General features: G+C 41.8%; 2 protein-coding genes and 1 long non-coding RNA gene across 6 annotated transcripts in view; all 3 read left to right on the forward strand.

The window, feature by feature from the left end:
- The first annotated feature begins 2,830 nt into the window (after positions 1-2,830).
- LOC118247658 (uncharacterized) lies at positions 2,831-54,535 on the forward strand. 2 transcript variants are annotated; one of them, XR_007708826.1, is made up of 3 exons: positions 2,831-3,819; positions 13,061-13,130; positions 54,441-54,535. It is a non-coding gene; the product is annotated as an uncharacterized LOC118247658 (long non-coding RNA). The 2 variants fall into 2 exon arrangements; XR_004778517.2 differs by lacking the exon at positions 54,441-54,535 and adding an exon at positions 22,186-23,146.
- Positions 54,536-63,790: 9,255 nt separating this feature from the next.
- BACE2 (beta-secretase 2) lies at positions 63,791-110,670 on the forward strand. Of its 3 annotated transcripts, none has more exons than XM_035545935.2 (9): positions 63,791-64,182; positions 84,933-85,021; positions 91,526-91,742; positions 93,315-93,443; positions 94,642-94,776; positions 98,711-98,812; positions 102,410-102,559; positions 103,765-103,933; positions 109,966-110,670. In XM_035545935.2, exons 1-9 carry the CDS (start codon positions 63,868-63,870, stop codon positions 110,214-110,216), a joined length of 1,557 nt encoding a protein of 518 aa, XP_035401828.1. In that variant the 5' UTR covers positions 63,791-63,867; the 3' UTR covers positions 110,217-110,670. The 3 variants fall into 3 exon arrangements, with proteins under 3 accessions (XP_035401828.1, XP_035401829.1, XP_050572455.1); XM_035545936.2 differs by having other exon boundaries at positions 93,390-93,443; positions 109,963-110,670; XM_050716498.1 differs by having other exon boundaries at positions 63,797-64,182; positions 109,963-110,670.
- A 19,904-nt stretch (positions 110,671-130,574) lies between these two features.
- The window catches only part of FAM3B (FAM3 metabolism regulating signaling molecule B), a 14,721-nt gene continuing 1,116 nt past the window's right edge, over positions 130,575-144,179 (forward strand). The window contains 9 exon segments of the mRNA XM_050711984.1: positions 130,575-130,681; positions 131,963-132,044; positions 132,047-132,173; positions 134,383-134,424; positions 137,919-138,062; positions 138,846-138,969; positions 140,159-140,217; positions 142,361-142,411; positions 143,596-143,683. Coding sequence (XP_050567941.1) covers positions 130,575-130,681; positions 131,963-132,044; positions 132,047-132,173; positions 134,383-134,424; positions 137,919-138,062; positions 138,846-138,969; positions 140,159-140,217; positions 142,361-142,411; positions 143,596-143,683 — 824 coding nt within the window.

The following is a 144,179-nucleotide window of genomic DNA, read 5'->3' on the forward strand; positions in this document are numbered from 1 at the left end:
CCACCCCCCTCCTTTTTCTCCCACTTCCATGGAGTGTTCCCTGTAAACACTCTAATTCTGTGTAATTCAATTCCTGTTACTCATTAATTCATTAAGAATTTTTCTAAGGAGAAGTTAAAGGTTTACAATATTAAGTAAGTTTTAACAATTTTAACCTTAAAAGTCTTTGTTAATGCAGTCTCTCTGGTATCAAGGTTAACTGATCCTTTTACCTGGGCATAATGAGCCCACCCTTTCTTGGCCGCTCTTACTGTCGTCTCAATAGTCAGAAGCCCTTGGAACAGTCCGTCCCACTCAGTTTGCAGTTTCGATTCTCTTCATGTTCGCATCAGAACCCCATCTCCTGCTCGAAATGGATGGATCAGGGCTTCCAATGGTGGGGTTTGAGCTAATGATCCACAGGTCCTGAGAGATGACAAAGCGGACGACAGCCCGAATATATAGTTCTTAAGAGCATCTTTTGTCTCAAATTGAGGTAATTTATTCCCTTTGTCCAGATACAGCAATTCAAATAATATTTTATATGGTGAAACTCCCACATCTTTTCTTGGTACAGTTTGAATTTGTGGAAGTGCCAAAGGTAAGCACTCTGTTTAGGGAAGCCGAGTTTCCAGAACTTAGTCAATTGCTTCTTTACTGTCTGATCTGCTCCACCCTTCCAGAAGAGGAAGGATGCCAAGGAGTGTGAAATTTCCACTTAATTTCTGGAGTCCACATTAGCCCTTGCAGTATTTCTGACATAAAGTGATTTCCTTGATCAGAGACAATATTTTCAACAAATCCATACCTGGGAATTATTTCATAGAATCATAGAATATCCCAAGTTGGAAGGGACCCATAAGGATCATCAAGTCCAACTCCTGGCACCGCACAGGTCTACCCAAAAGTTTAGATCATGTGACTAAGTGCACAGTCCAATCGCTTCTTAAATTCAGACAGGCTTGGTGCAGTGACTACTTCACTGGGGAGCCTGTTCCAGTGTGCAACCACCCTCTCGGTGAAGAAGCTCTTCCTGATGTCCAGCCTAAACTTCCCCTGCCTCAGCTTAACACTGTTCCAGCAGGTCCTATCACTGGCGATAACGGAGAATAGGTCACCTGCCTCTTCACTCTCCCTCGCGAGGAAGTTGTAGACTGCGATGAGGTCCCCCCTCAGCCTCCTCTTCTTCAGGCTGAACAGGCCCAGTGACTTCAGCCGCTCCTCATACGTCTTCCCCTCTAGGCCCTTCACCATCTTCGTTGCCCTCCTCTGGACACTCTCCAACAGTTTAATGTCCTTTTTGTACTGTGGTACCCAGAACTGCACACAGTACTCAAGGTGAGGCCACACCAGCGCAGAGTAGAGCGGGACAATCACTTCCCTCGACCGACTAGCAATGCCGTGCTTGATGCATCCCAGGATACGGTTGGCCCTCCTGGCTGTCAGGGCACACTGCTGGCTCATATTCAGCTCGTTATCAACCACAACCCCCAAAACCCTCTCTGCGGGGCTGCTCTCCAGCGTCTCGTCACCCAGTCTATACGTATAGCCAGAGTTGCTTCATCCCAGGTGCAGGACCTGGCACTTGCTCTTGTTAAACTTCATGCGGTTGGTGACTGCCCAGCTCTCCAATCTGTCCAGATCTCTCTGCAAGGCCTTTCCACCCTCATCCGAGTCCACAACTCCTCCAAGTTTGGTTTCGTCAGCAAATTTGCTCGAAACACCTTCTAGTCCTACATCTAAATCATTTATAAAAATATTGAAGAGGACTGGCCCTAAAATGGAGCCTTGAGGGACCCCACTAGTGACCATCCGCCAGCCAGATGTGGTCCCATTTACCGCAATTATTTGTGGTTTTATTACCATATATGGAACCACATGTGGTTCTATTACCACATATTATTTGTTCTAGAATTACTTTAGTTACTATGTTTGAAGTAGCAGATACTGAAGGGAAAGCTTCCACCCACCCTGACAAATGATTGACCAAGAATAATAAGTATTTAAATCTACCTACTCTAAGGAATTCTGTAAAATCTACCTGTACATTTTGTAAGCGTTGAATTCCTGGTTCTCGACCCATTTTGGGCTGACTGCAGATAATTTTCCTATTTACCTTTTGACATACTACACAATTCCTGCATGCTTGGTCAGCCAGAGTATATATATTTCTACACATACATATTTCCATAGCACACACATTGCTTGAATTCCCCAATGACTCTTTTGGTGTAAAACAGTTAATATTTGCCTCATTCGTACTTTATTCAGCATTTCTCTCCCATCAGGGAGTATCTATTTTCCTTTGGACTTCGTGACTCCTAATTCCTTAAAAACCTCTTTCTCTTAAAACTTTTTGCTCTTTTTAGTTTTGGGTAGGGGTAGCTCAACAATTCTCTGAATCCTCTCTGGATTTATTCTTCGTTCCCCCTCAGACAATACATCCCCTAAATACTTGACTTCTCTTTCTATGAATTTTAAGTTATTTTCCAATACTTTCAAGCCCTGTTTTCCCAGAAAATTGAATAGCTTTTTAGTGGTTTCCTTCACAACTGTTTTCTCTCGTCCTGACAGTAAAAGTTCATCCAAATATTGCAACAGTAACACCTCCTCCAAAGGTTGGAATTGCTCAAGAATTTGTTCTAGAACTTGCCCAAATAAATTTGGTGGCCCTGTAAATCCCTGAGGTAAAATTGTCCATCTGTATTTTTGCTTCTACCCCATTTCAGGGTCTTTCCACTCAAAAGAAAATATATCTTTGCTCTCAGGGTCTGAGAGCACCCCATTAATAACACTGTTATTCCAGTCTAACAATTTACTATTCGAATGCCCAATTTCATTATCAAATCCTTTCCTACCAAGTTAGTCCAGGCCTTGGGTACATATAATAATTGCCCAATGATAATTCTATCCTTAGTCTCAGCTTGGTATCCCCAAAAAGTAACACTGTTATCCCAGTCTCTTCTACCCCCATCACATTTAGGGTTTCATTAGTTAATTTAAGCTCTGATACTTTACGGGCCAGCAATGACCTACTTGTCCTAGTGTATTGGGCTTACGTGGCAAGGTTCTGGTAGCAGGGAGGCTGCAGTGGTAGCCCCTGTCAGAAGAATCCAACAGCTGCCCTGTGGCAGATAAGGGCCAGTTTCAGCCAGCTCCAAAGGGGCCCACCACTGCCCAGAGCCGAGCCATGAGCAATGCAGTTTGTGCCTCTGTGAGAGCACATCCAAGAAAAGGAAAAAAAAACCTGCTGCAGAACAGCAGCTGGAAGAGTGAGGAGTGAGAAACCTCCCTGCAGACACTAAGGTCAGTGCAGAAGGAGGGGGAGAAGGCACTCCAGGTGCCAGAGCTAAAACACCCCCGCAGCCCACAGAGAAGCCCGTGGTGGAGCAGGCTGACTCCACCCCCACAGCCCATGGTGTACCACAGCAGAGCACATCTCCATGCTGCAGCCCGTGGAGAGGAGCCCATGCAGGAGCAGGTGATCGGAGGGAGGAGGTCCCCTGGGTGTCCCAAGCCAGACCAACCTGTTCCTGATGAATAGACTCCGCGGCACAGACCCACACCTGGAGCAGCTCCCAAAGAGCCACTGCCTGTGGAAAAACCCACACAGGACCAGCCCAGGAAGGTCGGCACCCCATGGGAGGGACCCCACACCAGAGCAGGGGAGAGAGCAACTGTGAAGGAGCAGTGGAAACTAAGCACCACGGATTGACCACAGCCCCCACTCCCGGCCCCCCATCGCCACTCAAGACAGGGAAGAGGTGGAAGAAAGCGGATGGGAGAAGGAACCCCCAGGTTGTTTCTTTGTTTCTCACCACTCCAGCCTGTCAGCAATAGGTAATAAATTTTATTAATCTTCCTATGCTAAGTCTGTTTTGCCCACGACAATAATTGTAGAGTGATCCCCATATCCTTACCTCAACCACTGAGGTACACTTTTTCACTTATCAGAGAGCTGGCTTTCTGAGAAGCCCCAACTCCCCTATTCTGAATTTATAACAGCAATCTCTCCTCCTTCTTCCACTCCGGATACTCTGTTGTGGTTTAGCCCGGCTGGCAGCCAAACACCACACAGCCGTTCGCTCACCCTCCCCCCTCCCTCTCTGGGATGGGGGAGAGAAACGGGAAAGTGAAGCCTGTGAGTTGAGATAAAGACAGTTTATTAAGACAGGAAAAATAATAACAATAATAATAATAATAATAATAATAGTATTAATAGTAATAATGTGTACGAAATAAGTGATGCACAATGCAATTGCTCACCACCCGTTGACTGATGCCCAGCCTATCCCCGAGCAGCCGGCCCCCCCACCCCGGCTAGCCACCCCTATATATTGTTCAGCATGACGTCAGATGGTATGGAATACCCCTTTGGCCAGTTTGGGTCAGCTGTCCTGGGTCTGTCCCCTCCCAGCTCCTGCTGCATCCCTAGCCTGCTCACTAGCAGGACAGAGCGAGAAGCTGAAAAGTCCTTGGCTTGGTGTAAGCACTGCTCTACAACAATTAAAACATCAGCATGTTATCAGTGCTCTTCTCATTCTAATCCAAAACATAGCACCCTGCCAGCTACTAGGAGGAAAATTAACTCTGTCCTACCTGAAACCAGGACATACTCCTATTTGAAATGGCCAGCCTGGCCACACTTAAAAAACATCTTCTCAAAGCCTACCCCTGCTAGGGTTAAGGTTACTATACAGGTGGCTTTCCCTGCCTGCTATTCCTTTGTCTCTCTTCCTCTCCTTTCCAGCCTGGGCCCGACTCCTCCTGAAAGTCCCTCTATCTCCAATCCTCTGCCTCATTACCCAGTACACTGTGAATACCATTAGTTTCAATCTCTGCTTTTTCTTCTCATATCCCCTCCTTGCATACACCTTCATACTACCTACATTGTTCACTCCATTCTCCCACCTTCTGGAACTTTTTCTGTGCATCTGGTCAGGCTTTAATCACAAAATGAACTTTCAAGAGCCCTTGGGCTACCGGGTCCTCAGGATTCATCCCTGAGTACTTTCTCATTCTGACCCCAAGTCTCTCACATGATTTCTGTGTTGTGGATTGTTATTATGTTCTTTCCCATTCTTACATAGCTGCCTGCCGAATCATTCCCCTCCTAAACATTCTTCTCCAGTGAATAACATACTCAAGACTGCCATTTCCCCCCCCCCCCCCAGGAATACAGTTTAGGCCTTAGAAATGGCTGCTCCTCAAGCTCTGCCCAAGGGAGCCTTCAAAGACCCCTCTGCTCAAGGAGGAGGAGTTGCCCTTTATGTGAGAGAGCAATTAAAATGTACTCATCTCCACCTGGGGGAGGCTGAAGAACGATTGGAGAGCTTGTGGGTGAGAATTAAGAGGCAAGCTGGTATGGGTGACACTGTTGTGGGGGTGTGATACAGGTTACCAGATCAGGTGGAGGAGGTTGATGAGGCCTTCTACAGGCAGCTGGAAGTAGCCTCGTGATCTGGAATGCTGGTTCTCATGGGAGACTTCAATCATCCAGACATCTGTTGGGTAAGCAACTCTGCCAGGCACGCACAGTCCAAACGGTTCCTATAATGTGTTGAAGATAATTTTCTGACACAAGTGGTAAAGGAGACAATGAGGTGGGGGGTGCTGCTTCTTCTTGACCTTGTTCTTGTCAACAGGGATGGGCTTGTTAGGGATGTGAAGGCTGGGGGCAGCTTGGGATGCAGCAATCATGAGATGGTGGAGTTCAAGATGGAACTTGGTGGAAGAAGTAAGGCAAAAAGTAGGATTGCTACCCTGGACTTTCAGAGAGCCAACTTCAACCTCTTCCGGGACCTACTTGGGAATTTCTCATGGGCTAGTTTGCTAGAAGGCAAGGGTGCTTGTGAGAGCTGGGCAACATTTAAACAGCACTTCTTCCAAGCACATGATCGGTGCACCCCAAAGAGTAGGAAATTGGGGAAGGAGGGCAGGAGACCTGCATGGATGAGCAAGGAGCTCATCAACAAGATCAAAAGGAAGAGGAAGGTCTAGGAAATGTGGAAAAAGGGCCTGTCCCCTTGGGAGGAGTATAGAAGTGTTGCCAGGGCCTGCAGGGATGCGACGAGGAAGGCTAAAGCCCACCTGGGGATGAAGCTGGCAAAGTAGATAAAGGATAATAAGTAGTTTTATTTGTTTGTTTGTTTGTTTGTTTTTAAGTATGTAAACAGTAGAAGGAAGACTAGGGATAATGTGGGTCCCCTGCTGAACAAGGCAGGTATCCTGGTAACAGGGGACGCTCAGAAGGCAGAGATACTGAATGTCTTCTTTGCTTCAGTCTTTGCTTCAAAGTCTCCCCCCCGGGACTCCTGGTCCCTGGAGGGAGGAGAAAGAGTCTGGGAAATGGAGAGCTCTCGTCTGGTTGAGGAGGAGTGGTTCAGGAGCGTCTGAGTGGGATCAACGCACACAAATCCATGCGTCCTGATGGGATGCATCTACATGTGCTGAGCAAGCTGGCAGAGGTGATTGCCGAACAGCTCTCTATCATCTTTAACAGATCTTGGAGAACAGAAGAAGTGCCTGAAAACCGGAGGATAGCCAATGTCACTCCGGTCTTCAAAAAGGGCGAGAAGGAGGATCCGGGAAACCACAAGCCAGTCAGTCTCACCTCTGTCCCTGGAAAGGTGTTGGAACAACTTATTCTGGATGTCATCTCCAAGCAATTGGAAGAGAAGAAGGTTATGAGGAGTAGTCAGCATAGATTCACCAAGGGGAAATCATGCTCAGCCAACCTCATTGCCTTCTATGATGACATCACCAGCTGGGTAGATGGGGGGAGAACAGTGGATGTCATCTACCTTGACTTTAGCAAGGCTTTTGATACTGTCTTCCACAACATCCTGCTAACAAAGCTGAGAAAGTGTGGGATAGACGAGTGGACAGTAAGGTGGGTTGAGAACTGGATGACTTGCCAAGCTCAGAGAGTGGTGATCAGCAGCGCAGAGTCCAGTTGGAGACCTTTGACAAGCGGTGTTCCCCTGGGGTCAGTGCTGGGTCCGGTCTTGTTCAACATCTTCATCGACGATCTTGATGAAGGAGCGGTGTCCACCCTCAGCAAGTATACTGATGATACGAAGCTGGGAGGAGTGGCTGACATGCCAGAAGGCTGTGCTGCCATTCAGCGAGACCTGGAGAGCTGGGCAGGAAGAAACCAAATGAGGTTTAACAAGAGCAAGTCTTGCATCTGGGAAGGAACAACCGCATGTATCAGTACAGGCTGGGGGATGACCTGCTGGAGAGGAGCTCTGTGGAGAAGGACCTGGGGGTCCTGGTGGACGACAGGTTGACCATGAGCCAGCAGTGTGCCCTGGTGGCCAAGAAGGCCAATGGCATCCTGGCATGTATAAAAAGGAGCATGGCCAGCAGGTCAATGGAGGTGATCCTCCCCCTCTACTCTGCCCTGGTCAGGCCTCACCTGGAGTACTGTGTCCAGTCCTGAGCTCCCCGTTACAAAAAAGACAGGGATCTCCTGGAAAGAGTCCAGCAGAGGGCAACAAAGATGATACGGGGCCTGGAGCATCTTCCCTCTGAGGAAAGGCTGAGAGACCTGGTTCTGTTCAGCCTTGAGAAAAGAAGACTGACGGGAGATCTTATCAATATTTATAAATACCTGAAGTGTGGGAGACAAAGGGATATGGCCAACCTCTTTTCAGTGGTTTGTGGGGATAGGACAAGGGGCAATGACCGCAAAATGGATCACAGGAAGTTCTGTAGCAATATGCGAAAGAACTTCATGGTGAAGGTAACAGAGCACTGGAACAGGCTGCCCAGGGAGGTTGGGGAGTCTCCTTCTCTGGAGATATTCAAGGCCCATCTGGATGCCTACCTGTGCAATTTGGTATCAAACTTAGGGCCAGTCCTCTTCAATGTTTTTATAAATGATTTGGATGTAGAACTAGAAGGTGTTTTGAGCAAATTTACTGATGATATTAAACTTGGAGAAGTTGCTGACTCTGAGGGTGGAAAGGCCTTGCAGAGGGATCTGGACAGATTGGAGAGCTGGGCAGTCACCAACCGCATGAAGTTTAACAAGAGCAAGTGCCAGGTCCTGCACCTGGGACAGAGCAACCCTGGCTATACGTATAGACTGGGTGACGAGACGCCGGAGAGCAGCCCCACAGAGAGGGATCTGGGGGTTGTGGTTGATAGCAAGCTGAATATGAGCCAGCAGTGTGCCCTGACAGCCAGGAGGGCCAACCATATCCTGGGGTGCATCAAACATGGCATTGCTAGTTGTGCACTGGAACAGGCTCCCCAGGGACGTAGTCATGGTACCAAACCTGTCAGAGTTTAAGAAACGTTTGGACTGTGCTCTTAGTCATATGATCTGAATTTTTGGGTAGACCCGTGTGGAGCCAGGGGTTGGACTCAATGATCCTTATGGGTCCCTTCCAACTCGGGATATTCTATGATTCTAATATTTAGATTTTAATGGAGATGGATGGATAGGCTTAAGGGCAGCAGCAAGATGGGGCACAGAGAACCTGATATGAAATAAACAGGTTGACAACATAAAGGTAGGAAGCAAGAGACAGATGAATAGTCAGGGAGGTGCCTGCCACCAAGGCAGGCAGATATCATCTGGAGGCATACTGCTTGGGAAGGGCTGACTGTTTCCTGACAGTTTTGTCATCTGAGAAATATGAGTATGAAATAGGAAAAGGACCAAAGAGACTGAAAAGAAAAATAATTTTATAAACAAATCCCATTATTTCACATTCCCCTTTCCTCTACGCCACCACTCTGCTCCCTCCCACTTCCCATTTTCAAGTAGCACAGTATAAAAGGTTTCATTTCAGGACTATCATGCTTCATATTTTCAGATGTAGCATTGTTATCTGGAGGTCTACCAGAGGATGCATATTGCTTCTCTCCCACCTGCTGTTCATTTCATAAACTGCAATCAGTACACAGTCAGTCAACACCTCTCTTGTTTATTATGTGGTACAGCAGGGGATTTCATTAGATCTGGATTGTACTGGACCAAATTTGACACATCCCAAGTTGTGCTAGTGGGTAAAGAAGGAGTCTGTGCAGCACAGGCACCCCATTTGGTCCACAGGTCTCAGAGGCTGGTTTCTTTCCCATGCATATACCTTAGAATTGCATTACCTTGAATTCTTTTGCATTGCCTTGAATTACTGCTCCTGTTCTCATTGATTCACTCATTGTTTGTGTATGCTCATCCAAGAAGTTAGTACAGAGACCAAAATAAGAATCCATTTCTGTAGAACAGTAACAAAGGACTACTGCATTGTTAGATAGTTATCATATCTGTAGTATGACACAGGAAGTAGTTATTTGCTCTTGTCAAAGAGGAGGTATCTCATGCCCGGACTAGAACTGCTTTGGATACAGGGCCAACTGTGCAAGGCCGCCTACCGCTGATATCAGCTAATGCTTTCAGCTAATCCTAGAAGCATCCACAACTTCATTGGCATGTGCATGGCTACGTTCCTTAGACTTTTACTTCTAAAAGTCTTGCAAACATCATCTTTCATGAATTTGTTCCACAGATCTTTCTGTACAGTCATTGCAAAGATGGCGGTCTGGCAGGACATGAGCTAGCTCTGTTAATCTGGAATATCCTGCTTACACAGAGTGTACATGCATGATATAGGCCATGACATGCACCTAGCCTTCTGGAAAACATCAGTTTGTGTGCATGCCTAGAATGAAAAAAAAGACATGTCAATGCTCTCCAAAAGTCCCAATGAAGTGTATAGATTACACAGTCATATTGGGCTTTCATAGCTATCTGAAGGTATGATAGCCTCTATTGAAAGGCTCAACATACCATACCAGTATACAGAACATGTGCAGATATATTGGCCCCTCTTTGAAGAAGCTAGCTAGAAATTCAAGACAAAGTTAGAAATTCCTTGTTATTTGCCTGTGTATAATTTCCGAACAACAAAGACTGTGTCTCTAGGATCCAAGAGAATGGTTGTTTTCACAGACTGGTTAATGTTTCTGTAACACCTCCTCCCTTGTACCACTGGTCAAGCTTCATTCTTCATGGGAGGATTAGACAAATATAATCTTGTGCCCATTTTAGAAATAGGAACTTTTACTAGTTTTATATTTCACTTCCTGCAAATATGAAATTATGACTTCAGCTGTAAGGTGGCCCACTCACATCTCCACTGGTGATTCATACTGTCTTTCCACACAAATGTACTAAGTTAATGTGCTTGTCAGTGACAGCTCTAAGTGACCACACTCCCCAAAGTCAGAAATAAAATTTAAGACATATCCTTCAAGCAATTGTAGCTAGCAAATAGCATATGACACACTAGTAATGTCTGTGTTGCACTCTTTTCTCATGGATTAAAGATAAAAGAGTTTCAGTTCCCTGACATTTAGTTCAGATCTGAACTGGGAATCTGAATGAATACTGATATAAAGGATTCAGTAAAGCTTCATAAGATTTGATTTCAATCTTCTATTATTTTTTTTAAAGAATTACATTCAAAATGTTGCATTGCTCAACCAAACCCTTAAAAAAAAAAAAAAAAAAGGAACAAAAGGGACCCATGAAACTTTAATTCTGTCTAGCTCCTTACTCATGCATAACTTCTATCATGCAATCATATATTTTGATATTTATGGGTAAGCATTGCATATCTTCCTTGGTTAGCATGAAATGTCTCATTGAAAGCTGTATCAAACTACCTAGTTAGTGCTTTAGCAAAGACAACACAGTACTTCTGACCAGACGACACCTTTGCATGATGGGGAGTCAAATAATGTGGAACAGTTGTACCACATGTGAGAAAGAAGAGTGAGGACTGATATAAAAATGGAAAGAGTCAGACATAGACGAGGAGGTAATACTTTTTGCATTTTTTCACGAGAAAGCTGTTACTTCAGACAGGACAGTGGACATTATCAGGATGTTCATCTGAGGTCATGGGCCTCCATTCCCTTTCCCACTGAGGATTTGAAAAAGAACATCCAGGAAGTGAACCTGTTTACACAGAATAAGATACTTTCACTGACAGCATTGCATTTAGATGAACTTCTAGAAGACAGTGAACATGTTATTTTGAGAATCCTGCCTTCTGTTGCCAAAGCATTCCAGACAAACCTCAGAGATGGAGATAACAGCTGCGCAAAACACCTGAAGAGTTTGTATGAAGTGCTAAAAACTAATTTGTAGCACCCAGGAGTTTGCAACCTGGTCACCCTGTGACAGCTTGCACTCTGCAAGAGTTTGTGCGCATAAACAGCCTCCCTGAGCCTACCCAGCACTGAAGGTCATGTCTGCAGAACAGCAGGTTGTTGCTACCTGCAAAGGCAAGGAGTAGCTCTCCTTGGCAAAAATATATAATAATATAGTGAAAAAGAATCTACCTGCCCTACTCATGGGGCTGGCCACACTGCATCCCAGGTAAGTATAGAAAATTTGTGAGGAACTGACCTGCAAGGCTGGAGCCTGTCCTGTGGTTAATGCTCTGCAAATCCATTTCACAGAACAGGATACTGACCCCATTCGGGGAAGACACATGAACGAATGGTAAGGGTCTGAGGTGAGAATACAAAGGCTTCCTGACAGTGAGGACAAATCAGGTCAAAGTCAAAAAGCTGGTTCCTTACCTCCTTTCATGTAGACTTTTCCAGAAAAACAGAAAAGGCCAAACAAACTTAAATGTGCCTGGATAAGGAGAAGATCAGAAGGGAAAGGAAACGCTTCTGAATTTGAGATTTTTTCACCCATTTTATCTGTTTCAGAGGGCTGGACTCTGAAGATCTGGCCTCTTGGCTGCCAAAATTCTGAATAATTTGAGCATGAGGATCCCTCCATATTCATTCATCCTTACCCTGGATGAGGAGACAATTTTATTTTTAAAAGAAAAATATTTTCATGAAATAGTATCAGTAGGCTTTTAAAAGCCAGTTTTTCCTTCCCTGCAGTACTTATTATCACTGCAAGCAATGGCGATACCTGGGGTGATCAAAACCAAAAGAAGCAAGAGCAGTTCATATAAAAGGTCCCCCTCCCAAAGAGAAATGGGCTGCACATCTCTACAAAGCCCCCAGAGCCCAGCACAGTGCTCAGCACACATCCCAGCTCTACAGAGCTATCCCAGCCCAACAAGACTGTAACAATGACCAGGCCCTGAGCAACCTCAGATCCATGCACCTGAGTGGTCACTGAAATAGTTTCTAGGACCACAGCCAGTCTCCTGCAGTCTTCTTCTCTCTGAACCAGTGTGAAAAAAACCTTCACCCAAGAGCACATCTCCAAGAGTGGCTCTGTATGAGCCAGGTACAGAAGTTACTCGTGAACAATGCTCTCAGGAATTAGGTACAGGATGATATGTGGCAGAACCCATGCTTCAGAGGGCCAAAAGTGTGAACAACTTCTGAGTCAAACAGATGAAAATCAGACATTGATTGGTTACATCTGCATCAGACTGCCACTTTTCGAGCTAGATAACAAGTCGTTCTCTTGCTGTAACACGGTACTTACTGTATTCAGGAGGAGGCTCTGACAGTGAAGACAGAGATGCCATCTCTACGGCTTACTGCCTTTTTAATATTTCATATGCATGACTGGAACCGGTTTATCTTCCATTGACATTAGCCTCCAGGTGACTAGGAGGAGACAGCACACAAAACAAGGTGGCAGATATATGTTGCCATTCCTGGTAGGAGTCAGTTACTACTGCTACTCGCTATCTGCGTGATAACAAGTGCCAGCAGCCCCAGCCAGCACCCACATCTAACTGTACTGACTAATCTATGCCTGTAATATTGCATGGTATTTATGGAATAAATGAAATACAGTTATAGATACATACCACAACAGTTCTAAACTTATTTTTCTTGAGCATGCCGACAAGGGTTACTATTACAGATAAGGTCTTCTGCGGCAATCATTTTTTGCAAACTCATAGTGCCTTCCAGGAACAAATCCAGAGCAATTTTCCATTTTTGAGAGCTAGAGAAATCTGCAGCCAGTGAGACGCTGAGAGCTGCTAGTCCAGAACCTGGAAATGCTGCCAATAGCTAGAGCAGAAAATGTGAATTTGCAAATGACAGATACATTCATATCATCCTTTTCATACAGCACTGGATTTCATCCTGAACACAAAAGAAATGGGATCTCCAGGTCCGGACAATAGCTGAAGGTACTGGAGGTAAGAAGCAGAGCTAAAAAGCTTCACAGGTGGGCTTCTGCTGCAAAGGACATGTGGAACTGTCTTTGAAAACAGTGTGAAGAAAATATGAATCACTTTTGTCACTCAAAAACAGTTAACTAGATGAAGAAAATGAAGGAAGGAGCTAGAAGTTAGGTTTCCCCACCCTCTTTACTTTTATTTTCCTATCCTCTTAAGGATTTTTTTTTTGAACTTTCAGAAAGTGAACGTATGTTTTTATGTTAAGGATGTAAAAGGGCTCTCAGTTTCCCTCAATTCATTTTCAGTACCTGGAAGGTTTTGCATACAGACCTAGCTAATTTGCCATGTGCTCCCAGAGCACATGGCTCCCTGCTTTGTGAAACATTTCAGTATGGAGGAACTTGCTCCTTCTCATTTCCCTCATATACACCAGAGAAAGGAACTTCTCCCTAGAGATGCCAGATCCCCTGGCATGTTACTAAGATAGTTGACTGATGGGTGCCAAAGCCATTTGTTGTACGTAAGTGAAGTAACAGGTACAACTGTTCATAAGACCTGGTTGCAGCGCTGCTCATTTTAGTGTCAGGCATAAGAAACCTACATAGGGAATGTTCAGGGGCATGAGTTGAGGGTGATTAAAGTTCAAATGAAAACCTTTCAGAGACTTTATCAACTTCAGAAAGTTGGAATAACAGTAAAGAAAATTAATGGCAGACGGTTAATATTTTGCCATGTAATATAATGTTAACCACTGAGAAAAAGTAAATCAAAACTAAACATATATTAAAGTCATTCCCTGCAGCAATCTCAGAGAAAGACAGAAAACAGTGTTTAAGACTTAGAAAGCCTTTACATGTATTAACAGTTTGGAGAGCACACTTACGAATGTGTCTGTGTGCTTTGGGGTGGGGAGAATGAGCAATGAAAATCACATTCTCGATCTTCCCTTTCACCAGCAATAGAAAACCCTTATTTTCTGGTCTGTAATCTTTCCAAAAACAAGAAAACAGAACTATGTAAAATTATGCTGAGAGCCAGAGCTTCTCTTTCTCCAGAGAGCACATATATCATGAGGATATGTATATATCATAATTTTCTTTCACTCTCTCACTGCCCTCATTGCAGTGATAGCAAATTTATCATCAGGAACTTGCATAAACCTTCATTAGTGTGTTGCCAGAAATGCAAGAGGATGTGAACTGTTGTTTGTTTTGTTGTTGTTGTTGTTTTGTTTTAATCAAGCTGTCTACAAAGGCTTCTTATAACTGGATAACAACATCTGTATACTTTTCTGCTATCACAAGGCTGAATCAACTGTTGTTGATATCAGGATATCATACAAAGTACAGTAATGATGTGCTAGAAGTGAAGTTTGTTTCCACAATGATTGCAATAATGAGGCAAAATAAAACATATATTAGGACGAGAACCTTTCTGCAGTCTTCCACTCCAACTTTGCTCTCCCCATCTTACTCTCAGTTGTAAACCTTGCTCATACAGAGAAGTCTTGATATTTATTTCTTGACTTATCTACCAACAGTAATACTGATTACAAGGTTAATATTTGAATTTATAATAAAAAGAGGGTGGGTAAGATTTAAGGGGTTAGTATAACTCCAGGAGGATGCCACTTATATTTCCACATTAACAGCAAGAGTCAGCATAAATATGCTCCCAGGCACCCTCCAGCAGTGAAAATCTAAATTCAACCAGAACCACTTGTGCTTTTCTGACATGTAGTTCCTAATGGAAGTTCTAATTCACAGTATGATCAATTCCTATTAAAAGTGGGTTAACCAAACCCAGGAAAAATAGCTTCATTTTAAGCACCAGGCAAACACAATAATTCTCTATTTACTCTCAAGCCTCAAGACTGTATGTTTCTAAACAATAGCTACTCTAAGAGCTGAAAACATAGCAGAAATATTCTTGAATTATCAGAATATGGTTCCAAAGAAGTGCTTTCCAGATTGGAAATGATGGTACATTCCACTTACAGTTGTGAGACAAGTTAATTAGACAGGTACAGTAAACTACATAGTAATTTCAAAGTAACTCCACTGGAAATGATGGTAATTACATAGTCATTGAAGTAAAAAGGTCCAAAATAGAAAAACAGAGCTCAAATGTCTATGTGCGTGTAGATACTTTAACCTCTGCTTCACTTTTTCCCTCATAACAGTTCAAAATAGTGAGTAGCTACCTATCCTGTATGCATGTTTCTTGGCAATTCATGGCTCAATTTGAAGTATTGTATCATTTTGTGAGACTCTCTGAAAGCAGTCATATGCCTAAGGGCTTTACTGGACTGGAGCTATGGCATTTGACAAAGTGCATGACTAAGCCCCTGGCCATTTCACCTCCACTGTATGATACCACTCCATTAAACTTAATTTCTGGTGAGAGGACAGAAGCACAGCCAAAAGGGAAAAGAGAAAAAGAAAAAAAAATTACAGAAATATCTCATGTGTGAGGTGTTTTCTTACTCAGAATGCCACGCTAAGTTTAGAGTATGCTTTGCTTTGGGTCTTAAGCCAAAATACTTGGCTTCTGGTCCCTGCCTTTACTTATGCCAACATAACGTCTATTATCTTCACTGCAGTTAACCCTGGCAAAAAAGACATGAGAATGAAGCCCTAGAGCTTTACTTTTTTCTAAAGAAACACATCTGTATGCTTGAAAATAAATGAAAGTATATACAGAAATGCTGGCAAGCCCTTTTTGAACACTAAAACTTGCTTTTGCCGGAGTGGAGAAAAGAGGGTTATTGATATCCAGAGCACAGACACACAACCTCTCTCATTCAGGACTGAAAGGGCTTCACCAAGGCACAGCAGTGGGATTGTGAAGTTAGTGAGTGTCGCTCCCATGGCCAACACCATCTTTTGCAGGAAATGACAAGGTAAAGGTGAAAGGCCCAGTGGCAAAGACTAGGATTGCCCCTTCATAATGGTGGTTTTCATGAGAAGCCATGTGGTGCTTGAAGCAAAATATTTCTTAAAGCCCACTGAGGAAAGTGGTAGTGAAGAGTAGATGGAGACCATTCCAGCCTTTGAGGACAATGGAAAAGCTTCAAGGAGTGGCCTGCAGTGACCTAATGTGCCATATGACGAGGTGTCATACAGCTTGATTCCTCACATGCAGTCAGGTAGAAGCTGTGGGAAAAGAGTAAATCTTTCAAATACTCAACCATATATTTCTCCTCCCTCCATTAAGATTTCATTGTGTGACTCAAGAAATATGTCATTTTAAAACCTTAGAGGATAAATTGTCAAAATGCATTGTCCTTCAAAGACTTCCTTTGGTTCCTCATTTAAATTTTTCAAATGCTTTGTGAGTTATTTTTTCACATTCACTCTGATTTTAATATTGTTTAGATGAATGTGCCTTCCCTCTTGTGAGTTAAGCACTTAAAACATCCTAGATAAACAAAATGAATCGTGAAAAGGACAATTGTTCCTTATGGCCTTCTATATGCAGAGCAGGTCCAAGTCTCACAGATCCTTCAGACTTGCATCTCCTCCTTCTGGTGATTACAGCTTAACACCATACTGATGATAAAAGGTAAATGAGTTCCTGCAGCAGAATAAGTATCAAGTCTACGAAGCTTTTGTGAATGTGGATGCTGCTCTTACCATTATGGGCAATTAGAGCGCTTTGAAAGTGTGTTGCCTGACTTTCTGTTGCTTGGTAACTGGTGCACCTAATTCTTTCTCTAAGAGGTCACAGAAATGTCAGAAAATCCATTTTGTTGGGTGGGAGGGGGGGAGACAAATGCCCCCAGCAGAACAGCAGCACATAGATTTGTTAAAAGAACTTCATGTCTTCCATTAGCAGATAGAAAATAGTATTATTATTTACCTAGCACTATAAAGCTGTACAATTTCCAAGCAGTGCCAACTCTATAACATTCTTGTTGTGCCAAAGAGCTTAGGAACTGCAAACACACTGATGAAATTTGGCATGATACAGGTCAATATAATTCATGGATACACTGACAAATAGTCTTTATTGGCCTGATGCTGAGCCTGTTGGAGTCAATGGAAAAGCACGCTAAAATGGCTATGGTTCAGTAAAACAAGTTTTAAGGAGTTTCTGAGACTGGAAGCTTTGCAAACATTGACTGGCACAGGGAAAAAATATGAACTTTGAAGCAAGCTAATGAGACAGGAGATAAAATTCTCTCTAAAGAGAACCAAGTTGCAGTCTCTGCAGCCCCTGAAGTGCTTTTGCTGAGGGAGAACAAATTAAGTGATATCTGTAAGGGAAGAGCTTGGCTATTTTTACCTGCATTTTAGGGAACAGGACTTTGGAAGTATATCTCATCTTCAGCAAACTCCCAGATCTTTCTACTTTAAGACAGGTTCAGTAATACACGCTCCATATTATATACTATTCCCCACAAATGGGTACTGTCAAAAAAACCTAGTTCACTATAACATGAGCAGGGTACTCCAGTTTCAAAACGCAGTTTAGATTAAATGAATGCCCCTGAGATCAAATGAATGCGTTTCAACAGGGACGCAATATGCGGGTGCTTACCATTGGCCATCAATCATTTTCTTGCAGAGCTGGAGTCTTCTCGGTGTTGTCACTGTAAGCGTTCTGCAAGAATTTGCAATCATTTTCTAAAGGTGTCTTTAGAAGGGGCAGACAACACATTCTGTCTTTAAGAAACCAGGTCCATGCTATCAGAAAAATAAAGCATACTTCCTTGCTGAAACAGCCTGCACCGTTCGAGAAATAGCACACCTATGTGATGTTCAGACCCCTCATGGGACAATCTCAAGGTTGTGGGCAGCACAAAAAAGCAAAGGTCTGTGTCACAGCCTGGCTTTGGCCACAAAGTCTCTACACAACACAAAATAAATCAAGATCAGGTCAGCACCTAGTGAAGGCAGACATATTGATGGAAACCTAGAACTTCATTTTTAATGAGTTGGTAGAGTAGGACAAACTTGATTTTTCCTTATGATCTTCCACTGAATAGAATTCTTTAAGTTAGAATTACCAAAATAATGTGATTCTGCAACGCAAATCGCTAATATCATTAAAATAAAATATATTAAAAAAAATTAAAAAATCACAGATCACTAGAAGAAGCAGACTTTTAAAGTAAAGGGAAGACAAAAATGCAATCCAGCTACAATAACACTATTTGCTCTTTAAATACATGTATGCATTTTAATCACCACTTTTTCTTCAATGGTTCAAGGAAACTGCATCAAATGATATCCTTTGTGTGTTTACATAAAGGGAGAGTTCATGTGAGTCAAGAAATCTCATCAGTGAGGATTTCAAGCATAACTAAAATAAAGCAGTGGAATATGCCAGTCCAAAAAACACATCTTCATAGAATCGTAGAATGGTTTGGGTTGGAAGGGACCTTAAAGATCTTGACAAAGCCCAGCGAAACTTTGCAGAGATGCCTGTACCATTATTTTGGTCCACAGACTAACAAGGTTGCTGAATAACTTTAACGCATAATTAAATTTCAGTATGCTAAGTGTCAATGTTTCTTCTGACATGATTTTACAAGGACACAATAGAAGGTGGAAAAATGTACTATACAGCATACTTGAAAAATGTAAACTTACAGAAAAACTCCTGAAATATTTTTGAGGGAATCAAAATTTGGTGGAATTTAGATTGGTTGAAGATTTGGGGAAAAATAGACCTACAGAGACAAGAGGAGTCCCATGGTGAATAACCAGGAAAACAAGAAAACAATAATGTTACAGCAAAATAAGTAAGTTTTTCAGTATTAAATGTGGATGCAAATTTAACATCTTCTGAGAATGAGCTTTTCCAGCTGCATGGTGACCTGTGTGGGTAATGCAAGTGCTGTCTCTTGCCTTCCTACCTCTTCCTGTGGATGGTTCAAAAGTGCTACAAGGTTTATAAATGTAGTAAAATGATACTAAAGGACCACTGGCATTTAGGCAGCACAAAAGCTGCAGACAGACACATCCACACACCCACACACCTTAAGTAAATTAACTGTCATCTTCAAGTTCAATGCCTACATTTTGCTATTCCACATACCTTCTCAACGGAACCAGCAAACAATTCAAGCAAGTTACTCAACATGCATATGCCTGTCTGGCCAGGGCTTCGAGTTCCTGTGTTTGAAGGGTCTGATATTTACCTTGAATGGAGAATGTAGGACATTTAGCTAAGGTGGAGTAGCTTTCCTGATATGCCCCTCACTAAAGCAGTAAGGCACAAATCTGAGCTCCCTGTACACTGTCTTTTTTCGGTTTCAGCCCCATGAAACTCCCTAGTTGGACTGTCAGATGTTGAGATGCATGTGGTTGTGCAGGTCTTCTGTAGAGAAGCGAAGACTATGTTCACACTTGGAGAAAGAGGGATGGGCAGGAAAATAGTTCGGTGGTCTGAACAGGCAGAAGCGCATTGCCATTGAACATTCAGGAAGAAAAAGGATCACAAGAAAGGCTTTAAGGATCACAAGAAAGCCTTTACAACACATGGATTAAGCAAGCCTCTTCTTCCTTAGCAGAAGCTGAATATCCCAACAGAACTGCTATCAGAGCTCCCTCCTCTGCATGAGCTGTTGGAGTATTTTGGTTCACGCCCAAGTACCCAGAAAACACCCAGAATATTGCCTTGCTGAGCAAGTACAGTACTCTCTCAGCAGCATCTCCAATGGTATATACATGGGGCAAAGTCCATGAATGTTCTGCAGTTGTGCCCAACACACGTTTTCACACTTTGGTGAAAAGTCACTTGCAGAGGAAGCTTCTGAGGCAAGCACCACTGTGACTCTTTACTGCCATGTTGCTTGCCTCTGCAGTATCATTTCTTGCTCCATACAGCATCCAATTCTTCTCTTCCAGTCCCTTCTTAAAGCTCAGTGTGTTGTATCAGCTCTTATGTACCCATTTGCATAAATGTAATTACAAAGGACGTTGCTAACACTGCTTTGCAGTAAGACAAAGCATACTGTGCCATCTTGATGACTGCTCAACCACTGGCCTTCTGCCCCTTCCCTAGCACTTGCCTTCACCATACCACAGCTGCTACTTCTTGCTCTCCTGTAAATGCACATACATCTGAACAGTCCTGCTGGAAATTCTACAGTCCAATCTTGTGAAAAGGGAAAGACACATCATGGTCTCCTTCACAGGTACATTTGATGCCTTAACCACAAAACTTGAGGGCAGATTGCATTAGCAGCCTCCAGAGGCAGCCACATCCAAGCTTTCTGCCCAGCTTACTGATGCTAGAGCCCGTTTTCCCCAAATGCTTGGTTCTCTTCGTAAAAATTCATCTCCATTTCTACTCCACAGAAATACACATAGAATTACCCAGAGGAAAGGAAGACCACAAGGTACAATTTTTCATTTGGGAAAAAAAAAAGGAATGGAGACCTTCTGATCATGCCGTAACACACAGGCCACACGAGGCCTAAGTAAATGCACTCCCAGGTCCAAACACAAGGACTTCAGTGATTTCAGAAAGAAATTAAATGAAATCTTATGTACAGAGCAGGAACAGGGAGAGAAGCAGATATACCATGAGTTACAATGAGATTTCTCTAGCGTATTATTCTTTTTAAGTGGAAACATGTGGTGTAAGATTAAGCAGCATCTTTTTAATCTCCGATTGTCCAGCTCCCCCTGCTGTAATTACATATTGGACACAAATAGCAACAGATGTTCAGCGTCTAAGCTAAGAATTATATACTTACTCAATAACCTAGCAATTCAAAAAACTGATTGGGAGGCTTGAATTTAAATTTACATGGAGTGACAAATGAAAGAGTTCCTAGACACAGGTGAGGCACAGAGAATATTAATGTAAACCTGAAAATGTACCCTTAATGGAAGGAGACAAACAGACTCTGGATACCAGAGTGTTTTTAATTACAGCAATTTCTTCGTGAATTATTTTAACCCATCCTCCTTATAAAGCTGAGTCTCCATTGTTATTTTTTACATAACCTAATCAAATCTCTGCAGCCCTGTGTATACAGCTAGATAGAAGGTTCTACCTAATCATTTCATTATACGTCCAGTGGGCAGTCTAATTTCCCTGTATTAAACCTAATAAGGGCAGATACATCAGTATGTATTTTATCTTGTTTATTTTCCTTGAGATACATGATCTAATGACGTAAAAGATTTTTGCCTGATTTGCTGAAAAAATTTAAACAAATACATCCTACATCCTTTAAATGGATTTGAATTTAGCACAAAGTGTTCCTTGAATTACCACATTACTAAGAAAGAAGATGCTTTAAATTGGAGTAATTGCCTTACCCAACGTAGACATAAATAAATCTCCCCTAAAATGTTGGGGCATTCAGCTCAGAGAGGAAAGGCAATTCTAAGGTGCCTTGGGCACGTGAACTTCCACAGACTGTATCACGCTACAACCAGTATGGACCTCTCTGACTTCCTAGAACAGCACACTTGCTCCATTTTCTCCCAAACACAAAACCATTTGCGCACACACTTTGGGTAGCCTATACCAGTTTAAAACCCATAATCCGATTCCTCCCACTGTAGTGGCTCAGACACAAATGCAGATTTGGATGTTCTGAACACTTGGAGGGTGCATATGTGCACAAACAACAGTGTTTCTGAGTATGACATAAATTCCTTTACTCCTATGCACACCACAATTGAGAGCAGATACTTGTTTACCCAAACATTTTCTGACAGATAACTGGAAACACTTTTAAGTCCATTAGTTCCACTGAACATTACTGAAAATGTTGTCTTTTAAAGTGCATTTTATTATATATGATTTAATTTTTCTTGCAAGATCACAGGCTGGGATGCAAACCAATCTACTATTTGCTGCCAGATGGTATGTTGGAAGGGTATAAACTTATTTAACACAGAGCGCTATGTGGCATGAGAACGCTGTTCTTACACTTCTAAACAGTCGTTCTTCTTTGAATGGTTTAGCTTTACACTAGTCTTCCAGTAAGCTCATAAGCTTTTCCCATTTTAGCTAAAGCTTTGTGAAGTTGCTGCGTAAATACCACAGAACCTTTGGTGAAATTGTTAGCGATAACTATTTCCCCCCGCCCTAAATTTACCAGTTGCAGATTGGCCGACCCAGGCATTCAGCTCATGTCCACAGAGCCAGAAGAGACCACCTTTGCCAGGTGTTAAAGCAGCTGAGAAAGTGATTCACAAACTCAAATGCACGTGTGCTCTGATAAAGGAAGAAACCCCTGCAAAAACCCACTGTGCCTGCAGCAGGTCCTCACGAAGACGGGGCACAATTTGAAGCTCATGCCCCACCGGTCTGCAGCCTTGGTTTGTCATGGGAAAGAGCTGGCCATGTCCTCAACAGCATCAGACACTCCAGAAACATGACCTATGTGTTTTGCCTGAATTATGAGAACGCAGAGGGCATTCTTCAAAAATACTTTGGGTAGCATGCTGATGGGCACATACTGTGTCGGTAGGCAGGTTTACATGCATAGCCATAATGTTGATCGACAAAATAGTGTTCAGTTTGCAGTGGCAGCCTCTGTGTAGCCATCCTGCATGGCTACCCTGTGCGTTTCAATTTTCTACATAAATGCTTTGGAAAAGGAGATGGAAAACCTCTCTCTCTTTCCAACGCAACACACAGTCTGCACCCACTGCTAAAAATTGTATCAGTATCAATCTCCTCAGCATCACAAACACACCCACATGCGTCTGAATCCTGAAATGCTTATTTTGCAAAGAGTGTGCCAAAAGATTTACTTACTCTTTAGAACTGTTTAATAATGTTGTGGGGATCAAAGGAGCAAGCATTTTCATGACAAAAGGAATTTGTACTCCAGGCTTTACAGCGCAGACAGTGATTAGTGAGTCATACAGAAGAAAGTGTCTCTCTTTTCTCTTTTAAATAGCTGTTGTAGCATTTACCTAAACATTACAGTGCTGAATCAGTAGTTTCTCAAGTCTTCACAGTGACTGCCTGAACTACACACCTTTACCTGGTACTCTCCTGGTGCTCTCTCCTCACCTGCAAAATGTGTTCAGCACAGTTAGGTGGCTGCTAGCAGACAGCCAGACATAAGTATGCATGCAGGATTATCTGGAGGGGTTAGAGAGCAACAGCTATATCTGAATGAGATTTAAAAACACCGATTCTGAAAAGTATATTTATTCACAAACAAACAAGAACGAAAGGATTAAAAAGCATCTCACTGTGAAGCTCAGCTAACCCAAAACATTTGAATTTTACTAGTTAATCTCTCTAAAAAAACAAACAAACAAACAAGCAAAAAAAAAAAACTATCTCCTAGAACTGAAGCATTTCCTCTCACTGTGATACAACCTCAGCCCTCAACCCTCACCCCTCCTCCTTTTGACTTCTGGTTTAAGAAGTCAGCTCCTCACATACTACAGCCCCCACCCTGCTGCCTGCCTTCCTTCACAGCTCTATTCCTCTCTCCCCAGTAGTGGTTGTTGCTGAAGATAAGCCTTCCTCTGCCCTCATTGCTCTCTCTGCCCCTTTCTCTGGGCAGTGCCCCTTCGATATTGCTTCCTTCATCATATTCATGCTATCATATCCATCCCATAGTCACAGTGGTTTACAACTGGAAACTGGGAGAGGGCAAGGGAGGAGAACAGGATTTTCTATTTTAATTGCCGGGGGGAAAAAAAAAGGGTTGTTTTGTAGGTGCTGTGGACACAATCTGACACCTGAAAACTTTTGAGTTGTTTTTTTTACATTCCATGTTCTCCCTCCCTCTTTGCTAAGCAAGAAAAGCTTTCAGTTTTGAAAAAAAGGCTTTGCAAAGAAGAGTTTCTTTTCTTGTGTAGTTCTAGGGAAAACCTACAACCTCTTGAAGGAAATGAAAAACTGTATGAAAGCAAGCGGTTTTCTCCCAAAAGTCATTTATGAAGAAAAATATTAAAACCCCCCAAAATTACTATCTAAACTGTGATCACATTTTATTTTTGATCTGCGAAGTCTTCTTTTCCCCTGTCACTATGTATTTCTCCTCTTTCATTACCAATTCCCTTCGTTCCCTTCAAGCAGTTCATTAGCAATCTCCCTTTCTGTTGGTTTTCCTCAGTGTGTCTCAACAGGGAGCACCTTCAGGCATCATATCTGACACTGTAGTGACAGCGGCCCCAGTGGGTGGCATATTCCACAGCCTCTTCTCCATCATGTGGCTTAATTCCCTCCTGTATGGCAACCCCTGACCCAACTGAAAAAGCAACTAAGAGACTTCTGTCTACTTTCGTGCTTGTTTTTCTTATTTTCCTCCTCCACAGAGCAGGGGAGGTATGTTTTGCTGCAGGGCATGGTCTCAGCACCACCACTGCCTTCTCCCGCCTGCCTGTGGTCCTGCTCTGGGGCCCAGATGGCTTCCCAAGGTTGGGGGCAGGAGCAGCTGCTCACCTGTGTGCCAGCGGCATGGGAGAGCTCGGTGCGTGCTTCTGCTGCCAGACACAGTCCTGTGTGAGCAGAAGCTCTGTTACCAGGAACTCTGAAAAACACTTAGGGTCCCAGATTGCAGGAAAAAAACACTGTTCAGAAGAAAAACGTTACTGGAGCGGGAGCTTTATACATGACGCATGGGCAGCACGACACCTGAAATATTTCTGTGATGCATTTTCTTCAAAGAACAGTGTGAGGATTTCAAGAGAACATGTCAATGTACCCACAGTATTTTCGTACAGCTCCCTGAATAGATACTGGTAAATGTATCTGAAGGAAAGATTGTAAAGCTGCACTGAACTCCTGTGTTAACGCACACAAGAACTTGGTATCTTTTCTTGCCTGGTTTGCCTAGTGCTAGGAGAAAATACATGTATTTGTTATATAACCACCAAGAAAAATACCTTAATACCCTGACAAAGGTTATATCAGAGAAGCTAGCTTGTGATGCCTAGCTATAAAAATCATTTTCCAAAAAGGGGAATATTCAGACTAAAACTGAAAGCCTAGGCAGAGTAAGGAGAAAAGTCTGCAATACAGTCAGTCAGATCAGGGTGGAAGATTGGCATAGATAGCAGATTGCTCAACTGGAACTGAGGCTTGGCTTTATAAGAAAACAAAGTTCTTCTGTCTAATGAGTATAGAGGTGCACACAGCTAAGGCCAGGACAGCTTGTAGGATGACACATGCCTGGGGGGATAGATGCCTTCCCTTTAGCTGAGCCACAGAGGGAGATTCTGGGTTGGGAGAGGGAAGTGGCTTCAAGGTGTAAGACAAAAAAATAAAAAAAAAATAATAAAAAAAAAAACATTGCTGTCCATGTTCCTTGATTCTAAAAGAGAAATTCAGAATCAGTCCATAAAATTCATGTTCCTGATTTCATGGCTAAGCTCCTAAGCAGAAATGCTCTCGGAGGTGCTGAGTACCTGCAAAAGTTATTTATGTCAACAACAGCTGCAAATCTTTGAAATTTCAGGCTGTTTTATGTAGCAACCTTTCGACAGATTAAACTGTCTAATACTTTAATGCAATTTTTGCTATCTTGACTAATATTTGAGATCCTCAACTTGCTCTCTGATAAGGTAAATTCTGCAGACCTCACATGGTTCATCGGCTCTAACTTGTCACCACTCTTTTGTTAAAGTGTTGACACCCGAACAGATGGTATTCCCAGAGTGATCTCGCTAATAATCAGTAGTACTGCCCCCTGCCTCCTTTTTCATTGCTATTTAGCTATGCTGCTGCACTGGAGCTCATGCTTGATTGATTACCTGCTAGTGCCTCCGCCTCCTGTGCAGATCTGCTGCTTCCGAAACACACTGCTTCGTCTGATAAGTGAGCCCTCCTTTCTTTGTCCCTGGATGGATGCCCTGGCATGTCACATTAGTAAAATGCATGTTGTTCAGATGAACCCACCTCCTCAAGAGACCAAGGCGAGCCTGTACCACTAACAGGCTAACTTCCCCTTCCTGTTTGTTTATTTCTGTCATCACCTGGGGTTTATTGTGATTAGCTCCGAAGATACTAAATAGCACTGAACCAAGAACAGATTCCTGGAGAAACCGTATATTAACACCCTCATTACCCGCATTGCTCTCATGGTCCATTAGCAAGGCTGATTTTAACCCACCTTACTGCTCCCTTTGTAACTTACTTAATTTTTCTTCTATCAAAGGGGCAGGCCGGAGTCATTCAGAAACCTCTGAGAAATCAGAGCAAATCCTGCCAACAATAACTCCTTGCTTCATTAAAAACTATGAAGTTGGAGAATGATTAATCTACCTGGAATTAATGTTGACTGATTTCATCATACAACCATAGTTTAATTTTTGCCCCACCCCAGTGAGGACAAAAGGTTTTCTGGGAGTTTTCTTAGAAACAATGTCAAATGAACCTGTTTAAACTTTCTGGGCTTATACCAATTATAATTTCTAAAAATTAGCATATCACTATCTTCTTCAAGTAGTTTGCAACTTTCTTGTTAAAAGTCAAGAGCAAATTTTCATCCAAAGCCTCAGCCATTTCTTGTAACACCTTTGAATGAGTGTCATCCAATCCTGAAGAAATTAAAATGTTATTCCTTAGTAGCTGCTGTTTAATTCCTGGGGGGAAAGCAAGCTGTTAGAATGTAAGCGAATCACTGCATCTTTCTAAATACACACAGATTTTTTTTTAATGCTTTTGCCATTTTTTAAATTAGGATGAGAACTCTCTCATTCTTGCCTACTGGGTGAGAAAAGGGGTAGTGGGAAAAAGAATTCCCTACTTCTCAAGCTCTTTCAAAAACTGAAATTCACTGATTGTCCTTTAACTCTTTCAAGGGACCAACACTTGTTCCAAAAGGAACATGCCCTTACACTCCCCATACAATTTTTCCATAGCGTATGAAACTACCAAGCATTTGATCTGCAGCTCATAATAGATTCTAGCTGATATCTACAGCACTTACATAAAATCTCTTGTTGATTTGGTGTCTCAGGTATCAGTGATCTTGTAAAACACTACACGAAAGTCTTTCCCTCCATGCTTTACTTACCCAACCATTTCCTTATACAGAAAGGTTAAAAAAAGCAACACCAACAAAGCAAAAAAACATTGTATTTTTCATCTGCCTTCCTTCTCTCTTTATGAACATTGGCATTTTTCTTCACACAAGTAGGTTATGAAAAGCTGTCCTCCTTAAATCCCTGCCCCACACCAATCTTTATTTCCTTCTCTGCCCACTTCTCCAGTCTGTACCCTTTCCACTCCTAGTTCTATTTACCCGAATGCCATATGGGTTGTTGTGTTTTGTTGGTGGTGGTTTTTGTTGTTGTTGTTTTTTCTTTTTTCCCTCTGATAATCCTTTTACAAGAAGAAAATGCTATATTTAATGACAACTAAACCCTCCTGGTTTGGCCTCTTTGCTCTGACACTGGTTAACATCAACTGTGTCACAGGCAGATATTGGTTAGCCGGCTGCCCAAGGAGATTCTGTCTGATTTCTAATGCTTAGGGTTTGTTATAATCTCCATCTTTTCTCCCTTCTCCTTTTCCAGAATCATATTTTTAAAGCACACGTCAGTACAACTATAGGCAGGATAATGAGAGTAAAATCCAATCACCTGTTTTTCACAGGGATCAACAGTGAATCTTCTGAGCCAAGACTTTGACAGAAATAGGCAGTTTCTGTAATGGAACTGTGAATCAAAATATATCCCATTGATAGTTGGAAGAATTATTATTGAGCTACCATCCTATAAACTGGAAAAGTATTTTTGAACTACTGCTTTTAGTATATATTACTTCATATTCGCCATACTTTAAGTATATAGCATCCCTTGGTTACGAAAGACGATTCATTATTGCTTTGTGAAATTTTAGTGCTTACTGCTACTGTAACACTTACCATATGCAACCTTAAAACTTCTTAAATGTGTTATTTTAAATGTATACAGTATGAATAGGATGCATTATATAGATAATGCAATATGCATAAAGAATATCAAACATGAATGATACACAGTGATAACATATCATGTTCCTAACACATTCCTATATATTCATGCCAGCCTTTCTGACAGGTCTGCAAATGGAAGGGCCATGCATACTAAATACTGGAAATTTTCTAATTAATGCCGGCGGAAGATGTAAAACCAGGTTAATTGTTCTAAATGCAGCAGAAAATTAACTATAGTATATTGTGAGAATGAACAAAAAAAGCAAGCAAATTTTTGAAAAACAAACCTCCCCAGGCCTCAGGAAATGATAGGACAGATCCAGGAGAAGAAGGGGTCACACAGCTGAAATGGGGCCACCATGACCCTGGCCAAGGGCTGCCTTGCTTGCTAGAAGGCTGCTGACAATGTCAGAACTGCTATATAGAGCTGCAACTGTCTTGTGGGGCATCCAGCAGCTGCAGTAGTTTTTAGTTTTTTCTGGTTAGCCATGTTGTTTTCCTTCATGTCTCAAGTCCTAGAGGCAAGAGACTATATCAGTACCTCAACTTACTTGTTTTTTTTCAAATGATTTCTAGCCTCCAAGTTTGCAGAGAAGTGCCTAACAAATGTGCTGTGAATAATTCAGAAGCTAGAAGGCAAATGCAAACAATTTTTAACTTATTTTTCCAAGTCTTACACATTACTCTTCTATGCCTATTTTAGCCTGACTCATCTTGACTAAAAGCTTGGCAATAGCAAAGGTTGCCAGTGACTCTAAACAACACCCAAGTGAGAAACTGGTAGGCTGGCAGAGGTAATGAGGTTTGATGATAAAAAATAAATCTCTCAGTTTACCAGCAAAGTCATGTATCTAGTAGCCCCACCACTTGAACCCCAGGCATGCTGGATGGCATGGCATGAAGTGGAGGAGCACAGAGTAAGGAGGAGAACCTGCTGGAGAGAGCCCATGCACTGAGCATCACGCTGCCATGACAACTCACCCGCTGCAGCCCCAGGGAGCATGCTACTGAAACCTGCAGTTCAGCACACAAGAAATGATTGAAGCTATAATTTATTCTTCACTCTGGCCTCTTTAGCAAAGCTGCTAAGCGCCTACCCAATTGTTTGCAAGATCAGAAGCAAAAGTGAAATTAAATTTTTCAGTGGCCTAAAACTACACTATAGGGAGCAATTTTAAAGGGGAAAAAAATATTTTATCTCTTGGTTATCAGAGCCTATTCTAAAGCATTTCTCTTAAGGTGCCATTCGTAATATTTGACTAACTAGCCATCTGTGACACAAATGTGTTTTCAGGTTGTGCACCTTATTTTAGGGGCTCGTCATGCATCTGTTACAGCATAAAAATGGCAGAACATTAATGCTGGCAGTCCTCTGAGCACAAAGGAGACCTTTTGTTTCCTAGCAGCTGATGAAGTTGCCTACAGGTGAGATAAACAGTATGAGAAGCCATCTCTATACTAACTACCTATTTGAATTAAAACATGCACATCGATAACTTCTCAGACAAAAAGAAATGTACGTTTAATGTCTGCCTATCATCTTTCCAGCACACCCCCAGAAATCAGCTTACCTGCCATAACATTTTATCTGCCCAAGTAGAGAGTCAGGGCAAGCCTCAACATTCCCCAAATCCGGGGTTATGCAGTGTCTCCCTCCCAGAATCAGAGGAACTGTGATGCTACAGTGAAAGGAAGTCAGTACACAGTGACCCCAAAAAGCTGAAAAACGTTGGAGTTAGTGGTAATTGTCATGGCCTTTAAAGATGGCTAGAAACATACACCCAGCAACAGGGATAAGGACAGGACTATTAGTAGCCTGGACTTAGATTAGTCTGAGTCAGTCATGAAAATCCACTCTCAGAAAAATCATCGATTGCAGAAGACTTTAGGTAATTCACAGGATCACAGGAGGGGTGAGGTGGGAAGGGACCTCTGGAGCCCATCTGCTCCAACCCCTGCTCAACAGGGCCACCCAGAGCAGGCTGCCCAGGGCCATGCCCAGGAGGCTTTTGAAGGTCTCCAAGGAGGAGACTCCACAGCAATCTGGGCAGCCTGTGTCAGTACACAGTTTCCCACACAGTGTTTCCTGGTATTCAGAGTTTCTCTGTGTTCCAGTTTGTGCCCAGTGCCTCTTGTCCTTGTGCTGGGCACAACTGAAAAGAGCCTGGCTCTGTCCTCTCTGCATCCTCCCTTCAGGTATTTATGGGCATTGATGAGCTCCTCTCCTGAGCCTCCTCTTCTGCAGGCTGAACGTTCCCAGCTCTCTCAGCCTTTCCTCACAGGAGAGGTGCTCCAGTGCCTTGATTATTTTCCTTTTCCTGTTCATTTTAAAGCCCTAGAGCTTCACAGATAAGAGGCTGTATATCTTCAGAATTAAAGTTTGGTACAGAAGATCCTTTATGCTGAACAGGTAAGCCCAGAAGATTCACATGCTTGAAAGGTCTGCAGCAGTGAATGGTCTGAGCCTCCGATGCCTGCTCCACTGTGGCTGATGAGAAGTGGTCATACCTGGCCAATGGAACCTCTCTTGTACCACAGACTTGTGTGATTTTGAAGACAGTCCCTCATGCCAGGCTGTAAGACTGCTGTTGCTGTAACTACACTGGTGAGGAGGCACTGAAAATTGGCTTGTGACTGTGACCAAAACCACCAAGGTTGTCGCAATTAAACTGGCATGGCTGTGGGTTTTTTGGAAATATAAAAATATAGGCTTCAGAAAGGAAGGAAAGGTGGGGTGAGGGTACACTATAGGAAGAGATGTGTAGTTCTGATGGCAAAATCTATCTCCATAGCAGCCCTGTGTTGGTAGGAAATGGCTGCACATGCTTCTAAGCATACTTTCAGTATTATGAATATAAAAAGGAAGTGCAATGGTGGCTCTTTCTTTACAGTCCAGTGAAGCTCAATTGGTGTTCCACACATTTCCAAAGCAAAAATAAAGTTTCTTTCCTGCTTCATGTGCAGGCCCAGTGGCTGCACTGGCCTGTGACCCACTACTCAGTTGTGAATTGAGGGAGTCTTCAGCAGGGCTCTGTACCTGAAGCATCACTAGCAAATGCCCAGGACTGGTGCATTTGCTCTTTCATGGCTCTTTCATGAGCCAATATGAACCCTGAGGACTGTTAAACATTTTTTTTGAGGGTGGTACAAGAAGAGATCTGAAGGACTTGCTCCTGGCATTGACCAGGGCTTTCTCACCCAGTGTCTCATTTTGCCTGAGCTGACTGAGCACTTCCTTACCCCACTGTGTTCTGGCAGGGAGGGCAGTGACGGGGCAACACGTCCTGCTCAGGCAAGGGTAGGAGGTCACACACATATGCAGGCAGACTTACAGTACTGCACCAGTAATCGGACAGAAATTAAATGGTCTCAAGAAACCTAACCCTATGGCAAAAACTTCTTTAAAGACAGATAAAGACTTAAAGTGTGTGGAAGAGTGTGATCAATTAGCATTTTTTTGCCTTGTGGATTTGTTTTAGTTTTGCATTTGTAATTACTTAAATCAGTGTTCTTCTCAACAGACATAATTCACAGGCCTTTAATGCCATGCCTTTCAAAACAAACATGAGTCACAGCCCCTAGGTAAACTTCCTGGGCTGGCAGTGAATATCATTATTGTGTGACAGAGTGCAGCAAGCTGTTTACCAGATTACTCAAGCCCCTAAAGCTAGCAAAATGCATTGCCATTTATTTATTATGCTCATGATAATTACAATTATCATCACTGCGGTGCCAATCTGTTTGCTGCAGAATGAAGGCCTCTTCACGATGTCTCCAAGGATTTGATGTTAGGCCTGAGTAGTTAGCCAAATTATGGGGCCTTGCAGGACTTTTTTTTTTTCTTTTTTTCTGTAGGAATGAGAATTGATTACGAGCAGCACACTCCTGTTCATTCAAGCAATGCACAGAATGCCAGGAACTCCCTGCCACAAACCTCTCGTTCTGCACAAAGCACTACCTCAGTCTTTGTTTTAGGAGCCAACTATCTTCCAAGACACTATCCAAGCACAGGTCCCAGCTCAATGGCAAGTGCACTGAACTTAAAAATTGATACATATTTCCATTTCCCCACAACTGTGTCTTTCCATATATATAAGAAACCGTAGAAATTACGTAATGTCTGAGTATATGCACAAAGTAAACACGAATCTGTCTCTGCCTTTATTTCAAGCCAGTTCCTCAGTGCGTCTTGGCACTATGAAGGAGGAGTCAGAACATACTGAGACATTAGGCCAGGGAGAGCAGCAAAACCCAGATTGTGAGCAGAGGGGGTGGGAACATGGAGTGTAGGCAGGTGAGAAATGTGAGATCATTTATCCAACCCTGCAGCAGTCTAAAAGAATACTTAGCCTCATATGGTGCTTTAAATCTTCAAAATCCTCAACGAACATTAGTCAAACTAATGAAATTAGTCATCTAAGGTCATATTCTTCTTTCTATTCTCATTTTAAAGGAATTTTTCCTAGATGATTGTGATGAGTCACATTAATTCCAAACTGTACAAATGAGTTCTCTTAACTTACCTTGGATTTCCCTTCAAAACTCTTCTGGCAAACTATCTCTAGGTTATCTAAGCATTGGTTCCTTGAAGGCTCTTGACATGATCAAACAGTATGTTTCCTGGTAACACATGTTACAATGTTAGGTGACATTTCTCGAACAAGATAAGACTGCATCCTTGGGACCTACTCTAGCTAACTGGGTTTAGAGTGTTGTCTTGTTAATGTAGCTTCACTTTACTGGTGCCCAAATATGCTCAGTACAAGTACATTAATCTTTGTCTTTCATTTTCATACACAAGGAGCTACTGAATTAAAATAAGCTTCTCTGCTCATCTCAGTGGGATATGCAGATGATTGTCATTACAGTAAAATTATTGCAGATTATTTTACCACATTGAACCTTGGCAGTTCAAATATGGATCTAAAGCTGAACTACAAACTGAAGTCAGCTCGTGGATTGTATTAGTGTTAGTCATTTGTTGTTGGTCATTTGCGTTGTTTTAATTAGGAACCATTGGACAGTAAGATATGTGGTATAAATGGCACGTCTGGTCTCTCTTTGGATGCAGATCACTAGCAAAGGTCTATCTCTGCAGAAGAGTAGACTAAACCACAGGTTACCCTACCTCAAAACTTATCAAAGAACTTTTTCAAACGCATTTGTTATTGTTCTGCAGTGAGAGGGAAAATGAGGGGAGGAAAGCAAGTCTTTAACATTCACCTTGTCAAATTTCCCAAAATAATGAATGCTAAAAGTTCTCAGAAACTGACACTTATTGCATGGCAGTAATTTTGGCAAAATGTCAAGAGCTGAAACTGTTTATCTTTCATTTTGCTACTGTGCATAATAGACCAATTCAGATATATCATGAGCTGCTCACTGATGTCAGACATAAGATGGAGGAACAGAGTAGATGGAAATTTAATCATATTGCCAAGGACAAATATAAAAGAATAGCATAAGCACATAAGGAGACAACAATGAGCAGGAGACACAGAGGGTAACAAGAATCATTCCATAAATACATTAATAGTAAGAGAGAGGCTAAAAAAAAAAAAAAAAAAAAAAAACTTTGTTCACTATAAACATGGAAAGTGTTACTCTGCTATTTAACAGGAAGGTAAAGTGACTGACAGATGATGCTGAAAAGACCACAGTGGTTACTGCTCTTTTTGCATTGAGTCTTCCCTACAAACATGTACCCTGTAAAGTATCCTGTTACTGTTATTAACAAAAGGACATAATAAAAGAGAGAGCAAAGAGAACAAAGCATCTTTCCCTTATGAAAGAAAGATAGTAATTGGATAGGCAGAAGATGTCCTCTGCTGTAACTTAATAAGATTTTTGATATGGTCTGACATACCATTTACATAACCAATCTGTAAAACCTAGTCTAGAACGAACCATCCACATATGCTTACCCTAGATTCAGTCCTGTTCAGTGTTTTCATTAATAACTATGACTACGGAATAAGGCTAGAGGATCCACAGAGGAATAGAATGCAAAATTATATTTACAAACTAACAAAATGAGAAAAAAGAATAAAGTTCAACAGGTACAACAACAATATTCTACACTCAACAGACTGTTCAAATACAGAATGGGGAGAAAAAGGTTAGGTAACAGCTCTGCAAGAAAGGATGCAGGTGTTACAGTAAATGACAAGCTGAGCATGAGTCAGCAGCGTCACATTGTTGTGAAAATAGCAAGTGTCACACTGAGACACAGAAACAGAAGTAAGGGTTTTGAGACATGAATCGATCCCCCTGTTCTGCTCAGTACTGGCAAAAACACAGCCAGCATGCTGCTTCTAGGCTGGGGCACTGCTCTCCAGGGAGGTGTGGACTGGAGAAGAATCCAAAGGGGAAGAAACCCTCAAAGAAGTAGGATATTCAGCTTAAAGGGAAGAGTAAAGAAATACGGGTTAATTATCTTCAAATAAATAGAAGGCTGTCACAGAGACGAAGGGAATAATCTGTTCTTCATGGAAACAGTAGATAGGAGAGAAGGTTAAGTTGCAGCAGGAAAGAGGAGGATTAAACAGTAGGGAAACGTATTTTGCTGAAAAGCCTAGCAAAGCGGAGATGTAGATTTCCTGGTGAGGCTGCCTCTCCATCACTAGAGATCTAGTAATATGTTAGAAAAACATCTGTCAGAAATCACATAGGTCTACCTGATCTTCTTTAGAGAAATGGACTTGATTACCTTCGGATGTTCCTTCCAACTCTATGGCTACCCTTCAGCTGACACCTATGTCATTTTTTGATGACCACAGCAAATGAACCTTAATCTTAACGAGTGCTTTTGCTCCTACAGTCACACTGGCTAGTGTACATTACTTCCCACCTCACTATCAATGTGTATTGCGAATAAAAAGAAATTCTGTAACTTGCTACAGTTCTCTCTTCTAAGTAAGCAACAAGGTTATTTTTAATTATGAGCCTTTTTTATACCACTTCGTCCATTTTTGGCAAAATTATATCTTGTGATTAAGAAGTTATTTCAGAAAATGTACACATACTCCTTTCTTAAACAATAAATATTTATTCTGTTTAAAATGCATTCCAAAAAAAGTAATATTTTACTAGTACTTTCAGTCCTTTTAAGGAACACCACAAAGATCAAAATGTAATACTATATATTTTAATAGGAAAAAGACACAACCAAACAAATCCAGTATCATTTCATTCCAAACAAGGCTTTATCTGTAAGCAACCTAAATAAACTGAACTAGAAAACCAAGTTACTTTACATCATGTGCAAGTTCTCTCACAATGCTGACTCGCCTGTTCCTGTGGAAAAGCTATGAATTGAATTCTGCTCCAGCAAACATTTATAATACAACTGCTATAATCAATACTTTCTTAGTGCCTTCCCTCAGGGACGCTCAAATAACTGATCAAAAACTGATGCTGTTCTCATTTTACCAAAGGAAAAATAGCAGCACCCATGACTTCATCAAAGGTTGGAAGTGACTTCTCAAGGTCAAACAGGAAATCACTGCCAAAGTTGGGAAATTTGCCATTTGGCCCCTACACTTCTTTATGGGTCTGGCTCTAACACTGCAGTTGTGAGAAGAATAAATATGCCAGATTTTTTTCTACATAACGTAGATGCCAAATGTCCAGTTATAGGCTGAGTACCCTTTTGTGCTTAACTATAGAAACATAATGAGCACGCCTATCTTTGTTTATTTGTTTTCAGAAAACACTGTACTGTGTTAACCATTGATGTTTTATTGTCATTGATTTAGTAGCTGCCAGAGAGCTGCAGCAGGAGATAAATTGCTGTTATTTTAGCCTACAAAAGGTCTTATGCCTCTGTCAGCAAACACTTTTGTTCCTTCAAATAAATAAGTAATCTGAAAGAAATACACAAGCTGGAGAAATCTTTTAGAAAAAGAAAAAAATATTGCTACATTGAATATTTATTGGCATATGCTCACATCACAGAATCATTAGGGTTGGAAAAGACCTCCAAGATCATGTGGTCCAACCATCCCCCTACCACCAATGTCACCCACCAAACCATGTCCCTAAGCACCAGGTCCAGCCTTTCCTTGAACACCCCCAGGGACGGTGACTCCACCACCTCCCTGGGCAGCCCATTCCAAGGCCTGACCACTCTTTCTGAGAAGAAATGTCTCCTAATTTCTAACCTAAACCTCCCCTGGCACAACTTGAGGCTATTCGCTCTAGTCAATCTCACTTCAGTGCCAGGTAAAACTATGGAGAAAATTATTCTAGGAGTTACTGAAAAACACCTGAAGGACAATGCCATCATCAGTCATAAACAACACAGATTCAGGAGGGGAAAGTCCTGCTTAATGAACTTAATTTCCTTTTACAACAAGGTTAGCCATCTAGTTGACCAAGAGAAGCCAGTTGATGGAATTTTCTCATGTCCAAGAGCTTCAAGGACCTTCACACAAACTTAGAGGAAGGGATGGGAGTATGGGAACCCAACAGGGAGCTGTAGATACAAGGTGTTACGGCAAGGGCTGTTACTGGGCATCAGTAATTGACTGCAATGTGCAATAGTTTTGACACAGGAGTTGCAGTTGCCCAAGGACTGACTTCAAGCATGAGCCAAGTAGAAATTCAGATGCCTGGGTGACATCAGAATGAGGTGTGTTGTCAGTACCTGGAATGCATGGTCACAGTTACTGTTTGCATATGGACGGACACCTGAATGATGCCCCACTGGGAATGCTTGTACTGGCATAACTGGCAGGGTTTGGGTAGCGGGGGACTGCAGGGTGGCCTGTGTGGGAGGAGGCCATGAACTGCCCAGGGCTAATCACAGCCAGGTCCAGACAGCTCTGAAACAGATGAAAGCACCCTATACCCCAAAATTTTAACCAGTCAGAGAAGCAGATGTGAGTTTAACCAGTCAGAGAAGCAGCACATGTGCTTAGACGTAAGAAATGGTGGCAAGTGGCAGGAGATACAAGAGGACACACCAAAGGAGACCTGTGAAGAGAAAAGTAAAAAGACGGATTTGGAGAAATGGCAGAGGAGGGGTACATGGAAGAGGTTGCTGGGGACACAGTTGGGGAAACACTGATAGAAGGATGCACTACATGTCAGAGGAAGTGTATCCCTGAGGGATGCCAGCACATGGGTAACCCAAACTGGGGCAGGGACACCCTGGAGAGACTGTGGCTATGGGTGAGCCGTGCTGGGACAGACATCCCAAAGGGACTTTGGCTGTGGGTGACTCACACTGGAGTGAGGACACCCAAGAGGGGCTATGGCTGTGGGAGACCCATCACAGGGCAGGAACACCTCTGAGGCAAAAATCATGCCAGAGCATCCCTGAAAGAAATGCAGCTCGTGGAGGATCCCTCACTAGAGCAGAAAGAAGCAGGCAGCAGTAGAGGAAAAGATCAGGAAGCAAAGATTAGAAGGGAAAAAGTAAAATAATATAAAATCATAAAATAAAATATAATAAAATAAAATAAAATAAAATAATAAAAATAAAGTAAAATAAAGTAAAATAAAATAAAAATAAAAATAAAATAAAATAAAATAAAATAAATAGGAAGGAAGGAAGGAAGGAAGGAGGGAAGGAAAGAAAAAAATGAAAATTACACAGTGATCCCACCTCCTGCTGCCCATTGCCTCCCCAGTGGAGTTGGAAGGGACTTACTGTAACACACAGGAACAAGGGAAGTGGAGACACAGAAGAGGGGAGGAGGGGTGCTGGACTGATGATGACCCTGGGGAGAGGGAGGAAAGGTGTTTCTCTGTGTTTGTTTAATTGTTTTCCTGCTTTTTCTCAATGTCTGAATCAGTAATTAATGGCTTATGTTAAATGGCTGTGGTTTTGAGTTGTGCTCAAAACAACACGTACTTACACTCCTGTTCCTGTACCTTCAAAGAAGAAAACTTACCAGCACTGGGAATATCCACAGAGCATAACCATGCACAGAGTAGGAGAGTGTTATCGGTGCCTTCATGAGGCATCAACTTTACACAGTTAGTATTTAGCCAAAAGGTAAGGACTTGGCCAACATACTTCAATTATCTAATTTGTAAGGCTATGTTTCATATATGTTTTAGATTGATTTAATTAGTGTTAATTAACATATCTTTATGTATTATGAGAGACAGCAGATACCCATAAAGATTTTTATATTGAGCCATATGGCAGCCTGCAATAGACTAGCCAAAAAAAGTATAATGAGGCATATAAAAAAGTCTGCTGCACAACAGTCCTCAGTAATTTTGAAAAATGAATTTCAGAGTTTGCACAATACAAGCAATGCCATGCTGTTCGTGCCTTACCCAGTCTGTCTATGGGAGCTGGACCAAGCTCCAGTTAGGACTATGGAAGATGTGGACTCTGTAATAACAAGGCTGATCTGAAGAGAGTCAGTCCCCATCTCTGGAACTTTGTTTCCCCACAAAGGAGAGTAGATGGAAATGTTTCTTTTAAGGTCAGGAAGACTCTAGATGGAAGATACGTCCTGAACTCTTCCCCAGGAAGGAGATAGGCATTTCTCTCTCCTAATCTTTTTTGCTGGCACCTCAAAGGTTTTGCATATTTTGTATGAAAGTTTTTCAACTTGCTACGAGGAGCTGGGGAGTGTGTGGGTTTGTAGGGTGCAGAATGAGTATTCCCTGGGTTTTCCTGGACTAAACGCCTATTAGCCAATTGTCTGAGACGGTGGGACCCGGGTGAGTTTCTGCCTGGTCCTCTCGAACCCTACTTTGCAAAAACAGGGGCAAACAGAGTTTGATGTGAAAGAGGTGACCCATCACTGCCTCCAGCCATGATCACTCCCCTGTCACAGGACAAGGAAGAGCCGCAGGCATGAAGCTGTGGGAAAAACAAAAGAAGCTGGAGAACAGCAGACATACATTTCAAGACAGCTTGTGAGGATTAGAAGGGGAGCAATAAAATCCCTTTATCTCTCACAGTAAATGTCCACCTACCAAACCCAGGCACAATCACCTCTGGACAGGAATCCTCTTGTGCAGGAAAAAAATGGCCTGTTAATTTGAATAGTGCCTTCCTTTTGTTGCCTTTCTGTCACCCATGCAGGCAGGATTCTGGAGCCTTCACTGCCAAGAATGAGACACGGTGGATGAGAAACAAACAAACGATTCCACCAGAAGACTCCTTATTTCTTTCTCCTGGTGTTCAAAGCAGCACAGTTTCCACACAGAATGAATAGCTTTCACACAGCCACAGTTTTTCTTTTCAGATTATTTTAAGGCCAGTTTCAGAGATGAGGCGGGGGGGATAGCTTTTGGAATACCACAGAAAAAAAATGGAAAGCACTGTAAGGACAAAATGTTCCAATTAACTGTCATTACTGGTCTAGAAATATGAAATATCAGCATTGTGGGGTTTTGTTTTGTTTTTTATTTTGGCCACAGAAAAGTATGATGGAAAATAGTATGACCAAAAAAAAAAAAAAAAAAGATACTCATAAACAAGTGCAATCTTCTTCCTGCCAGCTGCCGTAAGTACTGAACACCTCTACACTCCAGACTCTGCCTGGAGCTCAAAATCAGGGACTCAACCTGGTATTTTGGCATCCTGGGTGAGTGCCAACACCATCAGAGTAAGGACTATTCTTTATAGACTTTGTTATCCTGGGCCTGAAGAGACAAATGTGCCTTACAAGACTGCCATGATTAATAAATTCTGGCATAAGAGCTTTGCAGAGCTGAAGTATTTGTTCCTGGGCTAGTGCCTCTTTTTATCTGTATCATACTGACATCTGGTGGGAATGGGCATGAATCGACCTGTTTGAGAGGCTTGGACTCTTCCTGCTTTAGTGTAATAGAATACAAGAATATATCCTGAAATGTGACCAGAAAGTGAAAATTGTTCAAAAGTGAACATTATTCTCAGTTAGACTTCTCTTTAACAACCAAAGGACTTTTAAATGTAGCTCATTTGGAGAAATTCATGAAAAATTCTTTATCCATTTCCTATTTGTATGTTTCTTTTTTGTTTCTTTTTTTTTTTCCTGATAAAATAGGCATAGCTAAAATGAATATACATAAGTGACACACGATGTGTGGTTATTACTCAAATAAATTTTTTCATTATGGTTACTACTTCCTTTTATAAGGAATCAATGCCAAAACCAACACTTTTCCACATAGAAGTTGATGCTCCCATCTTCTTGAAATCTATGACTGGAAATAAACAGCTTGTTGGTTTGTTCATATATGTAAAGACAATTAAATTTCTGTACAGATAGTGTTCTTCTTTCAGATAGAGTTCAAAAATAGAACCACAAAAATTCACAGTACTTGTAAGTGTTCTCTTCTGAAAGAGAAAGCATTCAAGTCACAGGGGTAAGATTATACTGCAGGCGTCTGAGCTCTTCATCAGCTGCACTGGTTATCTCATTTACATGTCTCAGGACAATGTTGTTCAATGTGAAACATAATTAGTGATCAGGAAGACCAGAACTTAGAGAAGTCAAAGTTCCAAGGGAGAAGAGAGCTCTTTAGATTTATGGAGCAAATTCCTGTGCAGGAATGTCCTAATGCCAGGATACAATCCTCTTAATACACAACATTACAATAACTATTCTGAACTAAAAGTTCTTGTATTTAAGGCATTTGACAGTAGGATGTCCACTTTCAGCATCACAGACATTTCACCAGGTAGAGTGAATTGCCAACAGCAGACCACAACAGGTACATCAGGTTCTTCTGTTGATCCGACACCAGTAACATTTCTAGTTTTGCTAGACCTCTGAGGACTCACTAGCCTCAAAAGGAAAATGAAAGCTCTTCCCTCTTCTAAACAAAGAGTGCACATGAACTGTTATTCCACACAGTTGCTACTAGGTCTGATACCATTGCTGGCCTGGCACTTTTATGAGTGAGACAATCTAAATGGTCCATCTTCTTGTCTCTTGCTACAACTGCATTTTCATGAGGTTCTGTATCAACACATTAACACCTCATGGGGATAAAAAAAATATTTCTCTGCATGTAACAGCATATAACAAAATACTAGTTGTAAATATTCCAGGTAGTACAAAAATGAAATCTTACCTCATACACACAACATTATTATCATCAAAGGAAAAGTACTGCTCTACGTAGTTTCATGATTTGAATGAGACACTGAGATGGGAGACTTGATACATCAGCATGCAAGGAGTCTATATTTCCTACACCATTTTTCACTGAGATTGCTTTAAAATGCAAAGTCCTTTATAACCTTCATCATTTGTCATTTCACTGACTACAACAGCTATCTTTCACTTTGTTCTCAGATCTGATTCACTCAGTAATACAAATATCTGTAAACTGTGCATCACACACAACTAGTAACCCCTTGAAATTTCATCAGCATACTTGTCACAAGCATGCGAAGACTGTCAGACTGAGGGATCCTCTCTCATAGATCACAGAGTTACCCCTGAACACTTTCAAACCCAGTCCTCAGCAGCTTTCAGCTGCCCTAGCCATACAATTTATGATCGTTCTCAACACAGACCCTCCTCACTTGAAATGCTTTGTGAGCTATGCAAGTAGTTAATAATTTATTAGTTTCTCCTCCTGGTCAAGAATGAAGTTGCATATTTTGCAAAGCAACGTTTCTTTCTGTCCCAAGCTGTTCTCTAAAAGTAGTTAATAAAATTGTTCAAGGCTGAAGCTGAAGATAACACTCTTGTTTATTTTTTAGTCATAATGGCTCTACAAAGTAATGTTATGTCTTTATGTGTTGGCCCCAAACAGATCTCTAAATATTACCCTTTCAACTTTAAGAAAGACCTGGTGACATCTGTCTTCTCACAGCAGATAATTTGTAAGGCCAAGCAAGCATGTGATCTGGGCTGTCATGAACCACCATCAACCAAATGAATATCTCCCTGGATCAGTAGTCCCTCTGGTCAGATGGCTGCACTGCCCCAGGTGATTAGAGGTTACACCAGGACTCCTTTCCTGGAGCTTCAAGAAAACCAAAGTCCACCAGCCTATATTTCTTTCTCTGTAATAGTTACTGCCATCCAATCATTACTTAGGTAACCCACTTGGACTTTTCTCTTAGTACATTTTTTGACTTATGTAAGAGCACAGCCAACAATATATTTTAAATATACTAAACAATCTTTAGCTTTTAGACATCCAGAAGTCCTTTCTGCTAAGAAAGGTTAAGGTTTAGGCCAGCACAAGTGTATTGGGCACATGTGGTAAGGTTTTGGTAGTCTGGGGAGGTCTGCAGGGGTGGCCTCTGTGAGAAGAGTCATGGGGCTGCCCCATACCGGACACAGCCAGTTCTGGGCATCTCCAAAATGTCCCACTGCAGGTCACAGCTGAGTTTCTCAGCAACACTGGTGGCACCTGTGTGATAACATATTTAAGAAAGTGTAAAAAACACTGCACAAGAGCTGTGAGTGAGAGAAACAGCCCTGCAGACACCAAGGTCAGTGAAGAAGGAGGGGGAGGAGGTGCTCCAGGCACCAGAGCAGAGATTCCCCCACAGCGCATGGAGAAGACCATGGTGAAACAGGCTGTCCCCTGCAGCCCATGAAGGACCATGTCAGAGCAGATATCCATGCTGAATCGCATGGAGAGGAGCCCACACGGGAACAGAAGTTCTTGTGGGAACTGGCACCCATGGGGGACCTGTGCTGGAGCAATTTGCTCTTGAAGGATACACCCTGTGGTACAGACCCATATTGGAGCAGCCCTTGAGGAACTGCAGTTTGTGGGAACCCCACATAGGACAGCATCTGCCAACATCTTGTGAAGGACAGCATCCTGTGGGAGGGATCCCTTGCTGGAGTAGGGGAAAAGTGTGAGGAGAAATGTGACCATGTGTTATGAACAGAGCATAGCCCCCCTTCCCATCCCCCCTAAATTACTCAGGGCCAGGAGGAGGTAAAAGAGTCAAGATGTCAGGACTGACGTTCAGCCTGGGAAGAAAAAGCAAGGCGGAGAAGGTGTTTTTAGTTTGTTTGGGTTTTTTGTTTGTTTGCTTTTCTCACTATCCTACTCTATTTTTAATTGGCAATAAATTAAATTAAACTTCCCAGGGTCAAGTCTGTTTTGTCTGTGAAGGTAACTGGTGAAAAATCTTCCTGTACTCATCTCAACCCATAAGCTTTTTCATCTTATTTTCTTCCCCTGCCTTGCTGAGGATGGGGAGTGAGAGAGCAAAATGGTGGGCACCTGGCAGACAGCGAAGGTTAACCCACAACAACGTGCAGAATGAAATATTATTTGTAAAGTTACTTTGATGCATTACTGCAGAAATCCTCGGGATGTAAAAAGACTAGAGTCTGTTATATGCTCTGTCCTCTCTAACTGGACTTACAAGAGGTCAGTAATCTCAGCCAAGGGATCTCAAATATTTCCATATGATGCTAATCTCGAGTCACTTCTGAGCCTAGTTTTAAATGACTTAAACAATTCTGCTATTTCCCTTGAAGTCTTGCAACGAAAGGCTTCCCCATTATCTCTCCTACACTTTCCTCTTCATTTCATACTGCTATATCTAATTACACAACAATTCTTTTCCTAGCCTAATATTTATGTTTTTTAAAAACGTTAGAAGTATTTTTAGACAAGACAGTTAACATAATACAAAGCCATGTTTCTCTGATAAACTCAGAAGAAATGCAGCATAAAATTTCACTTCCCGTGACTTTAGACATGAGATAAAGTCCATGGGAGAAAAAACAAGGCTGAATAAAGAAACTGCGCACCACTCCCAGCTCAATGAAATCAGAGGATGAGACTCCAGCTGTCATGCTCTTTGGAATTCTGTCCTATGGCCCAAGTAAGAAACAGATATCAATCCATTTCTTGTGCCCTCTGCTTTTATTATTTTTATTTTATTTTATTTTATTTTATTTTATTTTTTTCTGGAGAGCACCTTGTTCAGCACTTAGAATCATAGAAAGATTCAGATTACTTGGGACTTCTGATCCAACCTTATCCTCAGAGCATGGCCAACTTCACAGTTAGATAGGGTTGCTCCAGGCCTCATTCAGGAGAGTTTTGAAAATCTTCAGGGACAGAAATAGCACGTATTCCAGTGCTGAATGAACCACACTCAATCATGGGATACTCCTTCCCAATTACAGTATTTCTTTCATGGCTAAAGAATCATGAGATCAGTGGTGAGTCTGCATGTAATTTATTAATCAAACAACACACATCGTGCTTCAAGTATGACATTCGTAGTCCAAACTACCCAGTTTGACCAGTGGTCAGCTTATTTTTAGTCTGTCCCCTGCAGTTTGGTGAAACTTGGGAAATTCCAAGTAAACAAACCACAAAACACCCCTTCAAAGCCTTATTTTGGAGCCCCTCAACAGTCAACAGGTGGCAATTCCTTCAAACTCTCCCTGACTCCAGGATCATTCATCCAGTTGAAGAGTTTCAAGACAATGTTACAGAAGAGAGATTAAAATAAAAAGTTTTGTCTGTGAAAGATGACAGTCATTTTTAATACCGTCATTCCCTTTCCTGGTTGCCTGCAGATCTCAGCAGTCCCCTAGATTACAACCTCTAGATGACATAAATATTTTAACAAAAACAGAAACTTGGAACACTTCGCCTTTCTAAATATTCAGTGCCTATATCACCAGAATATTAAACAGTAAGCAGAGAGACAGCAGTGACACTTGGCCTAAGGCTGGCACAGCCAAGTGATGTTTAAGAATGCCTCTTTGAATTCTGAAGCGCTCTTATGTTCTTTTCTGTTCATGTACCCTGGCTTTGAAGTTCATAAACATTCCAATGAATAGTTTTTTGATTCTTGTGAATGCTTGAAAAATATATATTCTCTCCAAAATGCCTGCACATAATCAAGTTTTTCAATGCAGTGGCACAAATATTTACTATTCAGCATTCTACTTTAAAAATTTGTGCTTCAGTCTAGGAAAATCTATGTAGCCATGCAACCACACATATATCACAGAGGGTAAATAGTCAAACTGAATAGATTGCACATGTAAATTGAAAATTGTTCATCTATATGAGCCACAGAATAGATTTTCAGAATCCAAATACAGTTTATAAACAGTTCCTGAATAGCAAAAAAACTGTATTCCACCTGAATGATTTGTTAGTTCCTTAATATTTCAGAGTTTTAATAGTAAAAAGTAATCAGTATTTTCACTTCTTGAAGCATTACTCCCTATTAGGTTTTATTTAATGGCATGAAAACTACCAGATATTTAAGGATGTTTTTTTTTTTTGCTCGTGTTTTTTGTTTGTTTGTTTGTGGTTTTTTTGTTTTGTTTTGTTTTGTGTTTCATTTGTATTGATGATAATAAAAATGTGAATCTGCTTCATTTCTCACATGCAGATGTGATAGTTTGGTACTTCAAATCATCACAGCATTGCCTTGGAGAAAACACCCCACTCCACTAATTGCCTCACATAGGACCTGCTGGAGATTTATTTAGTTATGAAAGTTTTAATTATTAAAGAGATTGAAGTGTTTTGCAGTCTTCACAAAATAGTCTTACTTAGAAAAAAAGTTGTGACTCAAGGTACGGCATTTACCAAAATTACTACACTTCAGATAGTCCCAAGAAAAAAAATGAAATCCATAGTGCACCTCACTGTTAGTACTGTTGACTGAAAGTACTGTGACTGAAAGTAGTCTTCGTGAGATTAATTCTGCATATTAAACTTACGCTTTGAAACACTGGGTATATCCCCAGCTACGTTTTTAGCCTGGATACAAACCTTACCTTTTGATGTTGTGGAAGGGCAGAAACAGCACAAGGCAACATGAAGCTTTATACAAAGCTCATTTTCCACCAGGAAAAGCTAACACAATGGCCTTTTGTTGGCATTTCTCCTGATTCCTGCTGGAGGAGGGTGCATTGAGATAATGCTGGCAGGTGGATGCAAAGCAAAGCAGGTAACTATATCTTCCCCAAAACTGCTTGGATTTATGCCAGGCATTGAGTGGATGCTTGCCAGGCTCTGAGCTCAGAAAGTGCATGGTCTGGTGTGGCTTCCCCAGTATGTCCTCAGCCCAGCCATTCCTACCCTAAGAGGAAATGAGCCCTTCATCTCTGTTGCCTACAACAGGTTGCTATTACACAAAGCACTTGTGGTTTGACTTGTTTGTTATGAATTCACTGCCTTCCTTTCTCATAAAGAAACCTCTTGATCTTTGAAGTGGGAAAGAGTTTCAAAAAAAAAAAAAACAAAAAAAACTTGTTTCTTTGAATCTAAACTCTTTACCAAGTTACATAAGCACTCTGTTTAAAGTTCCCATTATGCAAAAGCATGCCTTTGTCCTGCAGTTATGGTCCACCTTCATCGAATTCTTCTGATCTCTCAGATAATTTGATTATCTCTTATGTAAAATGACAGAAGAGTGCCCCGGTCTATTCTTGTTCAGATCACTACCTATTACTAGAACTATAAAAAAGGCGGATGTAAGTCACACACAGTTATATTGCCCTCATCCTGGTGGGAACACAAAAGCCCTTAACAGAGCAAATGTCCTGGAGATGAAGGAGTCTGACACTCTCACATTATTTTTGTGCAGCTCCCTCCAAAGTACTCTGAGGACGACATTGTGTCACAGTTTAACAAATTACCATGCATCAGCTGAGCTATGGTCATTATCAGTATTACCGTGCTCTGAAACCATACAAAACCTCAAGGAAAGCATTTAAAACAGATGCACATTCTTTTGAGTTTCCTACAATTACAGAGCATGATTGTTTCATCAAAATGAAGCTTGACTAAGAAATTTTTGAAAGACATTTTCAGACAGAATGTGCTGCACCTCAGCTAAGGCATAATTTTGAGTAATATGAACAGGCCCGATCTGCTGCAATGCAAAACTGTTTTTTTCTTAAACCAGTATCAACAATTGACACCAAAAACCCTCTGAGAACATCCCAACAGTACATGCACAGACAGTGTGTACTTCAGTGTACACACACAGAGACAGACAATGCAAAAGGTAGCAATGTATTCAATGCTTAATTTTTTCCTTAGTCTTCAAAGTTAAAGTCTTGTCTAATTCCTCTGTGCTTATCACAGAGGTTGGGAAGAAGAAGCATAGCCAGCGATGGGAGGGTAACTGATTACAGATTTGTGGTGGTTTTACTTGGGTGGGCAGTCAAGCTCCACATCGGCCACTCTCTCACTCCCCCTCCTCAAGGGGAAAGGGTGAGAAAATACGATGCAAAGGGCTCAAGGGTTGAGATAAGGATGGGGAGATTGCTCAACAATTAATGGGCAAATCAGACTCATAGTAGGGAGATAATAACATTTATTGTGTATTACTAATAGGCTAGAGAAGTAAGAAACAAAGGAAAGAAACCAAAAACACCTTCACACCCATCCACACTCTTCCACCTCCTCCCCCCGAGCAGTGCAGAGGAAAGGGAAATGGGGGCTGCAGTCAGTCCCTGACACTTCGTCTCCGCTGCTCCTTCAAGGTCACTCCCTGCCCCTGCTCCCCATGGGGTCCCTCCCACAGGATGCCGTCCTTCCCAAACTGATCCTGTGGGGGCTGCCCACAGGCAGCAGCTCTTCAAGAACTGCTCCCACATGGCTCCGTACCACGGGGTCCATCCATCCCCCAGGAGCAAACTGCTCCAGCACGGGTCCCCCACGGGCGGCAGCACCCCCCAGACCCCCTGCTCCTGCGTGGGCTCCTCTCCATGGGCTGCAGCTCCGGCCCGGGGCCTGCTCCTGCGGGGGATCTCCATGGGCCGCAGCCTCGTCCAGGCCACATCCACCTGCTCCACGTGGGCTCCTCCATGGGCTGCAGCGTGGAGATCTGCTCCGTGTGGGACCCATGGGCTGCAGGGGGACAGCCTGCTCCACCAGGGGCATCTCCACAGGCCACAGGGGAACTGCTGCTGCATGCCTGGAGCACCTCCTGCCCTCCTGCTACATTGACCTTGGCGTCTGCAAGGCTGTTTCTCACTCCTCTCTCTCCCAGCTGCTGTTGAGCAGCATCTTTATTTATTTATTTTATTTTATTTTATTATTATTTTTTTCTTTTCTTAAATATGCTCTCACAGAGGCACAAACATTGCTTATTGGCTCGGCTCTGGCCAGCAGCGGGGCCCTTATCTAACATGGGGCAGCTTCTGGATTCTTCTCACAGAAACCACCGTCATGGGCCCCCGCTACCAAAACCTTGCCATGTAAACCCACTACAAGACTATACAGAAAAACTAATCCAGATCTGCAAGATTTGCTGAAGGGTGCTGCAAGTGCTGGCTGATGTGATAGCAAGGCCCCCGCCTACCATCTGTACAAAATCGTGATAATCAGGGAAGGTGACCTGACTACGGGAAAAAGACTATCATAAGGCCAGTCTCAAGAACAGAAAGCAGCAGGGCCCAAGGCACTATAGGCCCATTGGCTTCACCTCGGCTCAGGAAGAGACACATAAACCACCTCCTGAAATCCATTCCTAAGCACATGAAGGGCAAAAAAGGTACAAAGGGACACTCAGCAAGCAATTTCACAGACCTATCACCCTGCCTGACCAACCTCACTGCCCTCTATGACAAGATGACTGGCTACGGGGATGGGCAGAGAGCAGGGGCTGTAGCACACCTTCACTTCAGTCAGGCTTTTGACACCATCACCCACAGCGTTCCCATTTTTGTACAGCTGGCCAAACAGACCGCTGGGCTATGCCACTGCACCCAAAAGAGCAGAGATCAGTGACTCACTGTCAGGCAGAGTGCCCCAGGGGTCATCAGTGGAGGGAAAATGGTTTAACACCTCCATCAAGAACCCACCTGAAGGACAGACTTCACTCTCAGGCACTGCATTAAGGAGCATATCTGGCATGCTGAATGGCACAGCTTAAATCCAAGGCAACCCTGAAGAAGGGGAAGATTGGGCCAACAGGAACCTCATGCCATTCAACAAGGAGAAGGACAAAGTTTTGCAGCTCAGGTGAAACAACCCCATGTATCACCACAAGCTGGGAAGCAACTGTCAGTTGCTTCCAAGGGACTCTTCAGTTGCTTCCGAAGGACTTCAGGTGATGGTGTACACCAGGTTGAAGAAGAGACAGCAGTGTACTCACACTGTGCATACAGCAAACTACAACAGGTCACACTTGGAGGGCTGTGGACAACATGCCCAAGCAAGTTTATTATACTCGTCTGGTCAGCACTGGTAAGAGCACACCTGGAATACTGTGGCCAGCTGTGGGTACCCAGTTCAACAGGGACAGAGGGAATCAGGAGAGGGACTGGCAGAGGGCTACCAAATAGGTCAGGGACCTCAAGCACAGGTCCTGTGAGGAGAGGTTGCAGGGATCTGGGCTTGTTTTGTAAACGAGGCTAAAAGGAGAATTCATAGCAGCTTACACTGACTTGAAAAACAGTTACAAAGGTAACACACACAGAAAAAATCTCAATGGAGTCAGGAAATAACAAAAGAGGTAACATCTACATACATTACATTTTGCGAAGTTCAGGTTGAACATATAGGACAGCATTGCACACCATGAAAACACGCTGCTCAGAGAGATCATGGATTTTCCATCCTCGGAGGTTTACAGAAGGAACCATCTGGAGAGAACCCCAGTTGACCTGACCTAGTGTCAGGAATAGTCTGATTTTAAGTGGGAAGCTGTTCTCCATGACCTCTAGTGATCCCATCCAGCCAGATTTTTCTATGACTTTATGATATTGAAATGATTGTGTCCCTATGTACATTGGAATGCTCATTCAGATATATTTCAGCAGAGCAAAATATCAGGGGACAGGAGGAGAGAAGACAAAGGGACCCAGCAGTCTCTGAGTTTAGATGATAACGAGCAGATGGTGCTTGGAATCATAGGTTGGACTCAGGTGCCTAAAATCCACATAAGGACTTCATGGCTTTTGAGTATGTCTGTTAGGAAAAATACGAATCCACTGCTTATACCACAGAATGCCACTTTGTGACTTTTGCCCAGAGAGGTATGTAGGCACCCTGAAGCAAACATTGCCTTGCTTTTGCAGTTAGGTGGGAAGCATGTGCAAGTCTCTTCCCTCCTGTCCCCTAATCTCAAACTAGCCTGACTAGACTAGCTGCCAATTCTTATGATAATAATACGTTAATATGTTAATAATGTTAATAATACTGTCCAGCAGCAAGTCTGCCTGAATACTCTTTTGGGATATGGAAGAAACTACAAAGAGGTTTTTCTCCTGAAGAACATTTCCTTCCGGAGATATTTTGGGAGTGTAGACTATATGACACTGCAGTACAGGAGACAGAAAAAGGCCCAAGAGTTGTGTCCAGCATGCATACATCTTTCAAGGGACCACAGGACAGATGTTCTCCAGACCAGCAAACCCACCTGGCTCAGTGTATCAAGACACACACATACTGGCCAAGGTCCAAAAGCACTATAGCTGTGTTCTACAATTTGACATTCAAACTAAAGAATTCCCCTACATGGGCTAAACTACTTCTGCAATTAGTCAGTCTCCTGAGGTGTCAGAGAAGCAGCAATAAATTAGCTGCCAGAGCCTCTGAACTAGGCCCAGTGTTTAAACAACATATTGAAAGTGGCCTCAGGCTAGTCTCGCCTTCAAGGCTAATGAGCATCATGATACCCTGGTGAGAAATCTCCTGACCAATCCCCATTATTTGACTCCCTTACCTGCGTTTTCCTCCTCTCAGCAAAAAGTGCAGGATTCTTCAGGCTCCCCTTACCCTAAGCATATCCTGTCCTTTTCCAAGAAGCTTTGTCATTATTTTCCCTTGTTCTATGCTGGTTCTTATAAGCCAAATCAAATGATCAAATACTTGGTCTAAATCCCCACAGCTGTGCGTCACTGAATTGCACAGTGGAGCCAGCCATTCTTCCAGGTCTCTAAAGAGCTAGCATGCCCTATTGCAGGTCTCCAAGCTTGACATCTCTGAACTGCAGGCATAAGCCCACTCAAGACTTACAGCTAAGCGTATTTTAAGAGATCTTTATCCTCTCAGGCATGCAAGCACATAAAACAGTTTCTCATAACTCTTTTCCAGTTTCCTCAGTTTGCACATGACTCTGCCTCTCCCCTGATAATCGTATCATGTAAACCCAGCTCCTTCAGTGATTTTTGTATGGAAATGCTCTTCTCCCCCACTCTTTCTCTTATTACAAAGGCTTATCAAAAGAAGTGATCCTTCTACATCTCTTCACCTCTGGTCGGAATGAGAACTATTTCCACTGAGTACTTTCAAACTCTGAATATGATGGCAAATGACAAATCACCTGTCCTCCAAATCATGAACATGGATTTTAAAATCCTAACATAATTAAAAAATAAAAATAAAAATAAAAATAAAAATAAAAATAAAAAGCCCTCGTATAGCAACCACATTCTGGTTTATGAACCTTTCAAACATATTCACATCCCATGTTCTTTCCTCTAGAAATATTAAGGATAGAAGCAAGCTTTATTTATTTATTTATTTATTTATTTAATGAAAGAAGAGACACCAAAAGTATCTGTCTGCAGGATCTGAGTGCTACAGACACACAATGAATAACAAAATGCTCAAGATAAAATCAGGACCCTAAACAGTATGGTGTATCCCCAGACCAGATGTATGTTACTTTGACTTTCACAGTTGGGTTCTGCCTCTAGGCTTCCAGCTTTAGAGCACACTTGTAGCCTTTTCATTGCTCTGCATGGTTCAGATGGAAATCTGTGACAGTTTGTATTTGGCCCATGGGATGAAAAGGCATAGGATGTAAAAAGACAAGAAAATTTCTGCAGCCCAAGATGTTGCTTTTAGATGGGCCTTGTACACCCTTCAAAGTTTTCCTCTCGCTCTCCTTCCGCTGTTGGATTGCACTTCCACTGCAGTATTTTTTCAGGCACTACAGAAGATGCTTGTGAGTTCTTGTATCTTAGGTCCCTTTCAAAAGAAGTCTCCTGATATTTTTGTCTTTCTGGGAAATATAATCCTAAAATTATTCTTTTTCTACTTATAATCAGGGTAATAATGAACCTGGAAATAAAAAGCCTATACACTTATTAATGGTTTCTAGTATGACTCTTGGAGGAGGATTATATAAACAACAACAACAGAGAAACATCATGCAAGCTCAATACCTTCCAGGGCTGTATAGTTACTAAAGAAAACAAGCATTGATGATATATGAGAGACAGTATGCTGGGGATTAAGTAGAAGAACATAAAAATTCCTTTTGAAAAGAGATTTAAATTGTGGAAACAAATGAGAAGTGAAAGGAGTAATGAAAAAATCCAAAGGACAAAATGAGAAAAGCATGATGTAGAAATGTCAAGGAATGAGAAAACTCTGCTAAAATGAAACATTTGAATTGGCAGGTGGTAAGGGAGCTGAGAAGAATAAACAGAAAAGCCATAATAAGAAGGTAAGAATATTAGACTAACAATAGGTAGTCTTCAGAAAAGATGGGAACAATGAGGAATGGTGAAAAGTGAAAAATCAGTCTGATCTGCATAAGCTTTAAGAGACTGCAAAGAGTATGTAGTGAAATGAAAAAATAGGCATAGATGATATGGTTGATGTTGAGGTGCAAAACAAGAGAAACATGGAGGAGCTTATCCACTGAACCAAAATTAAGAAACTTGGTGACTGTGCTTAAAAATATACATGCCTGTTCTGACAGTGTGGGAGAGAAGGGTCTAGGGCAGAACACCACTTGTTTTTAAAAAGGTATTTTCTTGGCAATAACAACCAAAATGACACAAATGTTGCTACTGAGAAAGGAAAGATGAATAGTGAGAATCAGAGGGGAAGAAACGAATTTCTGTTTTTGTTATCTTTAAAGCAGTTGTATCTCTCCAAGAGGAAGATAAGGGAGGTAGAAACAGAATTATTGATGAGAATGTGAGCAGACAAGAAAGAAGAAACTTACCTAGGTGCTATGAGCATTCCAATATCACTGGCCAAGTGCAAAAACGCTGCTGATAGGGTAAATGTAAAGATAACATACAGACTGAAAACAATACCCTGGCCAACCTTCTAAGAGAAGCACCTCAAAACAGTTAAAAACTCAAGAAAATTCAGTCAGTGAGGTGGGAAGAAAGGTGAGCTACAAACCCTACAAACCCAATACCATGATAGTGAAGAAGAAGGAAATTATCCAGTGTTAAACACAGCTCAGGAGAGTTGATTCTTGTGCAAAGCAAGAATGTGTGGCAGTAGAATGACACAGAGCAAGAGCATTAAAGAGCTTCAAGGGCTCATCCCTTAGTGCTTAAGGACTATCGTTAAAGTTACATTTTTCTCCTGTGGAATTTCTTTCTAACTTAGCACATTCCTAGCTTGGTCGCTTGCTTACTCTGATTTGTGTCTGGGGTATCTCTTCCCAGACAGGCAAAGCAGTCATATGGCAGGGGGAAGGAGCAACATCTAAAGTTCATAGAATACCACCACCACTCATCTCTGCTACAATAAGTATACCATCACTGCCCACTCAGGAAATGAGAAGTTTAACCTTCAGCTGTAGCCCCGACAGCTCTAGGGGAGACTTCAAAAACAGCAAAATGAAAATGTTAAATGACTACAGCCAAAATAAGTCCCAGGGCAAGAATGAGAACAAGGACTAAAGACTCTTCTAGTCTGCTGTCCACAGAATAGAAAGAAAGATGCTTTAGAAAGTAATCTTCTCGCATCTCAAAAAAAAAAAAAAGTTGATCCTAGCTTACATAGTAGGAAACCATTTTAAGTTTACAAAGAAATATAGAGAAAGAACAACCAGAAATAATAAGGAAGAGAAGGCACTGATAAATTCTCTGTGTGACTGAAAAAAGAAAAGTGTAAGACAAAAACACTGATCAAATGAACCTCAAAGAGTTAAAGTAACATGAGTTATATACTTGTACATATCTTAGAATAATAATCCCTGTAGGTGAAGGAAAACATGTGCATTACATGTACCTTGATTAGTTTCAGCAGCAACTGTTTTTGCTGCGGTTTTAAACAAATAAGGCATTGTTTGTTTCTGTCTTAAAATGGCCTGTAGATCTACTGGAAAACGTTCAGCAATCACCAGTGCTAACTTCAGAAGAAGTTGCTCTTTAGTCATTACTGAATTCCAGTACAGCACCACTTGCAAGAGTCAAAACTACACTGAACAGACATTCCACTCCAATCCCACATTTTCACTGACTCAGGCCTCTCTAGGGGAAAAAAAATGGACAGAATCATTTCATGTTCCTAAGTACAAAGGGAGCTTTATTTTTTTCCCCCATTAGGCTTGAGAATTGTTCTTTGGACTACAGGGTTTGCAAAGGCAGCATATGCATACAGATAAACGTGCATGTGTATACCAGAACTACTTTAAAAGAAGAGAACGTGAAAAAGAGGAGAACAAAATGAAGAACATGAGGAACATGAAGACAAGCAGTACATCGAAGTGAGAATTAAGACCAGAATAGCTTTCTCTCGTGCTTTCTCCCTGCTTAGTAATTATTATTTAGCATCTTAATCACATTCAGTTGTGTTTTTTGTTTGTTTGTTTGTTTGTTTGTTTGCAGGACCTCATGGGGGAGAATATACAGCAGTCTGACTGTCCCCCAAATCTACATGTTTCTATAGCAAACAGCAGAGAGAACATTCCTCAAAACAGGTAATGGGATTCTTCAGAGAGAAAAGAACAGTACTGGTCTCCCCTTCTATCTCCTTTCATGCTGAAGGAGACCCTTCAGTACTGGTCTCCCCTTCTACTTCCCTTCTTCTCCCCTTCTTGCTTCCCTCTTTGAAAAAATGGTGTTGTAAGTTTAAAACACGCCTGTTGGCCTGCGTGAGCTGCATTTCCTCAGCAGATTATCCCTGATCTCACTGCCCTTGGCAGCATTAGAGCGGTCACATTTTTACACGGCTGAACTAGTTGAACAATTTCTTCAAAGTATGAAATAAAAACATTCTTTCCTTCAAAGCATCCGTGCATGCTTTCTTCTTTATTCTGTTTGTTCAGTTTTTCTTTTTAAGTCAATAAACACTTTATACCTTGTATTCATTGCAAGAAAAACAAATTATACTCCATTCCTGGTATCTGCATTCTGTTTATGGCATCAGCTGCTGAAAATTAAGCATTTCACATGTCAAGGTTTAATTGCAATCCCTAAATGATGTTCTCCGCAGCAAAAGTTCTAACTGTATTTGGCAGGAATGGAGTAGGAAGTGACATCTCTGATTTTCTTCTGCCAAGCCTCAAAGAGTTGCTGTGTCCTCCTTTCTGGAGTCCGCCTGGAGAGAGCCAGTACAGTAAACACCAACTTCCTAGGTACTACATGTAGCAGCAGCAGCCACATTTGCAAAGGTCACCTAGCAGAAGGCATTCCTGCCAACTTTCTTACAAATTCAAGTGGTAATCATGAACTATATAATGCAGAGTCTGCTTATAGTTAGTAGAGTGAACCTAAACAGTATGTTACGGCTCTCGTTTGTTATACCCATAAAGGGTATAAGAGATGGATAGGGTACTGTGAACATAAGGTAACCTAAAACACACCCAGTCCCTTCGTACAGTCAAAACATGGAACTTCAGCCTTTGTGAGACCCCGGAAAGATGAGACAGCCATTTTTCAATGTTTTTTTCTCTTTGAAACATGTATTCTCATACAAGTCCAATAAAGGAGATTACTTTCAACACTGAGTCAACTTTCATTTCATATTTTTTTGTTTCCTAGACAGACTAATAGGATTATCGGTACTATATCCCGAAATTCTTATTCAAAAGCAATAGCAGCCAAACCTTTGCCATGGAGACCAGAGTACTGTGAAGGTGTTGGGTTTTTTTAGTATTTTTTTTTATGTGTGGTTCTTCAGAAGGCATTGAAATGCAGTCAATAAACTCATCCAGCTGAGAGAGACTATGAAGGAAAAAGCAATGACATGCCTGTAAGAATCCAGAAGGTCTACTTGTTCTGAAAAAAGAAAAAGGAGAAAAAAAAAAGAAAAAAGATTCCCTTATGGGAATTCTTAGTTAATTAACAAACTAATACATCTGAGGCATGTTGGATTTGTGCAGTCATATTCTCATTGGGTAAGAAGAGTTTTAAAGTTACCATGGCTTCTTTAGCTCCGTGCTGATAGCCTGCTCCTGCTGCTCCCACATATGCACCCCTTCTTCGCCTCCAAGTCATGCTGCTGTGCATGTCCCTTTCTCTTTGCACTTTCAGAGCTCTCCTCTTCACAGCCCTGCGCCTGCCAAACTAAGCCCTGCTCCATTACACTGTGGAAGCTGTCTTCTCTTGCATTCTCCTCAGAGGTGTATAGTCATTTCTGCGACCTCCATTCCTACATCCAGCAGTGCAGCACCAAAGAGCAGTAACTTCAAAGAAAGTCTTACTGAGCCCCAGGTGAGGACCAAACAGCGCTCCTGAGCCTGAAGATGAAGACCAGCAGAGATGGAACACGTTCAGTGTAAAAGGAGTCCTTGGAGGAAATAAGCTGCTAGGCAGGTTGCTGCTGTGCACATGTAAAATGAGGTTTGGGGGGGATAATAACTAGACAAGGTTCAGATTTTTTTTAAGTAAACAATGGAAGACATATACCTCATAGACAGGCAACTTTTTTTTTTCCTAGTACCCAGGCATTCCAGATCTGCTCCTCACAAATAATAATAATAATAATAATAATAATCTCCCACTGGACTGTTTTTCTTTAAGCTGCAGAGCACAGTATTTTTCTCCAGCGCATTTCTCAGGAAGGCCAGAAACAAACTTGCACAAAACAGTACAAGTCTCTGGCAGACCTGCAGCCTGAAAAAGTTCACCCTTTAAGATTAGCAAAGCTATAAGCTTCTCTAACTTGCCTTACATTATCAACCAGAAGTCACGCAACCAGCTCCAAGTAATATGCATTTTTAATATCCTTCATAAGCAGTAGTATAAACTATTATGGATGAAAGAAAAATTGAAGTAAAATGGCCAGATCTTGCCCTTATCAGCAACAAATCAGCCTGGTTTACCTCAATGGGCTCTAAAGTAATAAATGAGGGAAGAATCACCTGAAGTTTTTTCAGCTGTTTTCAGACTTCTGCCTCTTGGCTGTCTGCCTGTGAGAGTTTGAGTCTCTGAAACAGCCTCCCTGATGCATTGTTTCCTGAAAACAAAGAATACAAAAAGGCAAGCATAATTATTCTCATTGTTGGGTACCTGAAACAAACGGCAGGAGACATAAATAATGAGAAGACCTATAAGCCTGTATCTGATGAGGAATAATGAATTTTTATAAAGACGGAGAAAAATTGAAGTGCAAAGGCATGTAACGTTTTACACATTAATAATGTAATCACACTTTCTAAGATCATGGATCTTTTTTTTTTTTTTTTTTTTTAAGTGGGATCATAGTGTTTTGCCTTAGGACATACTTTGTCTGGATCATTTCATCTACTGTCATTACCAGGTGACTGTAGGAAAACAGTCCTTTTACTGATTGACTTGTTTAACCTTAAAGTACCTAAACTGTTTTTTAGCTTTATCCTACAGGAAGACCAACACTCACCGCTAAAAACAGTTCATTATCGGTTTTCAAAAGTATGTGTGAGTTTTAAGTAGCATTTGGGGCTTATCATTAGCAGTAACACTCAAAAGGCTAAATATACCCTGGAACATCATGAACTAGCATTACAGTTGCTATTGGATTTGGTTCTGTAAAACACAATTCCATTTCACCTTTCTCTAGCCCCAGTAAAGCATTTCAGGGGTCTCCAGAGGCCCAGAAGGATAACAATAAAACCTTATTTTGCCAAGCTGATAGCTGCAAACCTCTCTCAGATGCACTGGGTTTTCCCTCTGGCTTAGATGCCAAGAATATTTCAGCGCTTGTGGACTACTTCACTAGTAACATATTCATTTTTCATGCACATGTTCATCTTTATGTGCCTTCACAGAAGAAATTCAATCTTTCTAAGAATTTTGGGAAAAAAAGAGCTCAAGTTTTAGGTTATTTTTTCATCAGAAAGAAATGGATCACAGAATAGATTATTTAGATCCAGGTCACTGGGAGCAGCATAATAGTTTTTTTTTTTTTTTTTTTTTTCCAGTGGGATGAATACTTTACCCATATCCCTGCTACCATTTTGGACCAAAAAAAGGGACAAATTTTATAAATAAAGGATCATTTCAACACTAGAAAGCCAAAAATAAAAAATAAAGAGCTCATTATCAGATTGCAAATAATCATTTAACAAAACAAAACAAAAATAGATTTTAAAAATCTTTAATTAATCCTTCTAACTACAGCTAGCTAGATCGTCATTCCAAATTTTTTCATCTAAGTGTCAATCAGACACTTGGCCTGAAGTCTGTGGTTCACATTCAGCCTTCAGCATTTCAGATTTTATTTACTACCTCAGTATATCTAAACTAGAAGCCAGTAATTTATTGGTCCAGGAGGACAGGAAAGGAAGGAAGCTCCATGTCCAACCAGCAGCCACTGAGTTATGGAATATAAATTAAAGAAACTGCAGCTCTTTATAGATTATGGCCAAACATACTTGCTGCATCCAGTCTTCAGGGACTGGATGCATCATGATCAACTTCATGATCAACATCAGGTTGATAAGGAACGGTGGATGAAAAAAAAAAAAAAGCAAGTTATAAAGACAGGCTACAGGAACTGATTTTGCCATCCATGAGATCATTTAGTGCTTAAACATTTCAGCATGAATTTGTTAAGCAGAATACCACAAAGAAAGCAAAGACAGACAGCAAATTCCCAGCTTTGAGTTGGCTGTGTGGACAATGTGATTCATTATAAGATTCCTCAGTGTCTCCAAAGGACGGACATAGATATAGACACACAGCTCCATTAAATGACAAGGTTATTTACAGACAGATCCTGGCTGCAGCTTCTAAGAGGGGTGCAGCCAGGAACATGCCTGTAACCTCCTTTGTTGAACATCTGGTACACAGATGGACTGGAACAAAACTGTACTCCATGCATTTACCTCCCAAAAGTAACTAATGCCCAGCCCTTCAGAAGGATTCTATATCCCATCTCCTCCATTTGCCAGTAAACGCTGTTGAGGTCTAAGCACTTCTGAAAAATCTTGTCCAAGATTACTAGTTTCCTGAACGTCCACTAATTATCACGTCTTTCTACTCTTACTATTAACAATAAATGAATAGTCTATCAATTCTGGGCAAGGAGATTGCAGCCCCACATGGTTGTGAAAGTATCTGAGAAATCTCAGCAGTATGTGCCAGCTCTGAATATGGTGTTTTTAAAGTGCTGTTATAGTTCACTGCATGTTTAATTTTTCATAGTTTATAAATTTATAACTATTGCCTTTTTGTGTTGTAGGAAGGTCTGGAATCAGAAGGTCAATATCGGATCATTTTAAGGTCTAACCCACAAATGATTTCTTCCGTGGTGCCAGCTAGAGAATAGAGTTGAGGATGCCTGCAGAACTTTCTGAGGAAAAAAAAAAAAAAAACTCTTCTGAGAGTGGTCAATGCATTCAACCAGAATTCTGCAGGCTGCCTCAGACATGGGGCAGAAACTCAAACACCCACCCTCCCAGTTAGCAATGAGCTACTTCAGGCCCACAGTTTACAAGAGTTAAACCACAGGTGATACAAGAAGTACAAATCATAGTACCAAATTTACTGATGGGATTTTTTTGATGGGACTTTGGGAAGTCCAAGACCCTAATCTTGACCTCTGCTCTGTGCTGCCATCTGAGCCTATAGTGCCTGGGCCAGCTGCACTTTGAGGCACTTCAACCTGCAGCTGTAGTTCTGCCTCCCCTTCCTTTGCTCCTGCCCCTTTCCACAAAGGAGGGGTGGTGCCATCTATGCATACCCTCTGCTCTAGTGGTGTGACAAGCAGAAATCAAGCTCATTTTCACATCTCCTTTGGTCAGTGGCACATCACTTTTCCCCTGACAAAGGGATGAGGTGGGGCAGAGAAGAGTGTATGAGGGCTTGAGGGCTCAGGGGAGAAAGGAAATGTTTTGGGGCGTGGAGGTTTCAATGGGAGAAAGGGCCTCGTGCTCCAAATGGAGATGAGCTCACAACCTGAGAAATCGTGCTTGGGTAGAGGACCTTGTTCCACGGAAGATGTGGAATAGGGACCTCAGCACCCAACCGGGTGACAGCATCTACCACAAAACAATGCCTTCGGATAATTCCCAAGTTCAACTCAGCCAGTCTCCAGTACTGGCAGCAGCAACTAAGAATTATGTTTTGCTTGTTTTTAATGGAGCTTTGACAGAAGACAGTTCAACATCCCATATCGTTCAGCTGTAGCCAAATGGATACATAATCATTCAGAAACCTATCTGCATAGACAGTGGTCAAAGACAACAACCTTACCAAGATATTCTACCCACAGCAAAGAGATAAAGGACACTAAACATTTGCACCTACATACCCAACCATGTATTCTTCAGCCATAAAATAAATTTTGGACAAGTTCTACGCACTGTGCATATGCTCAGTCCTTAAACAAGGTCCCCAGACTGTCCATGCCCTCACTTTGGCACAGGAGATGCTACTAGAGCCTTAGGAGCATCACTGGAATAGCTCTCCTGAGTGACACATATCTCACCCCACAAGGCAGACCTTTTGTTCAATGCCTTGGAAGATGTTCTGCCTTGGCAGACATGCAACAGAGCCAAACTGTGTGGTCTCTGCTGCCATTTGATTGTTTTCTGCTCTGTCACTTGCCAGCAGTATTTCCCTGGACTAGGCCCAAAGTATGAAAAGGCTGATGCAAGAAGACCGCAAACAGAGAAGACCATTTCCCAGTGAGGTGCAAGAAGAACAAAGTCTCCCCTCTCTTAATGCTATTGCACTTTTCAAATTAACCGTTTGTACACTGCAGATTCAGCTGGGTTTCTTTCCATATAGGTGTGCAATTAGCAGTAAAGAGCAGTCTTCTTAAAACTGAAGTATTGATTATGCTAACAGTAGGAACATGGAAAGTAGACAAAGCAATTTTAGAATAGAAGTCTCTGTGTCCATCTTGCCTTATCATATGTATAATGATAGCATAGGTCAGCCTGACTTCTTCAGAGGCACAGCTGAGAACCACTTCAGTCTAAGCAGTCCCCTAATAGCTTCCCTTTTTGGAAAGAGAGGATCTCTTTTTAGTCATCCAGAGTTCCTCTGTTCCTATTAGCTCCAGCACTTCCTCTGCATCTTCAGCCTTCTTCATTCCTGTTTTCCCAACAGCCCTAATTTAGTATCTCCATATAGCAACTGTCCCTCAGACTTAGTTAACATACCTCATCCATAACACACAACAGTTACATGTTTATGACACACTGTACTCTGTAAATACTGGTGGAAGGTTATGTTATAGAGATGTACGTCAATTCACTTTCAAGTGGCTCAAGGTTTTAAGCACCATAATACCAGCAAAGTAAATGGTTTCAGAGGTTGGACTAGGTGATCTTCGAGGTCTCTTCCAACCTAGATTATTCTGTGATTCTGTGGTTCTGTAAATGAATGCAAACTTGGATCACAGTCAAGACATACCTGCAAATTTACATGTGAAATAATGACTTTTTAAAGAGACCTATTCTCACAGGCTGATATTTAAAGGTTTTTAAAAGCTATTTACTCAAAGATACATATTTAGAATAACAAAAATACAGAAAGAAAAAAATATAGATTCTTCAAAAATTCTATAAAATAAGGAGTCCAGACACTCCTTTATTTGTATCTATTTCCAACATTTCATTTATTTGGTGTATGTGGCACACAAACAAATAAACGTGCACATTGAATGTAATTGCATTGCATACAGATGATTTCCTCTCTATGGAACATTGTGTACAGTTATGTTCCGCTCTCTGGGAGGAGTTTATAATGTCTTCTCCAAAAGCAGTTGTTTGCATTGCTCTTACAAGGCCCCCTCCTGCCATTGTTCATAAGTGCGCTAGGTCTACTCACCTGCGCACGGTACAGTCTAAGCCTCATCAGATTCTTCGGTAAATAAAGGAGAGATGAGGGCAGACAGAAACCGCACAACTTGCTTTTGTACAAACATGGGCCCGGCTGTGATGATGTGATTGGAAGGATGGAAAGGTTACGCATACACCCCATGCAGCAGCTCTCTGATATACATGTGCTGTAAGACTTACCTACGTCTGCAGAAAACAGGACACGGGGAACTTTTAACAAACAATCTGACAAAAAGACAAGTTTTTGCTTGAACACTTAAAGGCTATGCTGTATCTCCTATACTTCGGGAACTATACACTTCCTCTGACAGGGATTGCTTTGCCCAGAAGTATGGTAATGTATCTTAGCAACAGTGGCGGGGGGAAGGCTTACTGTACTGTAAAAGAATTCAAACAAAATGTATATAGCTGCTGACTGTTATAAATATATCCCTTCCACTCTGAGGGGGTGTTCAATTATACTCCTGGTTTCTTCCCACATTTCCTTTCTCAGAGGGGCGGGGGCATTTCTCCACCTCTCAGCTCACCCACGAAGAGCCCTAACCACTTGAAATCCCCTTCAGCCTCAGCTCTGACCAGACAGGCCTTGCAGCATAACCCGTCGCTATCCCGGCCGCATCAGAAAAAGCCATTACTGTAGCAACCTGGAGATAACCTCTTCTGAGCCCAGCTGCCGCTCCCCCAGGTGTTCAGCTGCCATCCCTCCAGAGCAGCACTTCCCAGCTCTTCTGTCCTGAGCAGGTGGGACTACACAGAGCAGGACTGCAATATTTCACCTTCCTACTTGTCAGGCAAGCAGAAAGCTTCCTGCGGCCAGGGAGGTGCAGAGTTTGCACAATTGAGCCTTTCAGTAAGACGCATTGTTTCCCACAAGTAAAACAGAGCAACCTTTATCTATTCCCTCTACTCAAGTTCTCTGTCAGGGCAATCCCACTGCTCGCTTCCCACCTCCAGCACAGTAAGGCTGAGAGCCTGACAGAGCATTTCTCCTCCCTATGGAGAGCTCTGAGGTGGATGTCAGGGACTGCATCACCTTGTGCTGAAATACCCCAGCAGCACTGGAACGATCTAAGGGATGAGTTACAATGCGAGGAGAGGGGTTCCAGAAATTGAATGACACGTCAGGGTATAGAAAATGTCAGTGAGAAACGTGAAGGCACCTTTTTTTCCTTCAGAAAGAGCCGGTGGTTTCCAACTGCCTTGCAAGGAGTACCGTCTGCAAGCACCTCTGGCACTAGCTACGAATAACAGCCTCACCAGAGTGCCCTTCCAGCAAAGAGCTTGCTCAGTCTTCCTGGGAGCGAGCACCAGCACGTCCACGGGAAACTTCATTCAAGTTCACTGAAACACTTGGAAACCCTAAGAAGGACTCTTCCTTCGCAGGGAGGGAGGGATCCCTCGCTATTAGGAGAGAGATCTCAACTTGGAGCAGGTTTACGCCTAAGGAGAGAACAGGCAGTTGCCTAGGGAGTGCCTAGGACACCAAAGTACCTGGGCAAAGATGGCCAAGCCTTTCCATCCCCCGAAAGGCCGCGCTGGCCTGCCCCTATTAATTCCATGCATGATGAAGGCATTTAAAGCCTCGCAGTCGGTCTTTCTAATAAGCAGGCGTCTGTCGTGCCGGGTTTTATGGCAACGCGCCGTTAAAACAGGAGATGAATCTCCACACAGGCACATGGACACATGGACACACGGACACCGCCACCCCACAGCGCGGATCCCCGGGGGGCCCGGATCCTCCGCCGTCCCCCCCGGGGCTGTCGGAAACTTTCCGCCCCGGGGCCGAGCCTCCAAGTTTCTCAGCCTCCGCCTCCCCTCCGGCGGAGGCCGGGCGGCCTGAGCGAGCAGCACAACTTCCCCGGCCGGGAGAAAGGCGAGGAGGAGCTCGGCGCCGAGGGGAGGGGGGAGATGGAGCCGGGGCGTGGGGAAGCCGCTCCCGCCTTCCTCCTCCTCCTCCTCCTCCTGCTGGCTGCTCCAGCCCGGCAGCCAGGCGGCCGCTGCCTCCCTGCCGAGCCCCGCCGCAGCCGGGACGTGCCTCCGGGATGGGGGCGCCGCCGGCCGCCCCCAGCCTCCTGCTGCTGCTGGCCGGCGCCGCGGGGCTGTGCCGGGCTTTCTTCTCGCTGCCGCTCCGCGTGTCCCAGCCGGCCGCCCCCCGGGGGTCGCCGCCCGCCCCGGTGCCGCTGCGGCCGGGGAGCGGCGGGGGCCGGCAGCGGGATGCGCCGGGAGAGCCGGGAGGCTTGGCCTTGGCCTCGGAGCCCGGGGGCAGCATCAACTTTTTGGCCATGGTGGACAACCTGCAAGGGGACTCCGGCCGCGGGTACTACCTGGAGATGCTCATCGGGACCCCACCGCAGGCGGTAGGAGCGGGCCGGGAGGGAGGGCGATATTTTGGAGGGGGGGGGGGGGGGGATATTTTGGGGGTGAGTCGCATCTCAGCGGCTGGGCTCTGCCGCCCTCCCCCGTGCCTGCCCAAACGCAACTTTCTCTCTCCGTGCCGTGCCGTGCAGTGCCGGGCGGGACGCAACTTCTGCTGCCGAACCCCGGGGGACCCACCCCGAAGGATGGGGACCCCCCCCCCCTTAGGACGGGAACCCCGTCCCCCCATTGAAAAGCGTCGCGATCGCGGCTTAGAGTAACCCATCCGCGCGGGTGTGTTTCTATTTTCTGTTAAAGCCGCGCCTGGGCGCTCCGGGGTGGTAGGGGGGTGTGCTCGCAGTGCCTTCCCCCGGCCAGAATCGCTCCAAATCCTCCGCTGGAGCTGAGCAGCGGGCAGGCAGCGCCAGCCCTTGGTGGGGGGGGTGAGAAGTTTCCCCGAGCCTCCCCCGCCGAGTCACGGGGCGGCCGAGACGGCTGCTCGGCTCCTCAGCTGAGCCGAGCTCGTTTCCTGCCGGCCCTCGGGGCTTTTCGCCTCCCTGCCTCGGTGCCTGCTTCTCGCAGGCCGAGCACGCAGGGATCCTCCTCCTTCTGCCCGGGCTGCTGGCGAAGAGCTAAGGAATGCCGAAACGCCTAGCCAACGGGGAACGTGCGGCTGTTGAATGTTTGCGATTCTGTGGGATCTTTACTTTTTTATTTATTTATTTTTACACCTGGACGTAAGAGGGTTGGTCAGATTGTTGCTCCGTGCCATCAGGCTCAACACCTGTATTTAAAAAGGGTTGCGTTGTTGTACGGTCAATAAATGTAGTTAAGAAGAAGCCGACCCTGTCCGATGTAGCAAAGCGTGGCCCGATAGCCACAGAGGCTGTGAAATAATTTTTCCCTCTGTGTTACAGGCTGCGTGTGTGGTGAGCTCTGTTAGCGTGGCATCGTGTGGTCTTCATTACTCAGGGGAACATTCAATATTGGTTTCTGCCAGAATCTAGATATCAGGTTTGATTGGGCTAATAATCCAATTCAGTCTGTCTTAGATTAAAAAAAAAAAATTAGGAAGAAAAAGTGAATGTAAAGGATGTCATCTCCTTACACGTCTACGGGGATTCTGAAAGTGAAAGAAATGGAAAAGGAAAAATATGACAGGCACTTGATAATGTAACTGGATGTCTGCCCTCAGTGCACCTTGAGACTTCACTTAACAGCTAGGATTGCTTGGATTACACGTGATATAAGGTTTCAGTTAAACTTGTCTCCCTGATTTTTCATCTGAAAAACAGCTCTGAATCCAGCTGCAAAGCTTTTACTATTTCGAACTAAGTTCTGAGTTCTTTCAAAATTAATTATTTAAAAGATCGCTACTGGTGGTTAGCATATACAACATTTTATTCACAGGACTAGGCCCACCAAGGTTGTAAATGTAAGCAAGTAAGGGTATAAATGCACTTGGGTTTCCAAAAAGTCAGACCCCAGTGCGTAGCAACTCAGTAGAGTGGTGTTAAAATTTATTAGCTGCTTTGGATAGGAATTTGTTATCTTCTTCCCTGCCTGAAACTGGAAGACTTTAAGACCACAAATGCGCTTGCTGCTTTTCTGCTCTACAACAAATAGCGTAAAGCTGCAAAGCTGCTACAGGCCGGTTCCACTTGCGTCCTTCACAGTGCTCTCACTAAAAGCAAATATCTTGGCCCTGCTAAGTGCTGGGATCGCGTTAAACTCCTTAGGCAAGCAGTCACTGGAGTCAGAGTGGGGCATGATCAGGTAGGAAAGGGATGTTTCTTGTTAAATGTTCCTCCCATCCTGACTTCGCCACCCATCAGAAACTGCAGTGTACAGTGATGCTTGGATACCTCCCTTCTCCCCTGCAGCCCTCTGGTGTGGGACTTTTCCCCCAGGCTGACTCTTTCTCACCCAGTCCCCTCCCAGGACCGCTGAGTCCACGTAAAGGGCAAGGCACCGCTGCCCTGACACTTCACCTCGGGTGAAGAGGAATCCTGCCAGTGAGGAAGTTATGGAGAAACTGGAGCAGAAAGGTGGGGAGCAGAGCTGCTGCCCCGCACAGTGTCTTGGCGAGGGGGTGAGCGAATGCAGGCAAGGCAGCAGCGGACCGAGACCAAATAGCGGGTTGTGAAAAAAGGCATAAGATTTAATGTTGTGGTTAGAAGACTGCTGGTGCCTGGTAACTTTGCAAGTGTGCATTTAGTGCTGAAAGCCTGCTGTGCCGGTATGGGGATAAACATTTGTTTCACGGGGGACTTTAGCACTGCTGAACTTGTATTACTGCTCAATTGCATTTGTAGAAATTTCCCTTTTTTAATTTCTGTTCTTGGAAGGAAGCTACTATGAAAGAACTTCTCTTTTCAGGTCATTTAAGACATGCAGTTTGGCTTTCGTTCCAATGCTGGTTTGTCATACAGCAGATAAACACAGTACAGAGCTGAGCTTCACAATGGCAGTTCTGAAATAATTGCTCTGCCAATATAAAAATAGAGTAGTTGTGTGAAGTCAGATTTTTTTCTTTTTTTCCAAGGGAGGAAATTTGAGTGCAGTCAGTCCAGTTTTGCGAAGTGTTTGCAGCCAAAGTATTTCTGACCGTTTCCAGTTTTACGATACAGTATCCTAATAATAGATCTCCAGACTAGCTACCAGATCAGTGTCAGCTGTCACTAAATCTCCCCAGCTAATTCTCGTTAATTCACATACAGTTCTACTTAGGAATTATGTGAAAGCTGAAAAAGGAAAAAGTTTTGTATTGTGTTGAAGAGTGTGATATATTTGTCTCTTTCTTCAAGGATGTATTGTGTCCTACTTCTGATGGATTACGTGCTTTACACCTGTCTGCATAGGTGCGCTTTCTCCAATGCCAGATTTAAATATGAGGTGGCAAGGGTCCAATATGAATTGTGTGCACGGCTCTTTTTATTTCTTTAAATAATCTGATGGAATACCTTTCCTCTATCTTTTATTGTTTTGCCTGCCCTGAGAAGCCCTGTGAGGAAGAGAATCAAAGATCATTTAGGCTTTTTTCCACTTTCTTCACCACAGTTCTGTTCATATTAATTTTGCTTCTCTTACAAGCTTTTGACGAGTGGAATAGTCAAACTCTTAAGGCACCCTGTGTTCTTCACAGCTTTCTTGAAGTCCATCTGGACAGCATTAAATCTTAGCAAAGAAACTACTGTTGTCTCATCTTGCCACTTATGTTAGTCTCGATTATATGAAGTAGAGGTAAACCTGCCTGTCTCATTGTATTTCCAAACTGCACATTTGGTGAAATCATGTAAATAATGTATGTGCAACATCATTGCAAAGGGAGGCTCAGCATGCACCTCCTGAGAGCTCAGAGTCCTGTAGCTATGATTTGGTTAGTGGGTACTGAAACCACAACAGGATCTGATTTATGCTCCGAACGCACAGGTCCTTTCTGAAATTTAAATCTTTCATTCTATGCATGAGGAGGTTTTGTTTATTGTTCTTCCTTATGGCAGTTTGTTCTGTGCAGGGGGTGAGCATAAACCTCTCCTGTAAACTTGCTCTGAAGTTTGCAGGTTAACGTGAGTGTTGGGTCTAGCAGGTTAATGTGAGTGTTGCTGCAAAACACAAACTTCAATTTCCATGTAATTGGTGAGAGGTTATCTTTCCTTCAGTTTATTCCAGCTATTAGAGAAAAGAAGGATATGTATTAAACACCTTAAGTGTGTCATGGACTCTTAAAATTTATAGCCTGATATTTTGAAGGTGATGAACATGCACATTAGCAAGTTCTGAACATGCAGCCATTCTTTCTTAATTGTTAATAGCTCTTATTTCATGAAAGTTGTAAGGAATGAATAGTGTGAGGAAAAAATCAGCTACTTTTGTAATTTTATCACTTCACTGGTCTTACTATAATAGGTGGTAAGGGCCTGATTTCTGGAGCTGTGTCATTACCTGAGAAGCTGAGCTCCATTGTCTTAATTTTGTTGAAAAGAGTTTACCCTCTTTTTAGATACAAGGAGAAATTTTGAAAATGTTATCCTCCTAGGTTCAAATGCCAGAAGGCAAGCTCCAACTCAAATCTCTGTGTGTTTTGTTTTGTTTTGTTTTGTTTTTAATAGTTACATGGGCCTTTTGTGTTTATTTTTGAGCTTTCTATAGAAGCTGAAAAAAGGAAAGCTTGAGGAGCAAAGACAAGTACTGTGGCATATTGGACTATTTTGAGGTGGCAGCCTCAAAATCCCTCCAGATCCCTCTAATGGAAGTACTATGGAAATGCAGTTGGGTAGGGTTTGTTGCTGCTGTTGGATAAGTACTATGGATAAATTGGGCAGGTTTTTGTTGTTATTGTTTTTTTGGGTTTTGTTTTTTTGATTGCTGTTGGATCCCAGCAAAATAAAAGGACAAGGACCTGAAAGTTATAGGAGACAGGACTAATACTGTGGTGTAATGTGGTGAGGCATAATATATTTTTGGCCAAAGACAAAGTAAACAAACATACCAGGTTTAGGTTGACAAAAGTGTCCCTGCCTTTACAGATCAACATTCTGGCACCCCCTTCATACAAAACCAGTCCTTTCAAATGGCCTGCATGTAGTGGAACCTGTACTATAAAAATAGTCCAAACCATGAGTATAGCACGGTTAGTGTTTTGTAGCAAGGCTTTGCCTGGGTGTGTTTTTGAGAGGGTTGTAATGGACTGTGATGTCTATGTGCAGTGACACTGGAGGGAGGAGGCTCATCATGGCCGTTCCTCAGGACATGCTCCTCTCCCAGCACAAGTAGGTTCGATTAGAGCTCCACTAGTTTCTCCCAGGATTGCTTCTTTTAAGGCACTCACTTACCTTCAGAGCAACGCTGGAAGCTCTTATCCGTGGTCACTGGTCATATCAACCATGCCAGTGGTTCCTGGTGGGTCGTGGCAGAAGGTCTGTTGTGAAGATCAGGGAAGAGGCAGGAGGTGGCAGGTTCATGCTTTTACTGCTCCATGGATTTCATCCCCTGCTAAGGCAAAAACATCAGTTAAATTGGAAAGGGTAAACTAGCCAGTGGGCAAATAACAATGTTGCCTACTATGCAGGATTGAATCAGCTGGGATTTAGAGTAGGAGTGAGATGAAAACAAGGCAGTGAAGAAAAGAAAGCCCACGTGGAATTCCCATATGTTTGGGATTATCAAGGAAGGAATTTATTTATTTATTTATTTATTTTTAAGCTCTGACCAGAGGCCAGTGAGCTCTAGGGACAGTCTTTGGCAAGACCTGTTTAAAAATTACTACATTTTGTAGTGGTCTTTCTTTTTGTGAAGTGCACTTGTGACTTTGAGTCTGTGCAGACACATTAACTGTTACATTTTGTCTCCACGTTTTTTATCTTTGAAATTTTCTCACTTATTGTAGGTGAAGTGAGTGACCTGAAATTTTATCTGGTCATTGTCAAGTGAAACTACCTTTGAAAAATGAAGCTGAGACAGCTACATAGCCCTGTACATGTGCATCTCCAGTGCGAATTAAACATACCACTCTCCCATTTCTTACTTGCTATAAAATATAGATTTAATCATAATTTATGTAAGTAAGTAAAGGAACTTGTTGCTCCTGTTTCTGACCAGATTAGGATTTGAAATCGTCTTCAAAGTAAATGAGGTAGCATTCAGCTGCCCCAGAAAAAGGAAATGCTTTTTCCTGCCATTGATGGGATTGTCATGCATCTTGCTGCTTTTCAGCCCCATTTTGCTATGTAAATCTGAGCTTGTGAAGCAAATGGTGTACCCGTTCTACAGATACTAGGCTGCTGTTAAAATAAAAAAGTTTTACATTTCAATTTGTATCTGTTGGCTCAGTGCCCTTCAAAGCACTTAAATAGCCCAAGACTGGAATAGATTTTATTTGCAGTATTTTGCACATGAGTTCCCTTAGTTTTAAAATATCATGTTAGCTGACTATCTGTCTTCTTTTCTCTGCATATGTCTACATCACAGTCAAAAAAAATTGGCCAGCTGGACCTCTCACTACTACTGCTTTACAGGGCTGCAGCAGGGGAAAGATGTTCTGGATCTTGGTTTCTATTTTGTAAGAGTCCTTCTCGAGTAGGTAAAGTCTGTGGGGTACAGTGGAGAGGAAATCAGAGGAAAATAAATGAGCTGGAAAAATCTTATACAAGTAAAAATTAGAATTCATGGGATATGATTAATGTGTCATAATTAAAAGGCTCTTTTGAAGAGAATCTGTTAAGACAGTAATTGCACTCTGCAATCCTTGTTCCACTCACCACTGCTTACTAATAATTTTAAATTGTGAAAAGTAAATTATTTGTGGATTTTTGTCGTCTTCGCTCAGCTTGTGTGTACTAAAATTAGTTGATTTTATTTAGCTTTATGGTTGGTTTATTTTTGTACTTACTAGCAAAAACTGCTGTTAAGCTAGGCTGCATGTGTTTAGGGAAAATGTTTGTCCAGTTTTAATTTAAAAGAGGAAAGTTATTAATGCTGCAGGAATACTTGGGAAGCTCCTATTTGAAGACATGAATCAATTCCTAGGGATCTCAAACTGCTTGCTAGCATGGCTTTTTCCCATTATTTTTTCTGTTTGTTTGTTTTAGGAAAAAAGACAACTGGGGAGCTAAGAGTAACCTTTGCACTCGAGGGCCAGACCATAAGCCTTCTCTCATTAAAGGCCAGCTCCTGCCATTTGACAGGGAAAAAGCAATTGGACCATTTTGGCAGCTCTCCCTGGGGTGATTCCTTCTGATATTTGTCTGTGGATCTGCCGATGCGAGCGGCCTGGAGGCCGGCACCTCGGAGCCTGCTGCACCAGTGAGGCCTGCGCACGGCCTCGCAGCGGGGCCAGGTGAGGGGATTTTCTCCCCGGCCCAGGCTCTTCCAGTTTCTCACTTCACTGCCATAGGAGTCTGCATGCTGGAGAAGATCGGCCATCTGAGGCTTTTATAGTACTGGAAGGGTTACCTACAAAGCTGTGATATGGAAGGGTGGGTCCTGCTCCCCACCCCCCCCCCTCACCCCCCACCCCCCGACATTTTAAATAGTATTAGGGAAGAAAGTGTAAGTTTCAACTGCAGATCTGTTTTTCCAAATTACAACTTTGACTGCAAAATCTTGAGAGAGGGTTTTTTTTTTCTTTTTTTTTCCTCTTACTGTTTTCTACATAATTAGAAACGTAACTTCAAAAATTGCACTGTAATCAACCAACTAATACAGAAACTTTGACTGTCAGTGTTTGCAGCTCAAGAAATTGATAGTTGAAACGTCTTTTCAAGACAGAGCATGCTGTACCAGTTTGGAAGGGCTTCAAGGAAGTGTTATCATGCTGCCTAAGCATGATACGGAAAACCCTGTGCTTTCCTCCACTGTGCTGGTTGGTAGATGTCTGCCACAGGTGAGAGGGAAGTGTGAGGCCTGTCAGAAACTGATTCATCAACCCTGCTGATATTTTCCTGTGAATAAAGAGATTTTTATTTATTATTTCATTCATTTTTCTTCTCTGTGACTCTCAGGTTGCAAATAAGAGACAGAGGAGTCCAAAGGTGGTCACACTTTCAAAAAGTCTGAGACATGCTGTAGCAAGAAAACATCTGATGCAGTCACACTGCTTCAGTTTATCTGTCACAGAATAATCTTCCCATTTCTTCGCAGATGCAAAGTCCTTCAGGGAATAGCACTACCATTTCACACAATCCGATATGCCAGATTTTTGCATTTGGACTGGTGAAATAAATAATGTATGAAAAAAAATCATAAAAGTTCTCAGCAGCTGTAGTCATGAATGCTGGTGCATGTTACATGTTCCAGCTAAAGTTAACTTTCGTTGGCTCGCTGCTTATTGTTTGGTTTAGAGTTGTCTCGGCAAGTGCCCAAATACCAGTGATATCATCTGCACATTTTTATTAAGGTTTGGAAACTTTCTTAATGGTGGGAGTGCCCTGCAGCATTTGCCATTGCCAATACCCAGACTTTTAGAACTCCACTGGCCTGAGCTTCAGCATGGGCAGCAGCGTGACTGCATGCTGCAAGACTTTAAGAAAGCCCTTCCAGGTAGTATGTGAAGTGTAAGAACCTTGGGCTGCTGTAGATCCTGAGAAACCATCATCAGACAGTGTTTTTTAGATCCTGGCTGAAGCAGAGGGTAGTTTACTTCTACATACAGATTGATATTTGGAGGAAAGAGTAGCAGGAACCTCTCCTCTGCATGAAGCAGCCTCTGTAAACCCAAGAGAATAAAAAAGTCTTTTAACTTCTTGCCCTACAAACTCAACCTGTTATCTGAAAATAAAGCTGTGTTCCTGCACAATTCTGTGTTCTCCTGTGTAATAAAAGATTTTTATAGTGGAACTTAGTTAACAATTGTAATGATGTATGAGCCACAGGCGAAGCTAGTTCATTTCCCATAGCTGCTGCCTCCACAGTATTAGCCAGGGTAAAGAGAGTAAAGTGTGCATGTTTGAGAAAGAGAGAGAAAAATAAATGAGTCCAAGAGCATGGGGAGTAGCATGGTGTTTTGTTTTGTTTTTGCAAATAAGAAATCATATCTTATTTCATATGAAAATCAAATCTGCCTTTTAAATTGCCCTGCCAATTTTTAAGTAAAAATGTTAGGATAAATATGAAAGAAAAAGATTGTACTTATTTTTAATAAATCAAACACATTATTGTGACACAGCATAGCAGCTTGTTTGTTTGTTTCCCAATCAAATAGCTATTCCTGGTGTTATGGATCTGAAAGCTGCCTTCTCTGTGTGCCTTTGAACTCCAATGTATGATTCCAAGAAATGCCAATGATGGCAATCAAATTCTACTCTTTAGTAATACCCTAAATAGGTCAGGTGGAATGGGGAGCAGAAGCCTTCCGTCTGTTGCATTCCCTGTATTAATTACAAGGGAAGTTGAAACACTGGAGTTGCATCACCTTGTTTGTGCTCGGAGACCTGGGGCTGCCTGTGTACATTCCCATGGCCGCTCAAGACAGCATGGAGCAGCGGGCAGCTGTTTGACCCAACACCTTTCCCCAGAGATGTGGCACAGCTTTTCTAGCAGTGAATGCAATCTGAATAGCCAAATTACAGTCGTGCTTGACATAGCTGGACCTGGTGGTTTATTCTGATCTCTTCCCTCCCTTTCTCCTCTTTCCTGCAGCAGCTGATCCAATCGTGTCCCTTACTATCCACATGGCAGCTACCCAGTAGGTGTGCAAAAGTATGTGATGGTGGCTGTTTTGGGGCAGAAAGGGAGGAATGGAGGTTGGAGCTGCTCTGGCACATGGGGATGAGATAGTTCAAGGGAGTCTAAAGATGTATAAATGCAGGGACCAGTCTCTTCTGCTCCCTAGGTGGAAACACCCCTATACTGCCATGTAAAATACTATAGAAGCTATCCTATGTTAATCAAAATGTAACAGTGCTGCAAGTCCTGTCCTGAAGAACAAGTTGTGGCATTTTTATAGCAGAGGTCATGACTTGAAATATGAGGAGCTGCATAGTTGGTTTTCCAAGGAAGGTGCTGATGTATTTATCTCCCTGTGTCTAACAATCCTGGCTAATCCAGGAATGCCGATGTGTGACCGTGGGCTAGTCTGTGGTTTTCTGGCCTCCAGGAGGGAGAGGCTGCTCTCGCAGCCACAAACTCCACTTCAGCAGTGAGGTGGGCGTTCTCATGTAGTCATTTCCATTGATTTTCATGTTTTGGGAAGGTTTGTTTCACCATTGAGGTGTATAGATGGAGAAAATCCAATAAAAATTATGCTTATCCACTTTGGTTTCGTTACGATGTTTGAAGAGTATGGATGGAAAATACCATATAAACATTCAATGTCTTGTTTTAAGAAGAGCACTGAAAACTACAAGCGAGATCTTCCTGAAGCCAGTCATTACATGCAACTGGAAGGATGTTACAGTGAGCGGCAGCCCTACAGTGTGGGTACGGCACCTGGATGAGGACAGCCTGCCTGGGGAGAGCAGCTCAGCGTAATGTGTCAGGATTGTCCTTCCTTCACCTTTCCTTCTTGCAACTCTCCAGGCTTTGAAAAACCTTCACTAACAAACACCCGTCTCCACAACTAACATCTTGACAGGGAGGAAAAAACCTGAACACAGTCATGTAGCTGCAGGAGTGAGCTGACAGGGGGAGGAGAGGGAAAAGAGCCTGGCATTTGAGATCAGGCCAAGCATGCAGCATTCTTAAAACACTGAGTTTTTTTCACTGCTATCCTGCAAATGTCTTTTTCTCCTTATCTGTCTCCAAAATCTAGCCTTTTTCAAAGTTCATCTTTGCCTTCAAAAACTCCTTAAGTATTGTGGGAGCAGCTTTGGTGCTTAGTTTCACATCGCTGGTGCGCTATGAAAGCCAGGGCTTTATTTAAATTTGAGATTGAAATTCAGATCTTTGGTGTGAGGGAGACCTTTAAATGGATGAGGACATACAGGAGCGAGACTGAGGCTCCTGAGAGGCTTCTGCCAGCACTGCCCACCGCTGAAATGTAAGGGTACCATGGTGTATTTGACAAAAGGGAGATTTAAAAAATACAGCAGCACTTGTGAGGATAGAGATACCTCCTAACCTCTCACTCACTGTAGTGTTAAGAATGGATTTCATAAGCTTTGTTGAAGCTTGAAATGCGGCCTTTGATTAGTTATATCATTTCCAACTGGCACGGTAAACATGGATAGTGACTCACGGTGTAGAAGCTTGTACAGCATGAGGAAGGTCATAAAATTAGTGGGGTCAAGCCTTCTTCAGTTTATTTGGTGTAGTGTGATTCTGCGTAAATGCACAAAACTCTTTCAATCTTACAGACACTGCAGTTGGAGGGGTGTTTTTTTGTTTGTTTGTTTGTTTGTTTTTTTAACACAGGGTAGGACTTCTGAAGCTAGGTAGAAAAAAAGGACTAAAAATGCAAGGTGTTTTTCACACAGCAGTTTCTCTGATTCTAATGAACAATAGAGGTAAAGAAAAGGGTGAACCGACAAAATAAATTGGAAGCTAATTTTGGAGAGCAAAAGCCTCAGAAAATTGAAATTCTAAACTGTATGCAGCTTCTAACTATAATAATTCACTGCTTATAATACATTAATGTAGGCTTACTGATTTAATTTCCTTTAAAAAAAAAAGAAAAACACAAAGCACAAAACCCTGCTTGGATATCATATTTTGAAAGGTATTATATTGGTATGATGAGTCCCTTTCTCCTGTTTTTTGTTTGTTTGCTTGTTTTTTAAGAAAAAGAATACCTTCTGAAATTGTTTGGCGTAGTACTGTATTTTTAGAAGAATTATGCCCTATGAAATACTGGTAAACAGAACAGACATAGCAGACACTTAACCTAAGACACTTGAGGTGGATGTGTTGTTTATTTTATTATTTTTTTTTCCAGTAAGATGGTTGTAAGTTTTACAGAAAAAGTTTAGCTTCAGGTCAACTGAAACAATTTGACAGTGTTTTCTTTTACTTAAGGAATGAAGTGTGGTTAAGCACGTGGGTACAAGTGCGTAGAGGCTTACTGAGGAGGAGCTGGCTGGGGACAGTGAAACCCTTTATGGCTGGCGGGTGTTCCTGTATTGTGAAACACAGCTGTGCGCTCCTTCCCCCATCTCCATCACTCTGCTATTTACTGGGGAGCTATAAACCGCCCTTTTCCCCAAGTCCACCTACAGCGCACACAGCTCCATGAACTAGTCATCTGGGTGGCCATTGCTCCAAGGAGCTCAAAATCTTGCCCAGGAGGTCTCCTCTACCTTGGCTGTGTTTGGTGGTTTCAGAGCAAGAACAGGGTTCAGGTTGAGAGGGTGACTGTGAAATCTGTCACGGCATTCACAAGCGTATCTCCAAGAGTCAGGCTGGTGGTAGAGAGAGGCCGCAGGCATTTCTCCTAATGTGTGTTGTTTTAATGTGTGTTGGTTTTTTTTGTTGTTTGTTTGCTTGTTTTTTTAGCTGTTGGATTTATAAATTAATAGCTGTCTCTCCAACACCTTGACCACTTTGGTCACTGGGGAAGGAGGAGTGAGCTCTGGATGAGATGCTTTCTAATTCAGATGTTGCACAGAGATTAGACGTAGTCCATCTGAGTGGGCACTGAGATTCCTTGCAAGCCTTGCAGTTAGATGGGAGAGTTGGTCCCAGTGGTGTTCAGCCTATCTCCCTTGTCTCTCAGTGCTGTACTGTAATTAGTGGAAAATTGATGGATTTCCATCTACTAACAGGTGGAAACTTGCTTTTGGTTTAATCAGGGTTTTGTGTATACGTATGTGTAAATGCCTGATGTTTTCTGCTTTCATTCTTAAATATCAGGGTGTGTTTGTGTTTTTTTTTTAATCTTCCATTTACGTAAGCACATAGTAATCTTTGAATTCACAAACATGCTTGCTATAAATATAGAAAAAATATATTTTTTCCTCACTGAAATTTGTGAGCACATTGATGTCTTACTGCTGTTAGTAAGAGCTAGCTGTCTCCTACTTCACTTTAGAAGTTCATGCATTGCTGGCTAAAATGGGAAAGGCTGGTGAAGAGACAATGAGATCATGTGTAACCATACGTCTGTTAAAAGATTATCACAGTTTTGCACAACCTTGCAAACTAGTCTGAGCCTACCAATGTCTATTTACAGATTTTCGTAGACTGCTAGATGATTGTTATTAATGAACTTTCTCTAACTAGTCCAGATTTTCCTTAAAACATAATGTCTAGAACAGGGCATGCCTTCAGTTGAGGCATAAATGTTTAAGGTGAGTGAGGGGGTTGCTTCACACACTTAAATTCTTTGTCAGCTATTGGGTGTCCAAGTCAGTGATATGGGAGAGGGACTTATATCCGGAAAAAAAAAAAAAAAAGAGAGAGAGAGAGAAAAATAAGGTTAACCTTTTCTGAAAAGGCAGTAAGACAAAATAGCTACGATTCACACAGCTCTAAGATAAACAAGTAATAGCTCATGTTCAACAGCGAAGCATGTTCATATAGCATGAATAGGATGGATGTGTTGTATGATAAATCTAGACACAACAAATAAATTTCAGCTTGAAAAATAAGATACCACATGAGACAGCATGTGCAGCTAGAATGTTAATGTTTAGGAAAGTGAAGGAACTGGTGAAAAGGAGAGTGCAGAAATGAAGAATAGATATTTTGCTTTTTTACCAGGATTGATTGGGTGACTTTTTTTTTTTTTTGGTCTTTAAACCATAATAGCCTTCCCTTATTGTCAAAATGATAATATATATAAAGCACTTCCTGTAATATTTCTCTTCAAAATGACTATTCATCAGTCCCAGAGTCAGACGCTCATATTTCAACTCACAATTTAGTTTAGCAAGTTTATACTTCAGAGCAATCAGTCATCTTTAGCATTTGTGTTTTTAATACAAATCTCATCTACAGAAACACACAGTGCTCTTAAGCAGGAAAAGATTGGCTAATCCTGATAGTATGTTTCATCTTCTGACAAAGAAAGAGATTATTGCTTTTCAGAGAGAAAAAAAAATGGTGTTTTTCCCAGTCCAGCAGTTCAGTTCAGACCATGAAAAGACTGAGGGCAGAAGACTCTCAGTCTTCTGTTAGCCCAATGCGGGTGTGACAGTGCCCAGTGACAGATGAGTGTTTCAGGGGCTTGGTGGGGGAGAGTGAAGGTAAGGGTAGTATAAATAGGGGACCAAATCATGGTCCTGAACTGGATATGTGGTGAGGGGAATGACAGCAAATGCCAAACAAGCGCTGGTGGCTTAATCTAGTGCAGCCCTGAAGAGCCTCCATTTACAATTTGTTCTTCAGTTTACTACATAATGTACGTTATATCCCACACTTTCTCTGACAAACTTCCTGCAATTGCCAGAGAAGGAATAATCTTTAGTAACTTGCTTGACTTTCTGGTTTGGCCAAGATTTCGAGCTGCAATAGATCACCTTCCCCTGTGTCCTAAGCATGACGTTGCAGTGAAACGCGGGCACCACCTGCTTAGCAAACTGCATTAGAAAATCATTAATCTTTGTTCCATTTTTTTATTTGTACTGCCTCTCATATCTCGTCTGAATAATTAAACCTTTCTTATGAAAACAGGAGGATTTCTGGGGGGGTGGTAGCAAAGAATTTGTCTGTTGTCTCCTGTGAGGTGACACCCCCCACCCCCCTCAAGGCACCACATGGAAATTCTCCTCCCAGATCCAGTGTAACGTGGGCTTCCTGCTTCCTCCTCCTCCTCGAAGGTGAAGTGTGTTATGGTCCAAGCTGCAGGGAGTTGCTTGGCTCTGGGTACGGTGTTTTTCCAACAACATCAGTGGCCGGGCTGTCAGTCAGACAGCAGAGTTGTTGTCTGGATTCCTCTGCTCAGCACTGGTGAGACCACACCTGTAGTACTGGGTCCAGTCCTGGGCCCCCCAGTAGCAGAGAGAGAGACAGGCTGGAGAGAGTCCAACAGAGGGTCGCCAAGATGATGAAGGCACTGGAGCACCTCTCCTGTTGAGGAGAGGCTGAGAGAGCTGGGGCTGTTCAGCCTGGAGAAGGGAAGGCTCAGGGGAATCTCATCAATGTCCATAAATACCTGAAGGGAGGGTGCAAAGAGGATGGTTTCAGTGGTGCCCAGTGCCATGAAAAGAGGCAGTGGGCACAAAGTGGAGCCCAGGAGGCTCTCTCTGAGCCCCAGGCAGCCCTTCTGTGCTGTGCGGGTGAGGAGCCCTGGCACAGGCTGCCCAGAGAGCTGTGGGGTCTCCTGCTTGGGGATCTCCAAAAGCGGCCTGGGCCTGGGCCTGGGCAGCCTGCTCTGGGTGGCCCTGCTTGGGCAGGGCTTGGAGCAGGTGGCCTCCAGGGGTCCCTTCCCACCTCACACATCCTGTGATCCTGTGAAGTGCTGCAGAGTAACAAGGACTGGGCTGCTCCAGTCCAGGAACTGCTCTTGAGACTGCTAAAATCAGAGAATCCTGTCCCTGCTCCAGTGTTCAGCAGCAGTTTGCCAGTATTTTGTATGGACTGACAAACTTACCCCTTTTTTGTTTCAGTCTTGCCTGTGCAGCAAAATATACATCATTCTACAAGCAGAAGTGTTTTCATCATTGAGGATTTTGCAGTCTACGTGCAGCTTTGCAGGCCCCTACATCTAGACATGCTTCCAAAGGTTCCCCTAGCTCATGTTTTAATTAGATTTTATTTCCATATCTTAAAAAGAAGAGATGAAGAATCTGCATTAAACCTTGGTCTTCTGAATTAGTTTACTAGAAAGTAGACTGTAAACGCTAATTCCAGATAACACTGAAAGTAGTGTACAGTAACTGCTTAAAAAGGCGCTTTATATTATAACATTATTAATTTGTAGAAACAAATTGCTGAAATAATCTGACTGACAGTCTGTGCCAATAATAACACATAATAACTGTGGGCAAACACAGCATATAGTTGCTAGAGTGTTTTCTGTTTTGCATGATGGTTGTAAGCAATTCTTGCCAGATGGGCTGATAATGTAATTAGGAATCGTTGTGTTAAATGAGGCAATTTTTAAATTGGCAACTAATTTTCCTATCTATTAACCGGCTTAAAAAAGAAGAGCTGTTACTCAAATGATTTCTAGCTGCTAATCCCTAACAAGAAACGTAGCACTTCTTTGCACTTTTTTTAAGCACCATCTAGCAAATTATTTCCTGTAGGGTCTAATATGTATGGGACAAAATAAGAAAGGGAGTTAAGAAATGTTGCAAGTTATGAGGTTTTTAGATGGAGTGGACTTGTGCTAAGCCAGTACATCATGATATGTGGCAGCAGCTCATGAGCCAGTAATGGGATGCTTCCTATTTATAGTCTCTAAATGTGGAAAAAAACACATTTTTACTTTGTGTTGGTTCACTGTGTGGCATACTCCATCAAGCAGAGTAGGACTATAAGCCCTATTTTAAGCGTGTGCGTGGGAGAAATCAAGAAAGCACAGCAGGACAAGATTTTGAACGGCATATGAACGTTACTAGCGTGGAATGGTCGCACTTTACTGGGGAAGGGAGAGAGGGGAATAGAAAGGGAGGGCATTGGGTCAAGTTAAAATCCCAGGGAAGGCACGTTCATTTGTAGTTTTCATTGTGATCACTTATGCATCCAGCTTCATTGGACCTGCTGGCTTACATGATGGAAGCTATCAATTGCCTAACATCAAGATTTTGACTGAGCCCCAGAGTAAACATACAATTGAATGAGATTCATTATTTACAGGTCTAACTCTGCAGATCTTATTCTGTTCTTTATTCCCCCATGCATCAGCTGAAGCGGGGATGAAGATCCAAATGCATTTTTGCAGTCTGGTTCGTTTTGTTCAGTGATGAATCTTCATTGCTTGACCTAAAAGAATCAGGCCCATTAACTCGAAAAACTATAGTGGATTTTTCCACAGGCCCCTCTTTTAATGGGGATGAAGATTATCACTGTCTTAGTGTGGGTTACCTGGGGAATTACATCAAAACAACAGCGCAACGGGGCTGCATGCAAGCCCTGGGATTCCACGCCAGGCAAAGTCTGTGTATGCTAAGCCACACAGGGAGCTGCTTCAAAGAAACACATTATGCACTTGCAGCCTTGCAGCCTTGGTTTTGGATGTTTTTATGAACATTACAAAAAACATCTGACCTCAGACTAAAACAGGAAAGAGAAACTTCGCCGAGTCTGAGTACGGTGTAGGTCAGAACAGAGGTAAGGTTTGTCCCTGCTAGAGGACAAGGAAGTCACTTTCTGAATACATGGTGCATTTTGCAAACTGCACATTACTGCTCACTGATGCAGTTAAAGTAGGGATAGATAACGCCTAGTGTTGATGACGTTGCATTGACATCACTTGTGGTAAGAGAGAGGGCAGGTACCTGAACCACAGACAGAAGAAGCTTTGTTGAGTGAAAAAAGATGATAGATCAATAGAAAAATTTTACTGATATCAAAATACAACAATATTCAGCAGTGGAAAGAATAAAAAAAATTAAAGACATAGTAGTAAGTTAAATTATTGAAGCAGGAGAGTATACAGTAAGTGCTATTTGATGCTGATGCTAAATCAAATACTGGAAAGCTTGAGGGATCCTTGAAGTATTGACAATGTATTTGACTACCAGATGAAATGAATCATTACAACTGTTTTATTTTTTCAGTGTCTCCACCAATTGGAGTAGAAAACAACATATAAGATGCATGGCCCAAGGAGACTTCTGCTTCTCTGTCAATGCATTTCAATGTTCACAACTTTCAGTAAACAGCTTTTGATTTGAGCACAACTTAATGGCATACAGATAGGGTGCCAGATTTCCTCTGTAACTTTGTCATGGCTGAGGTGGTTGTTACCGTCATGGTCACTCTATACCCACGAATCTTTTTTAACCTCTCATTAATAACCACACTATTTCTGTTCAGGAAATGCATCCAGCAAAATAATCTCCCAGTATGGTATGAGATGCAGGTTTCACATGCTACAGCTGTGGTAAAAGTGACCTTTGGGGGGGAAAAGGGCTTTTATATCTGCTGTATAGATCTGAAATTGAACTTGGAAATGACCGAAAAAAAAAAAAAACATGTAGGCTTTCCTTTTGTGCCTCACAGTGTGAAAGGAAAGGAGTCTTTCGACTAGCACATGATCAGTCAGCAGCCGTTGGGCAATTTCTCCTTCATGGCCTCATTCAGATGTGCCTCTCTGATCTTGGCTTTTGCCAAACCTGACTTCACCTGACACTTTCTGACAAAACACGTCGATCGCTAAATAATCAGCTCTAAGTGACAGGACACGATTCTTTCGAGGTGGCTGTCATAAATCCAGTGGACCTGCTTTGCCAGTGAGGAGAGCAATGGCTCATGGTCTCTGGTGCTTTGCCAGGAGGCTGTTGAACAGGACGCTACCACCACTGCTGGCTCTCCCTCAACATCAGTAACTTCCTGCTACAGAAAGGTGAAGGTACAGAGAAGTATGACCCCTCTCCAGCTCAACGCATTGAGGTGGCGTTGAGTGGGTGGTGAAGTGCGGCGACTGGGGAACGAGCGTGCTGCGCGTTCACCTCCATCTCCTGGGGACTGGGCAGGGCTGACCTCTGGAGACGGGGCAGGGCAGGCAGCCCTGAACCACGAGGCCTCCAGCTGTCACCCCGTGACTTACCAGAGCTGGTCTGGAAGCTGCCCAGCAGCCCAGTTAAACTGGCAGAGAATTGGCACAGAATAAAGTAGGCTCCGGCAGTGACAACATGAAAGTGGATCTTAGTGAGACGTGGAGGCACTAAAGAAAATTCAGACCCAAAGGGCCGCAGGCAGAGAAAGAGCGCCCAGTCAGTTATACCCACCCCAAAATGATCTGCTAATCACTGGCTCTATTGTGAGGGCCACAATAAATCTGTGTCTACCCTGGCCGCCTGCATCTCATTATGCGCAAACATGCAGATCGGGAATGTCAGCCTCAATAGCGATCTGTCGTGTGAGCGTGGCCGCGGCCGAGTGGGCTGGGACCTGCATGGTTAGCTGCCTTTGTGTTTTCCCCTTTTTTTGGAGGGGGGAGATACCAGTTTTCTTTTGGAAATGTTGATTTGCTCCTTCCTGTGGGCAGTAAACTTGCCCTTTTCTTCAGTGATTTCTGAATTCTGTGATAGTAACATTTTATTCAAGGTGTGGGGGTAAAATATCTTTTATATAAGTCATAGTTAGTGGTTGGGCTTTTTTTATTATTATTATTATTTTTTTTATTTCCCCAGTCCTCCTCCATGTACAGTGTCATACATACTACTGAAGTTAGGGTAACACCTACATCTATTTATCCAGTTGATGTATAGCGCCCATTACTCAAACATCACAGACTGCCTTGGAAATGCTAATTAATTTAAGCCCTGCAGCACTCCTTGGAGGCAACTTTTGTTGGTCCTGATAGATGCACACATTGTAGCTGCTCTTTGTTATTTATTTTTAATACAATTTCTGTCCAAGAGAGGGAAAAAAAGAGAGGGAAAAAAGAAAAAGAAAAAAAAAAGAACAGTTGTTACTTTGTTAGGTGTTTGACAGAATGTTAGATTTTAATCTCGGTGAAACAAAGTAGGAAGCAAACTTTGGATTTTATTGCAAGTCATGTCTCAGAGGTTCTTAGTTTCTTTTAAAGCCTCAGCTCCTAGAGCCAGGTGAACTTGGATATGTCCTTTTCTTTTTAAAAGTCTGTCTAGCTTGTCTGTTTGCAAAATAAATTTTAATGTATTGTTTTCACTTAATCTAAAATCTGAGATGCAGTGAGGCAAGTAAATAACTTGACTGAAGTTGTGGTTTTGTTTATGTTTAGTCTTAAAATTTTTTCATGATTAGGATTGGGAATACCAATGACAGAGTTCATGCAGTTCAAAAGAGAGTCCCACAGATTACTAGTTGTTTTTGTGGCTTTTTTTTTGTTTGTTTGTTTTTTGTTGTTTTTTTTTAGAGGTCCTCAGTCCCATGTTATATTTACTAGGTAAAACAGGGGCAAGCTTCTTCCTCCCCCTCCATGAGCAAACCAAAAATATTTTTAAACATCAGCTCACACTTTTTTTTTTTTGCCTGTGCTCAGTCTAAAAGAATTTATTTATTCATTTATTTATTTATTTATTTTCTATTAAAAAGAATTCAGCATATCTTCTCCAAGTGCTTTATCCTCTGTCTTTACACTCCTTTCTGAACTCGATTCTGTTTCTCCATTTCCTTTGTCAACTTAAGCTCATTTCCCCCATCTTTCTCTCTTACAATCCAGCAAATTGAAAAGGGCAATCACCCTTTTCTAGTATCTGCTCCTCCCATCTCTTTTCAAGTAGCTGTCTGATAAGACAGATTACTAATGTTTTTTGCAACTGTAGGTAAGGAGCCTGATCTGATTTGTAGTACAGCCACATGGGTACTAGTACTTGTGCCAAGAAGCCATGGGAAACATCCAGCCAAGAGCAGGAAAAAAGCGTGACCACCACTTTTGGTAGTGACTGACTAAAATTATCATTTAATGACGCTCCCAAGCTGTAGTTTCAACGTCGCTGAAAGAGGTGGTCCTGCATCTCAGCTCATTCCCACGCTGTGACCTGCTTCGTGCTAGCACAAGTGTTCATACAACTGTGGTGAACCTGACTGGTCACCTGAGCCAAATGGGGAAAGGGAAGGTCTCATTTTTTTCTGTGTGGTTTTGTTAGGCAATTTTTGGCCTCAGTCATCCTCCCAATTAATTGAACAAGTGGTCCCCCTCTTAGGCTGCCTTCCAATCAGTGCTTTTCACTGTGTCTGTAAGTCTGCCATCCTCCTGTTCCCAGGCAGTGAAGACTGTGATAGGTTGCCACCGCTCAGAAGGAGTTGCACCTTCTCCCAGCGCTTTCTAAGCTTCATGTTTCTGCTTCATGTTTCTGCTTCTTTCTACTCAGACTGGCACTCAGCCCTCTACCTAGAAACCTCATCAGCCCTAAGGCAGCAGTGCTTTAAAGAGGGCAAAAAACAGCATGTGTCCCTGACAAGGCAGGTTGCTGAGACACAAGGACTGGGCCAAAAAGGAATTTGAGATGGTCATGAATTCATCTGCTGAATAAATATGGGTTTGGCAGATATTCCCCTTCCGTGACCATGACTATTTTAAAGCATTTCATTATAATCAGCTGGGGCTAGAGGGGCCACAGCAGTATGTCTTTCCCAAAAGTGACATTTTGCATTTATTTTTCAGGACAACTGTCATCTTCATTTTTAAACTAAAGGTAGCTTAGACAAAAAAACTTTAATGATTTTTTTTGTTTGTTTAGTTGAATATGAAAAACACCTCTCCTTTCTTCTGTTTCGGCAGTTAAATATTCTGGTTGACACTGGAAGCAGTAATTTTGCTGTAGCAGGTGTGCCTGATCCTGATGTCACCTCCTACTTCAATACAGAGCTGTAAGTACCTGTTCTGCACGCCTCGGTGGGATAGGATGTCTTTGAGATTCTGACTCCTCCATGCCATAGAGGATGATGAGGCAGTTAGCTCATGGGGCTTCTCTGACATCCCATGACAGTGGGGTGTTTGCTGCCTGAACCAGAAGGTTGGCTCTTCCTGATGCAGAGGCCAGACTAATACTACAAACGGTCTCACTGATAACAGCAAGACTGAGATCTGAGCCCAATACTGATTAGAGCTGGGGAAAAAAGAAGAAGATCACAGGGTAAAAATCGTTTCTAAAATCACACCAACTTCAGCCAATTTCTTATCCGAATAGTCTTGGAAGGAATTAGAAATGGGAATTAGAAATAGGAATTAGAAATTTTCCTTTTCTTAAACAAAACAAAACAAAACAAACAAACAAACAAAAAAAAACGGTAATTGTATCTGCTTCTTAACATTTCATCCAACACAAAACTTGATTAGTCAAAAACTAATTTGTTATTTAGTTTGGGCAAGGGCCTCAGTCAGTCAGTGGTTGGGACAGACCCTGTGCTGAATTGGGTTGTTTATAAGATACAACTTGGAGATTTTGGTGCCTGTTATGCACAAAATTTGCTGTTTAGCAAGAGCTGACATTAGTCACAGCCAAGCACAGCTTTGTCTGAATCACTTTTCCTCCTTGCTTCCTTCCTTTCTGCCCGTCTCTAGTTTAAATTATTTCAGGTAAATTTCTACAAAACAGTGTCTATCTTTAGCTGAAGAATATGGTTTAAATTACTTAGAGGACAGGGAGGCAGGAGAACATCACCTCTTCTTGTATTTTAACATGGGGTATTGTTTTCTTCCGATAAGATGCACTGGTAATGGAGGCAAAGTCAGTATTTCCATGCTGCCTAGTACAATAGCCTTACCTCCTGTCACATATTCAGCTGTTAATGGAGATACTTCACATTGGTCTGAAAAGTCCAGAATTTGCACCTGAGAGCTATTTCTGCACTAGTGCAGAATTTTGCTTGCCAGCTGTCCCCTTCCATAGGTAGTGGCTACAATTATAAGGAAACTTACTCGTCAGGAATTAAAAGCACAAGTATTTCCTTCTCCCTTTTCTCTTCAGTGACATTACTTTGGAAGGGCAAGGCCTCTCATAAGAACCACACACTGTTACAAACAGTAACAGCAACAGACGCTCTGTGTTGAGAAAGGCTGTGAAATCATTTGAAGGTTACAGCCTCTTATCAGTGTTCTCTGTGTACATTGTGTTTTCAGAACTTTGGTACAAAATTAATAATGAAACCTTGAAAATTAGTCCCTGCAGAGTTAAGGGTGCTTTATCAAATGATTCAAACTCAAGTAATAATAGAAGAGAGCAATTGCAATAGCAGTTCCTGGTTTGGTTTGGATTGATGGAGAACGGGAATATGTTCAGAATAAAGTGCAGGTATTAGCATGCTTGAACCTGGCTACATCATGCTTTTTTAATTTCAAATAGTTTAAGCATAAATATCATCTGGGGGGCATCTTGGCCCTGTTGAAATCGGTGAGACATTTAAATGCTGTTTGGAAGAAAATTCTGTAGGTCACCTAGTACTGGTGCTGGGCTGTCATTAGATTGGATCAGCCATGGCTGAGTCCAGCCAAGTCTTGTAAGCCTCTGAGGGTGGAGAATCCATGAACTCTGGGCAGTGTGTTTCAGTGGTGGGCCACGCTCTCCAGGGGAGGAAATTACTACCTAATATCCAAACTGAACCTCAAAAAATGTTACTCAAGGGGTGATAACCCTTGCATGATTGTTTGACGAAGAAGGTTGTCTGTGTCATTTTAGTAGCTGTCTTTCAAGTCAGTGTAAGCTGCTATGAATTCTCCTTTTAGCCTCATTTACAAAACAGGCCCAGGTCCCTGCAACCTCTCCTCACAGCTCCTGTGTTTGAGGTCCCTGGCCTATTTGGTAGCCCTCTGCCAGTCCCTCTTCTGTTTCTCTCTGTTCCAGTTGAACTGGGTTCCCACAGCTGGCCACAGTATTCCAGGTGTGGAATGCCAGCTATGCTCCTTAATGCAGTGCCTGAGAGTGCCATGATATGTCTGTGAAATTGCTCACTGAGTGTCCCTTTGTACTTTTTTGCCCTTCATGTGCTTAGGAATGGATTGCAGGAGGTGGTTTCTGTGGCTCTTCCTGAGCTGAGGTGAAGCCAATGGGCCTATAGTGCCTTGGGCCCTGCTGCTTTCTCTTCTTGAGACTGGCCTTATGACAGTCTTTTCCCTGTAGTCACAATTTTGCACAGATGATAGGCGGAGACCTTGCTATTACATCAGCCAGATCTGAAAAATGACCTAAGAGTGACCTTTACCTGTGTGTAAGTGAAACAAATAGTCTATGTGCACTTTTGTTCCATGGTATCTCGGTCACTTTAAAATTAAATAAAGACGTCACCTCTCATCTGGTAATTATTCCCGCAGTTTTTCCCTTTATCATCAAGAAGTACTTCCATATCAAAGTCATAAACTGCAAATTGAAGACAAGGGGAGTGAAGGGTTAGTAATTTGTTAAGTTAATAAAACTACTGGGACTGAGTTAGATGTGTGCTTATTAGAATATTAATATTGTGTTGGAGAAACACAGTGATGGGTCTGAATTTCCTGATTGCCAAGATCTTAGTTTAATTTTATTCAAATTCTCAAAATATAAAGTTAAACGTGATTATTTTTGGACTGAAATTGGGAGGGTGTGTAGAAAAGTTGTTGTCTTTGTTTTAGAGTCTCTAAGAACATGGCATGTGTGTTTTTCAGGACAACCCTCCTTGAGCAGTTTTGGAACTAATTTGTTAAATCATGTTATGTGTGACATTTTGATATTATATAATTGCATTATTCAGTTATCTGGCGTTTTATGTACAAAATAAATAGAGCTATTCTCATGAACTCTTTCATGACTGGTTTTTGAGTGGCTCTTACAAAATTCTGCTGTGAAAAGTTCTGAGTCTGCTGTGATGATCATGTTTTATAAGTCACCAAGTTATGTAAGGTTTTGGGCAACAGCCTGATTTGTCCTCCTAAACTGAAAAAAGCAGTCACAGTATTTGTTTCTCATGCTGTTCAAAATAATAAGTAGATTTTGTTGAATATGCTGCTTATGATAAAAGAGCTACTTAAATTTATAAAGGGATTTTCACACTTGAAACTAAATCAGTGTTGGTGTGGTATGTGAAAGAGTGACATACTCAGGCTGTCAGTATTCAGCAGTAGTATCTAGTAATAGTATCCAGTCTTATTTCAGTGTGAGTATTGCTGCCTCACGGTATGAAGTTTCAAGAGCAAAGTACTCGAGAGATGATCATTTGATGAGGTAGGGGGGGTAAGAAAATCATGAGCAATAAATTGAGATAATACAATAAAGTACATACCATTTAGCAAAACAAAGTTTCTGCTTTGTAGCATGATCCTGTGCGTTTGGTTGTGTATGCTGTAAGTTTTATGGTTTGGGGTAAATTATAAACTTGTTCCAGAACCCCTACAAATTAGATGGGACTTGTTGGTTAAAAACCAGTAATTTAGGTTGTGAAATATTCTTTAGACAACTAGGTTGGTTGTTGGGATTTCACTTTTGCTTTGCCTTAAAGTCATTGGCCCTAAATCACTTGTTTTGTGCCATGTATCACTAGAGAGGGGATCAAAATTTCTGTTCAGATTTTTTGGTCCTTTGCTTCTTTCCATCCATTCTTTTCCATTGCTGTCTGTAGAGATGTTGATTGGGTGCTTAGGAAAAAGTGAATGGGTAAACAAGAAAACCTGAAGTCCTGGTTTATTGCAGACTGGCAATGGGAGAGCACGGAATGAAGGAGTTGCATGTCTGGTGAGGTCAGTGTTAAGCAGGGCTTTCTGCCTAGTGGTTTTGCTGTTGCCTTGTCAAGCATCCTTCAAATATAGAATGACATCAGAAATAATATTTTGGCTATGTTTCGTCCAGTGATATAGGCTGGAAATGACGAGCAACTCTGCACGAGGAAATCAACTCCTTGCTAGTTTTCTCAGATAAGGCTGGAGAGCTATTCAAGGTCTGAGAACCATTTTTCTGTTTGCTGCTTTGGAAAGAAGACGATAACTGCTAAGGAGAGGGAGAAGGAAGTGGTGGTACCACAGCACTATCATCTAATAGACCTTTTTCCTTTCCCCTGGCAAAGGTACACTCTGTCCTACTGGAAGAGTTGAATTTTTTATATTTGTATCATAGCCAAAATGGTTTGTTTGGAATTTCTTATGTCGTGTGTTTGTCTCAAAACACTCTGCCTGTAAATTAAAACAACTCTCTCGTTTTGACCTCTAAAGACGTTCCCTTCTTTTGGAGCAGTGAGATGGAAAAACATGGGCTGATTACAGTCAATAAGATGGAGCAGGAAATGTTTTCGCAGAACAGAATACAATTACTGCCACAAGGACTGCATGAGATCCCTCCCTAGGACAGTAGGAATTTTGCTCCTTGAAGTAAATAATAAGGCCTCCTCTCCAATATGACATTTGTGTGCTTTACAAGTGAGATGAGCATCCTCATACCCATTTCTACAGGTAGGGAGGCACAGAGGAAGTTACTTGTCCTGCCTTTCCACAGAAAAGTTCACCAGCAATACATGATCCCAGTCTTTCTGTATCCTGTTCCAGAGTGCAATCCATGAGGGATTCTTCTTGCCTCCTACCTGAGGGAAGAAGACTTATGTGCTCCTACTGTTGCTGGTCATATGTACAGTCTGTATTTGCAGATGTTCTCCTGGTACTTACCTTTCTCTCCAGTTTTGGATGATTCCTCTTCAGTTGCACAGCCATACACTTTTCTACATGAACAGCCCTGTATTTTCCCTTCCTTTTTGTATTCCTTTGGTTTCTTTTATGTCACTAGTTGTTTGGACTCTTTTTTGATTTATAAAATGTACTTCTGGTATCACAGTGGTGCTCTGAAGACCATGACTGAGCAGAGACGTCCCTTTGTCTAAATGTCGCAGAAATGCAAAATTACATATAAAGTTAAAACAGCAGTAACAGTGACCGGATACAGGCAGTAAGTACCGGAATCTCAGGCACATTTGTGCATTTTGATGTATAATCAGCATGGCCTATTGCCTGATTTATTTCTGCTGTCTTGGATGTTACAAGACACTGGGTCCTGAAGACCCTTGAAGGGCTAGGCATTGGGAGTATCAAGAACTAGTCGGGTTTAGAGCCTGGCCTCTTACTCCTTCTCCCTTCTCCCTTAGATAGGAAGAGAATCACTTGCATGGTCCATACGGTCAAATCGCTCCGCAAGATGAGATGTGTGCTCAAACAGGTTAGGAGTAGTCCATGTAGCCATCTGAAGAGTGTTCCCCATAGCAGGCAAAATCAAACCAGCTTTCTTCTGGCTAGCTCAGGTAGGGGTGGCTGTGAAGCTATCTGTGGATGAGCTGGCTCCGAGTCGGCTCTTGTCAGCAAGCTCCCATCTCCTGCGCTCCAGCCACAGACTTCACAGCTTCACGGCTGCTTCTGTCAGAGCAGCTGCTAGATTAAAGCTGGGTGGATAAAGCTGTCTGCACTTGATAAATCACCTGCACCTTCTATTGTGTTACACACATGTACTTTTTTAAAATTTACTTTTAAAAAGTCTGTCAAGCTAAAAGTCTGTTCAGATGAAGCAAGCATGGTCATTTGTCTCTCTAGAAGGAGAAACTGCATGCCAAAGAATGGGACCAAAATAGATTGTAAGGGATCTAGGACTTCTGTAGCTCTATGGTAGTGATGCAGATGGAAGGTGATGGCTGTGTTTATACTATAGAATCTTAAAATGAAAAATCTCATGGTGTTTTCTATAATGCTTTTGTTAAGCCTTCTAAACAGGATTCTTTTTCTTTGCTCCTTTGCTTTTGCTGTCTTTGTCTAGAAGGAGCTCCTTCCTTTCCTCCTATAAGTTAGTGAATCATTTGTTAGTTATATCCAAATCCACTTACTTCCTTATAGGCAGGCCAGACTGCAGATTTAGACAACCCGTGTCTTACTGCTGTTGCTCACCGTAATATTCTATTTTACCCAAAATGGAATTTTAATACTATTAATGAGGTAGTAGTCTACAGCTATTCAGTTAGCTTGGCTTTTCAATATTGGGTTTGAATTCAGCAGCTTTTTATTTCCTAGCACCACTTAATATGTTCCATCCCTAGTTAAAGAGTATTGCTCCTATTGTGATGGACCAGTCTGAGTCAGGGACACATTGCACTGGATGGCATAATATCTTAGATTAAAAACAAAAACAAAAAAACACATTGTGAAAAACTGAGTCATTGATGGCTTCAGGATAAAAAACAGGAGCTCAAGGTTTTTTATTATTATTATTATCATATGGTACTGCTTTTACAATATGACCCTGTTCTGTAAGGATATGTGATCAACTTTGCAGACTTCACTATTTTTCCTCTCTGGGAAAAAATAATATTGGATGGTATTTTGTTGTCTTGCATTGTAAATAAACAGCTCATGCATAAGTATATCTTATCCTTTTAAAGGTCAAGCACATACAAATCTCAAGGGATTGATGTCACAGTTAAGTACAGTCAAGGAAGCTGGACTGGAGTGCTGGGTACAGATGTCATTACTATCCCTAAAGGAATTGATGGCAGCTACACCATCAATATTGCAACCATTCTTGAATCGGAGAATTTCTTCTTACCAGGGGTTCAATGGCATGGGATTCTTGGTCTTGCCTATGACACCTTAGCCAAGGTAAATGATCCTTTCTCCTGCTTTTATCTTTCGCAATGATGATAAATAGAAATCTAAATATTAAAGTAAAGAGGGTAGGTGATCTGTCAGCACAAAGTTCCTCCCTTCCAACCACTCATTCCTACGGATATTTTGCATTTGTTAAATTCCAGAGAGAACAAATTGGGTTGTGATGGTACCGCAGTCGCATATGAGGATTTAGTCTTTTCTGGTGATAAAGGCTTCAATTTTAGCTCATCTGGAATGAATAAGCTTTTACAGAGCTTGTAGTACCAAAGGATGGGAGTAAAGGTTATAAGGCTTCTGGTATATGTGTGGAAAGCATTTATTAGGGCTCTAATAATGTCCTTCAAGACTTGTCAATGGACTGATGAACTTTCTTGGCAAAGCCCTTGGCAGCTTGTTCTAAGACATTTTCCATTCATCAAGTAAAGGTTGAGATGGAGGGCATATGTGGGTAATTTCAGAACAAATATTAGCTACCTTGTTTTTATGAACATAAAACCAAACACATCCTGTTCTTATGGAGGTAAGAAATTCAGGTAGAAATTTAAATTAGAACCTAAAAATTATAGATTAAAATTTGTAAGCTTATAATCTAAAACTGAAAACGTGATTGTAATGCTACATAGTCATAGCTTCCAACCTACACAGAACTGTCTGAGAAATTCACAAACCAAGATGTATCCATTTAGAACAAATGATTCAATACTGTCTGCCAACTCTGGAATTAAAAAGCTTTATTCAAGAGCTGTGTGATCATTGTATTGACTTCTGCCTTAGTTGCTGTCATGCGCTGTCAACAGACAGACAGGGAGGAGCTGCTTCTCAGACTCTGCTTTGGGCAAATAGTGCATTCAGGGTATTTATTTTTCCCTTCTTCCAAATACTTACATGTTAGCTTCTGAGGCTGCTCTATGCTCTGTGTAGTAAGAGCACTTGGCACCTTGCAAACTAACCAGTGGCCCTGCCTCTCATCAGATGTACCCACACAGAAATCTGAATTATAGTGAAATTGCAATACTCCAATAAATGCAAAGGTAGGCATGGTATACAGTGTAGGAAATAACCTGTTAGCCAGTAATCAGTTGAACTTAGACAGAAAGTTCTTTAAAAGAAAGAAGAGGAAATAAGAGCATTGAATTCAAAATTAATTAGAATTAAACTGTGTTTAAAAACTAAGCATGGGAGGTGGGAAGGGCATGTCATATTTGACTCTTCTAATAACCCAAAGCGTCTTCCAAGCAGAAAGTATCATTGAGAGTTTCCGCCTGAAAACTAAAACTAGTATTTGAATTTGAAAACTGCAGTTCAAAAATACTCTCATGCTTTAGGGATTTCTATGACAATGGTCAAGAGTAAAAATGCCTTAAAGAATAACAGAAGAGAAATGACAGGTGTTGTTTTTATAATGACTTATTATATAGGATTTTCATCATTTGGTTGTCAGAAATTCAATTTACTTGCTAAAAGTAGTCTTATTTGAATGACTTGCTCATTTCTCCAAGGAAACTTTATAATGAATACTTCTGCAATTTTTTTAATTTTTTTATTTTTCTCTTCACCTTCAAGCCTTCAAGTTCTGTGGAGACGTTCTTTGATTCTCTTGTGAGGCAGGCAAAAATCCCCAACATTTTCTCCTTGCAGATGTGTGGTGCTGGACTGCCTGTTTCTGGAAGTGGTACCAACGGAGGTAGTCTTGTGGGTATCTGTCAATCTGAGAGGGAAGATGTATTTTTGTTAAACTCTCTCCCTCTTTTCTATGACTATCTTATTTCTTCCAAATTTAGTAGTTAAATATATGAAATGTTTTACATTTTTTTAAGGCAAAGTTAAGCGTTTAGGGAAAATTTAAAGTGTCTGTTTGTTTTCATTCCCCATTCTTTTTTTCTCTCTCAAGTTTGAGTAAACTTCGGCATTTGGAGTTTCGTTTCAATAAAGAAAAAATAAATTTCATGGTGCACCTCCTTACCTATTGTGTTTCCCTTACCCAACTACTAAGCTTGTTCAAATTTATCAAAATGCATAGTACTTTTTTATATGATGTGAAAAGGGGGAGAGGAATCAAGGCTGTTTGTCTTTTTTTGTAGACAACACAGCAAAGGAAATAACTGAGGACCAGATCTTTCTCTTGTTATTAATCAGGGAATTCTTTCCACCCATTTTAATGGTTCCAGGAATTGGCTATTATTTATGTGAGATCATTATTTGGAATAACTCTTCATGAATTATGCTGAAATAAACATATCAGCAAAGGAATTAATCACTAATAGTTATTTTGCTGTAAATTCACATACTGTTGTAAATGTTAATACATTTGAGATAGATGAAGCCCAAGAGAGAACTTTCTTATGTTAGTTCAGTTCAAAGTTTGATGGTCTGGTATGCTCCCAGAGAGCTTCAATGAAAGTCCTGACAGAAGCTAATTGTGGTAGCCACAACATGATGGTCACATTTCATTTTGCCTGTGCATATGAAAAATGAAATGTTGATAAGCAGCATTAAGGCTGTTTTGACCTGATAAAGTGAATTTATGATGTGCAAGTTTTCAATTCTGTCCTGGTTTCATACATTGCCTAACTCAAACCACCAAAGATATGGTTTTGATTTGAAACACTAGAGCTTTCATAAGAAAATCTGTGTGAGTTTGCAGAAGATGCTGGAAATTTGGCCCAGCATTGGAACAGTGGTTTACTGAAGCAACATCTTCTTAATTTCTAGTTGTTTCAAACTGTTCTGTGATTGGTAAAGAATTTGTTAGCAAAATCCACAGAAATTGTGCTAAATTAAGATTTTGATGTGCTATCACAATGAAACGTTCCCCTTTTTACCTGTACTTGCCCCAGAACTAAACATCCAAGATTTTAAAGCATGTGAATTCTTTCCTCTTTTCCCTCAGGTTCTAGGTGGCATTGAACCAAGTCTCTACAGGGGTGATATATGGTACACACCTATCAAAGAGGAGTGGTATTATCAGGTTGAAATTCTCAAGCTGGAGGTTGGAGGACAGAATCTGGAACTGGACTGCAGAGAGGTATTTGCAATAGATTGTTTCTGTCTATATAAAACAGGTTTATTTAAGAAAAGCACCTAATTGATCATTTTTGTCCTTGCAGGCAGATGTATATTTCAGTCTCCTCTTAGAATTAAGTCTGTATAGTAACTTTGAAAAGAAATGAACAAGCCATGTGAAATATAATGTATACATGCTAAAATTGCTTCAGAGGACTTCAGAGTTGTGGATAGTATTTTCAGTAAACTAGGGACCAATCTATGATCATTAAATGAACAATCCACTGAAAATATAGCTGCTGCAGTTTGCTCAGCCCCTTGACTTGTTTCAGTTGTATCTAAACACTGAAGGTTGTGCATTGATTCAAGGAGACAACAGTCTTTAAACAACTACAGGTTTCCTGTTATGCAGTAAAATCAAACCAAAGCATTTAAAAACAGTTCTGGTCAAACAAAGAAAAGGGAAGATTTTGGAATGAGCCCTGTGGAGGTATCTAAGCACATAATTCATTATGGTGGTTGGCTTCCCATGGAAGCTTCCCAAAACATCTCGTCCCATGCTTCCTTTTTATCTTTGTACCCCCAACATATATCGGGATGGTTGAAGTTCCCCATGAAGACCAGGGCTTATGAATGTGAGACTGCTCCTATTTGTCTGTAGAGGGCCTCATCCACTTGTTCTTCCTGGTCAGGTTCCCTGTAGTAGACCCCCACTATAATGTCCCCTGTCCCTGCCCTCCCTTTAATCCTGACCCACAAGCTCTCTGTCAGCTCCTCACCCATCCCCAGGCAGAGCTCCATGCACTCCAGCTGCTCATTGGCATGGAGGGCGATTGATGCCCCCTCATCATCTCCCCTGCCTGTCCTTCCTAAAGAGCCTGTATCCTTCCATTACACTCCAGTCATGGGAGCCATCCCACCATGTCTCAGTGATGCCATATATTCATTGCCCTGCAGACACATGCAGCTCCCTTACTCGTTTTGCTTATTGCCCATACTGCATGCGTTGATGTATAGGCACTTACAAGGGGCACTGCAGCATGTTTAGTTCCTGGAAAGTATTTGGGGGTTTCTCCATAATGCTGCCTTGTAGGCATTTCCTTGTTAGCCTGCAAGTGCTGGAGGTGACCCCTCTCAAGCCCCCTATCATCGATTTTGTGATCCCTCCCGATTATATCACTCCATGCCCGCTGTTCAGCAGCCCTGTGCATCACTTACTCCTTCATGGGGCTACTGGTTACCCTCTCCCTCCTTCATAGCTTAAAGCCGTCCTAACAAGGTTAGCCACCCTACTAGCAAAAATGTCTTTTCTCCACTAGAGTGTATCCTGTCCCTCCCAAGCAGACACTGATCCTCAAACAAGGTCCCATGGTCATAGAACCCCAAACCCATATTTTGCTCACTTCAGCCTTACCAGTTATTTTTCCTCATGTATATGTTTCCTGTTCATATTAGCAATAATGTTTTGCTGTCACTGAATCATTTTAATAAGACTGTGTTGGTGGAATTTTTGCTCCAAAGTTGTTTTGTTTTTCTGGATATGTATATGTGTGTGTTTCATTTGTTTCTTGCTGTTGCTTGTTGCTATTTGTGTTCTATAATTTTCATGCCCTGTTTTCATTAGACATCTTAATTTTATCTTGTGCTTGTTCTCTTAGTTGGAAATAAGTGGAATATGATCATTCTAAAGTTTTAATAGTTCTTACAAATTAAGTGAAATTAATGATAAAAATGCATTTATATGCATAAATATATTTCCATACAAATATGAAATTCATATTTCCATATAAAATATTTTAAATTGATCATATCACCTCCAACTTAATAAGCAGACCAAGGTCTATTTAAATGCCTCTCTATTATATTGTTAGGAATGCAGAACTGCTGGGTTTCTAACATAAATATGTTTGCTTTTCTTTCCTACCTTAAAAAACCATCAACATATTTTGAAGAGGAGTCTTTGTGCTGATGGTTTAATACATGCTGTTTCCAAAAAACAACTCACTTAAAAATGTATCAGGGTTATGAAAATTTCCTGTTATTGTCACTCTTTCTAAGCTATGGTTTGCTTTCACCTTGGATGTATTAACATAGTATGCACATCACTGGTACAGAAAGCATCATTCCTTTCTTGATTTAAGGATATTTCCCAACAAAAGTTTAGGGGAAGAGTAGTAAATTAAGGCTAGTCTGATGAAAAGTTAGCTAGTTAAGGGCTTGCCACGGATGCATAATTCTTTTTGTGGGGTGATGAACTATGTGCCCTGTCTTCTAATTGTTTTCTAGGAAATGGAACATTTTTGTAACAGTCACCAGAGACTACTCCTTTCCTGGCAAGGAAAAAACAGTCCCCTGCACTTCAGATCTGGGGATAGGGCCAGAATAACACTGCAGCTTTGGCCAGGACCCTGGCAGAGCAGGGCCGAGGAAGCACAAAGCTGCCACTGGTGCACACTGCCTAGGGTGCTCTGTTAAATATTAACCAGCAAGACTGGGAAGGCGAGAAGTTACTGCACACTGAAAGTACACTGTACACAGCATGGAAATCTATAAGGCAGGAGTTCTGCATGGTTTTTTGTTTTTTTATGTTAGTGGTTGGCCCTTTTTGGCTGTGCTTCTACCTACTTTTTTCCTGAGGTGGTGATCTTGGTGATTGCATATTTGTATTGTAAATATGTTAAAATGGATTCCACAATGCCATAATATTTTTCTCCCCTCGTCAGAAATGTTTCTGAGTGTGGGATAAACGGCAGGTGGTGCATATCAGTGCTTTTCCTGTTTGCTTTTCTTTCGGTGCTGCTTGGCAGCCTATAACACCTCTTCTTTCAAAAAGAAAGTCAGTCAGTTTTTGTGGGGTTTTATTTTATCACTGCACTGAAGATAGTGCATGTGACTTGATAATATCTAAACCAATGTATTTTGAATTCATGTACTGAATGTACTGAATGTAATGAATTCACTTTCTCTTTGACCTCTTCCTAAAAAGTTTATGCTGTCTGTTTGCTTTTGTATTTTGATTTTGCCATAAACATGTAATTGTTTGGTTATATTGATCCTGCTGCCTAACCTGGTAACAAAAGTAGTTAATACAAATAGCTGCCACTGCTACTTGCCTTTTCTTTTTACAATTAACTTAATTAATTAAGTTTTTTAAGGGTCCATAAAACAATATGTACCTCTTAAAATATTTATTCTTTGTTTTTAGTGTATCTGAAGTTTGATGAAGTATCTCAGTGTGAGGATTCGGGTTTTAATAATGAAGAGACTTTTATACTGAGGGGTGTTTTTTGTGCAGACTTTGGAGCAGCAGGATTGAAATTTTCCAGTTTCTTTGTAGTTGCTTTTGCCTGTGTTTTCATGGTTTTCCAAAGAGACAAGATGTACTCTTGAGCTAGAACCAAACCTGACATGTAATGAGGACTTATGTTCCCTGACTATTCTCAAGGTAGAAACACTAGTTATTAAAAACAAGCTGCTGTATTGTGTTTAAATTAGAGTGAGTTGTTTTCATTATAGCTGAGACCACAATTCAGGGCATAGACATGTATGTAAGCCACATCAGTGTGCTTACCCTGTGCCTGAACTAACCATGAGAGTGCTTTGTGCCCAAGGCATATGAGAGGTAAAGTGGATTAGCGTACATCTCTGAGAGAGGCTGTGCTATACTTCTTTCTAGAACACTTTGGACACTTGCAACAGCTGTGGTGACATGCAGTAATTTCTTGAGCAGTGCAGATAAACTCACTCTTGTGTCTAGGCTGTCCTTATGTTGTTTTTTGCTCTCAAGCTTCATTTGAATCCAAGCTATCAACTCAAGAGAGCTGCTGAAAAGTATGATGTACAGTTTTGTAAAGACAGCTACCAAAAAGGAACAGCCTTGTAATCGCTATGAAACAGTTTAATCTGCATTACATTAACTACAGTGTGTAATTTATCTCCTTTTTCCCCTTTCCTAGTATAATGCTGATAAAGCAATAGTAGACAGTGGGACCACCCTCCTCCGTCTGCCCCAGAAAGTCTTCAGCGCTGTTGTGCAAGCAATAGCTCGCACATCCCTGGTAAGCTAGTGTCATTAACTCTGCTCGAAATGTTAATTTCCTATTAAGTGATCGCGTGATCTTTGAAAGGAGTGTCATCTTTGCTATCTGCCAGGTAAGTCAGGAGGTCTCTGACTTGAGAGGAGCAGAACCTTTCCTGGTGTACTCCTATTATTAAATAAATGATGGATGGTCTTTGATGGAGGCAGAAGAGGGAAAGGGAGGTGAGAAGTCCAAATATAGGCAAGAGGTGCATGTACAAAAATGCATCAGAAATAATGTGGAGACTGAGTATTTTGCTCTAAGTGTTTCAGAAATATGGATGTAATTCTTGTCTTTCCAATTCAGAGTATTAAGAGTACAAAAATCAGTCCTTTCATTCAAAACACAGTGTTTATAAAGTAAAAGAACCTGCTACTGCAAGCAGTTATTTTCCAAATATAAAGCTTATTGTTGTATAGAATGGATGCCATTCATAAGGATTGTTCATATCAAAAAAGCTGCTTTTGAACTTCATTATTTATGTTTAAAAGTATCTTTCTTTGGAAATAGAATGGGCCTTAGAAGTAGGGCAGGGGCATGGTGGATTTCTTTCAGCATAGAGTAACTCGAGCAGTGTTTTCTGGTTAACAAAAGCAAGCTATTCATAAATTTTGTTTGAATACGATTAACAGCATTGAGAAGGTTAAAGCTGAAGAATAAATCCCAGATATTTCAATGTCAACAAGTTTCATATTTTTATCCTGGCTTCAGGAATGGACAGTGGTAGGATGGGCAAATCACGGGAAATGCAGTAAGCAGGCTGTTGGCCAGTTGACCAAAAGGCAGCGTATTTGCCTGTATGCTGATAGTGCAAGACTGAGACCCTTTGCCTGACTGAGAGCAGAGATTTGGCCTGAAGAGTTCTTCACTGCCAATACATGTCCAATATCTGAAATAAATATATGAATTATCTTATGTAACTTAATGTCCCTGATTGAAAAGTTCTACTCTTTTCAAAGCACTTAAATATTGACTGAAATAATTGCAGCCAAGGGGTGGAGAATGGAAAGACTACCCCAGAGCTCTTGTAATATGGTACAGCATCCTCCTGTGAAGTGATCACAGTGGTCTAGATTCCTCCCCAATGTTGGTCAGGAGGGCATTTGACCAAGAGCCTTCCACATGCCAACTAAATAGTCAACTGATCAATAAAATATTAGAAGGGAACGACTCACTCGCTTCACCTCATGATTTTTATTCATCTTATTAAAAATTCATTCTCTTCTAGGGTTTCTTGTTAGTCTCAAGGACCTTGTTGTACTCCTTTCTCTCTACACACACCAGAAGTTATTTTCACAGCTCTAAACAAAGGAGATAGTCTATTAAATAAGAAAATAATTACAAGATGTAAGGATTAGTTTCTGGCATTGTAAGAGCAATGGTAGCAAAATGGGTACTTTCAGCAGCTATACCATGGCATCACAAATGCACTCTTAGTGCCCTGTGCTTCTGGCAGGCTATGTATCACTGAAACGTAAAATCATCTGCTGTAGTCAGACATACTGCTCTGTCCATAGGTGAACCAGGTTAACAAGTTCCTGCTGCTAGCTGCTTCTTACAAGCTTCCCAGCAAGACATTATTGCCCCCTCAGGTATACTGGCATAACTGCACATGTAGTGTTCCGTTATTCAGCTCCATTAAAAAAAAAAAAAAAGTCTGTGGGCTTTATGCTCTTTGATGGTGTAGATTGTTTTTTTAAACCCCACTTGATTGGACTGAAGTCTTTTAGGGGGCAGTTATAGATACAGTTTGATGATGGCAGGTGTGAAGGGTAGAGGTGAGCCACTGAGGAGTGGCAGCTACTACACCTCACTGAGCTGAAGTTAGAACAGCATGTCTTCTCACAGCATCGAAGTAATGCTAAGTTGTTAAGCTGGAGAAGGGAAGGCTCAAGTACACTTAAAATCTTTATTTTAATAACCTTTTGGGTATCATAAAGCCTTCCCTCTCAATGCATTTGTTCAGCATACATAAGTAAGGCAAAGAAATGCCTTGTAATAAGCAGTCTTACTGGGAAATCAAAGTAGGTGCTTAAAATAGAGCACTTGATAGATTTTGTCTGTCTGGTCTGGGTGCTACCTGGGAGCTCTTCTCGCATCACAAGCTTTGTTTTCCAATAGGAAATGGAAAGAGAGGAGAACTACATTTTTAGCAGGTCTGACCTTGGACTCGGCCATGACGGGTAGAGCATTTCTGTCCCATGCCAAGAGACTTACTGAAGCGTGCATTGCGAGTTAAGTGTAAAAACAGGCTGTTTGTGGCTGTAAGTCTCATTCTGTGTTTATATGAGTGTATACATGTTGGCCCAAGAAGCACCTGGAAGTATAAGGTCTCTAATACAGCCTTAACAAATATTTATTTCATTGGCAAGTATGTGGGGGTGTGTGAGCACTTGTCACTTGTAAAATGCCATATAACTAATGTATGAGCTGCTGTTTGCAAAACAATCAATATCACAGATAATTACAAATGGGGAGGTTAGAAAGACTGGATTCCGTCTTTCTTCTGCACCTGAACTGATTTGGTTCTACAATGTCGGAACAAGATACTGTCTTGTATGTTGCTTCACAGAGGAGTCAGAGCCAAGCCAGCACAAAGCATTGCATGCAAATAATGAAGTGTTTTCCTCTGATCTGGCAGCACATCAACTTTGTGTGTTTTAGGGAGCGTGCACTTCAGGCAAGATTTCTGTCTTAGGGGAAGAAGCTCTGTAGGGGTTTAATGTGTTCACTTTGTTGGTGTCATGGATACATTAAGAAACATTGTTAATCAACCTTATTTCAAAAGCATGTCAAGTTATACTGGTAGTCAGTGGAAGGGCAGCAAGAGAAACAGAGGGATGTGTTTCTTTTCATTGACCAACAGACCTTGATTCCTTTGGATGCTAGGGGATTTTGGCTTATCCCTTGGTTTCAAAACCCTGAAGTTCATAGAATCACAGAATATCTGAGTTGGAAGGGTCCCACAAGGATCATCAGGTCCAGCTCCTGGATCCGCAAAGGACTACCCAAAAATCAGACCATGTGTCTGAGAGCACTGTCCAAATGCTTCTTGAACTCTGGCAGCTCAGTGCCATGACCACTGCCCCAGGGAGCCTGTCCCAGTGCCCGACCACCCTCTGGGTGCAGAACCTTTCCCTAACACCCAGCCTGACCCTCCCCTGTCCCAGCCCCACGCCGTTCCCTCGGGTCCTGTCGCTGTCCCCAGAGAGCAGAGCTCAGCGCCTGCCCCTCTGCTCCCCTCGTGAGGGAGCTGCAGGCTGCCATGAGGCCTCCCCTCAGCCTGCTCTGCTCGGGGCTGAACAAACCAAGGGACCTCAGCTGCTCCTCATACATCTTGCCCTCCAGACCCTCCACCATCTTTGTAGCCCTCCTTTGACAGCTTTATATCTTTAAGTTAAGTTGACTACAAAACAATGTGTGGGAGGAATGGAAGCAACTCATTAAACATTCATGTAGTTTGTATTTTGCTTTGTGTTTTTAAAAACTATCTGCTTCTTTAAATTTTTGGTGTTGGGGCAGAGCTATCAAAATCTATTAAAATGTATGTAATCTGTATGCATCATTTTTTCATAGGTACAGGAATTCTCTTCTGGTTTCTGGACTGGTACGCAGCTTGCATGCTGGGATAAAACTGAAAGACCCTGGTCCTTATTTCCCAAACTCTCCATTTACATGAGGGATGAAAACTCCAGCAGGTCATTTCGCATCTCTATCCTGCCACAGGTCTCAGCTTTCTTCGTTTATTCGGTTATATGTTTTTTCTTACTATTGTAACACATATGCTCTTAAAAAGTAGGAGCTATTTTTAGCAGTAATAGAAAATTAATTTATTGCATGTGAGGGAATATAATGATTTTTTAAAATCAATATTTAAATAGGGAAAATTACAAAGAAACTTGTGTATTAGAAGAGACTCAACACCTAAAGCCAAAAAAGAAAAACAGAGTTTCCTTGAGTGCAGTCCATGTAGCTGGAAATGAATTTTTCAAATTGTCAGGAAAAATATGCAAGTTTTGTTTTGTTTTCTTGAGCATTAGCCGCATTAGGTATCGATACAGAGTGTCGCTACTCATTTTGATCTTCTCATTTTGGGGGAAGAAAATTGATTTGTTTTTTGTGGCATTCTGAGTTGGAGCACTTCTGAAAATGACGCTCTTGGCAAGGAGCCTGTGTGATCTCTTCACCAGTTCATATTACTTGGTTGGTTTATCTTTTATTAATATTCCATACCAGCTTTTAGAATGTAATGTTGTGCCATTTTCATTTTGTTCTCTGGCTTTTTTTTTTTCCCCTATATAGGTTGCAATACAGCCTCGTGTCCTCTAACATTACTAATACAATCTATTACCTCAGGGGATGTTCAGGAGCAAAGGGGAGAATGAGCCTTTTAAGTACATTTTAACTTGAAATATAGTAAAGCCTCACGATAAGCTTTTTCTGTATTGATCATGTAGCGTGTCAATCTTTCATCTTCCCTGAGGATACAAGGGGTAAAATGTGACTTGAATTTATGAATCTGGAGACATCAAGATGACACTGAAGAGAATGCTCTCTGAGTCAATTGTATCCTGATAATTTTTTTTAATAATAGTTTTTTTTTTCTCTAATTCAAGTTTACATTCCAAGTTCTTTCTTACCTATCCTCTCCTTACGGAACATACAATAAAAAATGGTTTCTGTGAATTTGCTGGTGCTCTTCATGTATTGAGTGATTATGTTCATATTTAAGCTTAGACTCCCAAGAGCATTACCTCTTACCTGCATGTAAGCGCTTTGACTAAATTTAAATTATATACAGAAGTCTGTTTGATGCTATTAATTCTTGATTACCAGTGGAGTTTGAGTGCTTGATTGTAAAAATCAAAAGGTCTGTCATCTTCTAAGTACTGTGTGGTGTTGCTTCTTACACTTTTTTTTTTTTTTAATAGCTTTATATTCAACCCATCCTTGGAATAGGAGAGAACTTGCAGTGCTACCGATTTGGGATCTCTTCATCTGCGAATGCCCTGGTTATTGGTGCTACAGTCATGGAAGGCTTCTATGTAATATTTGACAGAGCTCAGAGGAGAGTGGGCTTTGCAGTGAGTCCATGTGCAGGTAAGAGAAATACTGTTCAGGACTGGTGAGTGAGGAAACACCTGCTACTCTCAAAAAAACATCTTCGTCCCTTACATGATGGGAGACAGTGCGGTTACCAATGAAGTGTGAGGGCTATATTTTTGAGCAATCCCACGGTGTTCAGATTTCAAGGGGAGAAAAAAAAAAAAGATTGTATTGCACACAACAGTCTTTTGGTGTGAAGTAAATCATTATCAACTTTGGATATCTTAGCTGCATTCTTCCCACTGAGAGAGGATATTCTTTCTGAGATGTCAGTCTGTGTGTGCAGTTTCCCCGATACAGTTGGGGAAAGAGAGCCCTTATTTTTAATTCAGCTTTATTTATGTAGTCCTGTTCTAATTTGCACATAAATGGATTCTTAACTAATTTTTGCATTGTGCAGTGAAGTACTTTACTCACGTTTTTCTCTAAATTGTGCCTTTTCAGCCCTTCAGAAATACTCAAGGCAAAGATGAATATGGGACTCAAATTAAGACTTGCGATGTTTGTGTTAGTTCTAAACAAATAGTTTTCTTGGTGTAAATAGAAAATCATTAATGTTTTCATTAGCTGCTGAGGAAATGTGAAGAAAAGCACTGATAATTTTAAGATGATTTCACAGTGCTGGTTAACTTTCTTGCTTCTTCATGATTCATCTTATCTCACTAAGGGTAGCTAAAGACAAATACAAGTTTTGGTGTGTCCTCCCTTTTCTGATGAGACACTGCATTGGCACCACAAGAACATACAAACTGCAGAGGAGGGAAAGGCTGCATACCCATATGGAAGTCCCTATCCCAAACAGAAGTGGTCTATGCCCAGAAAAACATTGTAGCATCTATTACCTGCTTGAGAAAAGGAACGTGACTGATTGTGCTACTTTACTCCCCAGTAGTTATGATAGGGAAGGTAAGGGCAGTAAGTACCTGAGTGCTTAATGCAACTAGGCAATTGAGGGTAAAAAAGACAGACACTAGCTAGTTTGGGTTGTAGCTCTAGGGCATTCTAAAAGTCTTTTTTTTTTTTTTCCTTTTTAATCTCTCCATTGTCAATGGGTTCAAAATTGTTGTCTTTGAGCTTGCTAAGCAAAAAAAAAAAAAAAAAATATTCCAGACATAGATGCAGGTTGCTTAATGAAGACCTCTATGAGAGATCCTGCAGTGATGAAAGATATTTTGAATGCATCTGGAAGGAGGGTGTAACTAGACAAATACTACAGACCAGGTTTTCCTGCCTGTCACTCTTCTGTTTGCTTCCTGACTGCATTTTTAGCAAGCCTAGAGCTGCCTCCTGTTCCTGTCATGATGCAGCCATTAATGGAGAGGAGAAGGGGCATTTTGACACAACATACTGACTGACATCAGGTCGGCAGGGCACTTTAGCCTGCTGGTGCTCAAAAGAAATGCTTTGAGAGCATGTCTGTGTTGAGAAAAAGAGTCAGGGAACCGTAATAGTACCTTAATGTTAATATTGCTACACAGAAACATGGAGTTTGGCCACTGCATGTAGATCTGCCAACCTCTTCTAGAGCAGAAGAACTGAGCTTGCTGACTAGAAATCTGAATCCACATGAGCTTGGACACATGATGATCCCTGGCTGGTGCTAGATTGCATTTAATTATTGTTTCTTTGTCCATGTTTCATGCATGTGTCTAACCTAACATCATGGGAACTTAGCTTCTTGAGGAATCAGGTGATACAAACCACTGACTGAGACAAGATAAACCGATTTGTCAGACTTTATTCACATGGGGCAGATGACATTTTGCTGGATGTGCCAGTTATTCTGAATTCACTTCTTCACAGCTTGTGGTTTCCATATTTAACATTACTTTCATCAGAAAACCACAACTGTGAGTGGTTGTGCGCTGACTGGCGAGCAGTCAGTGCAGTGTGAGGGATTAAGCTGCCTAACTGGCTTCCTGCGGAGGCCAGCCGTGTCCTCCATAGCAACTATATTAATGTAATTTGTTTGGATCATTTTAGTCTGTTAGTGGGCATAAATTAAATTGAATTACTGGCAGCATAAATCATCAAAACTAGAGAAATATAAAGGGCTTTTTTGGTGGGGCTGTGCTTCTTTGTATTCACTTGTACTTTCTTGTTTACAATAGTATGTTAACAATAAAGTTAAGCCTATCTTTTTGTAAGGTATTAAACAGGTATATGCTGAATTTAAAAATGGCAGAAACAGAAAATAAGGCTAAAGCCCTTAACTTCATTGAACTCCAAGTTTCTGCTGAGACTTGGTTTGAGATGAGAAAATATTTACTCTTCAGTTCTCCTTCCTTTGTTTTCATTCTCCAGGATGTACCCCCCAACCCACAAAAAAAAAAAAAAAAAAAAAAAAAATTGAGGAGAGTTAGTTAGAAAGCAGTGGGAAACTAATCCATTTTGGCAGGAAAATTTGCTTTTTCCTCAATTAGGTGAAGCCCTGTAAGACTTATTCCACCTGTTAATTATTTTGAATCATTTCAAGTTGTCTGTTGTTAATTTCAGAGATACTCTAGTATTTAAAGGATGACTAGGAAAGGTTTGGGGTCAGGCCCGTTCTTGAGACCAGATGTTCAGATCACCTAGTTAAGTGATGCAACCTAATGGTACTTCAGCATCGAGTAGGACTACACCCCTTGTTATTTTTGTAGTAAATGAGAAAATCACAGAAGCAAGGCTTGAGTGTTTGAAGGGAAGAAATGCACCAAGCGCTGCAATCATAAGCGACTTATGCACTAAACTGTGACAAGGCAGAAAGCACCCTCGGCAATTTTTTGAGCCCTAAACTTGGAAGAACAGCTGTCATGGTGAATAACAGAGCTTCAAGCCATAAAGGTCATAGTAACATGGAGGACTGAGCAGCTGAAACCTCATGAGGTTCAGTGAAAAGAACAGTGGAGTTCTGCATCGTGACAAGAGAACCGTCTTGCATGAGAACCGTCTGGGAAGGGGCCGGCTGAAGAGCAGCCTTGCAGAAAGAGAGCTGGGAGTTATGGTGGGCACCAAGTTGAATGCAAGCCAAGGGTGAATGCAAGTGAAACCATGTAACAAAGGGCAACATCCACCAGTTAGATTCAGAGGTTTGAATTCGACATTAGGAAATCCTTCTTCACAAGGAGAGAAGTACAGCACTAAAACAGGAAACAGATTGCCCAGAGAGATCATGGGTTCTCTGTCCTTGGGGTTATACAATTGGCTGGTCATAGCTGCAGCTGACTTGATCAAGTGATAGTAACAGTCCTGCTCTGTATAGGAGGCTGGACGATGTGACCTCCAAAGGTCCCTTCCAGGCAGCATTCTACTATTCCATGCTATACTCAATCTAACTTTAGGTTTGCTTCCTTTCCAAAACATCCAAGGTAGTGAGAAAGAGTGTTTGCCCTTTTCAACTTTGAGTTCTACACAGGTGTTATAAAATAGCATTTTTCCAGAGGTTCCATTTTTGTCCTGTAATCATCAATAATGTAGAAAATTCCATTGTTTTCAAGGTCAAGAAATTACTGTAAGTAGCTAGAACCAAGTATTCTAAAAAAGAAAATGCCAAAATATCCTATCATCTAATGTATAATAGGTTAAGTATGGGACTTGGTTTATATTAAGGGTTTGTTTGAACAATTTAGGCAAATTTCCCCCTTTTTATTTCCTTTCAATTTCCCTGGGGGTAGAAGAGGGTGAAGGAAAAGTTTTCTTTTTGGAGGGAAGAAAGCGGAGGCTATGCTGCTATCAAGCATTCTCAAAATGTAATTTACAATGTCAGCCACTAAGGCAACAAGTTTGTATTGCCTTTTTTAACAGCAGTAGTTATTGTACTCAAGCCAAATAACAAGTAATTAGGGATTTATTTTGAAAGCTATCTACAAGGTGGAAAATTGTGCTGCCTTTTTTTTTTCTTCTTCTTCAAAATACTGAATTCCTAAATAGTAATAATTATGCCTTGCATTTCATATCAGTATTGTATGTGGCTTAGTTTGGTTTTCCTGAAGGACTTAATAGAGACAGAGGAAACGGTGGGGGGCCGACAGGGAGTGAAATGTCTCCACGAAATAATTGCATGGCAGACAAAATGTAATACTGGGAGTACGAACGGAACAGATTTCAGTTTTGTTTCTGCCACAGGCCTTCTAGGCAGTCTTTTGCAACTCTATCCATTCCTGTGCAGTTCCCTCACCATATCTGTGCAACAGCAGTGCCTTGGCAAAGACATGTTGATGATACAGGGTACACAGGCCACTTTATTTCAATCTGATGAGTTGAGATATACATGTTTGGTACTCACCAATGTCAGGATGCTTCTGGGTGCAACTTTAAGTTTCACCCAGCACACTCTAACAGCGCCATGCCACTAAAGAAGACTTTCCACACCTGCTGCTGGAGAAAGGGTTGGTTCAGTGAGTGATCCCACAGACAATTCCTGGCTTTGGCGTTACTTTGTTATGACAGGTGTGTTTTCCATCAAATCAGTGAGCTGCTCTGACTGTCCTTGCAACCTACCCATCACTAACATCAACACAAAAGAGGCAGTGAGGGCAAGCAGGACTGCCCCCTTCAGCAACACCCTACCATTAAGCTGAATTAAGTCTAATGAGACTTAAACCTTTATATAATATGAGGTCATGGGAGGCCAGGGACTGAATACCAAATCTCTCCATTTCCTTCCAAAGGGTATTTTATGCCAATCTCTTTAAATGTGCTTCCAGGAAACTTATTGAAGCTATATGTAAATATGAGATACTGTTTACAGTAGGCAGGGTCACTTATGATTTCGCATGAGTGTGCGTGTGTGTAAAATGAACAAGAAATGAAGCAGGAAGCTTAAAACTGAGGACTTTATAAGAAATACACAAATGTGGCTTCGAGTATCTGACTAGAAAAGTGAATATAACTATTTGGAAAATTCTCTAAAATACACAGTCTAACTGTGTGCTCCTGGTCCCCCTAAGCAAGCTAAAAGACACGCGTCCTTCCCCAGCCACAGACCTGCAAGTATGAAATGCTCCGAATATTTTGTTGCCCTAGGCAACTCCCTTGCTCTGCCTTTACAATACATGTAGTCCTGTCCACAACTCAGGGGAACTTTGCTGTGCTTGCCATGGTTACTGTGACAACCATGGGCAGCATAACCTTTTTCAGCAAATACTGGTTTAACAAGTACTGGCTTGTGATGGTAATGAAACAAGTCACACAGCCTGTGATGTTACCAAGATGGATGGCTATTCAAAAACAGCTTCCAAGGCACCCCTTCATGCTTCTTGATTTAACTTTATCTCATCCATTTTTGAGTTGCTTGGTTAGCTTCTCCCTGCCTGTTTACAGCACTGCTCCTTCATGACTCAGCTCCTCACTACTGATATTGAGCATCCCCTCCAACATTCCCCTTTCCTCTGCATCTGTCACTGAGCCATCCCTGCTTTACCTCCCCTTCCTTCTAAATTTTCATCTCAGCAGTACCACTCATAAGCCTAATGTTGCTGGTTTCTGCCCAGTGCCTTGTGCTTAGGATATGGCCCTCTAAGGTATCTGTGAAGCTAATGAACCTGCATGCTGCTCCCTAAGACCTTGGGAAGTAGCTAACACAGAAGATCTAAGAATCCTCTGAGGTGCTCTTCCACTTGTTGCAAATGCCAGAAACAACAAAAGCTCCCCTTACCCTGAACTACTCCAGTGTATTGGTACTGTTGGATTTTTAAGCTTCATTAAGTTGATGCTTCTGAAAGGTTAGTTCAGAAGGAAAAGGTGATCCAGTGGCTGGGGCTTTTAAGTTGGGCCGTGGGACACCTGAGTTAAATTTCTGCTCTCTCATTGACAGCCTATGTATATGTGGAAGTATTATGGTCTCCATATGCCTCAGATTTCCATTTTATAAACATGGAGTACTAGCATTTTTTTGCAATAAGAAATAAATTAAAAATAAGTATGCTGAGATGCATGATGATGGAGGGAGAGGGGTATATAGTTATTTAGGCTAGATCTTCTGTTGTTTGCTTTAAATGGTGTCTTACAGACTTAATGTTTCTCATTTTGTAATTTCTCAGTAGTTGATGGCTCTCCAGTGTCTGAGATTGAAGGTCCCTTCACAACAGCAGATGTTGCAAGCAACTGCGTTTCTGTCATTTCTTTCCATGAACCAGTGTTGTGGATTGCCTCCTATGCTCTCATGAGCCTGTGTGGGATTATCCTCCTTGCACTGATCATCCTGCTGCTTATTCCACCACGTTGTCAGCATCGCTACACTGACAACGATGTGGTCAATGATGAGTCCTCCTTAGTGCGACACCGATGGAAATGAGAACCTCGATTGTGAAACCTGGGACTTCAGCAGAATGAAGAACAAAGTACTTCACCAACAGGAAGAAGCCAATGCCTCAGTCCTTTTTACATCCATTACAAATTGCTGTGGAAATCCCTCCAAATATCATAACTTTTAAAGCTTTATTTTCTAACACTGATTCTGAACCAAAGCACTGTTAACCACCTCATAAGTGCTACAGTACTGGATTTGCTACTGCAGTACAAAGAGCCTTTATGCTCTCAATAGTACCTTCTTTTTTTTAGGAAAAAAGAGAGAAAAAAACACCATAATGTTCTTCCACTATCTGAACAAAATTGTCCATCCTTCTTTCACAAAAAAGGAGCTGTTAGTATTTTCTAACTAATCAAGCCCTGACTGTAAAAAAGAGAAAAAAAATAATAACCTTTCTTACTAATCATATTAAATGAATACTGCTTTGTGTTTACATCAATTCATTTTGAAGCTGTGCTTACGGTGCGGGCAAAAGAGAAAGGTCAGACATATGCAGCAGTAAAGCAAATGAGGTCAAGAAGAAATGGTGGTTTGGGTTTTCATTCCTCAGAATTACTGCTGCCACTTGAGAGGGTCACCATTCCTGAGTGTGATTGCAAAATAGCTTGAGGAGGTAAAATCTAGGAAACGAACTTGTTCAGCCTTAGTGTAAAACAAGACTACCTCTCTTAATTTTACAAGGATGCTACCACTGGTAAGCATGTGACTTAGAACTGGTCTTTAAACACAGGATGTCCAAATATAACTCCTGTGCTTCTAAGTAGTTGATTTTATAGAAATTAATTCTTCATCACTTTCCACTTTGCTGCACAAAAAAACCTCTCAGTTTTCCCCCTAATGTGGGGGTTTGGGTGGTTGTTTGTTTGTTTGTTTGTTTTAATTCAGGATGAGTGATACTTAGTAAAGGCTGGATTGCAAATGTATAGACATTATAATCCTAAGGTCCACGTTCTGTCATCTCTTTCCCTATTTCTAGTGAATGTGTAACGAAAAGGAAACAACAAAATGAGAAAGACAACCATTTTTTTTGCTGAGCTCAGCAACATACAAGTTCAAGTGAAAAGTATGTCTTCATGGACAGACTGTGAAGTGAAAGTCTTAATGCTGGCTTGTCTTGAAACATGAGCAACGGTGGGAGGCTTTTTGTTTAGCTCCAGTGGTGTGTCAGTCAAATGAAAAGTCTATGTACTGACTGACTGACTGAAAACACATGCGGTGAGACTGGAAAATATGAAGGGAAAGAGAAAGAGGGAACGTATTTGCCAGACCTCCATTGTGCAAGCATAGATTTTAATGCAGAAGTCAGAACATGGCATTTTCTCTGCAGACAGAACAACTTTTTGTGTATCTAGTCAGTGAGCACTGCACCTCCATCGTTTTTCTAGAGCACTTGCATAGTGGGTTCAAAAGATAAACAATGCAAGGTTGAGGAGTCCAGTGACAACTACTAGTTATCTCTTTGAAAAATAACTGAAAAAAAATCCTTTGCATTTCAATTGCACAGCAGTTTACAAATCTGTGTGGGTAACAAGAAAAAAAGAAAAAAAAAAAAAAGGAAGCTTAGCTCAGAATCTCCCAATCCCTTGCCTAGAAATTTTTCTGCCTGTAATCCCTTCATGCAGCTTTCTGATTCACACTGCCTCTGTTTCTGACTCTGCAGGGAATAAGCAAAGATTTCTTTTTTTCAGGAATTATGCTTTTACAGAAGTACAAGTACTGTGTGTGAAAATAAAGCACTGCTGTTTTTTAAACTAATGTGTATATCAGTTCATAACTGGAAGTGCCTGTGTTTTCCTTTTCTTTTTAATTCCTGCACATTCAGACTGCTTGGCTGCATAAAGTGTAATGATTCATGTTTTGATCTAACACCTGAAAATGGTTTTTTTTTTTTGGAATTAGGAGTTGGAATAGGAGGAAATTTTGAGTTTGCCTCCTTCCTCCCCCTCCTCTTAGTTTGTAAGGGGAGAAAAGCAATTAATTAAAAGGAGTGTAAGAAACAACAGAGTTTAGGTGTTTTCTCCCTAGCATACCTTCCATATGTCTCTTTTGTAATCTCTTACAATTAGAATTTGTAGTACATTTTATAAAAAGAAGTCATTCCTTTGGGTTTTTCTTAAAGCAATAGACTTCGCTCTGAAAAGAGTGATGTTTCCAGTTCTGATTTGGTTCCACGTCATCCTCCTGCGTTGGGTTCGACACATAGCAAACCATTTCAAAGTTATATTCCTTCTTCTACAGGACAGTAATACAAGTAATGCTTTTGTCACCTGTTTCAAACAGAAACACATCGTGCATGTTTGGATTGATAGAGTGGTAAACAATGAGCCCTTTCAGTTCATAAAGTAGTAACAGTTGTATGTATTAGGTTCTTCTCTTTCCCAACCCTCTCTTACTTCATTACACAAGGAGTTTTATAAAGGAATTTATTGGAAAAGGTTCCAGGTGTGCTTTCTGATGATAAGCTAGATATCTTCTGAGTTGTTTAACAAAGTCTTCTTAGTGTAGAGGATTTCACATAAAAGCCTTTCAGTTTTACCCTTTTGTTTCGAATGTCATTGGTCAAGACATTTTAATAGAAATACTTGAATTATATGAGCAATAATCAAGTAGCATAAATGAAACAGTAATATATATTTGAGTTTTCATGGCATACCTCGCCCCTAAAATTTGGATTATAGTAAAAATGCTGTTAGTGACATCTGCTCTCAGCACAAAATTCATCTCGGCTTGTAAATTGATACTTACACTGGCAGATATTCAGGTGAGTATTGCTTTGTTGCTCTGGCAACAAGAAGAGCAATAGAAGCCCTTGAGGGTTCATTTTTAGCCTGCGGCACATTAAGAAAAATAATGCTCTTGAGCATTTTTCTACGAAAGAATAAATGCAATGATAGACTACAGTGTTAGCAAGTGTGTCTCACCAGTGATCTTTTTCCCCAATATATTTCTTTAAAGTAGACTTCCATGAGGTGTTTTATACTCTTGCTAACTAACTTCAGAGATCAGATTAAGCCATACCTAGAGGAAAACAAAAAAAAAAAAAAAACAAAAAACCACCAAAGCCAAAAAGCCAAAAAGCAACACTTTGGGTGAGGATAGTGCTATAAAACTTTCTCTATTTATTATGGAAGACAGGATACTCCAAATCACAGCACTCCAAATCATTCCTTGTATACATATCAATATTTGTTGTATACATATCAATATTTGTTGCAGAACCAGCATTCTCCTAATGTGAATGGAGTATCATGTACCATGAAAATGTCAGAAAGCCATGTTTCATTGGATGCAGCCTTTTAGATAATTGATACAATCAGTTCAGTCATTAGGGATTTGAAGATGCGTGATTTGAGTTAAAATAGTTAAACCTGCGTTCAGGCATGGGAATATGTTAGTTATATCCCACTGCCTTCACAGGTTTTAGAAATCTTATCATAGCCTTTTTGGCTTAGTTTAAGAACTGAAGAAAACATACGAAGAATTTTTATAAGCTTTTTTTTTTTTTCAGTTTCAGTAAAAGGAGTTGGAGGGGATTGTTCTGGTTAAGGTGAAAGAGCTTGCACTTAGGATTTGTATGTTGGACCGATTTAAATGCAATGTATTAAGTCAGGGTGCCATTCCAGTTCTCAGATTTGATGTTATGCATGTTAATCAGTTGTAACCACAGAGCTATTGTTTTTTGTATCTCTTGTTAACCTATCAATTGTTTAACACTTAACTCTTCATCAGCTGAAATCAAACGATGGGTATTCTACCCCCTGACTTCTTGTCTCTATGAATTAGGAAGGATGACTCATTTGTATACTAACCTTTTTGATAGCCTCTTAACATGGTACTTTTTCAAGGAGAGTTGTTCTTAAGTTGTCCAATAATCCCGAACAATTGTACTGTTGAAATGTTCTTTGATTTCTATAGAGGTTCTGAACAGCAAGGTTGGTTGGTTGTCATATTCTGACCTCTGACATGAGCCTCACATACACAAGTAGTAGTGCCTCATCATATAGAGTGAACTATTGACAGTACAATGACCTATTGACGTGAAAGTAAAGGAAATTAAAGAAAGAGGAATAAGTAAGCTACGCATAGCTTCACTTAATAAAAATTAAGAGCATAACAGATTGATCCTTTTAAGAAACATCTGTACAATTTAGCAAGATATTAGTTGCTGTCAAACTTGACTCTGATTGAAAAATCGTTCATTTCTGGCTGCTTCTGCTGTTCAGAAAAGAGAAGACAGATGGTAATGGGATAAGAGCAATCTTCCGAGCCAGTCAGATCTTCTGTCTTTTGGAGCCTAATTAGACTTTAGACCAGGCTTGTGAATAATCTAGAGTCCCAGTAATGGCTCCTCAGGAACATTTCCTGAAATCTAATTGTTGGCTGCAGCCAAAGCCCTGGATGGGGTCAATCCGTACTGCAAAAGCCACCATTAAGACTTGCACTAACTGACAGAGAGACCAAGGTGAGCTGAGGCTGGCTGATTGTGTGAAATGAGGAGATGCTAAATTTTTGAGTCTTCTCCCAGACTTCCAGATCAAGGCTGAGGATGGTTGGTAGAGTTCTGTTGACTCCAACTTCTAGACCTCTTTCACTTCTCACTTGGACATATTTAGCTGCTGGTCTTCCTTGCTGGTCCTGTACTTTTTGGCCCCAGATTGCTATCCCTTTCTCAGTACTGGAAAGCACTTGGTGTGGCACACTCTTTCCCTCCTGGACTTATTTTCCAGCATACAGAACTGAGATCTGTAGCTGCATAACACGGGGCAGACCTCCAGGGAATATGCCCTGGAAACCACTGATGTGTACCTGTGTTTTTTCCTTGTTCTCTGCCCTTACGAAATACAGGGGTGGGGGGTGGAGGGAGGACCACAAGGAGCAGTGAGTCAGCACCATTCTTTCAGCAGGTGATGGCCCCTTCATTGAAGGCCTGTCTGGTTTTGTCTCCCCACCAACTATAATGACTTTTGGTTCTTCTTTCTGAATGAGAAACTTCTGCTTTTTCAAGTTGAACAATTCAGCCTTACTCCTATTTTACAGTGATCTGTAGTTAAGCAAAATACTTGAATAAACTACATTGTTTGTAACCATTACATTCTTCTTTGAAGGATACCTTCCCTCACAGAAATACGTCAAACCTGTAAAGGGTATGTTTATTCCTGTTTTGCTGGAATGACATGGCAAGTCATGTAACTGAATGTTTAAATGACTGTGTTTGCAATATAGCTGTCCTCTGGAAAATTCTGGAAAAAAACAAAACAAAACAAAAAAAACAGATTCAAGCAAGTCAAGTTGAAGTGGTACTGAAAAGACAAATAACAATTTCTTGACAGCACCAAGACATGGATTACTGCAATATGTCCTGAAAAAATTGCTTCACTAGCCAATACTCTGTGTGTGTATAAAATTACATAAGGTGGAATGTTTAAATAAGATTTATCTGAAACAGGCAGTTCACATTTTTTATTGAAAATTTTATATGGAGATACAGAAATCTTTTAAGACTAACACTATGTCAACTGTTATTTGATGGTTCTTCAGGAAGTGTGGAAAGGTTTTCGCCTTTAAGGAATGATTCCACCCAGAAGAGGCATTTCCTCATCTGTTTTTTGTTTGTTTGTTTTGTTTTTTGTAATAGATGCTATGTAACATGGAATGAAAGAAAAATAGGATCAGTACTTTGAAAAAAGTGGTACAGTCTTTTTTTTAATTCAGTGTTCAGGTGATGTTAGGTTGTCTATCCCAATTACTGCCAAGCCTCATTACTTAATTTTCCAAAAGTTGGTATTTTGTACTTTCAGGTCTTGCCATTTTCAGATAAATACAATGTAAAAATCAAATTTTCTGCTGCTTAAAATAAATGATTAATTCTTTCAAACCATTCAGCATGTCTTTTTAAATCCTGTTAAGATGAACTTCAAGGCCAATAAATCATATCCATCCAAATTCTTCCTAGTACTTTGAGACTTTCAATGCTAACTTCTGGCTTTAGCTCTGAAAAGAAAGCAGAACTGCTGAACCCTGAAGGGAGGGGAGGAGGCAGGCACGTTTAGCTCCAAAGTGATTTTTCCTGCTTACACTCAGATAACTTGATACATTCTTTCTTCAACCGCTTTTCAGTGCATTTCCATATTGGACAAAAATATCACGCATAGGCAACAATTAACTCGAGAAGATAAAGCTTCTGATCGTCTGGAATTGATTGAAGTAACTTGGACTGCTGCCTAAGCTCCAGAACAAGAAGGCATCCAAACTGAATGTCCCTGTCACGGGACAGCCTCAGACTACGTTGATTTCATATCATACCTTTGGAGAGCAAGTAGGGTAGTTATCTGCGCTGCGTTTTGTACCCCGGGAGGTGGCGCACGAGTGTTGTTTTTCAAATGCAAGTTTTGAGTCCTTGAGCAGCAATTCTGTTGTTTTGGTTGAATTCTATTAAACGTACTTTTTTTTTTTTTTTTCCTAACTATCCGACCTAAAAAAGGTCCTTAACATCCTGATCATTTAGAATTAACCGTCTTCCCTCCCCCTAAAAGACTTATTTTAGAAACCTATTATTTTTACGCCCTGAGTTTTTTTCTTTAATGGTAGTAAGTTATATGCATGTTGATAAATCAAGGGGACTGGTCAAGCACAACAGGTTAGTACAAATTGTTTAATGTGGTGTTTTTATTTCACAGATTGGAAAGCTGTCTGGTTTTGCTTATTACTGTCCTAACCATCAGTGAAGCCCACCTACCATTACACAGCTCTGTTCACAGGATCACTAGATGTTTTCAATTCTTTCTTATGCTTAAACTTCTCCTGTGTGTCTGAAATTACAAGCACCCTTTGTGCTTCAGGCTTTTTGAATCCAAAACTGTAAAACTGTCTATTCTGACACATATTAATAACTATCAATCATTCACACTTCTCTTGATTTTTTTCTCCATTAAAGGTGGCCCATCTAGACCTTTTAAGTTTGTTTGCAAGAAGACAGTAAGAATTTATTGCAAGAACAGGGTTTTTTGATCACCACAGTGCAATATAGACAAGTATGTGCTGAATTGTTTACAATTCAAGTACTCAGTCTAATTTTTCAGGACATGTAATTCTAATATGTAATTCAACAATTCATGTAAATGGATGTTTAAACTGTAAACATTAACTATTCTCGTTCTATCACATCTCTTTGCTTGTCCATTTCTATCAAAATTCATTCATTATTATCTGCATGGCTGTTACTCTGATACCATTAATAGGACATTGACCTATAGCAATCATGGTAGTGATGACATTCAGTATTATATAATAATTAACATACTACAATTCAACTCATGGGCTATTCTCACCCAGTATTACATCCCCTTGAGGTACACACTGGACCTCCCCATTCTTTTGCATTACCCACCAAGTGCATCCAGGTCCATGAGAAAAAGCAATCCCACGAATGGGTTTGCCTTTTCCTGAGGCAGGAGTAGCCCAGACTGTCTTACCCAGCATGTTTCTTACGTGCACTACAGGAACTTTATCCCCTTCTACAGTACATAAGAGGTTTGATTGGGCAGGTCCAGATCGGTTGGCAGATCCCCTAGTATTGACTAACCAGGTGGCTTTTGCCAAATGCATATCCCAATTTTTGAACGTCCCACCACCCATTGCTTTCAGTGTAGTCTTTAACAGTCCATTGTATTGCCCAACTTTCCCAGAGGCTGGTGCATGATAGGGGATGTGATATACCCACTCAATACCATGTTCTTTGGCCCAAGTATCTATAAGGCTGCTTCAGAAATGAGTCCCATTGTCTGACTCAGTTCTTTCTGGGGTGCCATGTCACCACAGGACTTGCTTTTCAAGGCCCAGGATAGTGTTCCAGGCGGTGGCATGGGGCACAGGATATGTTTCCAGCCATCCAGTGGTTGCTTCCACCATTGTAAATACGTGGCGCTTGCCGTTGTGGGTTTGAGGGAGTGTGATGTAATCAATCTGCCAGGCCTCTCCATATTTATATTTCAGCCATCGTCCTCCATACCAAAGAGGCTTTGACTGTTTGGCTTGCTTGATTGCAGCACATGTTTCACAATCATGAATAACCTGTGCTATAGTGTCCATGGTCAGGTCCACCCCTTGATCATGAGCCCATCTGTATGTTGCATCTCTACCTTGATGGCCTGAGGTGTCATGGGCCCATCGAGCTATAAATAATTCACCCTTATGTTGCCAGTCCAGGTCCACCTGAGCCACTTCAATCTTAGCAGCCTGATCTATCTTCTGGTTGTTCTGATGTTCTTCAGTAGTCCGATTCTTGGGCACATGAACATCTACATGGCGTACCTTTACAACCAGGTTCTCTACCCAGGCAGCAACATCTTGCCACAATGCAGCAGCCCAGATGAGTCTACCCCTGCGCTGCCAGTTGTTCTGCTTCCATTGCTGTAACCACACCCACAGGGCATTTGCTACCATCCATGAATCAGTATAGAGATAGAGAACTGGCCACTTTTCTCATTCAGCAATATCTAAAGCCATCTGGATGGCTTTCACTTCTGCAAACTGACTCGATTCACAATCTTCCTCAGCAGCTTCTGCAACTCATCATGCAGGACTCCATACAGTAGCCTTCCATGCTGTTCTTCAACCCTCAGCAACCCCAAAACAGAAGGGTCTTTCGAGAGAAAGGGAAAGGTAGACAACTGTATAATGTCCTCCGTATCTAAGGCAGCTATGCCAAAAGCCCACCAGAACCCTTTTGGGTCCTTGAAATATCCTCTTCTGAGATGCTCTAAGCCAAGGATGCATGGAGCATCGAATTTCATGGAGTGAAAACAGCATTTCTTTTATGAACAGCACATTCTCACAATTTCCACTTAGTGAAAGTAATGATAATGCCCCCAGTATCTATCCAAATCTGTTTCTACTTACCACAGGCAAAATTTGAACTCACATTAAGCCACCTTTTTCACACAGCCTGTCGTTCAATCTTAACAAATTCTTAAGAACATTCTTCAAAGTCAGGCTTACCTGTATGCACTTGAGCTTCTAAGGTTGTGGGGTTTTTTTTGTTTGTTTGTGTGTTTTTGTTTGTTTGTTTGCTTTTAAGGGTTGTTCCTTCACCTTCTCTTCAGATACAAGGACATGCGTCTCTTTCAAGCTCCTTCATTAGTAAACAAGCCAGGATAGATTAAAGCTTCTTTCTTCAAGTCAGTAAGATAACTGTCTTTGGTTTCAGTGAGAATTCAGGCCCTACCAACTGAAGTTTCTTCTGTATGGTATTTCTTCTGCATAGGATAATTTCATTTCCATTTTGAAGACTTACAAGGATGTAGTAACAAAAGCAAAGGCATAAAACAGTACCTGAGGTATTTCACCTAAATTTTATTATTTTGCAACTCCTTCAGGTGGCCACAAGGAATTATGCCCACCCCCTCCCCCCAAAACAGACAAAAAAACAAACAAACAAACAAAAAAACAGACATTGAGCATAGAGGTATAATTTCAGTTCACACCAGAAGACATTCTTCTCACTGAAGTACAGTTAAGCCCCACAAAGTGCCAAAAAAACTGCCAAAAAAGTAATGTATTTATGAGTTAGTTTTACATGTTGGCTTTATTTACTTGTCTGGTCTTGCATTCAGGGCTTGATCTATATGGGGGGGAACATGTAGAAAAAAAAAAAGTTGTTAAAATAAAGTAATTTTTTTTAGGACATTTCAACAAATATGTAATATTTAGTAGTAACCAGACCACAAATGAAAGGGAAGATGAATTGACTATTGACTAAAATTTGACTATTTATGGTTAAAAAGAATTTCTGGTCAATAACCCTGGCTGAAAAAAGTTCTGGATTAAGGCAGTGTGATATAACACATAACACTAGGAATATTTTGAAGGAACTTTAAAAGTCAGGTCACCACAGAGTACCTAATTCCTAAAGAAGGCATCTTACGTGGAGGAAGTTTTCTGGTACACAGCATATCCTAAGCCACGGTTGGGATCTCAAGCTGTCATCTCAGCATGACTGGCTCATAAAGTTGGAAGTATGCAAAAAAATGTTAAACAATGCATTCCACAATTTTTAGCCCTAATGTCTAATCTGTGGCGGTTTGCAAATGAGTTTTCCAACTGGCAAGAATACATTCAAGTAGTTTTGTGGCAATGCAATGTAGTTCTGGAAGTTGTCTTGCCCTTTTATACATCTACAACCTCCTCCGTTCATCGAGAGGCGACATTATGAAGTCTGAAGTTACAAATCTCCTATGCAAAATATGAGCCCCACAAAGTAAATGGAGTTCTTCATCTTGGAGGGGGTACATTTGAATCCAAAACTCATCTTAAGGACAGAAGCAAGATATTAAGCTCTTTATGTAAATAGGAACATGAGTTTTTGTGCCTGGAACACGATTCAACAGAGCAGTCAACCATTTCTTTAGCTTTGACGACGCTAAAATGGACCCTCGGTTAAAAAGAACCAGTTCCCAGCCTGTCCCTAAAAATAGTTGCTTAGGGCTAAAATCTGAGTTTCCCTTCTATTATGTGAAGATCCAAAGAGACTCATCCTCCCTTCTCAGTTGATTTCGGTGCTGCCTAGTCTTAAGATTTTCAGTACTCAGTAGCGGACCCCAGCCTCTCAGTTTTTGAGAATGATTGCACTCCCCTTAAATAAGATGGGAATCCCATTTTTCTGTCTCAAGGGGGAATGGTGTAAGGCACTTAGAAATCATATTGCAGATTGTGGTGGTTGTCAATTGCCAAGTAAATTAGGCCATGCAAGTACCTTCTCCTTTTTCATCTTCCCTTTCATTTGTAGTCTGGTTACTACTAAATATTACTTAGTTGGTGAAAAGTCCTACAAAGACATTACTTTTTAATTTTAACAGCTTTTTTTTTCTTTTTTTCTAAGGCTGCCAGTAGCTGACAAGGTAGAAGGATATGCTTTTCTCTTTCATTCTTGTGAAGTCAGAGGCAGTGCCAATTTAAACTGTGACTGAGGCTCTGCAATGAAGCACGTCTATCTTACTAGTTCAAATTCCGTGATGCTACCTGAGTTTACATTAATTAACTTTCAAGGATTCAACTAATTTAAAGCTTTGGGGCAATGACAATTATTTGAAAACATTCCGACAGGTTTATTTTCTTCATTTACATTTGTTTGCTCTCTCCATTTCATTCAAAGTAGACAGGACTGGTTTGCTTCTCTCTTCTCTGGAAATTTGCGCTAGGAACCATTGTTAGAATCAGAATCCTGATCTAAGAGTATGATGAAAAACGTTGCACTCGAAGTTGGAAATGGGAGAGGAAAATGTTCATGTATACGTACGAATTGTACTCAAACAGCTGATTACACCTTTTCTTACACCTTAACAGATGCTTACACCCTTTAAGGGAAAACTCTGAACCTGAGAAGCAACAGGTAGTTTCTACATTTTCTCTTGGGGATAGTGTACTCTTCTGTATTTTGCTTCTCTACAAAGAGTTCAAAATGTTTTGAAGTTATTTTGTCAGTCGTACAACCAAACACCCTTGCATGGCATTACATGTTCCCCCCCAGATAGATCAAGCCCTGAGTGCAAGACCAGACAAGTAAATAATGCCAACATGTAAAACTAACTCGTAAATACATTACTTTTTGGCAGGTTTTTTTGGCACTTTGCGGAGCTTAACTGTACTTCAGTGAGAAGAATGTCTTCTGGTGTGAACTGAAATTATACCTCTATGCTCAATGTCTCTTTTTTTTTTTTTTTTTTGGGGGGGTGGGACACTAATTCCTTTTGGGCACCTGAAGGATTTGCAAAATAATAAAATTCAGGTGAAGGAAAAGTTCCTTCTCGTTGTTGTTGTTGTTTTTGTTTTCTTTTCCATACAGTCTCAAAATGAAGGTCACGTTTTTCTGGCCCTTGGCAGAGTGTAAGCGTGCTGGAACACTTCACATTACGTAGATCATATTTGTCTGAAATGATAATATCATACCTATAGTCTGCTGCAGGCTCAAAAGTAGCCTATACCTCAGGTATTGTTTTATGCCTTTGCTTTTGTTCCTACATCCTTGTAAGTCTTCAAAAGGGAAATAAAATTATCCCATGCAGAAGAAACACCATACAGAAGAAACTTCAGTTGGTAGGGCCTGAATTCTCACTGAAACCAAAGGCAGGTATAGAATCATAGAACAGCCCGAGTTGGAAGGGTCCCATAAGGATCATCGAGTCCAACTCCTGGCACCACGCAGGTCTACCCAAAAATTCAGACCATGTGACTAAGTGCGCAGTCCAAACACCTCGTAAACTCCAACAGGCTTGGTGCAGGGACTGCTTCCCTGAGCAGCCTGTTCCAGTGTGCGACAACCCTCTCAGTGAAGAACCTCTTCCTGATGTCTAGCCTAAACCTCCCCTGCCTCAGCTTGACACCATTCCCGCGGGTCCTATCACTGGTGACTAAAGAGAATAGATCGGCACCTTCCCCTCCACTCCCCCTCGTGAGGAAGCTGTAGGCCACGATGAGGTCTCCCCTCAGCCTCCTCTTTTCCAGGCTGAACAGGCCGAGTGACCTCAGCCACTCCTCATATGTCTTCCCCTCTAGGCCCTTCACCATCTTACTGACTTGAAGAAAGAGGCTTTAATCTACCCTGGTTTGTTTACTAACGAAGGAGCATGAAAGAGATGCATGTCCTTGTATGTGAAGAGGAGGTGAAGGAACAGCTAGTGCAAGGAACACAAAAATCAGTTGCACCAGACTAATATGTGGTTGTAGCTGAGCTTGGAGACTGTAGCCATCTTCAAACTTCCAGATCTAGAGGAACACTTTGGCTGCAGCCTAAAAGCCATGTGTACAGGAGCTCCCCCAAGCCAGCCAATCTTCTTCCCATGACCTGCCAGGAAACAGCAATGTAGGCATGCAACCAAATGAAAGCCCAAGATTTCAGCCCAGTCCTTGACCTGAATAGTGAGTGAGGATCCAGATCCTGGCATTGATACGTGATAGTTTATATGCAGCCGAAGTAAATACTGTAGTCAGAGGTCACGGGGCTAGATTTTGAAAAGTCCTACATAAAGAAGAGATCTCAGAAAAGCAAATTTAAATAACATTAATGTCAAGAAAAGTAATTCTGACTGCTATACTCTTTATCTGTCGGGACTAGACAGATGAAAATCTGTGATAACAATTTTGCCTTTAAGGCCATCTTCTTTTTTCTTTCTTTATTTTATTTATATTTATTTATTTTTTTGCAACATGCTCTGCACTAATTTCCCTCACAGAATGACTAACAGAAATATGACCCTTGTGCACCTTTTGTAGTTAATTCATTAGGTCAACTCTAACCACTAAGCCCCTTGTCAGGTTATTTCTATTAGTGATAAGGAGCAATTGACTTTAAAAGACTGAAGCCAGGTAGATGAGCCTATTCCACAAGGTCTCTTGGCTCTACCAAGAGCCACTTGGTTAAGTGAAATCTGCCAGGTGTGGATCATCTGACCTTTGCTATATAGGAAGCATAAGGACTTGGAGAGAATTGCCTCCCCAGGGGAGTCTGAGGCTCAGGTTTTCTGGGGGTGCTTTTTTGTTCTTTTGGTGAAGTGGACTGATTGTTTCCCCCAGTAGGCTGTTTTTTCTTCATGTTTTCTACTGTCTCTGTGGAATACTTTTAGAGACTCTATGAGCTAGTTACATGGGTGGTGCCTTCTCAGTATGGTAAAACCTTGGTGGTACTACTTCACTGTGAAGTAGTTTAGAAGTGACTCAAGTTCAGAAGCTGGCAGGTAAGTGTTCCTGGGTTCTACAGTTGTTTAATGTTGAGGAGTTTGAGTGCTTCCTTCACCTTGTCTGTTTTCAGTGAAATTATTTTCAGTGAAATCACTTACATGGATTCTAAGCTCCCTTCCCAGCCCTAAAAAAAAAAAAAAGACAACAACAAAAAAACAAGCTCAGAAGCTCAAGTGTATACAGGTAAGCCTGACTTTGAAGAATGTTCTTAAGTACTTGTTAAGATTGAACAACAGGCTGTGTGAAAAGGGTGGCTTAATGTGAGTTCAAATTTTGCCTTGTGGTAAGCAGAAACAGATTTGGATAGATACTGGGGGTGTTATCATTACTTTCACTAAGTGGAAATCGTGAGAATGTGCTGTTCATAAAAAGAAATGCTGTTTTCACAATATGCAAGTCAAAAGCCTTTAAATTACCAGAAGTTATAGCTTCAAGGGGATACCTTTAAAGAAAGAAATTATTGTTGGACATCTCCCCCTGACCCCTCCATAGATTGGCTCCCTGAAGAAAAAGCATGAAAGGTGTAACTATTAATAGTTTCTGAGGCAGGGTCGGGGAAGACATTTTTTCCCATTTGCTCACTCTCCCTTTCTTCTCCACCAGGAGAGTTAGGGTGGCTTTCCAAAACTTGGACTATCCTTGGGATGTTCAGACCAGCATGTTCTTATTGTTATGTCTCCTGAATGCACTTCAGGTTTTGTCTAAGAGTGTCTACAACTACTTAAGAGTGTCACTAACGATTTGTCCTGAGGCAGGATAGTTATGAGTGGCAGGGAGAGTTGGAGGAACTGAAGGCATGTATCTTATTGACTTGAAGAAAGAGGCTTTAATCTATTTTAGTGTTGTGGTTTAACCCGGCCGTCAGCTAGGAACCATATAGTGGTTTGCTCACCCTTCCCCCGTCCCTCTCTGGCATGGGGAAGAGAAACAGGAAAATGAAGCCTGTAGGTTTGGATAGAGACAGTTTATTAAGACAGAAAAAGAATACAAAAAGAATAATAATGATAATAGTACTACTACTAACCATGTGTATGAAACAAGTGATGCACAATGCAATTGCTCACTACCTGCTGACCAATGCCCAGCTGATGTTGAGCCCCCCCCCACCCTGGCTAGCCACCCCTATATATTGTTCAGCATGACGTCAGATGGTATGGAATACCCCTTTGGCCAGTTTGGGTCAGCTGTCCTGGGTCTGTCCCCTCCCAGCTCCTGCTGCACCCCCAGTCTGCCCGCTGGTGGGACAGAGCGAGAAACTGAAAAGTCCTTGGCTTAGTGTAAGCACTGCTCTGCAACAATTAAAACATCAGCATGTTATCAGTGCTCTTCTCATCCTAATCCAAAACATAGCACCCTACCAGTTACTAGGAGGAAAATTAACTCTATCCTAGCTGAAACCAGGGCAGTTTGCAACAAGACAGTAAGAATTTATTGCAAGAACAGGGTTTTTCAATCACCACAGTTCAATATAGACAAGTATGTGCTGAATTGTTTGCAATTCAAGTACTCGGTCTAATTTTTCAGGACATGTAATTCTGATGGATGTTTAAACTGTAAACATTAACTATTCTTCATTTTTCTAAACCAAAACAATAAATGGCTTGTATTTTTTCTTCTAGAGGCTTAAAAGTAACTAATGCCTAGACCTTAACTCATTTGTGGTTTTTTGTTTGTTTTTTTAGGAAATTCAATAGCACTTAGTAAGAAATGCGGGTGACCTTAAAGAGTCTGAGAATCTGCACTGACAGTTTATGCATAAATATCAGCATATTTAATTTTTACAGTTGGCAGGTAAAATAAACTACTTTTTATGAATAAACCAGGTATTGTGGTTCTTCAGCTTCTTTATGTTTATGCACCCAGCACAGTTCTGAAGTATTCTGTATGAGAATATTACTTTTTCTTTGGTGAAGCTTTTTTTAAACATACACTTATCACTAACTTTGCCTTTTCATAGTCTCACTGAGAATATTTTTTTATTGGCGTACACTTTAAACATTCTCTAGACTGGTGTTTTATAGTGATTTTTAACTGCTGATATATTTGCATACAGTCTTCTGGTTTGCTTATATTCCTTTTCATTGATTAACTTGAATCCACCATTTTCCCACGCTGTCACAGACTCACACAGAATTGTTTACATACAGACTTGGTTGTAGACTGTGTGGGATTGCACATGATAGCGACCTGTAGGCCTGCTGATTGTACTGACAGCAGCATTTCCAAAGAACAGACTACAGATATCCTAGGCAGGAACATATCACAGTATCCATCTTTAAGAGAGGGATTTTCCTCTTCCTCTCATTTTGTTGTTCCCCTTCCTTACCTCTTCTGAGAAGTTTAGGTCACTATTAAAGATAACTAGATTTGGGCCCATAATGTATTGAGCTATTGCTGCTAGTACTAAGGAAAGCTCTCCTGTCAACATCTTACATCTGGATGAAGTGCAGTTTGTCTTGTTTTCTGTAGTAGCTCTAGAAGTCCTTGTGGCCTCTACAAGTGGAGACTTTGTACAATATTCTTACACTGCCTTAAACTCTGCCTCTGTTTTAAAGCACTAAACTCTTGTAACTCATCCTAGCATGACTAAAAATATGTTGTCAGCCATTTGTGGATGAGCAGAAAACTTTTAAATAGCTATGAGGACTGGAATTACACACTAATTTATCAGCCAAGTAGGGTGGATGAAGAAAACAACTCGGGAAATATAGCTGCTCAGAGAGCAAGCAGAAACTTGCTCTGTCATCTTACAGTGCTAGCGACTGCCCATAAACATTCTCCATGGACTGTGGCTTTTCAGTGGATAAGAGAAGATTAACATGTAAGCATTGTGTACATACGCACATCTGCTCTGTTTAGTGTCTACAGGAGTAATTTGTTTTGTGAATAGATGTCCTGTGCTGCTTCTCACCAAAGGGTCTTACAGTCTCACAAGCATCTAGAGTGAAGATTAATGTTTTAAGTTTTTTTCTAAGCTTTCAAATTACAGAATGAATGGTTACAGAATGAACAGAAATAATATTTCAGAAGTGTTCTGCATCCTACATCTTTAATAAAGAAAGAACAGTATTGCATTTCTTTTGCAGACACAGAAATAGTTCGTGTTTTATAGTTTCCTAGTCCTTTGGTATTTAAATCCCCCCACCCCAATCTAGAGACCACTGGACCCCTGGGCTTTGGCAAGCAAACCAATTACAGTGTTGCCTGGTTTTGTAGCAAGTGCCCAGGTACAGCTCAATGTAGTTTATGCAGTAATGAAAAAGAAGCAAACTATCTGCTTTTACCCACATGAAAAAAGTGTCAAACTGGTAGACAACCCATTGACACTGATTACTAATGATGTGTTTTTTTGTTGTTTTTTTTCACAGTAAAGGGTTTAGGTGGTGACAAAGCACCCTGGGGCTTGAAATTTTTATCCATGGAGTACATGACTTACCACTGGTCATACAATAAATTTATTGCAAAGTTAAATTATCCTGAGTCCTAGTTAGTTTTTTCTTGCTTTAAATTTTATTACATTCTGGTTTTACAGCAGAATTTTTCATTTGGCTGCCATCAGTAAGTGTAGCATTTTGGGTCTAAAGACACATTTTTTCTTTAGTGGCTAGAAATACCCTCTTTAATAGTCTCAATCATTTAGTAAAAGACACAATTTTCTGATAGGCCATCTTACAGAATGACAGTTCCTCCAAAAATAATTGTATCTTTTATTTGGAAGACTAACCCAGAACAGTGTGGTCCTTAACTTTTTCTTGCCCTCTCATAACTCCTTTTCCTTTTTGCTCCATGCTTTTCATTTCTTAAGTTTATTTGTCCTATGCTACCACTTTAATTATCTGCATGCCTAGCTTTTAATGGTGGTTGCTTTTCATTTTCAAGCTCCAGTATGTTTGACAGTAACCAGCAGTAATCGATTCTTTAGATTTTTACCTTCCCTTTATAGGATACTATAATACCCCATTCACAGATGGGACAAGAAATGCCTCTTCCCCATCTGGACTGGAAACATCTGTAGTTCTTGTAAGTATCATGGGAGGAAGGCAGAAGTCCCAGTCTGGCTGAGGTCCTGGTATGTGCCCTCCTGTAGGATTTTCTTCCTCTGACTAAACTAAACATCATTTCTGTGCATCATCAGAGGCAGCAGGAATGAAGCTTAAGGGAAACTAAAGCAGACAATTCTAAGGGTAAATATTAATACACATTGTAGTTTGCACAATTTTAAGAATAAAATTAATAGCTCCCTTTTTTGGGTTTTTGCCCCACTGGAGGTCTTTAGCTTGGTTTACTGGAAAAGTCTGAGTGGCTACTTCAGTCCTTAAAAGACATCTTGTTGTGTGCTGTAATTTCCTCATGTCGATGTCAGGGCTGACAGATGTTACTGAGGCTCAGTGCCCATACAGGCCTGTAAACACCCATTAACCAAACCCTGCTGGAAACTGGAATAGTTAAAATCAGAACAGCAAGTCCATGGTGTAGGGCTCCAGCTGGGCAATGGCTTTATCTTGCATCATCTGCTCAAGACTAGAAAACATGCATTGACAGCACTGTGCTGTAGTTTCATACTCCTTAATCTGGGCTGGGGAGTGGGAAAGAAGTGGGGCTGCTGTTCCACAACGTTAGTCCAAGAGGTGCTCAGTTATTTCACAAGGTGATGGGAGCCAGGCATTGACCAGGTTGCCCCACTGGTAAGGAAACATGTCCAGGCAAGGGTGTGTGATGCCTTGCCCACAGCACCAGCACAGCTCATAGCAGAAAAAGGTGAATGAAAGGCTTGGTCCAGTGGCCATGATAGGTGCCAATGGTAGGGCTTGCATCTGGAATGGCGAGTGGGTCCTAATGGGATCCTGCTCTGAAGTTTTGGCCACTGCACAGCTACTATCTGCTGGAACACCAGACAGACCTAAGGTATTGCCAAGAAAAAGCCCTTACTTACTTGTGTCTTGTTTTCCAGGTTGGGTTCAACTAAGACTTAAAAATCATAGAATCATAAAATATCCCAAGTTGGAAGGTACCCACAAGGATCATTGAGTCTAACTCTGGGATCCACCCTGGACCACTTAAAAATCAGGCCCTATGTCTGAGAGCATTGTCCAAATGCTTCTTGAACTCCAGCAGGCTTGCTGCTGTGACCACTGCCCTGGGGAGCCTGTTCCAGTGCCCGACCACCCTCTTCAGAATATCCAACCTGACCCTCCCCTGTTCCAGCTCCATGCCATTCACTCGGCTCCTGTCACTGTCCCCAGAGAGCAAAGTTCAGCACCTGCCCCTCCGCTCCCCTCAAGAGGAAGCTGCAGGCTGCCATGAGGCCTCCCCTCATTCTCCTCTTCTCCAGGATGAACAAACCAAGGGATTTCAGCCACTCCTCATACAGCTGTGGTGGTTTTACCCTGCTACAGCTGAATTTCACCAAAACGGCTTTCTCACTCCCCTTCCTCAAAGGAAAAAGGGGAGAAAATATGATGGAAAGGGCTCGAGTTGAGATAAGGATAGGGAAATCACTCAACCATTGTCATCACAGGCAAAACAGACTCAGCATAGGGAGATCAATATAATTTCATGCCTATCGCTAGCAGACTAGAGCAGTGAGAAATTAAAAGCACACTAAAAAACCCTTCCATCCATCCACCGTCTTTTACATCCTCCCCCCAAGCAGTGCAGGGGATCGGGGAATGGTGGCTGGGGTCAGTCCCTGATGCTTTGTCTCTGCTGCTCCCTCACAGTCACTCTCTGCCCCTGCTCCACGCGGGGTCCCTCCCATGGGATGCCGTCCTTCCCGAACTGAGCCTGCGGGGGCTGCCCACAGGCAGCAGCTCTTCAAGAACTGCTCCCACACGGCTCCGTACCACGGGGTCCATCCATCCCCCAGGAGCAAACTGCTCCAGCACGGGTCCCCCACGGGTGGGCGGTAGCTCCCCCCAGACCCCTGCTCCTGCGTGGGCTCCTCTCCATGGGCTGCAGCTCCGGCCTGGGGCCTGCTCCTGCGGGGGCTCTCCATGGGCCCTGGCTCGACTCTGGCCAGCAGCAGGTCCCTTCTGGAGCCTGCTGGAGCTGGCTCTTCTCTGACACGGGGCAGCTGCTGGGCACTGCTCACAGAGGCCATCCCTGCAGCCCCCCCTGCTACCAAGCCCTTGCTACATAAACCCAATGCACCATCTTGCCCTCTAGACCCTTCACCAAAATTAACTGTTTCACTTTGAGATTTGGGGCATAACAGATTCTCAGATAGACTGCTGCTGGATGGCATGACCCTTGCTTCGGACCCTGCAGGTAAGTTGTTTTCTTTCTGCAGAAAATAACTTAGCACTATCTCTCATGCAGGTGTATGAGCATGTTAGGGGCATTAGCTTTTCTGGATCAGAGCCATGGTTGTACTCTACAAGCTCAAAAGGCAGTTTGCTTCACCGATGAATCCTCCTTCCCCTACTCTCATGTGCCCTCAACAGCGGCCTTAGCCATTACCAGTGTCTGGCCTTTCATCACTCCTGCCAAGGAGGTAAGGGGAGACCTCCATGTCACCCAGTCCTCCCCGACACCAGCTAACGGAGCAGTCGAGCAGGGCTTCGCGGCTCCCCGGCCGCACACCGCCCCGTGGCCTCGCAGCTCCCTTGGAAAATGGCGGCGGCAGCTCCCTCCCTGCCCGGCAGCGCTTCGGGGCTGGGGCAGCCCGAGCAAGCCTCCTGCTTTCTTTCCGGGGAGAAGAAATCGCCCAGGGCTGCGAGGTACGGGGCGGTGCGGACAGGTGGCCGCTCCCCTTCCCGAGCCGCCGCCCTGCTGGCTGCCCGGCCAGTGCCCGGCCCCAGAGGAAGAGAAGGCGAAGGAGGAGGAGAGGGAGGAGGAGGAGGAGCTGCTGCGCGGGACGGCGGCGGGCAGGGGGCAAGCAACGCCGTCCCGAATAATGTGGCAGAGCCGACAAAGTGAGTAGCAGCCCGGCGGCGGCTCGCCCTGCCGGGTGAGGAGCGGGCACGGGGGCCGCCGGCGCCTTGTCCCGCCTTGCGCCCTCCCCAGGTGGGTCCTGAGGCAGCCCCAGCCGCCTGCGGCATCGGGCAGGGCGGGATGGCTGCCCTCGGCTGGGCCGGTGGCTCAGAGGGCAGCGAAGGTCTGGGTTGCCACTTGGCCCCGGCCCTGGTTGGGGGCCGGTGCCTGACCTCGCAGCTGGGAGACCTCAGGGTGCCCCTGCGCCGAGGAAAGGGGGCTAGGTTTCTCCTCCATTTCTCTTTTCTTCCTTCTCAAAGTTTGTGGGGTTTCGGGTGTGGAGGGTGAGTAAATGGCCGTGCGTAACCCACCACCTACATGGTGCGCCCCTCATTTTCCCTCAGCACTCAGCTTCCCCCAGGTTTCAGTCACCTGAATTGCAAGCTGCTGGCCAGCACAACAGCAAATCCACACCAAGACTCGTAGGTCAGAATAATTGAGGCGATTTTTTCCCCCTTTTAAAATTCTGCCTTGTAGAGGTGGGTATGTATTAGTGAGGTGTGGCAGAGTGAACATTTGAAGTCAGCTAAACACAGAAAGAAATATATTGCGCTTAAATTGCTGCCAAGGTACAAGCAAGCAGCTGATGGAGAAAGGAAAGTGGGAGCTGCCGGAAAGTGGGATGACTAATCTTTACCGGTGCTTTCTCACATGCCCTTCCTTACTGCCATCTGGATTGCCCGTGCCTTTTCATCCACTGGGTACCCCTCTGCCCTTTCATCTATCAGACACTATGTATGTATGTATGCATGTATATCCCCGAGTGGCTGATCCTTCTCCTTGAACGGATGGCAGGAAGAAAACCTGTGTCACCTGTTACTGCTGACAACATGCCTCTCTGTGGCATGTGATTCCCATACTGGTCTTTCTGAGTGTAATACTGGTGAGGATCCACAACCTCAGAAATCAGCACTAGCGCAGTCTTGCTTTTGTGAATGTAGACCTAACTTTGCACTTTGTAACTTCTAAGTGCTGTGTATAGCAAGTCTTACAATTTCTTAAATACCTTGTTTGACCTTGTCATTTAGCTGCTATAGTGTAGGTTTTATGCATGTCTCTGTGGGTACTCAGTAAAGAAACTGTATGTGCAGGATACATCACCTCAGTGAATGTAAGTGTTCCAGGTGGACCCAATAGATTCCTTCAGTGCAGTCCCTTACTGGCTTCTGAATCCAAGAAAACAAAACCAAAAGTTCATTGGCAATGTTTTACAGAAGTTTTGTGAACTGAATACAAACTGTGCTGGAGAGTTGATATCAACCATCCTGCTATCTGTTGTGGATGCAAGACAGCAGGATGTAAGCAATCCAGTGGGCTTCTGGAGTGTGTTGACAACTTCCTTCTCCAAGTGACAGAGGAGCCAACAAGGCAAGGTGTTACGCTGGACCTCATTCTCACCAGGAAGGAGGGGCTTGTGGAGAATGTTAATTTCAAGGGCAGCCTTGGCTGCAGTGACCATGAAATGGTGGAGTGCAAGATCCTTAAGGCATTGAGGAGGGCACGCAACAAGCTTACTACGCTGGATTTCAGGAGTGCAGACTTTGGCCTCTTTGGGGATCTGCTTGGTAGAGTACCATTGGATAAAGTTCTGGAGGGAAACAGGTTAATATTGGAGGATTACCTCTTCCAAACTGAGGAGCAATGCATCCCAACAAAGAGGAAGTCAGGCAGAAATACCAGGAGGCCCACATGAATGAACAAGGAGCTCCTGGCCAAGCTCAAACACAAAAAGGAAGCCTACAGACGGTGGAAGCAAGGACAAGTAATCTGGGAGGAATACAGAGAAGTTGTCCAAGCAGGCAGGGATCAAGTGAGGAAAGCTAAAGCCCTGATAGAATTAAGTCTGATGGGGGACAAGAGGGGCAGCAAGAAATGCTTCTGTAAGTGAGTCAGGGATAAAAGGAAGACTAGGGAAAATGTCAGCCCTCTCCTGAAAGAAACAGGAGACCTGGTCCTCGGGATACGGAGAAGGCTGAGGTACTCAACGATTTTTTTGCAAGTACTCTAGAAGCCGCACAGGCCAAGTCACAGAAGGCAGAGGCAAGGACAGGGAGAATGAAGAACTACCCACTGAAGAAGATCGGGTTCGAGACCATCTAAGGGACCTGAAGCTGCATAGGTCCATAGGACCTGATGAGATGCATCCATGGGTCCGGAGGGAACTGGCAGATGAAGTTGCTAAGACACTGTCTATCATATTCAAGAAGTTGTGGCAGTCCGGTGGAGTTCCCGCTGAGCGGAAGAGGGGAAACATAACCCCCATTTTCAAAAAGGGAGAAAAGGAAGACCCAGGGAACTACAGGCCAGTCAGTCTCACCTCTGTGCCCAGCAAGATCATGGAGCTAATCCTCCTGGAAACTATGCTAAGACACATGGAAAATAAGGAGATGACTGGCAACAGTCAGCATGGCATTACTAAGGGCAAATCATGCCTGAGAAACTGGGTGGCCATCTATGATGGGGTTACAGCATTGATGGATAGAGGAAGGCCAACTGACATCATCTACCTGTACTTGTGCAAAGCATTTGATACTGTCCCCCATGATATCCTTGTCTCTAAATTGGAGAGACATAGATTTGATGGATGGACCACTTGGTGGGTAAGGAATTGGCTGGATGGTCACGCTCAAACAGAGCTGCAGTCAATGGCTCAATGTCCAGGTGGAGAACAGTGACAAGTAGTGTTCTTCAGGGGTCACTGTTGGGACCAGCACTGTTTAACATCTTTGTCTGTGACATGGACAGTGAAATTCAGAGCAGCAAGTTTGACGATGCCACCAAGCTGTGTGGTGCAGTCGACACGCTGGAGGGAAGGGATGCCATCCAGAGAGACCTGAGCAGGCTCCAGAGGTGGGCTTGTGCAAACCTCATGGAGTTCAACAAGGCCAAGTGCAAGGTCCTACATCTGGGCTGGGTCAGTCCCAAGCACAAATACAGGCTGGGTGTGAGAGCAGGAGAACGACCTGGGAGTGTTGTTGAATGAAAAACTGAACTTGAACCGGCAACGTGTGCTTGCAGCCCAGAAAGACAACCGTATCCTGGGCTGCATCAAAAGAAGCATGGCCAGCAGACCAAGGGAGGTGATTGTACCCCTCTGCTTTGGGTCTCCCTCTGAGACCCCACCTGGAGTGCTGCGTTCAACATGAGAAGGATGTGGACCTGTTGGAGCAAGTCCAGAGGAGGGGGCTAGAGCATCTCTCCTGTGAACACAGGCTGGGAGAGTTGGGGTTGTTCAGCCTGGAGATGAGAAGGCTCCAGGGAGACATTATAGCAACCTGTCAGTATGTACAGGGAATCTACAGGAAAGCTGGGGAGGGACTTTTACAAGAGCATATAATGATAGTTCAAGGAACAATGGCTTTAAACTAAAAGAGGGTAGGTTTAGATTAGATGTAAGGAAGAAATTTTTCACTGTGAGGGTGGTGAGGCACTGGGACAGGCTGCCCAGAGAAGCTGTGGATGCCCCATCCCTGGAGGCGTTCAAGGCCAGGCTGGATGGGGCTTTGGGCAACCTGCTCTGGTGGGAGGTGTCCCTGCCCATGGCAGGGGGGTGGAACTGGATGGTCTTTAAGGTCCCTTCCACCCCAAACCATTCCTTAAGGTAACTCCTGATCCAACCATTCTGTGATTCTATGATCTACATTCTATTCTTCCTCTTTGAGATTTAAGGACAGAAGTACCGCAGTTTTACCTCAGTTGTTAATGATGACTGTGTCAGAGGGAAATTGTTACTTCTAGTATAAAGAACATGGAGTTTTTGTGACTCTTCTTAGTAATTAATGTTCAGTGTTAACTTTACCAATTAGTATTTTCTGTAGAGTTTTGTTTTTCATGCATGGGTTTTTGGTGGGTTTTTTTAGGTACAATACAGGAATAATGTCATATAAAATACAGTATAAGGAATAGCTAAAGAGTTCAAATACTTGCAGAACAATAGATTTCTTTATGGGGATTATAAACTGAACTTGAGGCAGTAATTTCTACTCATATGAAAAGAAGTCAAACTTCCTTCTGACATGAATAAACAGAAGCAGAGCCTCCAGAACGTGTGTATTGGGCCAGGTATCTCTTCTGCAGTAAAGTATGCAGACCAATTAGGCAGTCAACGGGAAGTTGGTAAGACCTGCAGAACAAGACTTGAGGAGAACAAGTGAACAACTTGGCTTTATTCTAGAGAGGGCAAAAACAGGGAAGGGGCAGAAATAAAATTTATAGAGGGCTGTTCCAGGAAGGAAAGGAATGTCCTCCTAAGTGTAAGCTATTATAAGGAAGATTATGGCTAGGCAATATATACTAGTAGATTGGCAAAGTGAACATCCTGGATATTCCTGGACTATGGTTTTATTAAACTAGATGTTCAGGACTGCAAAACTCAGAATTTTCAACTTTCAGTTTAATGGACCATTATGTTCCAGGACATATAAAGATCAGGAAGTATCTCATGACCTCAAAACCTTGGTGTTTCTCAGTCCCGGTGACCTGATGATGCAGTTGTTCTTGTCAGCCTTCTGATGTGATGGGTTGGCTCCCGGCTCCCCTGTTGCTGACTTTACTCTCCTTGCCCTAATGGAGGAGAAAGGGCAGGTGGGCAAGCCTGAGTTACAGAAGCAGTGAAAACAAGAGCCTGTTTTGCAAAATGCTGCCATCCAGTAGGACCTGGACAGGCTGGAGAAATGGGCTGACAGGAACCTCATGAAGTTCAACAAGGGAAAGTGCAGAGTCCTACACCTGGGGAGGAACAACCCCAGGCAAGACATGCTGGGAGACACCCAGCTGGAAAGCAGCTCAGCAGAGAAGGACCTGGGAGTCCTGATGGACACCAGGTCGGACATGAGTTAGCGTGTGCCCTTGGTGCTAAAAGGGTTAATGGTATTCTTGGTTGCATTAGGCAGAGTCATGTCAGCAGGTGAGTGGGAGGTGATCCCTCTACTCAGCATTGGTGAGGCCACACCTGGAGTGCTGGGTCCAGTTCTGGGCCCCCAGTACAAGAGAGCTATGGGCAGGCTGGAGAGAGTTCAGCGAGGGGCTACCAAGATGATGAAGGCACTGGAGCACCTCTCCTGTGAGGAGAGGCTGAGAGAGCTGGGGCTGTTCAGCCTGGAGAAGGGAAGGCTCCGGGGAATCTCATCAATGTCCATAAATATCTGAAGGGAGGGTGCAAAGAGGACGGAGCCAGGCCCTTTTCAGTGGCGCCCAGCACCAGGACAAGAGGCAGTGGGCACAAAGTGGAGCCCAGGAGGCTCTCTCTGAGCCCCAGGCAGCCCTTCTGTGCTGTGCGGGTGAGGAGCCCTGGCACAGGCTGCCCAGAGAGCTGTGGGGTCTCCTCCTTGGGGATCTCCAAAAGCGGCCTGGGCCTGGGCCTGGGCAGCCTGCTCTGGGTGGCCCTGCTTGGGCAGGGCTTGGAGCAGGTGGCCTCCAGGGGTCCCTTCCCGCCTCACACATCCCGTGATGCTGCATTTCTATAAAATGATCCCTGACTCTGAGGCGGTGTTACATCAGCACCCTATGCCCACATTCCCCGACAAAGTGCCGCACAGAAACTCACCAACATGGCATTTGTTCAAGGGGTGCATTCGTTCAGCCTTTGCTCAGGCAGAAGCTCCTGAGGGAACCAACTCTCGAAGAGTGTGGGTGGTTGCTGCCCGGGTGATCAGGCAGCACAAGCCTCCTCCCCACAGCCTCTTGAGCTGCAGGCTCCACAAAGTGTGGTTTTGCTGTGGAGAAAATGTGCGGGAGCAGCTCCCGCTGCCTGTCGCTCACTGTCTTCTCCGTGTCCAGTGTGCTCAGCCCTGTGGCACTGGTGCCCAGCGACTCGGCCAGGCAGGTTCCCCGGTTCTCCACCTGCCCCCCGGTGTGAGCACACCGAGGCCCATCAGCAGTGTCTCTCACTTGGTCTCTGTTCAGCTGCAAAGGGGAAATTCTGGGCCCCTGTGAATTTACCATCTGGGCAGTGCCAGTCAGTGTGAGGGGAAAGCAGGGTGAAAATTAATGATTGCGCTGGCTACAACACCATAGTCATCACTGGCTGATGCTCTGTTCGTCCCGAGGAGAAAGTTGCCTGTCTTGGCAGTGGGCTGCTGCACAGGGCTTTCCCTCTCCTTTTCTCTCCTGCATCCTTCCCTCTTTTTCACTCTGGGAGCAGGTTGGCTGGGAGCCCAGGGACAAGACCAGCTCCTCAGGCACCCTCTTGTTGCCTAAAAGGAAGCGGCTGAGGCATTTCTTTGCAGGCTGCAGCAAGGTGCCGCAGGAGATCATCCATCTGCAGCAGGAAATCCCTCCTGCGCCAGGCTTGACAGGGCTCTGTGGTCATCAGGAGGTGCCTCACAATTGTCTTCAAGGCATGGGGGAAAAAGCCTTCACCTGTCAGCATACAGGCTTGGGTCTGCAGATTTTTGAGGTGGAAGCTGTGGTGCCTGGCTGTGAGCCTGAGAACTTAATCTCTGCCAGAGCACAGCTCTCCAGCCCCACAGTGCTGCTGGTGAAGAAGGCTTCCTGAGCCTGCTTGATGCTCAGGAAGCTGTGTGAGTCATCTAGATCCAGATCCCATGTGTCATCAGAGTCATCGTTGTCTTCTGCCGTGGTGGGTGAAGGGAACTCCCTGCTTGGTCAGTGTAGGTGTTTAAACCCTTCTTGTAGTGTCTGCCTATTGCACAAAACCAGCAGTACGTGCATACTACCTGTATAGTTGTGTGTGGTGTCTGGTACTTACTTTTCAGAGTCAAATTCTGCTAGGACTGAGTTGAACTTCATGTTTCTTTGCAGCATTATGGTCATGGATTGAGGGGATTGGGGAGGGGGTGGGGCGTTCTCCTTGACGATGGAGTTTTAGAAATGAAATGGGTTGTCAGAGATGGGAATGCAACAAACTCTATTGCTGCATCTCTGAAGGCCATTTTTGTGGCAATGCCAGAGAAAACACGTTATTTTGTGTGTTGCTGTGAGTACATCTTTATGTCTTTGCGGTTTTCTCTTTTTTCTTGGCAGAAATTGTGAAATTATCAGGGCTTCTGTTGGCATCACTGTTGGCTTGGTACACGGGATACTTATTCGCTGGTCTTTTATCCGAAGACTCAATGTCAACATCTATCAGTTATCTTCAAGACATTGGAAAGAAACCAGTGTTGAAGGGTATATAGTTGTATTTCCTTTTTTTTTTCTTTTACCTAACATTCAGTGTTAAATGACAAATGGCTTTTTAGCTAGTATACTATTGAAAGAATGAGATGGCTGTGTAAAGTTAGTTAATTTGTGCAAGTCTGAACTTCCTTAGACACTATCTTTGATGAAACGTAACGTCAGCCTATATTTACCAGTATGCAAATACAAATAATTGGCTAGTAATATAACAATACTTTGTTTGTTTGTTTGCATGTAAGCACAAATCATGTGCAAAGCTGCAGCTGCAGCTTTGGTTCTATCACGTGTATTTTAGAGTTACAGTAACTAACCGGACTGTGACATAGTTCTCATTTTTCTTCCTCTGATCTGACTGCGTGGTTTAATTTGTACATTTTTCTCGTTGTATGACTATGTTCTTGTGTGAAAAAGATTTTAAATTAGAATTATAACTATTTACTTGAAGCTATCTGTAGGAATGCTTCATCCTTCTAGCCCTCATTTACTGTTAAATGAAACAACAGAATAGTTAGTATGGTCTGATTTGAATCAAGAATATATGGGACCTTTTTTATCTATATAAGCTTGCTTTTGGTCCCAACAGCTGTCTGAAAGCCAACAATAACCTAAAGCCAGCCAAATCTGTGATAATGTTGCCAGGATACTGGAAAACTGGCAGGATTGGCCTCCATATATATACTTTGAGATTAGTATGTTGACATTAAGTGGTTCTTTCCATGTAGAAATTTTTTATGTAGCATTCAAGAAAACATTTTGTTATGTTTGTTGTTGTAGCTCCAGTTCCCAAAAGGCAAAAATGTGATCACTGGTCTCCCTGCTTACCTGGGACCTACGCCTATCGGGTTCGTAGTGGCGGTGGCAGAGAAAATCTGGCTAAAATCTGTTTTGAGGATGAGCTGTAAGTACCAGCCTGACTTTAAATATAAGCAAGTGCTTTGTAGTATGAAGAAAGGTGTTCCATTTTGGTACACTATCAGCAAGTAGGCTCCTACCAAGGGGAAGAAAAGGTTTCTTTGGTAAAAATATATGCAAAAAAAATGGCCACTGTTGTATCTTCCCTTTTCAGTGCTAGTAAGTATGCCGTAAGACTCTTAGGAGCATGTGAGTTCTCCCCTTGTGTTCCGATTTTGAATTATTGTCTCTTCATCTCTGTCTGAGGCTTACTTTTTATGGTATTTTATGTGCAGCATGCCTCATGGGGTCCATCTTAAATACAACATCTCTGCTTCCTTCATTCAAATGGGCTTTGCAATGATGATTCAAACCAAGACAATCCATCTCCATGGATCTCTGGCCTAAAATAAAAGCTCAAAAAATGGTGATATAGGGACTAAAGATAACTTGGAGATAGTTAACTTGAATATATACTTATAAACACATTTTTTTTTAAGTTGTCTTAACTTTTTCTCTACTTCTTGTGCGTTCTACTTTTTTGAATAGAACATTGTAGTCACATGGGTGACTGCAGCAATACCGTTTTCACTGAAGGGTGTGTTTTCCACTCGTGGACCCTGTAATTTCTATGTAGTATACTTCCCTTTGCCCTGTGTCCTAGGTGTTCGAATGGCTTTCTTTTATTAGCTCTGACTGACTCATAATTTTTTATTGCTAAGTAGTTCTAATATGAGTGCTTGGAAGACATGCCCTCTGAGTCATTTAAGCGTAGATAGAAATAATTCCAAACTGTTGATGTTTTACTGGTGATAAATGTCAGAATACATCTGACAATATTTAGATCTTTTTTTCTTTCTTTTTTTAATGCTTAAATCTCAGGTTATTTTCTTTGTTCCTCTTTTGCTCCTCTTTTCTTTGTCATTTTTTCTTCGTACTAAAGCAGACAAAAAGTAGAAAAAGATCTTTCTTGATCTGGCTCATTTTGCAAGACTCGTTGTGCATCTTTGAAGGAAATTAACTGGTATAATATGCAAGATTTTTAAGCCATAGCTCTTGTTTACTACAAACTCTTGAATTAAATAACTGAAGAAAACAAGAACACCAAGAAGTGACTTAGCATAGGTGAATCTGACTTTGGATCAGAGCCTCTGTAAGGATGAATTCTACTGATACTATCTTTATTTCAATTCCAGGATTATAAGTGAAGAGAAGGGTAATGTTGGAAGAGGTATAAACATTGCCATTGTGAATTGTAAGTAAGAGAAAAAATGTTAGAGACATAACTCTATAATGGAATAAATTTAAAATGGTGGGATTTTTTTGGCAGTATGGAAGAAAAGGAAAACAATTGCAAACTTGATTTGTGTTAAATATAAGAAAAATTACTGCTTGAGAAGTAGTCTTCTGGATAAACAAAAGAAACATTCATAATCAATATAAGAAAATAACAAATGTGTATACAGAAGTGGTGTATGTGTATTTTGTCAGAAAAAAATACTGCTTCTTAAGTAACGTAGCAAAATATCTGTGACCTCCAGCAGTAACACTCAATTTTCAGGTTCAGTCCTTGGTTTAAAGCATATCTACTGCTCTGCTGATGGGGCAAACCATAACCGAGAATTGCAGTTCTGCTGCAAGGTACAAATTCCTTTTCCAGACTTGGTCAGTAGACAGAAAGAGAAATTCAAGGCTTGATTAAAATTAAACTGCCATTATATGTCTTTGCTCATAGGAGGAGCTGCTGGATAGCAGAAGCTGTAGTTTGTTCCAGATTTGAATGAACCATTTTAATTTAGATGAATGGATATGGTGATGAAGTTGGGACTACAAAGTGTGATGTATTTTTTCCAGTTAACTACTGCATGTTTTCTCGTTTCCATTGAGGAATCTTAAAAGCTTTACTGGTTATAATAGGTAAATAGTTAACAGTGAGTTTTCAGCATAGAGCTGTAGATGCCTTTGCATCCATCTTGAATGAGGAAGAGGAAGTCCTATATCAAATTTTACACGTATTAAAAGACTGAACAACCACTTCCTTCATCACATACATAGTCGTTTTAGCTACCCCTCCATCTCCCTCTGCAGGTAAATCTGTCCAGTGTCTCAAAGTAATTTGTAGTGAAACGTATTTTCTGCATGTCCTCTAATTAGATCAGTCAAGTTAATGACTGTGTCCAATAAATTTCCTGTAGCATCCACATTCATATTTTATTTCATAATTTCTCTTTCTTTTCTGAATGAATGTGCTCTTTTGTAAGAAGGAAGACAGAGCTATTAAGCCCAAGTTACAAACACAGAAAGAGAAAAAGAGTTGTGTGGACCTCCACTGTCCATACTATAGTCCTTCCCTTTCCCTATCCCTATCCCTTTCCCAGGTGATCTCCACTTAGAAGAAGCCCAGTTCTAGAATTTTGTTTTACTAATGACAGATTTTACCACCTTCTTCCCTCATCAGTGTGATAAACCTGACATTTAGAGTCCTGTGATTGGAAGAATTTTCCTCCATGATTTTACCGTGTGTGGATCAAAGATAAGCTAGAAAGAAATCAGGAACTGCTGGATCTTATGATAAGAAATAAGTTGACAGTATAATAAATAGAAAAAAAACTCTCACATAGCAGGGGTATAGGATAACCAAAGTAAATTAGTTCAGTTAGCATGGATTTAGAAATTTGAAAAGTATTTCCAATTGTACATGTCTTCCGAAAACAAAGATAACCATTTCAACAGCAGCATAACCAACTATGAATATTGACCATAATGTTTTGGAATGACTAATTGTTTGCATGCCCAATTTTTGTTATGATAATGATGTCTATGTGTTGAGTTTCTGTCCACTGAGATTCAAATAGTATGAAAGCCTGCACATCTGAATCACGGCTCCGAATAGGCTCATTCACATACACCCAGGCTTAGCCAGTTTTCCGATGTATGGCTGTGACCTAGTGTTGTATGTGTGTATATATAAAACCATGGAAGTGCACAATAAACTGAATTCCTTCCTTAAAATAAAAAGTAATAAAAATGTTTTAATCGTTAATGATGATTCAGATTCAGTCTGCAAGTGACTTCCTTTAGTTGAAAGGAGAATGCATTTATTTCCAGTGTGATTTTCTTTGACAATTTGCAGGTCTGTGCTATAATAGAAATGATTTGTGAAGATTTTTTTTTCAGCTGACTGCTGCCACAGGCAGAGACTATACAAAACAAAATATTCTCCCCAAATCTTAAACTTACATTATTCTATATTCCTTCCAATTTAAAATTCAAACAAAAGAAAACTCAGAACCACAATAATACTGAAAATTGGAGATGCCTTGCTTTAGCTGAAACTGCTGTGTATGCTGACTAAATGTAATAAGTTTTGCTCATATTTCCTTTTTTTTTAATTACAGATAAAACAGGAAAAATGATATCAGCAAAATTTTTTGACATGTGGGAAGGAGGTAGGAAAAAGTGCAGTAGAGCTTTTGTTAATGTTTTAGTGTTAAGTAAAGACATTAAATATTTATCCTGCTCTTTAAATGACTGTGTCATTGAAAGGGATCAGCTAGAAGCTAACAGCTGTTGTTTTTGTTAGAATATGCTGTGGCCAGGTCTTCTGACAACAAATTTTGCCTGAAAAACTGCATTTCTCCTGTTGGTTGAGTTAGTTAATGTTTATTGTAATTAATTGTCCTTTTTTTTTCTCTCCATTTTTTCTGTCTGGTAAGGATAGCACTTGTCCAGGATGTGGTATCTCAGTCTGCAATCTCAGTCACCATTTTCTGATACATTTTGTTCTATTCTGGTTGTAAAATCATCATAGAAAATATGCTAGTCTGTCTCTTAATATCCTTCAATGTATCTAGAAAGATCTACTTTGAGAATAGCTTTTAATACATTTTCCAAACTTTGAATGATACCAATTTCCTTACTTACTAGTAAGGAGAAACAGAATGCTGTGAGGCACTGGCAGTTGATTCTTTGACCACTTAAGAATGCTTATGGCCGTACATGCATGAATAGAAATCACACTGGGTCTAATCATGGGGCTACAGTTTTATATACAGTATGTAGACTGCCACGTCTCCAGTGTTCCTGTTACACAAGATTTATTTTCTGTAGAAAATAATGTATGCCTAGCAATTACAAAACCAATAAATAGCTTAGTGCTGCAAATAAGCAGCCCCTCTTAATGAAAATGGGCATACAATGGGGTGTGTTACTTAGCTCTACAGTTGGCACAGTAGTTAGCACACAAAAATAAAGGCACAGAATATAAGTGACTTCCACTGGAGTATTCCATGTTTTGCCTGCCTTTGTTATCTTATATGAGGTAAACATGAGAAACCATCTATACATTTGTGTGTAAATGTTTTCTTTTTCAGAGGTTCAGAAGTGTCTTTACTGGGAACTGTAGATCTACCTTTGCTCTCCTAGTCTTCAGTGAGAGCTAGCAGCTTTCTCCATCTTTCAGAATCAGACAGGCCCTCTGCCTGCAAATAGAATAATTGCCTAATTAGGTCTCATTTTGAATAGACAAGTCCAAAAAGTGAAGAGAAATTGAAAGCAATAGAAAGTAGGTGGAATGTGTTGTGTGTGTATGTAAGGGAGAAATGAATAATCAGCTGTGTAATTAACTCAACAGAGCACTCAGAAGAGATGGCGACTTTCATCAAAAATGCACCACAAGGATCCCTGCTTTTGATGGTGACTCATGATGATGGAAGCACCCGGTAAGCAAACTATTCATGACAGGCTGAGAGATAGAGCAGCCCATAGTCTGACAATCACCGTCTTAAAATGGTATAAAGGAATGATTTATTTCATCATGTAGTCAGGGTTGTTCTCTCATTGCTTCTCTTTTGGTTTTGATTTCATATGCATTCAGTGCTTGCCCATGTCATGTATGTTGATGCTCCCAAAGATGGAAGGAGTGTGTTAAACTTGTTTAAAAACAATTATTCTCATAAAGGGCCATGCTATTACCTCTGGGTCACAACCTTCTATTAAGAAGGTATCTACAGTTCTAATTAGAATGTGTGCAGTTAGCATTCCTTTTTACATCTTAACCTGATTCTTCAAGTCCTTTCAAATTGTATGTTATTTTGTTCTGAAGTGATGATATCATAATTAAACAGGAACAATCTTAATCATTTGGCTGATAACCATTTGATGCCCTTGTCCATATTTAAAAAGGGATAAAATATCAAACAGTATTTGAGACACATT

This window comes from Cygnus atratus, chromosome 1 (genome assembly GCF_013377495.2).
Source record: "Cygnus atratus isolate AKBS03 ecotype Queensland, Australia chromosome 1, CAtr_DNAZoo_HiC_assembly, whole genome shotgun sequence".
NCBI lineage: Eukaryota > Metazoa > Chordata > Aves > Anseriformes > Anatidae > Cygnus > Cygnus atratus.

What these genes read in the sequence shown, in the direction of transcription:
- BACE2 (XM_050716498.1), top strand. Translation starts at nt 63,868, where the DNA reads ATGGGGGCGCCGCCGGCCGCCCCCAGCCTCCTGCTGCTGCTGGCCGGC. An exon ending in TCCTACTTCAATACAGAGCT is followed by an intron (nt 85,022 to 91,525) that starts GTAAGTACCTGT and finishes ATCCTTTTAAAG; the next exon opens with GTCAAGCACATACAAATCTC. An exon ending in GTACCAACGGAGGTAGTCTT is followed by an intron (nt 93,444 to 94,641) that starts GTGGGTATCTGT and finishes CTTTTCCCTCAG; the next exon opens with GTTCTAGGTGGCATTGAACC.